The sequence below is a fragment of the Arvicola amphibius genome, chromosome 5 (assembly GCF_903992535.2).
Source record: "Arvicola amphibius chromosome 5, mArvAmp1.2, whole genome shotgun sequence".
Taxonomy (NCBI): Eukaryota; Metazoa; Chordata; class Mammalia; order Rodentia; family Cricetidae; genus Arvicola; species Arvicola amphibius.
Window position 1 is genome coordinate 57,194,374 of NC_052051.1, and position 131,069 is coordinate 57,325,442.

At 45.1% G+C, this 131,069-nt stretch overlaps 2 protein-coding genes across 4 annotated transcripts; one reads left to right on the top strand and one right to left on the bottom strand.

Moving 5' to 3' along the window:
* The first annotated feature begins 18,618 nt into the window (after positions 1-18,618).
* On the top strand, positions 18,619-22,253 carry Srp14 (signal recognition particle 14). The gene is made up of 5 exons (XM_038329361.1): positions 18,619-18,720; positions 18,856-18,928; positions 19,318-19,430; positions 21,318-21,350; positions 21,792-22,253. Exons 1-5 carry the CDS (start codon positions 18,697-18,699, stop codon positions 21,879-21,881), a joined length of 333 nt encoding a protein of 110 aa, XP_038185289.1. The 5' UTR covers positions 18,619-18,696; the 3' UTR covers positions 21,882-22,253.
* A 577-nt stretch (positions 22,254-22,830) lies between these two features.
* Positions 22,831-116,115, bottom strand: Eif2ak4 (eukaryotic translation initiation factor 2 alpha kinase 4). 3 transcript variants are annotated; one of them, XM_038329358.2, is made up of 39 exons: positions 115,903-116,115; positions 103,610-103,722; positions 98,607-98,709; positions 95,149-95,301; positions 92,946-93,026; positions 90,281-90,429; positions 85,344-85,459; positions 81,782-81,939; positions 78,960-79,495; positions 74,160-74,266; positions 73,218-73,375; positions 69,601-70,028; positions 68,638-68,707; positions 65,495-65,578; positions 63,477-63,599; positions 60,638-60,742; positions 58,293-58,350; positions 57,235-57,314; positions 56,047-56,148; positions 54,076-54,129; positions 52,311-52,547; positions 50,831-50,906; positions 49,853-49,974; positions 45,695-45,744; positions 44,618-44,786; positions 43,522-43,638; positions 42,887-42,952; positions 39,725-39,895; positions 39,244-39,378; positions 37,266-37,373; positions 35,930-36,058; positions 33,781-33,867; positions 30,255-30,367; positions 28,701-28,759; positions 28,043-28,140; positions 26,723-26,791; positions 25,966-26,010; positions 23,983-24,101; positions 22,831-23,070 (listed from the first exon to the last, which is right to left on the bottom strand). In XM_038329358.2, the coding sequence occupies exons 1-39, from the start codon at positions 116,044-116,046 to the stop codon at positions 23,013-23,015; spliced, it is 4,950 nt and encodes a 1,649-aa protein (XP_038185286.1). In that variant the 5' UTR covers positions 116,047-116,115; the 3' UTR covers positions 22,831-23,012. The 3 variants fall into 3 exon arrangements, 2 of the variants coding, with proteins under 2 accessions (XP_038185286.1, XP_038185288.1); XM_038329360.1 differs by lacking the exons at positions 22,831-23,070; positions 28,043-28,140; positions 28,701-28,759 and having other exon boundaries at positions 24,006-24,101; XR_005285351.1 differs by lacking the exons at positions 22,831-23,070; positions 23,983-24,101; positions 25,966-26,010; positions 28,701-28,759 and having other exon boundaries at positions 26,742-26,791.
* Positions 116,116-131,069: the final 14,954 nt, after the last annotated feature.

Sequence of the window (131,069 nt, forward strand, 5' to 3'; positions counted from 1 at the left end):
CTTGAACTCTTGATTGTAAGCTGGTCTTTCTTTGGACTGCCAGCCCCCTAATAATGACATGAAGACTTATCATTAAGTATGAAAGCTTTGCCTTAGCTTAGGCTTGTTCCCAAGTAACCCTTATAATCTAAATTAACACGTTTATATTAATCCATGTTCTTCCACATGGCTCTTTACCTCTCCTCCATTCTGACGCCTCACTTTATCCAAATCGCGCTGACGAATTCCCCGCCTCTCAGATTGTTCCCTTAATTACTATCTTTGCCTGGAAGTCCCACCTATCTTCTCCTCGCTCTAGCTATTGGCCGTTCAGCTCTGTATTAAACCAATCAGAGGGCGCCATGGGCAGCTGATGTTAGAGAATTGCTGTCATTTGTGTATAAGATGGGCTGGGGGGTGTACCTCAGTTGAAAGAGCCCTTGCCTAACGTTCGCAAAGCCCTGAGTTCTATTTCAGCACTGCATAGACACAGAATAATGAGGCATGTCTATAATCGCGGCACTTGGGAGGTAGAGGCAGGAAGACCAGAAGTTCAAGGTTCAGGAGTTCCGCTCTTTTTCAGTCTTTCCTCTCTCCCGAGTACCTCTTTCACCATCTGTGAAGGGAAGCGGCGAGAAGGGCGTGCCCTGTGGAGGCCCTGCCTTATACACATCACTGTGGACTCTCCTTATAAACAGAAAGGTTTTTTTTTTTTTTTTTTTTTTTTTGAGGAGAATGTCTCGGGACTTGAATGCCTGGGACAAAGAAGTAGCGCGCAAAGCCCTCTGCCCTGTTTGGCAGACAGAAGGCCAAGATTGTATGGGGTGAGGAGGGCTGCTGGCCTGAGGAACTGGGTACTCCTAGAAGGTGAAGCCTCCTTCAGCCTCTCCTCTCTGTTTGCTGAGAGTGGCGGTGCCTGGGATGGGGAAGGGAGGGAGTGGGGCCTCTGGCTCCGAAGCTTCCAGTCCCATTGGCCTTAACACCTCTGCTGAGGTCGCCGGTGCTCACCCAGGCCGACTAACACACACCCTCTTGTGTTCACACTTGTACACACACATGTGCACACATTGTGTGTGGCAGGAGCATGTCAAGTCCCATGCCTACCTGACTTTGGGCTGCCGCGCCTTGCTCGTCCTCTCTGCTTTTGCTTTCTGCCAATGCTAGATTTGGCGGGGTGCAGGCCTTCAGACCAAACGCTGCTGTGGAGAACAGCTTGTTCCCTTCTCCCACACCGTCACCCACCCTTCCACCTCCAACACCGCACCCTGCCCTGGGATCATGACTGACTTTGAAATGGCCCTGGGGTCCATTTGGCCGAAGACACCTGAGTGAGCTGCTGGGAGACTAGAGAGCAGTGTGACCCTGTCCCCTTGCACACTGGAAAGCAAGCCGACAGTAGATATGAAGTTGATTCTTCTTTCCAGGGAGTGCTGGCACCTAGAAGGGAAATGTAGAGGCCTTCAGAAGGACACAGAAGGTGTTTGGGAGCTTGGGGCCTTCTCCTGCATTGCTACCCGCAGTATGTATGGCTCTGAGGAACTAACATGGAATCTACTTTCAGAAAAATTATGGTCCCTCTATCTCTCCCTGCAGTTCCTGTCCCCTCCTAAGCATATCCTAGGGCTTAGAAGGACAGAATGTTAGATTTTAAATCATCATGGGACTTGAAGAGTCGTGCCAAGTCTTTTAAAAAAATTATTGTTTCTATTATTATTATTATTATTATTATTATTTTGCTATAACTGCTGAAGGAGTTCAGAGGATGCCACCCCTAAAGACTTCACTTTGGTGACTGGAGAGATGGCTCAGTGGTTAAGAGCACTTGCTGCTCTTCCAGAGGTCTTGAGTTCAATTCCCAGTATCCACACAGAAATTCACAACCATCTGTAACTATAGTTCCATGGAATCCAATGCCTTCTTCTGACGTGTAGACTGACATGCAGACAAAACACTCATATGTAGCAAACACATAAATAAATACATATTTTTAAAAAAGATCTCATTTGGTATTCTGATGGGTTCAAACTGAAGGACTTGGGAGATGGTTAAGGTGTGGGGTGTGGGGGGACTTTCGGAGGGCCATGCTTACCTGCCTTAAGACAGGCACTCTAGAAAACGCTTTAGTGATGGAAATCTTCTCTTTGAGTCTCTTTGCCAGGAAAGACTTTCACGCTTGAGAGGAGACTGGAGGTCCATACAGTGCTACAGGCTCTGTCACAGGCTGTCACCTATTCTGGGAGCCCCTTCATCTTTTCTCCAGATCATTTAGTCTTCCCTAAGTTGCTCTGGCTGCCCTCTGTCCCCACCTTCCTGTAAAAAAGCCACATATACATCTAGAACATCTAGATCTTACTTGGCTATTGGTCCCCTTCTCGTCAAACACTGCCCTCCTGTGTGTGACAAATTTGCATACCTTCCTCTTCTCGCCCCCACCCCCAATCTTTTCATGCCAGTTTAAACTTACTTATCAAATCCTGGGAAGGTAGAGCAGAAATTCTTCCTCGTCCATACAAAATGAAAGTTTTAAAGAGACACTCAAGGGAGACATGGCATTGGGAAGATTGGGGTCTGTCCTTCCCAGTCATGACTGTACCCCACTCTTCTCTGACCGATGTGCCCCTCCCCCAGTCCTGTGTGTGACTAAGTACATCAGGCACCTGGAAGCTTCCCAGCTCCTCTACACCAAGAGTTTGGGAATTTTCAGTAAAACTGTCCGTTGTTCTTTTTATCTTTTTGTTCTGTTTTCTCTCTTTCTTTCTTTCTTTCTTTCTTTCTTTCTTTCTTTCTTTCTTTCTTTCTTTCTTTCTTTCTTCCCTCCTTCCTTCCTTTTTTTTCTTTTTTTTTTTTTTATGTATTGCTGTGTAGTCTAGGCTAGGCTAAACTCACAGTATAGCCTAGAATAGCCTCAAACCCACAGTGATTCTCTGGCTTCAGCTTCCCAAGTACCAAAATTATAGGCATGTGCCAGCATGACCAGCTATTTCTTCTTTATTATTTGAAATTTATTTTATTATTGCATGTACGTGTGCACTACGAGTATGTGTGGGTATGCATGGACAGCACCTGTGTGGCGGTCAGAGGGCAGCTTTGTGGAGCCAGTTCTCCCTTCTATCCCCCCCCCCCCAACCTTGGGTTCTGAGGCTGGAACTCAGGCTTCCAGGCTCATGGGAAGCACCTTTACTTGTTGAGCTTGGATAGCTCTTGAGAGAAATTCTCAGGCCAAGAGGCCCATTCTTAGTCTCTCTCTCTCTCTCTCTCTCTCTCTCTCTCTCTCTCTCTCTCTCTCTCTCTCTTTCTCTCTCTGTCTCCTGTTTTATTCTATTTTTGAAAACATGGTCTCATGTAACCCAGTCTGAATTTGGATTCATGACATAGTCAAGGCTGGCCTTGAATTCTTGATCCTCCTGCCTCTGACCTCCAGGGTGCTGGGATTATAGATGTACACCATCATGCTTGGTTTCCTTATACTCTTATTTATTTTTGAGACATTATCTCACAATATAACCTAGGCTGCCCTGGTTTTCACTATGTAGCCCAGATTAGCCTTACACTCCTGGCAATCTTCCTGTGTTTTCTGAGAGCTGAGATTATAGATATTGCCAACTCCCCCTACATTCTTGGTCTTTTTGAAACAAATATATGAAGGATTCAATTCAAGTTCTGAATCGAGTTTCTTACTTAAAAATAAGATTTGTCCATGTGTCTCTGTGTGTGGGGGTAAGGACATGTGAGTATAGGGACCCGCAGAGTTCAGGGAGGGCACCAGATTCCCCAAAGTTGGGGTTATAAATGGTTATGAGTCACATGATGTGGGTGCTGGAAAGTGACCTCCGATCATCTGCAAGAGTAGTAAGCACTCCTAACCCCTAGAGAGTAGTAAGGGGTCCTCACCCCTAAGCCATCTCTCCAGCCCTCGAGCCTTTTTCTACTCCATCTGGATCTTAGCTGAACTCAGATGCTAGTTTTCCTCTGGCTATCCCAGCTTCAATTCCTGGGAGCACCCTAACGTGGCCTTAGGACATTAATTAAAATCGCACATTTTAATACTGCAAAGGACCCTAGAATTCATCGATTCCAATTTCTTACATTGCAGAGGAAGAAACAGGAGCTCGACAGGAGATGATTGGTCCCATATCTCATGGCTGACTAACGACATAGTGGATCTTAGAACTCAGTGCTTTTGATTCCTCCCCACTGAGCAGCCCCACTGGCTTCAGAGGCCAGGGTCTGGAGCTCAAGGCCTTCTTTAGAGACCACATGAAAGGATGATGAGGTGCTGCTGCAGAAGCAAAGTTCTTGTTTTGGGTTTCACTGTCCCCAGTGGAGCTGGGTGTGGGGTGGGAGGAGGTCGGGGGAGAGGAAGGCTGCTGAACCTAGCAACGGGCTCTCCTGGGCTCTCAGCCTGGGCTCATGGGGGCTTGTCCAAACAGACCCAGGAGCAGGTGTGAACCCTCTGTCCCCAGAGTTTCTTGAAGAACAGTTTGTTCTCCCGGGGTGGGGGTGGGAGTGGGGGACAACAGCATAGGCGAGTGAGAGACATTAGTAGGGCCCTGGAGTCTGCTGCAGCTGCTTCCTGTTGTCAGAGCACTTCCGGATGGAGAGGCTGGTCTCCCTGGCCCTACACACACACAGACATACACACAGACACACACACACACACAGACACACACAGACACACACACACACACACACACACACACACACACACGCATACACCTCTCTAAACTGTAATCTGCCTCAGGCACTTCCTATGGATACAGAGGAACCAGCCTTAGGAAGCAAGGACTCACTGAGAAGTTTTGTTCTGGCTTCATGGCTCACCAGCCCCCTTGGGGAACCGGTCTCTGTCTTGAAAAGTGCCCACTCAGTCCTGTCCTTCCCTGTGTGAAAGGTCTCTCTTGTCTTCTCTGCAGCACCCAATTCTCTCCACTCTGTGCCTTTCTCCCCCAAGTTCATTCTTCCCCAAGGTTTGCACATGGACTCTCAGCTTACTGGCTCTCCTTGACTATGTAGCAAGCTAATGTGGACCCAGTCTCCCCTGCCTTGTCTTGTGGTTTGACATTTCACCTAGGTTTGTTCTGTCCCTTCCTCAAGACCGATAGACAGGAGACTCTGGGTCCCTAACCACTGCTATATAGAGCCAGCTCAGACCTGACCCTGTAACTCAATAAATCCTCAATACAAGTTCTCTCTCTCTCTCTCTCTCTCTCTCTCTCTCTCTCTCTCTCTCTCTCTCTCTCTCTCTCTCTCTCTCTTCCTACCTGAATTTTAGTCATCTGAGATAGTTTGCCTCAGACCTGGCATGTTGAAGAAAGAATGGCACCCACTGGCTTCCGTGGAACACCTGTGGCAGGCACTTTGTCTCCTTAGAGGAAGCTGACCAAGACTTCGCTTCTTTCCAGGTTTGTGGCCCCCATGGCCTTCCAGGCGCCCCTCTGACTCAGCATGAGAGGGCTACGGGGATGGCTTGAGCTAACCACTCCACCCTTCAAAGGACCCCTGCAGTGTGAGTGCTTGCAAGTGGTCAGTGAGGGAAGAGGAGGGGGCGGCCCCTGCACGGCTGCCTCTACAATGTCGCCCATAGAAACCTCGAGCCCCCCCCCCCTCTCTCTCACACTTCTTGAAAGTCTCTTCACTCTAGACTTGCAGCAGGGCCTGGATTGTTCTCCCCAGGGGGCCTGAGAAGGGCTGGAGTGGGGGCAGGGAGAGTCGTAACCTGGTACTCTCAGCCCTGCACTCTTCCCCCAATTGTGAAATGGCCTTGGATGACAGCCAAGCCGGAAGCTGCCTCTAATCTGTGGTCTGGCGCCTGGGGTGTGAGGCCTGAGACAGACACCCCCCCTCCCACCTCCCACCCCCCAGTGGTGGCTGAGGCTGACACATAGGCCCACCTGCCAGAAGACAGCCCCACCTGCCAGAAGAGTTGTTCTGGGATAATCCAAAGGAGCCTCTGCCTCCATCCTGCCCTGTCCTAGGCAGGTGGGGATGTACAGAGTGTGTGAAGGGCAGTGGCAAGTGAAGGCCTGGATTCAGGACTCCCACTGTCTACTTTCCCTTTCTGGCCCTGCTCTGCTTTCTTACTAGAGAGTGAGGAGAAGGAAGCTGGGCATAGCGGCTCAAGTCTTTCAGTCCCAGAGCTCAGGAGGCAGAGGCAGGCGGATCTCTGTGAGTTCTAGGCCAGCCTGGGCTACAGTGTGAGTTCTAGGCCAGCCTGGGCTACAGTGTGAGTTCCAGGACAGACAGAGCTACTTAGTGAGACCATGTCTTGAAACAAAAAACAAAAACAAAAACAAAAACACTCACCGGACCAACCAACTAAACACACACACACACACACACACACACACACACACACACGGAAATAAGTAACTAGAAGGCTAAAGGTTGAACTAGAACTAGAAAGATCTGGAGAGGCCTTTGCTTCCCCAGTCAGCGATTCAGTGACATAATTATGAGGCTCGATCAGGTGAGCATTCTGCTGCGTGTCTGTTTCCTCTGCATAAGTCTGCACCTGTTCGCCTGCCAGAGCAGGAGTGGTTCCCTGGCCAATCAAGGATGACCGATGCACACGAGAGCATCCCTTGCTTTGGGAGTCAGGACACCTGCTAGGTAATCTGTGCAAAAATTCTCACTGTATCTTTTCCTGATTATTAACTTCCAAGATGGAAAGTTTAAACTTGGGTATGGTGTTATACACCTTTAATCTTAGCACTTGGGAAGCAGAGGCAGGTAGATCTCTGAGTTCCAAGCCATCTTGGTCTACAGTAGTGAGTTCCAGGCCAGCCTGGTCTACACTAGTCAGTTCTACGCCAGCCTGGTCTACACTTGCCAGTTCTAGGCCAGCCTGGTCTAAGTTGTGAGTTCCAGGACAGCCAGAGTTACGTAGTAAGACTCTCTCTTAAGAACAAAACAGGGAGCCGGGCTGTGGTGGCGCACGCCTTTAATCCCAGCACTCGGGAGGCAGAGGCAGGCGGATCTCTGTGAGTTCGAGGCCAGCCTGGTCTACAAGAGCTAGGTCCAGGACAGGCTCTAAAAAAGCTGCAGAGAAACTCTGTCTTGAAAAACCAAAAAAAAAAAAAAAAAAAAAAAAGAAGAAGAAGAAGAACAAAACAGGGCTGGAGAGATGGCTCAGTGGTTAAGAGCATTGACTGCTCTTCCAGAGGTCCTGAGTTCAATTCCCAGCAACCACATGGTAGCTCACAGCCATCTGTAATGAGACCTGGCGCCCCCTTCTGGCTTGTAGGCACACATAGAACAAAACAAAAACAAGCAAACAAGTTTGGGACCCCTAATCATCATGAAGAATAGAAAGCCGTGTCTCCCATCCACTAAAAATGGAGGGAGGAGGAGGACAGGAGGAGAACATGGCAGGCCTTCATATTCCAGGTCATTCTGCTGGGCCTGCTTGCGTAACAGCCAGGCATCCCTGTCTTGACCTCAGCTTCCTTTTGCACAATGTGCAGCATGAGTGCTGCCCCCTGCCTCTGCACAAGGCACAGGGGTCCAGGGACTGCTTATGGGGTGCAGCCTATAGGGCATAGGGAATCCCAAGAATCTCCCCCAAACTCCAGCAGCTGAAGTGCCACCTTAGAGTCTTTCCTTCATTCAGCGTTGCCTCAGTTTCCTCCCTAGATGGAAAGCAGAGTGTGGTGGAGCACTCCGGTAATCCCAGGACCCAGAAGGCAGAGGCAGGAGAATGATGCCTTCGGGGCAAGCTTGTGTGGAGTCCTTGCTTAGCCTCTGGGACTAGACCCCATGGGGACAACAAAGGAATGAAGAGAAGACAGACACACAGACAGACACCCGGGAAGCTGGGACAAGGTGGATAGGGCTCTTGGGTGGAGAAACCACAGTGCCCTGGAAGCTCAATATTTATCTAAGAGAGCTGAGCAGGAAGGCAGGGTTTTGTATCCAGGTGAACAAGGAGGCGGTGTTAATATATACAGATAAACAGGGAGGCAAGGTTAATGTATACATCTGGGTCAAGGTTTAGGTGCAGTCTCTTCAGGGGAGCTGTCTTCAGGCTCTAGACATGGTGGTGTTGGCTGGCTAGAGCTCTGATGGGCATTACTGCATACACTGTCAGCGTCTTCACACAGACCAGCGGGGAAGGCTCTGCCCGTTTCCCTATGAGCCTCACCCCAGCAGGAGATGGGGAGGCGTTGCCATTTTCCCGTGGGTCTGAGGCTATGGTCCTTGACACGCCCATGCCCACGTCAGCAATATACTTTCTCTCAGGGTTTCTCTCACTTAGATTTTCCTCTGTTTCCCTACCAGCATGAGCTACAAAGCTACAAAAATAAAACAAAACAAAAACAAAAAACACCACAAAAACAAAACAAGAGAGAGGGAGAGAGAAAGAAAAGAAAAAGGGGGCATTTGAGACTTGTGATGAGCACATCAGGGTAAGGTCACTAACAGGGGCATCAGTGAGGAGGGAGAGGCGCAGGGTTTCCCTAGGGCGAGGAGATGGACTTGGATTGTTTGTGCTCTGGATAGTGTTTGAGTTAGGAAGGGGAGAAGACACTGGTTCCTGGCCTCTCTGGGTCTCGGTTGTGGGATGTTTCTGTACAGGGTCTCATTTAACTCTCCCCAGTGAGGAAAACCTTCCCATCTTCCAGTTGAGATGGAAGTTCTTTTCTTAGAAACCAAAGTAACTCTCCTGGGATGGAGAGATGGCATATCACTTGAGAGCCCTGGCTGTTCCTCCAAAGGACCCAGGTTCTATTCCCAGCATCTGCATGGCAGCTCACAACCACCCGTGACTCCAGTTCCGGGCGCAGATGCACAGGCAAAACACTCATACACAAGTAGATAAACTTTCTTTCTTTTTTTTTTTTCAAATTTATTTATTATGTATACAATATTCTATATATGTGTGTATGCCTGCAGGCCAGAAGAGGGCACAATACCCCATTACAGATGGTTGTGAGCCACCATGTGGTTGCTGGGAATTGAACTCAGGACCTTTGGAAGAACAGGCAATGCTCTTAACCTCTGAGCCATCTCTCCAGCCCACTTTCTTTCTTTTTTAAAGTGACTTTCCTTCAGATACATCACTAGAGAGTGCTGACTGGGGCCTAGAATGCAAGGGTTTGAGGATTCAGGAGACAGGATTTTTGCCTGGAGTATAAGGGAGGATAGAGGCTTGGAATAGGAGTTCAGACCCAGAAACAGAAAAGCTGGAGGGAGGAGAGTGGGGTACCTGAGCTGGCCAATATTCTGCCCTCTCTCCCTTACATCTGTGTGGCCATATCTGTGGGTATCTGAGCGGTCCAGTCCCCAGTGGGGGTTCCCTTCAGACTGGGCTCAGCCATATTGACATTGTACACTGGGCCCTAAAGGTCATTTAACCTATCATTTAACCTATCAGTGCTTTAGTGACAATGGGCATGAAGCATTCAATCTCAGGGTTGGTAGGTGGACTCAAGAAAGCAAAGATAAGATGCCTAGAAATGAGCCTGGCACTTTGTAACTCCTCAGTAAATTTGCACAAAGCTGCTCAGCGAAGTTAGTCCGTCCGGTACAGACAGGTCTGCTTTGGATACCCACACAGTGAGTGTTTGGCACCAGAGGGTGCCTGGTTAGTCCCTGTTCAGCGACCGGATGACTGGTAATCTCCTTGTTCTGCAGAATGTTCCAGGCCCCTCCTGAAGCATGCTTTAAAGATAAGGCCCACAATCTAGGATAATGTCTATCTAAGGCTGTGGTTCTCAAACTGTGGGTCGTGACCCTTTGAGGAGATTGCATATCAGATATCCTGCATATTACATATTTATATTACAATGCATAACAGTAGCAAAATTACAATTATGAAGTAGCAACGAAAACAATTTTATGGTCAGGGGTCACCGTAATATGAGGAACTGTATTAAAGGGTTGCAGCATTAGGAAGGCTGAGAAGTGCTAGGTTCAGGTAAATTATCCAAGATCTGGGAGCCCTGGGCGACTAAGGCTGCACCTGTCCAATGATGTTATGGCGTCCCCTGCTGGCCATGAGGAATACTGCAGGAGAACCCCTGGGAGGCTGAGCCGATGAGCTAATGGCTGCCTGCTGGGAAGACACGGGGGCCTCCTAAGTTTTATCCAACTAAAGGAGGAAGAAGGCCAGTGATAATCGCACACATCTGGAGGCACTAGAGACTTCCAAAGAGGGGTTTCAGGGTGAGAAACCATAGTTCTGACTATATAACTCTGGTTGCCCGGGAAGTCACTAGACAGATCAAACTGGCTTCCAATTTGCATCTGCCTCTGCCTCCTCACTGCTAGGATTCAGGGCACATAATACCAGGCCTTCTCAGTTCTGGGAAGTGAAAGAAACTTTAGTAACTAATGTAAGTCCTTACAGGACGGTGGAACTACCTCCTTGCAGCTGGAACACAATCCTTTGGGGTAGGTACTACAATCAGAGTAAGGTCCAGGTCTCACACAAAAATGAGGGAGCAGGATAACTCCAGACCCTCTGATTCAAAATGAAGCTGCCCACACTGTCTCTATAGGGTACTATGGCTGGGATTAAAATTTATCACTTCATGTAGCTGCTGAAGGAGAGAAGAAGCCAGAACAGAACCTTACCCGGTAAGCCACAACCTCGTGGTGATATACAGATGAATAGAAATGGGTTAATTTAAGATATAAGAGTTAGCCAGGGACATGCCTAAACTAATAGGTCAAACAGTGTTGTAATTAGTGTAGTTTCTGTGTGGTTATTTGGGTCTGGGTGGCGGGGAAAAGAAAGAGCACTCTCCTTCTACAAAAACATGGCCTGAGTGTGTGCTGACACGCCAGTGTGGTAATTCCTGTAGGAACACACAGGCTTCCAAAACACATTTTCTCCTCCCTCTGGCTTTCCCTGGGGTGCCTTCACCACAGATAATTTCATCCCACTGTCTCAGCAGGGATCTAGGTCTTAAGACCTCACTCTGTCACCCTGACCCATCCCTGAGTCATTTCCTACTTTCTGTCAATCTCTCTCTCTCTCTCTCTCTCTCTCTCTCTCTCTCTCTCTCTCTCTCTCTCTCTCTCTCTCTCTCTCTCTCTCTCTCTCTCTCTCTCTCTCTGGATTTTCGAGACAGGGTTTCTCCGTAGCTTTTGGCTCCTGTCCTGGAACTAGATCTTGTAGACCAGGCTGGCCTCAAACTCACGCCTGCCTCTGCCTCCCGAGTGCTGGGATTAAAGGTGTGCGCCACCACTGCCCGGCTCAGTCTCTCTTTTTTCATCTCTGCTCACTCCAAATTCAGCTCACTGACCCTGGGGTGAGGTGGCTCAGAACTCAAGGCCTGCTCGGACTGAGACTAAAAATGTTCGCGTAGCCCAGAAGACACTCTCTGTAAGGGACAGAGCGTCTGGTGAGGCACACATCACTGTGCTTCTAGGCAGCATCTGCTTCTGAGGATGCACCCATCTTGACAAGTAGAACGGGAGCAGACTCCTCTAGTCTCGGACTGGAGTCATAACTTCGCATGATCAGAGAGAGCATTCACTTCTCTCCAGCGAGGCAGGCACTTTCATGCTTCATGACACCCCCACTTTGTAGTTGAGGAAATTAAGGTGCAGGGAGATTTAGGTAATGGTAAAATAACAAAAGTGGAAGAGAAATTCAAAGAAGAAAACAACCCTCACCCCTCCCCACACACAAATGAGAGAGAGAGAGAGAGAATCTGAGGGGGCTGGGAATGTAACTCAGTTAGTAAGGTGCTGGTTTTGATTCCCAGCATTGCATAAAACTGGGCATGTATTCAAGAGGCAAAAGCTGAAGGGTTGGAAGTTCAAGACCATCCTCCACACTTAGGGAGTTCTAGGTCTGCTTGAGCTACACGAGAGCCTGTCTCCATTCCTGCTTCCCTCAGAAAACCATGCAAGCAAGCAGACAAACACGGTCTAGGCAAAAAAAAAAATGCAGAGTCCAAAGCAGATCCTGTGTTCAGACTGGCTGCAAGTCTTAGTCATCTCTTTGGTGGCTTCCTGCGTGGACATTATTGGCTAGCAGTTTATGACAGCTTCATGCCCTGCTGCACCGTGAGATGGTCACACCACATTTGGCTGAGTGGGGCAGACGTCCTGCTCTACTAGGGCAACATGATGTGGGAAAGACAATGGTTGCTGATGATGGCAGGCTGGGCACCTGCTGGCAAAGAGTCCTCTGGCAGCCTTTGAGCACCACGTGGTACCTTTAATGTTGTCCTACATTTTAGAGAGGAACTTGTACTATAGGGGGGAAAGAGTAGCTGGTTTCCCTAGTTCTTTTATATGCAGTTTTGAAAATGTAATAAAAACTCCAAAGCAAAACAAGGATAGTGTATTTTTTCAAAAGGAAAGACTGCCTCAATTGGATAGCTACCCTCGAGGGTAGCTGATTCTAGCCTGTTGTTTCATTAGGTCAAAGAGGACTAGGGCAGTCCAGATGGCTCTTGTGCCTGGACAGACAAACTGTTGAGTGGAGGGACAACCTGACAACCCTCCTGTGCAAATTTAACTTTGTTTTCTCTTACAAACTCAGGTCTGAATTCCTGGCTTATAAATGTGTCTGCTCTTTATATTTTCCTTTGAATTGTCATACCTACCCAGTTCCCTTAATAATAATAATAATTTTAACAAAAATATGATCACAATTTCATTTTCTTAAAAAATACATCTTAACAAGGTTCCTATAATTTGTCTCCGGCAACTTACACAGGAGAGGTAGGCATGAAATACAAATTTTGCCAAGTATGAAGTGGTTGCTTGCTGGGGAATAATCCTTCTGTACATTGTGAAGACGTGTTGCTCTCGTTGTTAATTAAAAGCTGATCTGCCGCCGGGCGGCGGTGGCGCACGCCTTTAATCCCAGCACTCAGGAGGCAGAGGCAGGCGGATCTCTGAGTTCGAGGCCAGCCTGGTCTACAAGAGCTAGTTCCAGGACAGGCTCTAGAAACTACAGGGAAACCCTGTCTCGAAAAACAAAACAAAACAAACAAAAAAAAAAAACAAAAAAAAAAAAGCTGATCTGCCAATAGCTAGGCAGGATTTGGGGGGCAGAGAGAATGCCGGGAAGAAGAAGGGCGGGGTCTGGGGAATTGTGAGCCAGAAGTGGAAGAAGGAACATGGGAAATTCATAGATGAGGTAAATGAGTTTGGAATAACACATAGATCAATAGAAATGGGTTAATTTAATTTGAAAGAGCTAGTTAGTGGCAAGTCTAAGCTATCAATTGAGCATTTAAGATGAATATTAAGTCTCTGTATGGTTATTTGGAGAGGAGCTGGCAGGACAAACAAGTCTACTTACAGTCACTACCTTTTCTGTTTTGTTTTTGAACCAGAGTTTTGCTATGTAGCCCAGTCTGGCTTTAAACCTGTGATCCACTGAGTCTCCCAGGTGCTGGGATTACAGGTATGTGCCACCATGTCTGGCTCATGAGTAGGCTTTAACATTTTCTTAAGAAAAGATTTATTTTTCTTTATGTGTACGAGTGTTCTGTTTGCGTGTGTGCCAGTATCATATGCGTACCTGTTGTCCTTGGAGACCAGAAGAGGGCGCTGGATCCCCTGGAACTGGAGTTACAGACAGTTGTGAACTGCCATGTAGATGCTGGGAACTGAACCCAGGTCCTCTACAAGAGCAGCGGATGTTCTTAGCCGTCTCCCCAGCCCATGCTTATGTTTTTGATCGTCATGCTTTCCATGTGCTCCCCTCTTAAGAAGGCGGGACCATTTACTATAGCCAGTAGTAGATGTGACCACAAAAACATGGAGCTCGGAGTGATTTCAGGAAGAGGTCACAAGCCAAAGAATGCAAGTAACAGTTAGAAGGTTAAGAAACAGATCCTTCCTGGAAGCTTCCATGTGGAAATTAGTCTTATAAATTCTGATTTCCAGAGATATAAAAGAATAATTTTTAAAAATCTAATTTTAAAAAGATTTATTCTACCTTATAGTTGTAGCATGGAGAGTGCTAGTTTGTTCCTGGCCACTGAGCCCCAAAATAATCACAGAAAAAAATGTATTAATTAAATCACTGCTTGGTCCATTAGCTCTAGTTTCTTATTGGCTAACTCTTACATATTAATTTTACCCATTTCTATTAATCTGTGTATCACCATGTGGCTGTGGCTTACCAGCTAAAGTTCCCAGCAGCTGTCTCTGGCAGGCTACATAGCTTCTCTCTAACTCTGCCTTCCTTTTACCTTGCTATAGGCCAAGCCAGTTTTTTTTTTTATTTATTAACCAATAAAAACAGCACATAGACAAAAGGACCTCCCACACCATTTTCCCTTTTCTGTTTAAGCAAAAAGGGAGGCTTTAACTTTAACACAGTAAAATTATATATAGATATATCAAAACAGTTATCAAGCAAGAATTACAGTCACAATATTTATATCTACTTTATCTTTTATTATAACTAAGGAAAACTATAACTATCACCATTTTTTCTTAAACTCCACCAAAGACTCCAGAAGGATATGATATTACCTATGTAAACTGGAAGTGCATTGTGACCAACTTCCAAAACTCTAGAACTGACAGAGACATCTTGCTTCCTGAACATGCCTAAAGGTGAGACAATCTTTCGGGGTTCCTGCTTCATTAAAGAGTCTGCAAGACATTTTGCAGGACACAGAAAAAAAATGACTGACAAACTGCCAATATAAGCGAAAGTGTCTTTAAGATTTCCTGCTTCATGGAAAAGTCTGCTGGATACTGTGGGCCTGTAGGCTGAAGATGGATGCCCCAACGGTACCCCCCCCAAAAAAAACCACAACAACAACCACAACCACAACCACAACCACAACAACAACAACAACAACAACAACAAAACCTTTGGGTGCCTTCCTTTGCCTTCTGCATGCTGGGATTAAAGGTACGGATACCCAGCTCTCTTTTTTCTCTTCTTTTAAGACAGATTTCTCCTACCAGATTTCCCCATGTAGGTTGGCTTAGAACTCATTCTAGAGCCCAGGCTGGCCTTGAATTTACTACCTTCCTGTTTCAGTTCTCCTGGCTTTGGGATCGTAGGCATTTGCCACCAAACTCAATTCTGCCTTCTTTCTCTGGAGGATGTTCTCCATACCACAGATGGGGGAATCTTTCAAATATAAATATGATTGTCATTGTCCTACTGTTGTGGGATATTTATACACAGTGTGAAGGTGTACTGCTGTGATTGGTATAATAAAAAGATGAATGGTCAATAGGAAGACAGGACGTATAGGCGGGTCTTCTGGGTAGAGAGAGAGAAAGCTAGGCACATGAGGGAGAGACCAGAAGACAGGGAGAGGAAACAGGAGGAGAAGATGGAAGAGAGGGAATGCTATGTAGTATAAAATAGATGAATATAAATGGGCTCATTTAAGTTATAAGAACTAGTTAGGGACAAGTCTAAGCTATAGGCCAAACTTTCATAATTAATAATAAGTCTCCATTTTGTTATTGGGGAGCTGGCTGGCGGGACAAAGAAAGACTCATTATGCTGTGGACTAGAATATTTGTTTAACTATGTAAAGATGTGTTGCTGTTTCTCCTTGCCTGCCTAAGGCATCTGATTGGTCTAATAAAAAGTTGAACAGCCAATAGTTAGGCAGAGGAGGGAGAGGTGGGGCTGGTGGGTAGAGAGAATGAGTAGGAGGAATCTAGACTCTAGAGAGAATGAGGGAGAAAGAGAGGGAGACCCCAGGGGCCAGCCAACCGGACATGGAGGAAGCAGGAAAGTAGGACATACAGAATGAACAAAAGGTAAAAAAGCCCTGAGGCAAAATGTAGATGAAGAGAAACAGGTTAAAATAAGTTATAAAACCTGGTGGGACAAGCCCAAACCAAGGCTGAGCATTCATAACTAATAAGCCTTTGTGTCATGATTTGGGGGCTGGAGCTTACTACATCATTACATCCTGCTTAAAACTTTCTTATCAAGAACCTTTTCTCTGGATTTAAATTAAAAAAAATGTTGAATCCAGATATTCTTGCATGCTGGGCTAATAAATACTCCACCACTGAGCCACCCCCTGCCCCAACCTCTTCTCTTTATATCAGGAACAAAATCCAAATTTACTGGAGTTATGGGCCCTACATGGTCTGGCCACTGGCCTCTTCTCTATTCCCCTTCATCCCTCTTTCCACACACTTTCTCTCCCTCAGAGTAGGATAGGAAGAAAAAACAAAACTATGAGGATCTGAGAAGAGTGAGAAGCTTCCTTCTAGATAAGAGTCAAGAAACTTCCACACCGTTGTTATGATCAATACTGCCTGCACAAGAGATGGTACTCTTTCTAAAGATACTGCGAACAGTGAACTCCGCCTTCTTAGGGTCAGGATGCTTTTGGCCTCTTTTATTCCTAAATGTAAACAATGCACCACCTTACTCGTTCATTTACAATAGAAGTTTCTAATTAAAGCAGCTTATTTTGTAAAATTTTTGTTTATTTATTTATTTAGTCATTTGTTTATTTTATTTTATTTTATTTATTTTTGGTTTTTCGAGACAGTGTTTCTCTGTAGTTTCTAGAGCCTGTCCTGGAACTAGCTCTTGTAGACCAGGCTGGAGTCATTTGTTTATTTGAGACAGGGTTTATCTGTGTAGTTTTTTTTGTTTGTTTTGTTTTGTTTTTCGAGACAGGGTTTCTCTGTAGCTTTAGAGCCTGTCCTGGAGGTAGCTCTTGTAGACCAAGGCTGGTCTCGAACTCACAGAGATCCGCCTGCCTCTGCCTCCCGAGTGCTGGGATTAAAGGCGTGCGCCACCACCGCCTGGCTTATCTGTGTAGTTTTGACTGTCCTGGAACTCTGTAGACCAGGCTGGCCTCAAACTAACAGAGATCTGCCTGCCTCTGCCTCTCGAGTGCTGGTATTAAAGTCATGTGTCACCACCACCCAGCGTAAATTTATTTTTAAATATTGTTAATCTTTAAATTTTGTAAATTATATATTTTGAATGATATAACTTCAAAAATCATAAAATCATGTATATATATTCATTGTAATATATATATGTATTGTATAAATCATGTATATATATTCATTGTAAAGATGCCCAACTCTCTCTCCCTATACACGAGGCACGCACCTTGGGGCTGTGCACCCTGCTTTCCCTAAGTATCTTTCTAAGCCCTGGTTCTTAAATCCAAAGCATGTATGCATTCTTATTTCTGCTTTAAAGTGGCTAATGCTTCTCTGTAACTCTGAGCTGAAGCTGTTTGCTGTGGTGCAGCTGAGGACTGGGCTTTGTTTGAATGGAGATTCTTAATCAGGGAACTCCTCAGAGTCCTGGTGTTAGTCTGAGCTATGTCTCTCTTCAGGGCAAGCTCCCCTGACCGCCATTTAAAGAGGTGCCTGTCACAGCCACTGTAACCTTTCTTTGTTGTCTTTACAGTATCTGTTATTAGAAGCTCAGTTACTCTTTTGGTTATTTCCTCCTTACCTGTTTTAGCAAATTCAAGGAAACCAGGACCTTAGTGTGTCTCTGAACCACTGTACCCCCAGACCCTATAAGTATCTGGTACAGGCTAACAAGCACTCACCAAAAGCCTGTTGCAAGATTGAAATCTTGCCCTTTCAAAGGCCAAGTTGGCTTTCAGTAGAGCAGGGCCTAGAACCCTGGCCTCCTAACTAAATCTGGAGGGAGAACTGGCCTGGACTTTAGTCACTTTTGTTGGAACAGGGGGGTTGGACTTTAGGGCCACCCAGCCTACTTAGAGAGATTGGGATGCGGATAGGCTCAATGGTAAAGTATTGATTTGCCTAGCACATAAGGCCTGGAGTTCTAGGACCACATAAATCAACATCTATTGTTGAGAATGGCAATGGAAATAGCAACGGTGTGGTGGAAATAAGAATGGCCTCCATAGGCTCATATATTTGAACGTTTAGTCACCAGGGAGTGGCATATTTGGAAGGATTAGAAGGATTAAGAGGTATGGCCTTGTTGTTGGAGGAAGTGTGTCACTGCGGGTGGGCTTTGAGGTTTCAAAAGCTCATGCCAGGCTAAGAGTCTCTGCCTAAGCATCAGGCTATAGAACTCTCAGCTACCTCCAGTACCATGTCTGCCGCATGCAGCCAGGGTTCCTACCCTGATGATCATGGACTAGCCTCTGAAACTGGAAGCAGGCTCCCAGTTAAATGCTCTCTTTTGTAAGAGTTGCCTTGGTCATGGTGTCTCTTCACAACAACAGAACACTGACCAAGACAAATGATTAAAGTTTAGTTAGCACTTCTGTGTCCCAGACAGCACTCCATATTTCAATTTTAACGCATCTGCTCTTCTAGTACCAGACAGTATTCTATATTTCAATATAAATTCATCTGCTCTTCACAGCCATATTGTGAAAGGGGTACTGTTATTCTCACTTTAAAAATAAGGAACCCGAGGCAAAGGACTCTTGGGTAACTTGACTGTTTCTATCAAATCTTTGTTTTGCTCTCATTCCTTACCGGCCTGGGGTGAAGCATGGCATGACAGTCCAAGGCCCCAAAATGTCAATGTCATTCCTCATCCTGGACAGGCTAAAGGTGTAGGGGTGTTGTGTGTCTCTGTGTGTGTGTGTCTGTGTGTGTCTGTGTGTGTGTGTGTGTGTGTGTGTGTGTACGCGCGGGAGCATGTGTAGGGGGTGGCGCGTGCACAGGAGCGAGGCAGGGATTGGCGGAAGAAGTGCAACTAAGAGCGGAAGCCCCGCCCATCACAGAGGAGACTTCCGGCTGTAAGCGCTTGCCGGGCTTCTGCTGACGGAGTCGGAACCTGCGGAGACCGGGATGGTGTTGCTCGAGAGCGAGCAGGTACCGGCTGCCCCGGAGGGCCAGGGACTCGAACAAGTGGGGTCAGCTCGGGTTTCTCCCTTTGCGGGCGGGCCAGGGCGGTGACGCGGCGGGGCGAGGACTGGAGGCTGCCTAACTGGGCGTGTTGTGTTGTAGTTCCTGACGGAGCTGACCAGGCTCTTCCAGAAGTGCCGGTCGTCGGGCAGCGTGTACATCACCCTGAAGAAGTGTAAGCTGCCCTGGGGCCGGGGCCGGGGCCGGGCGGGACAGCGGCTGGGAGGGGGCAGCCCGGAGGCCGTCTGCTATCGAGGAGCCCCGACTCCAGGGCTCAGGGTCGCGGCGGCGCTGGCAAGTGTGGCTGGTAGGGCTCCAGGCACCCCTCACCGTGACAGACGCCCACGTCTGCCAGGCAGCCCAGTCCCTGCTCCGTTAGTGAGATCGCGTGTGCCTTGGGGTCATAGTCTCAAGTTGTTGCCCCCACGTTTGGCCATATCCGAACCACTTAGTGATGGTGGATTGGGTCTCCCCTGTAACCCCTTCTGGGCGATTTCCACCTTGGACCCAGCAGCAATGCCTGTGGCAGTGCTCACCAAGATGTATTATTATTGTTTTCCGCAGATGATGGTCGCACCAAACCCACTCCGCGGAAGAGTTCTGTGGAGGGCCTCGAGCCGGCAGAAAACAAGTGTCTGTTAAGAGCCACGGATGGGAAAAGGAAGATCAGCACTGTGGTGAGCTGGAGTCTTTTCCTTTATGCCTTACTTTTTTATAAGTCTGTCAGTCTGTGACCTCAGTCTCCTAAATAGCTGAGGTACTGGTGCAACCCGTCAGCTAGTAAGCCGAATTCTGAAAAAAAAAATTAGGAGCTTGCTGTGTAGTTCAGGCTGTGGTCTTGGAGGATCACAGCAGGCCCTTCAGCCTGTACTGGGGTCTCACGGCTATGTTATCAGCTGTGACAGATACAGGACGATTTTGTGGGACTAGAGATCGAATCCAGGCCAGGTCTTCATCATGCTAAGTCATCACCCTGTTATGACCACCACCACCGGCCCCCTGACCTGTATCTTAAAGCTATTTTAACCGAGGAGGGCCGTGTCTGAATTAGTCTCTCTCGCTTTCATTCTTGGCCAGTCATTCCAGGCTGTTTTGGGATCGGGACCTACTTTTGTTTTATTTTGTTTGGTGGAGGGGGTTGTTTGTTTCAAGTGAGGTCTCATGTAATTCAGGTTCATTATGTAGCCTAGCATGGCCCTGAACCCTTGACTCTGTTGCCTGTCTCCAAAGTAGTGGGATCATAGGTGTGGACCACCTTCCCAGTTATTTCAAATTATCAACAGTAAACGTTTAAAACAGAAAGTAGAGGCCAAATGCTTGTTCTTCTGAAGTTTCTCTGGAAATAAAATGAGTACATGGGTCCATTCTTTCAGCAGCTGTTATGTTATGAAGACTGATTTCTGTGCTGGGCCTTCTGTAAATAATTTATGAGTATTAGATGATTTTGGTTTTTCAAGACAGGGTTTCTCAGTGTAACAGCCCTGACTGTCCTGGAACTCACTCTGTAGACCAGGCTGGCCTACAACTCATAGAGATCTGCCTGCCTCTGCCTCCTGAGTGCTGGGATTAAAGTCCTGCCCCCCAATCGCCCTGATTGATGATTATTTTCAAGCTGATTTCCCCTTGTTTTTGTGGTTCACTTAGCAAACCTGTAACTACAGGGTAGGCTTGGCACTTGAAATGTGGTCTTCTTCTGAAAGGTTGGATATGGCAAAACAAAAATTTCCTGATTCAAAATGACGGACTGACTTGTCACATTAGCCCATGAAACCAATGGAACTGCAGACAATAACTGATGTATGCCTTCCTCTACGAGTTATCTTGAGGAGACTTTTAAAGCAAAGCAAGTTCTTGTGGCTGTTATGGTCGGCTGTCACAGAGAGGAAACTGAGGACTCTTTCTAGGCATTATTTCTTTTGTGGCAGCTTGAATTGTGCTTATATTAGTTTGAAATAATGGAAGACAAAGTGGGTTTTGTTGTTGTTGTTATGTTTTGTTTTTTTTTTCTTCTTCTTCTTGAGACAGGTTTGTTTCTCTAGCCCAGACTGGCCTGGACCTTATTTTCCTCCAGCCCAAGCTGGGACTCAGGCCAGTGCCACCATGCTCAGTCAAGGGAGTTGGATTGATGTATCTATCCTTCGATGTCTCTGAGTCCAAAGAAGAAACTCAGGGGCATCTGTATAAGTGATTTTTTTTCCCCACCTTAAATTTAAAGGCTGTCTTGCCATCTCTGCATCATAATTGCAGGGACTGGGATTACCAGAGTGGGCTTGCCTGAGGGATTTTTAAGATGAAAAGGTTTGGTGGGAGCCCACCTCTGCCTCCCATCCTGTGCGATCTCATGTGTAAGAAGGCACAGGGCTCCTTTGCTTGTTGGCAGTCTCTGTGCAGTCCTGCAGCTTGCTCTGCAGACCAGGTTGGTCTGCCGCCAGAGTGCTGAGAGAAAAAGGCATGTGTGTCACTGCGTCTGGCCTAGGTGTTGTCTTGATGAAGCATTTTGAGATCTTTGGGTAAAATAGGTGGTGTCTATGTCTATAAAAAGAGGTGATCTTTTTCCTTTCCAGGTGAGTTCCAAAGAAGTGAATAAGTTCCAGATGGTAAGCACCATTTCCTTGTGTTCTCCATTCCTCCTCTAGATGAATGGGTACTGGTTGGGGGGCGGGGGTGGGGGGACTGTCACTGCTTGCCTGTGGGGTTTGATTTTATGAATATTGTCCAATGGTGGTTTTTTCCTTTGAGTTTTTAAGGCTAGTTTTGCTTAAACTTCACATATACTGTATAATATTTTGTAATGTAAGTTGTCTGGTGTTCTCCTTTTTTGCTTAAAAAGAGTGCAAAACCTACAGCTCCCTGTGGAAGAGTGTCTCAGGAGCTGCTGAAGGGGTAAAGGCTTTCTGTGGCACACCAGTTCCCAGTGTGGGTGTCCCATGGTGTCCCAGTAGCTTTCTGATGCCGGCTGCTCTTAAGTCCGTTATGGAAGAGTCAGCTGCTTCCCCAGTTTGTACCTTTTCTTGCTAAGCCCCTGTTCTGGCTTCCAGGCCTATTCAAACCTGCTGAGAGCTAACATGGATGGGCTGAAGAAGAGGGACAAGAAGAGCAAGAGTAAGAAGACCAAGCCAGCACAGTGACAGGCGTGGCCATTGCCAGCCAGCTGAAGTGCAGTTTCCTGTTGGCTGCTTTTGGCACCCTCTGTATGTAATTGTTTTCATACAAGCATCGTTTAAGAGAAGGGTTGGACGATCATAGCGTAGTTGTGCTAAGAAGCCAGTTGGTTTTTGATCTCCATTGTATGGCTGGGTCTTCTTAGATTCCAGCCTTCAAGTGTCACCTTTGAGACCTGTCATCCTCAAGTCCATCCATGCTAGCTGTTTCTTTGCCCACCCTGTTTGTGACAGTAACTACTAACTCTAGAATGATACAGTCACTCAATGGTTTTTGTCATGTCTTTGAGAATACTGTAACAGAAATCTGACAGTTTTATTAAAAGCCATGTTATCCTATGGGTGGGTTTATTTACTTGGTTGTATAATTTTAAAAGTTAATTACATTTATTTTTATGTTCATGCACACATTTGCTCTGTGCCACAGCATCAACTTGTATGATTGGTTCTCTCCTACCTCATGTATCCTGAGATTGAACTCGGCAGCAATATCTTTACTGCTGAGCCATCTCCCTGGGCCTTGTTGTCTAATCTTCTAATTCCTTCAGCAAGTCTGAGTTCTTAGAGCCAAACAGGAGTTTGCTTAATGACAACAGAATAAATATTATGTTATAGAATAAAGATTCTGCCTGCTGTGGTGGCACAAGCCTGTACTCTCAGTGGTCTGGAGGCAGCCGAGTTTGAGTTTGAGGCCAGCCTGGGCTGCGTACTGAGACCCTGCTCTGCACTCCCACCTCCAACTACAGAGGCAAACAGACCACAGGAGATGACTTGATCTCTATGCCTGTTTATCCACTTGGAAAATGTTAGGACATTGTCATGTGCTTAGAGTGCAGGATCAAGGGAAGAAAAAGGTGGTTCTCAGCTCCATGTACCTCCAGTGCTGGCAGAGCTGCGACTGGAAAACTGCAGATCGGTGTGAAAGCATTTATTATATCCAAAAAGATAAATTTATAATATACATGAAAACCCCACAAAGTTCAACTTTGTAGGACAGCTTATTAGAATTTCAAGTTGAAATGAAAGGAATGTACAACATTCCACTGTTCCAGTGTAAGCCCCTGTCCATTTGAACAATGCAGCAACAGTTCTTCAGCGTCAAAACAGAATTCTGTAGTAGTCATCTCTGTAGCTGTACAGGAACAACACTGACACCCTGCAAAGGAAAGGGACAGGCAGGCTGATGGCAGACTGGACCAGTGGGTAAAGCACCAGCTGATTGTGATGGGAGACTGATCACTAGAAGAGTGCATAGCTTTCCTGGAGCTGCAGCTAACAATTAAAGGTTTGATGTAGAAGACAGCCACTCACTATCAGCTTCCTCGACACGCTTGAAGTTACATGGTAACATAAATGACTGGCATTTTGACATACACAGCATGTATGTATGTATGTATGTATGTATGCCTTTATGTCTTTCTGCTTTTTTGTGTCAGAGTCTCATAGAACCCAGACTGGTTTCACACTTGCTTTTAAGGCTAAAGATGACCTTGGATTCCTGACCTGTGTTTACTTCCCAAGTGTTAGGATTATAAGTGTGCCACCGCCCTGGCTTATTTCTTTAATCAAACGTTTTCTGGGGCATGGGAGATCTCTCAGTTGGTAAGGTGCATGCCAAGCAAGCACCGAGTTGGATCCCTGGGACCAATATTGAAAAGCTGGGCAGAGTGGTACACGCCTGTAACTCTAGCCTTGGACAGGGTCGAGATAGGCGGGTCCCTGAAGCTCACTGATGCCAGTCAGCCTAGCTGATCTGATGAGCTCTCTCAAAAGGAAAGGGTGAAGTGTGATTGGGCAAAGTGACATAAACCTCAGGCCTCTACGTGCCACACACAGTCCCCACCCTTCCATGAGAAAGCCAACGTACTTTTAGAAATAGGGTTCCTGGGTGAACAACATAATTGGGACAGCTGCACTCAGGCCCATGGTGTTTGTTACAGACAAGATCCTCACTGTGATTCAGATCTGAGTAGGACTTTTTGGCTGTCAGTCACATTTCTGAATTGCCAGACCTCAGTAAGAAAAACCCTTCCCTGAACTTGAACCACAGGAAACCTGCGTAACTTACTTCTTTTCCACTTTGATGTTATAAATTTCGTCACAGACGAGCTTGAGGTATCTTTGCTTTGGCAGGCGTGACAGGAGCTGCTTCACAGTTGTGTTAAATGCCTGTTCATCAGCATCCCACTAGGAGAGATCAGACCAGATATGACTGCAGAGCAGCAGGGTTATTGCCTGGCCTTTGCTGGGTCAGAAGAGTGGGTTCTCCCTTTGAAGACTGCAGGTGTGGGGGCATCTTAACCTTGCCACAGGTGTGCCAGTGTGCCTTTAGGTTGCTGTTCCTGGGTACTTTGTGTAAGCGGAGACTGTGGCCTTTAACATCTGCTCACTGACTGGATCACAAGTCCGCAAACTGACACAGTGCTGGCTGCTTCCTTGTGTGGTCGCCAGGGAACGATGAGACAGTCTTACTCTGGAGCACTGTCTGGCCCTGAACTGAAGACCCTCCTGCTTCCAATTCTTAGCACACAGTCTATTTTATTTTTAATCCGTGACTAAACAGTATAGATAGACAAAAGGTATTTGATGGGATTTTTTTAAATTGATTTTTATTGAGCTCTACATTTTTCTCTGCTCCCCTCCCTGCTTCTCCCCTCCCCTTCAACCCTCTCCCAAGGTTCGCATGTTCCCAATTTACTCAGGAGATCTTGTCTTTTCCTACTTCCCATGTAGATCTATGTATGTCTTTCTTAGGGTCCTCATTGTTGTCTAGGTTCTATGGGATTGTGATTTGTGGGCTGGTTTTTATTTGCTTTATGTTAAAAAAAACACTCATGAGTGAGTACATGTGATAATTGTCTTTCTGGGTCTGGTTACCTCACTCAAAATAATGTTTTCTAGCTCCATTCATTTTCTTGCTGTGTAGTACTCCGTTGTGTAAATGTACCACATTTTCCTTAATTCATTCATTCTTCACTGGAGGGGCATTTAGGCTGTTTCCAAGTTCTGATGTGAAATGTTTTAAAAATTACCTGTAGCCTGTAACCTTTGCTCCTGGGAGCCTGAGGCAGGAGGATTACTACATTTCAATGCCTGCTTGGGCTCTGTGCTGGTTTTCGTTAAGGACACAAACTAACCTGGAAAGAGGAACCATCAGTAGAAGAATTGACTCAAGCAAATTGGCCCCTGGCGCATTTGCTTGAGGTGTGATTTATGTGGGAGGGCCTAGCCCACTGTGGGTGGTGCCGCCCTGGGCAGATGGGCCTAGGCTACATAAGAAAGCAAGCCAGCCAACAGCTGCATTCCTCTGTGGGCCCTTCCTGGCCTGGAGTTCCAGTCTTGGATTCCCCCACTAATGGGACACCAGCTTGGGAGTGATGAACGTTCCATCCCCGCTGCTTTGGGCAGTGTTTTATCACAGCTATAGAGAACAGACTAGACAGGCTACCTGCTAGGATCTTGTTTTACAGAAAAGTAAAATAAAAATCACCTGTAGCTATGGTTATTTTACTAACATGGGAAACTTCAATTTTTCTTTTTTCTTTTGGTTTTTCCAGACAGGGTTTCTCTGTGTAGCTTTGGAGCCTGTCCTGGAACTAGCTCTGTAGACCAGGCTGGTGTCAAACTCAAAGAGATCTGCCTGCCTCTGCATCCCAAGGTATGTGCCACCAAAAACTTCAAATTTTTAAAAATTGGGAAAAATGTATAGAAGTATAGGCCTGTAAACAAACTGACCTAAATTTTTGTTTTTTACCACAGAATCTTTTATGTGGTTGTGCTTCCCTAGCTGGGATGAGTTTGCTTGGGAAACACATGGTACTGTGGGTAAGCAGGGCTGCTAGGCTCAGGTCCAGGCTCTGATACTTGGTGGCTATGTGATTCTGACTCAGGAATGCATATAGCACACACTAACAGAAAGGCCTAATGGTACCAGCTAAATTCCCAATGCTATCAGACAGACACAATTATTAAGAAAATGTAAGACCTTTTTCCCAGTTTTCCTCTGACAGGACTATAGGAATCTCAGTGCAGAACAGTTCCCGTGGCTTACCTCTAATGATAAGAACTGTAAGATTGTTTCTTTGGGTAGGTCTACCTGTTAACACACAGAAATGCATATCATTTACTAAGAACTCTTATGCAGCACTCCAGACTAGGGACCATGCTGTCATCGTGTGGATGATAAGGATAGGGTTGCTATGAATGCTGTGAGCCCCCATGATATGCGTGTGTGCAGGCACACGCGCATGTGTGCAGGCCCAGGGCTGACACGGGAATTACTGGCAGAGCCTCAGTGGAATCCAGAGCTGACTGATGTGCTAGTCTGTGAGCCAGGCCTGTGGGGTCCCGTCTCTGCCTTCTGAGGTTGTAATCTTAGGCATTTTTGTGGGTTCTAGGGATCTGAACTCTTGTCCTCATGCTTGCATGGCAAGTGCTTTAACCATAGAGCCATCTTCCTGGCCCTAAAGCAGACTTTAAATGGGCTGTGAACTAACAAGGACTTGAGACTGGATTTTCAGTTTTCACATCCACCACACCCCAGAGGTCAAGCTGCCACATGTGCTTAGTAAGGCCTGAATGTGAGTGTGGCCTTAAGAAAAAAGAAGAGAAAGGAAAACCACACTAACCACCTTCTTTTCCTCCCAATGCTGTCTAGCTTTAGGCTGCCTGTCATATCAGGAACAGCCAGGTCTGACTCCAGATACAGCTGATAGCAAAAAAAAAAAAAAAAAAAACCCTGAATTCTGTGACTACACTAGACAATGCAGACAGATGCTAGCTTCAAATTGTTAAAGAAAGTGACTTACAGCCAAAATTTCAATTTCACTGCTTTTTTGATGTAAATTGGCAAGGGTAGTCTGAAGTCGAGTTTGTACCTAATAAGAAAATGGAGTTCAGAGCACGTTAAACCAAGCCATCTATCCTATTTCCTATTCCAGAAAACAGCAGGGCAACAAAGCCAGGGTTAGAAAGGATTCCAACAGAACACAAAGATTTGATACACGCTGGAGGGACTTGTTATGCTGCCCACATGGGCCTTCCACTTTTGATCTTCCCAAGTAGTACACTGCCACAGCTGGTTTACAAATGCTTTTAATAGCTGGGTTGTGGTGGCAGAGGCAGGCGGATCTCAGTTGAGTTCCAGGACTTTAGTTTCCACTAAAGCTTTGCAGAGATATAAACAAAAATGTAACACCTCAGAGACTTCTGAACACAAAACACCACTGTTCATACTGAAATGATTATTATTTTTTTGAAAACAGAGTTGGCTGGGTGGTGCATGCCTTTAATCCCAGCACTTGGAAGGCAGAGGCAGGTGAATCTCTGGAAGTTTAAGGCCAGCCTGTCCAGGACAGCCAAGGCTACACAGAAAAACCCTATTTCGAAAAACCAAGGGAAAGAAAAAACAAAACCAAAAATCCAAAACAGCATCAACAAGACCCACAAATGCTCTTCCCATCTCCTCCCCTATGTTTATGTCTCACTCCTGTCACTCACAGGCAGCACATTGAACCTGCCATCTCTCCTGTTTGTCCTTTGTTCTCTGAACTCACAGTGAACATGTGTCTAAGGTTACACACATGGCCTTAGCGCAGGCATACAGCAGACACCGAAACCATGTTCAGAACGAGAAACTCACTCTTGTGACTGCACTAAAATGCTCTTATTTAGAAGAGAAACAAGCCACTTCCAGCTACCACGGGTCATCTGTTGACAGCTGCTGCCTAGGGTAACATCTTTGGTGTAGAGATAGGCTGGATTATGGCACCAGAGACGGTCTGCTGACATCTTCTGAGCAAAAGGTTAAATAAATCTTATATTTCCTTCCTGTTGCTTTCTTCTCTGTAGCTCTTGTTAGAAAGCCAAGGACACAGGGCTGGAGAAATGGCTCAGTGGTTTAAGAACACTGGCTACTCTTCCAGAGGACCCAGGTTCGGTTCCCAGCACCCAAATAGCCACTCAGAAATCATCTACAGCTCCATTTCCAGGGGATCTAATGCCCTCTTTTGGCCTACAAAGGCATGAGGCATACATGAGGTGCACAACATACATGCAGGCAACACACTCACACACAAAATAAAACCTAGCGGAAAAAAAAAAGCCAAGGAAAGGTGGATGTGATGTACCTGAATCTCATGCCGCCTCCTGGTGCTGGCTGACAGCTTTTCTGGGGATATAATACTCACGGTGGGGACTACTGTTGTTCCATGGATTTCAAACAAACCTGAGGCAGAAAGTTTCATGTTATATAGCCTTTATCTGGGCCCAGTTTCTAGAGCATAGCAACTATAAAGAACTCTATTAGTGTACATCCGGTTATGGTTTTAGTGGCCGGAGCATATCTGAGCCGCCTTTCGTCTCTTTGAGACAGGGTTTTGTTCTATACAAATATTTATAGACCAGGCTGGCCTCAAATGGCATCCTTTGCCTCAGTCTCCTGAGTGCTAAGATTACAGGTATGTGCCACCGTATCTGGCTTGAGATACATGTGTTCAATCACTTGTATGGAGGAAACATCCACATTTCATGCGTACGGCAAACAGGGAAATGAAGGTTAAATCACACGCATGACTGCAGTGGTGAGCCAGACTAGGGTCAGAGGGTGTCCTGAGCCCAGGCTGCGTCAGTGCATCCAGGATGTTGGGGCACAGCTCATGTAATACGACCTTGTTGTCATGTTCCTTTAAAGGTATTTTCAAGGGAAGGTCAGCCTTAGTTCCTATGTGCTCAGTGCAGACAACATAGCATTATTCTTAACACTTGGATTCCAATTAGTAATTATACCTGAAGCATTAGAAAACGACCCCTTCAGAGTTTGTACAGCAAGATTATCAGAAGCTTCTCTAAAAACAAGCAAACAAACAATTAGGAAATCATCAATAAGGCAGAAAGCAACTGAGATAAGGGTGCACTAAGAGCATGCTGCCTTTCCTGTTGAATATAAAAATATGGTCCTCTTGGTTATTAGTTGGAGGGAAAAAAACCCAAAACAACAGAAAATGCTCTTAGTGATCTTTTTGGTCATGAGCAAGTAAAAAAAAAAAAAAAAAAAAAAAGAATTAGGAAGGACATTAGGTTAAGAAACACCTAAGAAAACATTCTGATTCTTTCCGCTGGGTCTGAAATCCTGGTTCCATATAGGCAGCTATTTTAATGAAATGTAATGGGCTAAGTACACACTTTTTTCTTTGTTTATTTTAAAATTTTGTTTAGATGTACTTAGCTATGTTTATTTTATATGTATGAGTCTTTTGCCTGCATGTACATATATGTATCAGGTGGTCAGAAGGTGTTGGATGCCCTGGAACTGGCTGGAGCTACAGAAAATTGTGAGTCACCATGTAGGTACTGGGACTTGAACCGGGTTCCTCTGCAAGAACAAGCTTAACCACTGAGCCATCTCTCCACCCCCAAGTACTTATAGTTTTAATGATTGTACTTTGTTAAATTAATATATAGGAGATTGAGTCATGTGTACATGAGCTCTTTCCCCCCAAACCTATATTTAATGTATCTTTTGATTTGCATAGATGAAAACTGCCAAGAGTCTCTCACTAAACAGACTGAAGGCAGACAGATGCTGACTTTTTAAAATGATTTTTAAAAACTGCAAAAATACTGCTATGGTTTGATATAATTTAAATGTGTTTCCAAAAGTTCATGTGCTGGCAGCTTGGCCCCCAAAGTGGAGATATCGAGAGTGGGGGGCCTCTTAGATAATATTAGGTCACGGATACATGGCTTTGCCAGAGATTAACGATGGTTTTATGGAGTAAGTTCTCTCAAATTCAGGTTGTTATGAAATGTTTGTTTTCTTCTGCCTACAGCAGTTGACATTTCCTCATCTCTGTCATAATAGGGCACAAAGGGGGCTTTGTCAGAAAATAGATGGGGCTGCCCAAATCTGACTTTTGGTACAAATTGTCAGCTAAATTACTTTTCCTTTTCCTTTCTTTCCTTTTTTTTTTTCTTTTTGGTTTTTCAAAACAGGGTTTCTCTGTATAGTCCCGGCTGTCCTGGAACTAACTCACTCTGTAGACAGAGTGGCCTTGAGCTCACAGAGATCTGCCTGCCTCCCGAGTGCTGGGATTTAAAGGTGTGTGCCACCATGTTTAAATACTACCATTTTGTTATAAAAAGAAGAAACATAATACAGAAAAGCAAATATTGCAAGCAAGATAGGACAAGTCTTAGTCAAGTGACATAATTAAATGCCAGTTGAATTATTCAGAAGCACCAGATCCTGATCATCTGTCTCTCAAGAGAATCAACTTTAAATTTATGTAGGGTTTGTGCAGAGTCTGTGCCTGAGTCTTCTGGGATTTTGTTCTAAGTTACCTGATACTCCTTTCGTCACTGACTTTGGTCCTCAGTTTCTGCATGACATGATCCACAAGATCTGATTCCAGCACACGCTTCTCTGTTTGTCTCTCCTTCTCAAAGGACTTGACCTTGAAAAGAACAGAACGGTTATCATTTGGAATTTCTGATGCCTAAAGGGGAGCTCATGCCCTAGGGAGGTGACTGGGTTTGTAGTCAGCAGGTCCTTAACTGAGGGTGATTCTGCTTCCTGGAGGACATTTAGCAATGATTTTTTTTTAAAAGTATCACTTTAAAAATATTATTTTATATATTTTGTGTGTATACGTGTATGCATATGGGTGCACGCACGCCATGGTGTGTGTGTGGCAGTTAGAGAAGAACTTGCAGGAGTGGAGTCTCCCTTTACCATGTGAGTCCTGGAGATGGAACCTAGGCTTGACTGACAGGCTCTGGAGATGCTTTTCTATGTCACAACTGTGGCGTGTGTTCCAGCATCCTGACATAGACCATTACAAGGTCAAGGTCAGAGATGAAGTAGTGATGAACCACATGGCTCCAAACGTTGAAAGTGTTGTTGCTGAGATACACTTGTTTGTTCAGGAATAGATAAGAGACAACAGAATTAAAACAAGAAATGGCCATGATGGGGAGTTCCCATATTCCTACATTATTCTCTTAAACATCCTGTCAATCACCGAGGTGTCACAGATGTCAGCTCTGCCTCCCTTCATAAACCAGACCCTCCCGTCCATGTTCACTGTGCCCGCCCTTTCACACTAACTTCTGGCCAGCGCCCAGCTGTGGCCTGGGCTAGCCTGATGCAACCGTCCCATTGTTTTCAGTTCCCCCACTCTACCCAATAACATCCCGGCAAATAAGCATTTTTCAAATTTAATTCTGATGTACCCTTTATCCAGACTTCTACTGGCTTCCCACTGGTTACTACATCACATCTAAACTCCTTGATTTAGCTATGACCATTCTCGCCTGCTGAAATAAGTAGCCTTCATCCAAAATAGACTGTTGGGGTGCAGTGGCACTCGTCCTTGGGCGAGTCAGAGCGGCAGCTGTCTACTCAAGATGCTCGGAGGATGGGGCCCACAGAAGGGCGAGAGAGTTTCCCTCTAGACGTCCACCTCGCACCCCACCCACATGGACCCTGTCCCGGCTGCGCATGAGTGTGTAGATGGTGGACTGGGGCAGGGACTGCGGAGAAGCAGCTGTCGGGAGCTGTCATGTTAGGGTGGGCTTTTCATTGCTGCAGCTGCCTTTGAGTCACCCATGCTTCTGTAAGTAATCTCAAACTCATTGCTTCACCAAGCTGGACTTGGATAAAATAGTTTATTTGTCCTCTCTGGGGTATATGGGTACTTCTGTACAGCTCTGTGGGAAAAGCCACACATTGGATAGGATTAGAATGTTTTCTTCTTTTTTTTTTGCTTTCCCCCCACCGAGACAGGTTCTCTGTGTAACAGTCCTGGCTGTCCTGGAGCTCTCTCTGTAGACCGGGCTGGCTTTGAACTCAGAGATCTGCCTGACTCTGCCTCTTGAGTGCTGGGATTAAAGGCATGCGCCACCATTGCCCAGCCAAAATCAGAATATTTCTAAAGATGTGTCCCTATCTTTGAGACAGCCTACTACTAACACTCTGTGACCTTTGCTATGCTCTCTGATTAAGAGGCCCTCCAGCACAGACCTATAGCCTGCCTATCTGTGTGACCACCTACCTGCTACCACCTTCTAGGCTGAGAATGTTCTCTGTAGGATGCTGATAAGCATTTCCTAGCTCATAATCATGCAAAAAAGTCTTATGTTACCCATCAAGTTATATCTGCACATCCATGTTTATTACTATCCTAAGAACAGCTAAGAAATGGAACCAGCAGAGATTCCATTTCATCACCAGTAGATGAATGGATAAAGATAACGTGGTACATAAACACATAAACACAATTTTTCAGCTGTAATGAAAATAAAATCATGGCATCTGCAAGAAGATGGATGCGACTGGCACTTATGATGTTAAGCAAAATGAACCAGATACAAACACTGTGTGTGTTCTTTTATGTGGATCTAGGGGAGTGCGTGTATATGTGTGTGTGTGTGTGTGTGTATGTGTGTACACTCAGGCTCACAATGGACGGAATCACAAAGTAAGACAGATCTTAGGGGTGTGGAGAAGGTAATGGAATCCAAATGACATGAAACAAAAAGGAGGGAAGGGGCCAGAAAGAAGAGGGTAGGCTGGTGGGAGGGGCCGGGTGGAAGGGACAAGAATAAAACCAAGTGCAATGGCAGGTATGTATGAAAATGCCACTTGGAAACCCAGCATTTGTATGTTACTTTAATAATAAAATGATGTGTGAAATTAAATACGCTATGTTAAAATGAAAGAGGAACGTCGCAAATTACTAGTATCAGGAACCAAAGAGGGCTCCCCCCAGAGCTAAGAGAGGAGAAACAACAAAAAACCAGGAATACCCGAGCGAGATGGTCACAGTGGAACTGTGATGGGAAAGATAAAGTTCCCAGCTCATCCGGAAAGAGGCAGCTCAGTTGCTACATATGTAGGCCGGTGTGGGCTTTGTTTACTTGTTTTATTTTTTTAAGTATGAATATATTGTTTATGTGTGTGCAGGTGTGTGCACACGAGTGCAGATTGCCTGTAGAGCTGGAGGTGTTGGATCCTGTTGGAGCTGAAGTTACAGGTGGGTGAGTCCTGATGTAGGTGCTGGGAATCAAACCCAGGACCTCTGGAAGGGTGTTCTTACCACTGAGCCGCCTCTCTAGCCTGGCCTGTGTGGTTTTGTAATGACCATACCACATATCTGTGGTGCAATTCTAATTATAGTTGCATACAAACTCCTATAGGAAACACAAGTCCAACTCATTTATAAGACTTTGCTATCAAAACTTGACAACATTGCAAGAGAACGAGGGAGAAAGGTCAATTTTTTTACCTTTAAAAATAGTATTTAAAAGGAGTCATGAGGTGGTAGGTTTCTGGACACTTTTAGTTAGGTATATCAAAGTAAGATTGTTTAGGACGAATCCAGAAGACATGCTGGTGACAGGCTCGGCTCTCCTAAGAAAAGAGCTGGCTCAGTAGCTCAGTACACTGGCTGTTTTTTGCAGAGGGCCTGGGTTTGATTTCCATGTGACAGCTCATTACCACCTGTAATTCCAGTTTTAGGGGATCTGACGCCCTCTTCTGACCTCTGTGGGCACCGCACACACAGATGGAGGCAAAACACCCAGACATGCAAAATAATAAGTTAAAAAAGTCTGGTATTATTTACTTTTTTCAGGAAGACAACCAGTCATGCTAGCGAGAGTTCAGAGCCAGAAAGAAGGGAGAGCATGCTGAAGCACACACAGGCGCGCCAAGGCAACGTTCTCTGCGGGAACTGCTAGCTGATTTCCCAGTGGCCTCACCGATGCATGGAGGATAGTTTTCCTGGGACTGAAATCAAGGGTCTCACCCAGGCAAGGCGAATATTTGGCCCCTGAGACACATCTCCAGCCCTCCTACTATCTTTACCTTAACATGGCTTCCTTCTTTATCAGAGACCAGGGCCACATAGGTGATTTCATGATGTCTGCAGTACTCCTGTAACTCTTCTTGGGACTGAAACAAACAGCGAGACAAATGAACACAGTGTGCCTGGAGCCCCTTCAGGTCATTACAGACAAAGAAAATGCTGCTTCCAGTTGTATTCCCAAAGTGAATTACTAAATATGCTGACTTCAGGGGACAGGAATGCTAAGGAAGAGGAGCACAGAATTCCAGGAAGGAACTCTCTTGTGCTTTCCCTACTCTCATGATTGTTTTGAAGGACAGCAAACAAGTAAGGCAGTTGCGACAGGAAGAGATTTTCAGTGGCTTCAAGTCTTAGCAAAAGGTGCCAAGAACTGTAACACAGACAGCCTTTTAGGAAAGTAGAGGAGTCAGGAAACCATAGAAGGCAGAAAGCAGAATTAAGCTGGGTATTATGGTTCTTGCCTGTAACCTCAGCACTAGGGAGGCTAAAGCAAGAGGATGGGCTATCCCCTCAGAACCTGTCTCACAAAAGCAACAGAATACTTTTCTAACATGAAACAAACAACTGATGCTTTTTCCATCACATGGCTAAAAACTGATGCTTAGCATTCCGACAGCAGCTTTTATATGAACACACACAGCAGCTGTGGAAGGCTCACGGCCAGAGAGTTGGCCCGTCTGTGTTCCTGGTCATTGCAGAGTCCTGGGGTGCCATTAGTGTGGATAATCTCGAAGTACCCCTCCCTCCATCATCTGTCTGTGATAGTGCAGACACTGGGTATCTGAAGCTCCCACCCCAATTCTGAAAGGCAGGCCGGTGTCCAGGGTGCCACTTTCCTCACCTCCACACCCATAGCAGGAGGAGGTCTGCAGATTTAGACACACCAAGCCCAGAGTAGAGCGCCTGCCCTCTGTAGAGAGCTAGCCATGGCCCCATGTGGATGTCCACATCCTAGTCCTTGGAGCCTGCCAATGATTGCCCTGAGCCATCTTGGACTGAGACTGGCAGAGGTAAGGACAGGAGCCTCAGGGAAGAAGCCACCACACTGCTGAGTTTAAAAGGGAGGGTGGGGCAAGGAACAAATACATCCCTAGGGTCCTGCCAATATTAACCCAGGCTTCCAACTTCCAGGAATTAAGTAAACAAAACCACTAGGCCCCTGGGTTTGTGGTCATCTGTTATAGGAGCAATCAGAAGTTAATGGAGACAGTTAACTGTTTGATAGACTCTGGCTGTACACTCTGGCAGGCATGTCCAGTTTTTTTTCTTTTTGAATGTAATGTATTTAATTTATGTGTATGTCTCTGTGTATGTATGTATTATGTGTATGTCTCTGTGTATAGGTACCTGCGGAGGCTAGAAGGGGTTGGATCCCTGGAGCTGGAGTTAGTTGCTGATGTAAACCACTTGACATGGGTGCTGGGAACAGAACTTGGGTCTTCTGGAAGAGCAGCAAGGGCTGCTAACCACTGAGGCCTCTCTCTACCCGCTGTGTCCAACCTTCTGACATTGCTATGTGACAGTGGAGTTAGGCTCCCGAGAGGCAACACAAAAAGATAATAAAGACAGCAAACGTCCAGGTTTTTTCTTACTCTCATGACCTGAGACAAAGACCTAACAGCATGGTCCTGCTGTCAGCAGACTGCGCTAACAAGTCCAAGGCTAGATCAGGACACAGTTATTCAAAGTTTTGGGCCTATCAACTTCCCTGTCTTTGTTTAAACTGACCAACCCTAAATAAGGGGACAAAGACTGCTCAAAGACCCTTCAAACTCCCAGCTCTCAAGAAGACTGGGCTTGAGGCTCCGGAGTCCCACCTCTGCACAGTTGAGGGTTTCTTTATATGCCTTGCTGTGTCTGAGATTCTCTCTCCTGCTTCCTGTTGTGCTCGAGAATTTTTTCTTGCCTTTAATTCTTTGCCAATTGAGACCCTGAGACAGTACCAGTATCATCTACAAAGCTCACTCTTGAGAACCTCACCACTGAGCTACAAGTAAGAAGCAACAACAAAAATCTCAGTTTTGTAAATAGACTTTGGATTTGGCTGGCCCTATGGTTCCATGTGGCCTTGGGGTGATGTGCCTGTGAAGGGTTGATTTATCTTCATCTCATAACATTTACACTTCATTCATAGCTTCCGTCCCTTACCTGTGACCAGTCATACATGATCTCCGCAGTGATTCCTGCTGTCCAGAGTTTCTGGGTCAGGTTGATGGCCCTGGACATAGACATCTGGCCGACGCTGACAACCAGGAGGTCACAGGAGCTCACTGTAACCTGGTAAGAAGCAGCAGTTACACCAGGGGAACACTGCATCTGTGGGAGAGCAGCACCCTGAAATTGTGAAGAGCCACACAGTGCACAGATGGCTTTGGTTTAAGATGACATCATGAAAACAAGACACAGTTTAAAGAACTTTACGTTTGTCTTTTAACCCAGACATCATTTCGGCTGTCCTTCACCACTGGGAAGGTACATTGCTTCCCCTCTCTGGGAAAATGGATCTTGCCTGAAATAGGGGGAAAGGCATTTTTTAGCTTTATAGACTATAGCTGGGTTTTTGATCAAGTGCATTGACAAAAGTGTGTTAGGAGCCAGACTATTTTATCTATGCGGTGTATTACAGATGTGGAGAGAGACAGGAGAGGTGCCTGGATCAGCAGCAGCCAGAGAGCAGGGGACAAGTGCTGAGATGCAAGGACCACACGACTCTTAGGCTGATCATAAGGTCATTTCCAAAACAGGCAGGCCACAGCTGCCACATCTTCAAGGCAGCTCTGTGCTCTTTGTCCCCATTTCCTCAAACCCCAGAGCCATCAGAGAGATTTACTGTACTAATGAAATAACTGACAGGAGTGGGGGGTGGGGGTGGGGTTGGCCCTTGTGCAGACTAAGGCAGGCAGGATACAGGGTGGGGCTATCAGACACAGCCCCAGTGCCTGGGAGAAGAAGGGGCTAAGTGGATCACTGTTGACATAATCAACTCTGCTATGCAATGAAGCCTCCACAAACCCACAGAGGTTCAGAATGCTCCAGAGTAGAGGAAGGAGGATCTGGGAGGGCAGCCTGTGGATCCCCAGAGGATGGTGCTCAGAAGGCAAAGAAGCTTGGTGTGCCTTCCTGAAGAGCCACACTGTGTCCTCTTCTCCTCACTTTAATATCCTTTATATTAACCGGGTCAACAGTGTTCCCCACTGAGCCACAGTGAGTCAGGTGCACAGACAAAACAAATGGAACTTTCATCTGGCATTTGGAAGTGGAGGGGCAGACTTGGGGACCGAGCTCTCGGCATGTGGGTTTGCCATTGCCACCATGTGGGTGGCTAGAGTCACAAGTGAAGGGAACCACGTCCAGCGTGTCTGCGGCTGTGATAGTCCTCACTGGCGAGTGAGAGTGTAACTGGGGGGGGGGGCTGAGCTCCCAAGCCCAGCAGTGATGCTGAGCAGTGGCGATGTCTCAAAGCATGCTGGGAAGCAGGACTTACAGGCTCTTCCATGTTGAGGACAGCAGCGAAAATCTTGTCTATGGCTATGCTGACACCCACAGCAGTAGGGACCGGCCCCAGAGCCTGTGGGCCTCTGAACTTGGGGATCTGTGGATAGACCAGAGGGCTGGTTATGGAATAGGGAAATATATTGTGGGGAAAGCAATAGTAAAGGAAAAGCAAGCTCTCAAAAGCCTGGCATGATGGTGCATACCTATCTCAGCACTTGGGGGCAGAGGCAGGAGGAGAATCAGGGTTCAAGGCCAACCTTGGGTATGAGAGAGTCTGAGGCCAGCCTGGGCTGCAGGAGACATTGTATAAAAACAAACAAACAAACAAACAAAAACAAACAAAAAAGCTCCCATAAACAAAACAAAAAACCCAACAACTACCCCCCTCCCCGTAAATAAAACCAAGCTTTGTGTCAGTAATTAAAGAGTCCAACAACAACAACAACAACAACAACAAACCAGGGTGTGTGTGTACAGATAATTAAGCATGCATTCAAATTTAGGAAAATATTAACGAGTGTTTTGTCTAGATCTAAATGGTTCACTGTGCTAGCCGCTAGCTACATGTGGCTACCAAGTATCAGAAATCCCCAAGTTGACAGGTGCTGTGTGTGTACAGTACATGCTTGCTGCAGAGACTCAGAATGATTAAAACCAAGTTTTAGAAGTTTCAGTACTTGTTGAAATAGTACTTGGGATATAACAGGCTAAATAAAACTTGGTAGAATTAACCATGCCCCTGCCCCCCCTGCTCTTTCTTTTCTTTGGTTTTTCAAGATAGGCTTTCTCTTGTGTAGCTCTGGCTGTTCTGGAACTTGCTCTGTAGACCAGGCTGGCCTCAAACACAGAGATCCACCTGCTTCTGCCTCCCGAGCACTGGGATTAAAGGCATGGGCTAGGATCACCCAGTTCCCAATCCTTTTATTAGTTCACACCACTGGGTAATTTAACATCACACATGGTAGGTTCTGGGAGTGGCAGAGTAAATGTGTATCTCTCTGCTGTTTTTGGGACACTGAGAGCCCTGACCATCGTGCAGCATCGAATGAGTGTGTAAGGAACTGTGGCGGGGGCCCTGGAGGTCTACGTGATGAAGCAGTGCAGAGCAGCCCGGCGTGGCCACGACAGTCTGCAGTCTGCTCAGCGAGATGCGTCAGGGAAGGAAATGTGTAAAGGGTCCCGGAGACCTATTTATAAAATCTTTGCAGTTTCCAATAAGCCTCAAATTATTTATGATTACTATTGTTTTGTAGTGTGTGTATGTGTGGCGGTCAGAGGACAGCTCTGTGGAGTCAGACCTCTCCTTCCAACTCTAAGGGGTTCCAAGGGTAGCACTCAGGTCACCAGGCTACCACAGCAAGACCTCTACCCGTCTTACTGCCCTGTTAGTTTTTCATTGGCATATATTCATCGTACCTAGTACTGAATTTCCTAAGAACATTCCATACTACTATATATTACACTTTGACCATTCTCCCCTTTGCCTCCCTTCTTCATATAGTTTTTGTTTTTTAAAGACAGAGTTTCATGTCGTCAGTCCATGGTAGCTTGAGCTTGATGTGTAGCTGAGTCTGGCTTTGAGCTCCCGCCCCTCCCGCCCCTCCCGCCCCTCCCGCCCCTCCCACCCCTCCTGTGTCACGTCCTAAGTGCTGTCACTACACCTGGACATTCTGCTTTGTTTTTATGAGACATCTCTGTCTGGCCTGGAACTTGCTATGTAGCTCAGGTTGGTCTTGAATTTGCAGCAATCCTCCTGCCTCTGGCACCCAAGTGCTGGGATTCTATGAGTGCATTGCCATACTTAGCTCCATGGTGCATTCAGTATTCCTAGACGAATGCTAAGAGGGATTTGATAGGATTTACTGGTTTACCTTTTTGCATCATAGTGAAAAGAATTCAAAATAGGGAGTTGAAGAAGAGCTGGAAGTAAGCCAGGGCTAATCAACACACAAAGGGCACATGCTCACCAGCAGGTCATATCTGCCGCCAGCTGCGAGGATCTCAGGCACGACCCTCTGCCTGCGTCTGCTGAAAGCCAGGAACTGGAAGATGATGCCAGTGTGTTGCTGCACCTTGTAAACCAAGCCTAGGTTGATGGAGACCTGTGGAGGGAAGGGCAACACACACAGGTCGAAGTGTCAGTTGTGGAATGTGGACAAGAACTGTTTCAATTATTCTGCATGAACGAAAACCTTTGGAAAGATTTGGCTAGAGCTGTTTACTAGCACCTGCTAAGCTCTCCGACAACAGCCCCCTCCTTGAGGCACACACCACAGCGTGGGTGTGTGACAGAAACAGTGACTCTTGCAAAGAAATCCCAGGCCGAGTTTTTACGGAAAAATACAACACTGGCATTAGGGAAATAAACCCCCCCCCCACAACCCCCCCCTCCCCCCGGAGCCACTATGAACACTGCAGGCCCGCATTGCTGGCAAACAGCTGTCAAACCTGTAACTTCACGCCCAGTTTCTTCAGCAGCCCGACAACTTCCTCCAGATCTTTCAAGCCATACTTCACCAGCTGGGCAACACCTGTTTTCTGTTTTATTAGTGAGTTTATTGTTGGCGTTAGGTCTTGCAAATCCCCCTTCTGCTCGATGAACTTGTAGAGTCGACACAGCTGGAAAGCAAAGAGGCCCAGTCAGCTGCCGCTCTGCAGAAGGGGACAGTGTGCATGGTGTTTCCACAAGCTGGGGACACATGGAGCCTGCGCAGACCCAAGAGCGGGGACTTTGGGGTCAGGTAATCCCAGACTTCGCTACAATCCTGAAGATTATCCTTTCCCCCCAGAGTCTAGTTTGAAGCAGCTCACAGAAAAGTGAGGCACACAGCCCACTCATCCAGTGGTGAGCACGGGCCAGGGAGCCTCTCGTGCATCTTCCCCTATGGTAGCCTTGTTCCCCTTTCCTTCCTCCTCCTCATTTCCATCACCACAGGGGCACAGACAGGTGGGCAGGCCAGACTTGTACAGATATTCACAGAGTTAGCTAGAAATTCTCTCTGCTCCCTTTGCTTGAACCATCCTTACTGGAAGCCTGGGGCTGCCTCCTCCTGCAAGCACCTCTGAAGCCTTTGTCCCTTAAGCTCATAGTAGATGCTGGATGCACACTATTTCTGTCATGGTCTGATCCTGAGAAGTTCAGTGCTGGGGATGGTGGGCTGTGGCCGACCATAGTGCCCAGCACACAGCAGAAGGAAGAGGGAGTAACTATGACGTAGTGCTAGAGAGAAAGCAACCAGCAGCCAAGCTGGAAATTAGACCAAAATTATAACGATGCCAAACCCAGGAGTTTAACGATTACTCGCTTAGTGCAGTCAGTTAAGCGTAAGTCATGTACACTTTAAATCCCAAAGAGTTTGTTCTTTCCCTTTTTGAGGCAGGGTCTCACTTTATAGCCCTGGAACTCCTTATGCAGACCTGGCTTCACACCCACAGAGATCTGCTCTGACTCGCAACTCTCCCTTCTGAATGCTAGGATTAAAAGTATGTGCCACTTTGCCCGGTGGAGTGTTTCTCTTGTAATTTGCTAAGTTAAAGATAAAAAAAAATTAAATACAAAATCATGTCTTTGACTTAATTTTTCCTCCCTGGGGCCGGCAATGAAGTCTCCCCCTTAAGAACCTGCCAGGAGCAGTGGAGAAGACTTTGCACACATGTGAATCAGGATGGATCTCAGTGTCTCTTGGGTTTCAGGATGTCACTGTGAATTAAGATTGGTCAGGAAGCTGGCACCTGCCCTGCAGTGCTGCTCCCCTCTTCGATGCACCTGGGGCACTATTTGAAAATAACAAAGTCTTCAATGTCATTATTAGATCCCATTTTTTTCCTTTTAAAACTAGTCAAATACATTTCTTGTTCAGCATCATCAAAGAAAACTTGACATTTTAGCAACAGTGTTTGACATCTATGAGACATTTTCAAATGTGGCATTAGCTCAAAGAACCTTCTGGGAATAGAGTCAGTGATCTGGATGGTTTCACCCAGATTCCTGGGTACTGTCTACTCTTGGGACCATGTCTGCACATAGAAACTGGCTGTGAGCATGTTTAGGGGATGTGTAAACATGTTCTTCATGCTGAACCTTAGGCCATTAGGTCACCAATGTCTCCTCCAATAGTAAATAGTGAAGGTTTAACATGGCTCATTTCTAAGCTCTGAGTCCTATGCATCTCATTTACTTTCTATTCTGGTTAGTTTTGTCATACTGATATAAACTAGAGTCACCTGGGAAGAGGGACCCTCAGTAAAGGAATTGCCTCTATCAGGCTGAGCAAGTCACAGGGTGCTAGCCAGCAAGCAGGGTTCTTTGCTTCACCCATCCTGACTTCATGGAAGTGTAAGCCAAATAAGCCCTTTCCTCCTCAAGATTTTTTTTTTTTTTTTGGTCTTTGGTGTTCACCTTGGTAAGAGAAAGCAAACGAGTACACCTCCCCTAAATGAAAGGGGGCTGTTTCTGTCAACCATCGTCTGTGGGTGCCCTGTGAAAGTTGTTTCAAAGAGACGAGGGTAGATACATATTGTGAAGATCCCCCCTCATTCCTCTAGGTTCAGGCATGTGCCAGCCATACAGTAGGTGTCTGGAGGAGTGAGTGGCTCTACCTGGCTTATCTGCAATCATATTTTAGCCTACAGAGTCTGTGAATTTTGCTGTCACCATAAGATCATGTCATGAAGTTTCAGATGAAGGGCTGTAAAGCTTCTGGGAAAGTTTTTTATTTCTTATTTTTAACTTATTTTTATTTCTTAAGACACGTTTTTTTCTATGTCCCCTGGCTGTCCCGGAACTTGCTCTGCAGACCAGGCTGGCCTCTACTAGTGCCTCTCTCCGGCGTGCTGGGGTCAGAGGTGGGCACTGCCGCCTGCAGTGCTTCTGGGAAAGTTTGAAAGATAAAACAGTCTTTCCTTGGGGCCGGGCTGCAGTTTAGTGCAAGAGTTTGATTGCCTAGCACGTGTGGGGCCCTAGGCTGAGTGTTTAACACTGCAAAAGAAAATTAAAACCACCCTTTCCTTATATAAACACGGAGGAAAATACACAGTGGGGACTGTTTCCGCCCAGGGTCCAACCACTCAGGCAAACGTGGGCTACTGAGCCAGAATGGATTAATGGACTCTGGTAGTGATACAGCCGACCTGCTTACCGTTCAAGAGTCGCCCACTGCTCGCTGGATCAGTCAGAGGGCTTTAGAGGTAGGAGTTAATTTTCCAGAAAAGTAAGAGCTCCAGGTCAGCTCTGGAGAGCAGAGGCCTGGGGTGAGCACAGGGGTGTCTAGAAGGATGTACAGAATCTGTGCCCTAGTTCCACACGACCTGTTTCAGAAGCGGGCAGCTTGGCGCTGGGCCTGCTCAGCAGGAGGCTGTGCCAAGCACAGGCTTAACAAGGGCGATGAAAGAAGGGGCCTGGTGGTAAGAAAGGGGAGGACAGTCAGCACGTGGAGGGCACACACAGAGGGCACTCTTTGATCACAGCGTTCACTTCTCTCTTCTAATCTCAGCGGTTGCCATGGCACCAACACTGGGTGGGGGGGCTGCATCTGTGGTAGCAGATGCGTGGTGTTTGCCACTTTTCTGCCACAGAGATCTGGTGACATCACACCCTCAGAAGGTACTTACGCTGTTCGAGGACAACGACAGGTTACAGAATTTAGCTTCCACCTCTCTCCTTGTCAGCTTCTCGGTCTGATGGAGAACAAAAGGGGACAGTGAAAGAGACCTAGTTCCTGGCGGACAGAGGCAGGTTCTGTGAACCCAAGCTCAGTCTGGGCTACATAGTGAGACCCTGTCTCAAAAAGCAACAAAACAAAACAGAAAAACCTAAAAACAAAAAGAATGAACTACGACCCTCCCTCCCCAGCCCCGGGGCCTCTGTCAGTGCCCAGCTGCATTCTCCTGCACCCAGCATCCCCAAACAGCAGCAGCACTTGGGAGGAAGAAACAGTGTCCAGAAAACAGACAGCAAAGCTGGGCTCTTGAAGTCAATCTGCCAGATAAGTGAAACGCTGGCCAAGGCTTTCATGTATTAAAAAGTAACAAGAATGAATGTCACAATTTATTCTGCATTAACCGCAGACTGTCCACACTGTCACCTTCCCCACAGACACACGATTAGAAATAAAATAGACCGTGACCACAACTGGCTCTGCTGCATCAGAGCAATGCGAAGAGGAAGTGAAGTTCTCGGCGTAGTTTTACAGTTGCAGGATCAGAGGATAATCATGGCTAGTATTGTCATCAGAGCGAGTGCTTACCACAGCATCGTACAGGATGACGTAGACCTGATTCAATTTATCCTCTGGAATTCCACAGTGTAGCAGTATTGCCTTCAGTAACATTGTATGGTTCAAGTAAATGCTGTAATTTCTTTCCTAGGATATAGAGAAAAATGCGATTATTTCATTATAAAAGCAAACAGGTATGTGGGCCAAATCTGAAATCCAGTAATTAATTTATTATCCTAATCCCACAGAAGGGCTAAAGTGTAGCATCTTTTCTCCAGGTCTAATTTTCATAACTATTATCTTAAAGTGGAAGGCTGTAACACTTTTATAATATGCACAAAAATACACTGGCTGATCTTCAACTACATTAAAGAGCCTAAAAGAGCTCATGTAGACTGCCAGCAAGGAGTCAGTTCAGTGGTAACTGACTTGCAAGCAGAGGGTGGTTAAGGTTATTGTTACTCTCAGCCACAGCGGTCAGTTGATGAGTTCTTACAGGTGTGTTGAGACAACCAAAGAGGTGGCCCAGGGGCTCTACCTTGAACGAGCAGGCTGTGCTTGGAGAAAAAAAAAATCAAGCGAGCACATGGATGCCTCAAGTCAAGAGCTGTGAGGGTTGAGACAAAAAGGTGACCAGCCAGCCAACCCTGAGGGGCTTCCTGGGAAGGAGGGTTCAAACCATGGCTGGATAAAGACCTTCTGACACATGGACTTTGGTGGCCAACAGTGGGGGATGTCAGGGACTGTGAGGAGAGCAGGCAAGCAGTCCCCATCACTGAGGGAAGAGACCTGAAGAGACACAGGTGCTGGGAGTTAACAGACGAGGTGGAGGAGGAACACTGAGGGTTCTGAACAGAGGGAGCGTCACGGGAAGCTTAGCCTCATTCTTCAGATTTTCAAGAATAGGTAGAGAAACAACATGCACCCCACCCCCAACCAATCAGGGTAGAGGTGAGAGTCTAAGATGAAGCTCGAACCATCACCCTCAAACCCTTCGCCATTGGCTTCGGAAAAGCTGTGATCTGCTCCAGCACCGAGCAAGAGGTGGCAGCGCTGTGGACTCCCCACCGCACTTGTGGACAAAGGCGAGTGGCACCATTCAACACATGAAAACGCAGAAGAGAACCTGCAGCGCGGGAAACTCCTGGATGACTTCGTAGATGGTGTAGATGACCTCGGCAGTGGGCAGGGAGCTGTTGGTGGTGGACGTGACGATGTCAAAGGCGCATTCCAGGAGCTCTTTGGGATGGAACCGGTCTAACTTGCGAGGTCTGAACACCCGCTCTATGCAATACCTGGAGGAAGAAACAGGCTTTCTCAGGTTGCTAGTTACTGGAAACACATATGTACAAGGAATTGCTGAGTGTAAGAAATCAAATTGAAGATGGAAAAAAAAAAATCCATGTTGTACTCAGTGGATCAAGGCCAGATTTGAACCAGACCAGCTTTGCCCAGGCTCCCTGTACTGTTACACGTTTTTGTTGTTAATTGATTTTTGTCTGAAAGAGAAAAGTTACACCAATTTTACCTTAAGTGATGGCCTTCAACACAGAACCAGCCACACTTTCTGGCTGACTTAGGTAGCTGAGAACTTATAGCACTCAGGGAGCTGTGGTTTCACTTGACGAAAGAAGCTGGGAAGAGGTGTCAGCCTCATCGACAGCAATGCCGCTCAGACTAATGAAGATCCCAGAGTTTGACCCCCGCAGTATCAGAGTGGGCACAGAACCTGCCCCTGCTGCCAAGCGCCCATGTCTCAGCGCTGGGTGCTCTTGCTGAGTTACCTCACTCTCTACAAGCAGTGTCTATTCCGTTACCTGCACAAGGAGTTTCCCGAGGCCACTGGCCATCTGTCCTTCCAATTAAACCTTAAAGGGGCCATCTGAGATCAAGAATAGCCAGATTCTTTCCCCTCAAGCAACCATTTGAAAACATCATTAGTTATGTTGTCTGGGGATACATAGAAAGTGCAGAATAGGCGGCAGGCCTGTTAGGTGACCCGACCGCTTCATTTCTTCTCAAGATAAGACGTCTGGTGACATTCTAGTCATCTGAGGACAAAGGGGCCCCGGGGCTGGGCTCCCCGACACAATCTGCTCAATACTTCAATCCCAGAATTCTTTCCGTTTCAGAATGAAAAAACCCCACTCTTCCCTGATTTCTTTCCCATGTCTCCTCCGTGCTGGGCAGTCATGTGACTTACCGTTTTAAATTCAGTATGTTATTTCTTGCCACATATCTTGCAAAAGGGACCTGAAAGAAGAAAGTTTTAAAGACCTGTGTCAAGAGGGGACAACTACTCTATTCTTTTGGTTCTTAAAACAGCTTTACCCACACATTGTTTTAAGGTATACAACTCAGTGGTGTTGGGGTAATCACTAATAGTAAACCTGCTTAACAGAGAGGTCAGAATGATTGCACCTGCAGCAGCAGCTCCAGACTGCTGCCAGCCATCTTCCAGCCCGCACACTCAGTGACATCAGCACAATGACGAAATAGCCTGTTGATGCTCTTCTTTAAAACTATACCCTAACCTTAAGTGACACCCAGTGGTACCCTGAGAGTACTCACCTCCAACACGGTCTTGAGTCCTTCAATGGCAGTAGACTCTAGTCACTGTGGCTTTTCTGAAGTCTCAGAAAAATTCTTTTTTTTTTTTTTTTTTTTTTTTTCCAGACAGGGTTTCCTTGTAGTTTCTAGGGACTGTCCTGGAACTAGCTCTTGTAGACCAGGCTAGCCTCGAACTCAGAGATCCGCCTGCCTCTGCCTCCCGAGTGCTGGGATTAAAGGCGTGTGCCACCACCGCCCGGCAGAAAAATTCTTTTTTGTTGTCGTTGAAAACATAGCTATTTTATTATGCCTGTTTGTAATCTGCTTAGGTTATTGGCTATCTATCCTTTTTAAGATGTAGTTTAGGGGCTAGAGATTTAGTTTAGTGGGTAAAAAGGCTTGCCATCTGTATTGGCTAGCTTTTATGTCAACAGACACAAGTTATGGCCACCTGGGAAGAAGAAATATCATTTGAGGAAATGCTTCCATAAGACTGTCCTACAGACAAGTATATGGGTCATTTTCTTGATTGATGATTGATGTGGGAGGGCCCAGCCCACTGTGGGTAATGCTCCCATGGGCTGGTAGTCTTGGTGCAATGAAAAAGCAGGCTGAACAAGTCACTAGGGGTAGGCCAGTAAGCAGCATTCCTCCATGGCCTCCGCATCAGTTCCTGCCTCCAGGTCCCTGCCTGACTTCCCTTCATAATAGACTGTGATGTGGAAGTATAAGAAGAAATGAACCCTCTCCTCCCTAAGCTGCTTTTGGTCATGGTGTTTTATCAGAGCAATAGAAACCCTAAGACACCATGTAAACATAATGACCTGGGATTGAATCCCAGAATTCATGCTAGAAGGACAGAACCGACTCCCAGAAGTTGTCTCCTGGTCTCTATAGACATATTCCTACGTATTTCCCTTTCTCTCTCTCTCACATTCTAATACAGTTAAAAAAATTCTCATTATTATAGTAAAAATGAGTACTATCTCTTAAGGTGAATTTCCTGAGTTTCTTATCAGTCTCTAAAAGGAAACTACCCACACATAATCAAACCAGTGTTAGACTTCCCAAAGAGACGTGACAGTATTCTTAATGTGCCAAAATGCAGACAATGACTTCTCTTAGTTTTTGCATTTGCCTATAGGTGTATGGAAAAGGAGGTTAACTACCTGCCCTTACCAATCCCTTAGTAACCAGAGAGTAAGAAATCAGCTTTAAGCACTACTATGTAACTTCTGTACTTTTACTCTTTAATAGAACCCAAATGATGATAGGTTTATTCACTTCTATCAAAAAATAATTCCAAACTAATATTAATTATTAATTAATTCCAAACTAATAATTACAAAAAATAATTTCCTTAAAAGGAAAGCAAAGGTCCAAAGTACAGAAGGAAGGGCCGAGAGTGTAGCTCACTGGGTTCACATAACTAGGGCCCTGAGTGCTACTCCCAGCATGACCACCACAAGCATGTGCACAGGGCCCTTGGCCTCTCCTCGCTACTCCCAGCATGACCACCACAAGCATGTGCACAGGGCCCTTGGCCTCTCCTCACTACTCCCAGCATGACCACCACAAGCATGTGCACAGGGCCCTTGGCCTCTCCTCCCCCCCATACACATAATAATTTGGGAGGAATTTCCTTTTACATCATAAAAACAAAAGTTGTTTTTGCAATAAGCCTTAAAAATTAGACATAAAAAAGAAAAGCAAAGAAGCCTTTGTTGTATTCCTCCTTCTAGGAAAGTAGGTAGAAATTCTGAGGTCCTTCTTGACACGTTACATTTTTGGAGAGGCCAAGACAGGCTGGTGTGTATGGTGATTCACACATGTGTTAGTGTGCTCTTCTCACATATATACCAAGTGCATGTGACACACACAGCACCTCATGAACACACAAGTTCCTTTCAGTTTTAGAAACCTTTACAACAAAAGTGGAATTTTAGAGTTCCTTTGTACTTAGTTCTTTTTTTTAAATTTTTATTTATTTATTTATTACGTATACAGTGCTCTGCCTGCATGTATCCCTGCAGGCCAGAAGAGGGCACCAAATCTCATTACAGATGTCTGTGAGCCACCATGTGGTTGCTGGGACTCGATCTCAGGACCTTTGGAAGAGCAGGCAGAGCTCTTAACCACTGAGCCATCTCTGCAGCCCCCTGTGCTTAGTTCTTAAGCTATCAATATAGTTTGGACATGTTTAAAGACAAGATATAGTATTTATGTATATATATGTACGTATGTATTTAACCTTACATATACGAATACTTGTAACTCTAATTTTTAAATACTTTATTTTATGTGTATGTGTGTGTCCCTGAATGTACATGCAGGTATCACATGCATGTATGTGCCTGCAGAGGTTAGAACAGGGTGATAGATGCCCTGAAACTGGAGCTACAGGCAGCTGTGAACATTCATGTGGATGCTGGGAACTGAATCTGGGTCCTTGGCAAGAGCAGTAAGTGCTCTTAACCTCTGAGCCATCTCTCCAGTCCCTCTAATTTGTCTCGGGTGAGTCTCAACACATAATCTGGATGAGCCTCAAATTGGTAATTCTCCTGCTTTAACCTCCAAGTGCTGAGATTACAGGTGTAGGCCACCATGCCCAGCTAAATTTTTTAAATAGCTTAGTATTCCTAATATTGATGACATACATTTAACCATTCTCTTATAGACAAACATGATCGCTTTCAATTCCTTTCAACGCTCATTTACTATGTTATTAAAACAACAAAAACTCTTAAAGTATATTGCCATTTCATAGAATATGGAATGTGTATCAGAAATTTAAAATTTTTGGGGTCAGTGGTTAAGAGTACTTTCTGCTCTTCAGAGCATCTGAGTTCTGTTTTCAGTGCCCAAGATGGATTGCTCACAATTGCTTGTAACTCCAGGTCCAGGGGATCTAACGCCCTCTCCTGGCCTCTGCACACACACATGGCATACACTTACATAGATATACACACAAACATTTAAAAAAGTTTTAAAATGTTTCACTACTTTCATTACTTTTCTAAAGACTTGGCAATTAATATTCTCATTGGCAATCTTCCTGAATCCTGGTCATCTCTGGATAACATAATTTAAACATTTCTGCAGTCTGCTGAGTAAAGGTAAGCACGTGTGCACAGCCACATGTCTAGGCATGTCCTCGACACCCTTTGGAAGTTTTTCAGTGTTATTCATTTCCCATCTGAGCATTGCCTGGTTATATGCTTTCTTTATGTCTCTGTTTGTAGTTTTTAAAATGTTTTGGTACTGAGGATGGAACCCAGAGCATTGCACGTGCTAAGTGCACACTCCCCTTCTGTACATTAGGGATGGAGCCCTGCCTATCGTACTCACTGCACGTTTTCCTTGTGTCACAGTGCAGTTACCAATGGGTTTGTTAGCAGTCAAGGCAAGAGGAGTGAAAGACCAAGGCTGTTGCTGGCTAAGGGAGCCCTGGGGATCACATGAAAAAGAACACGGGCAGAAGTCAGCACACCCAATTAGCTGTTGCAAGCATTAACTGCTCTGAATAGTAACATTTTGGGATTCTACTGAAGATCTAGCTGGGAAATAAATAATCCCTACATTTATTTGTCTGAGTTGAGGTTGCCTTGTTGTAAGGTTACCCTGTGGACCTTAGCATCCACAATACAGGCTCAAACATTTACTGAACTCTAATGTGTTTTTACTCTGATTATTCTTTTCCTTAAGGTGACACCCCATATAGGGAGGTGTATCTATAGTGAGGGGTATCTGGAAGGGTAATTCTTTAACACAGCAGATATGGCACCCAGGCTTTTGGAGCATCCCGGCTCACCCGCAAGTCGAAAGGAAGCATCACCAGCATGCCACTGTGGTCCATGAACACAGCGGCTTCATTGTGCTCGTATATTTGCCTGTTTCGGGGAAGCAGCAGCGGGGTACACAGCTGGACAGCTCCTACACCAAAATACGGAAAAAGCAACTGAACCTCGGGTTCTCACGCTGCTTCGGAAACAACCCAGAATGCACACAAACCCACAGGTGAGTGGCCTGCCCCAGGGTCACTGAATGCCCATTGCCAATATTTCCTCAGTTTCCAAATGGAGAACCCAGTTAGGGCTAAGTCTGCCAATTTAGCCAGATTTTAGACCCCACAAGCCAACTGTATTTTAGTAGCAAGGCTGGAGCAGTCAAACCAGTTTTTCCTTAGCCAGCAGAGCTATGAAAACAAACAAACTTCACATGTTAACTGCTTATAACTGAATATTAATATGCAGTTATACTGAAATCCGTCAGTAGTAGGTTTGTCCCCCCTTTCCTTAAAACAGGGCCTCACTATATTGCCTCACACTCATCCTCTTGCCTTAGCCCTGTGTGCTGAGATTTCAGGTGAGTACAAGCATACAGCCATACCTGGCCTTCCTTTCTCTTCTTTCCTGTGTGTGTGTATATCTGTGTGGTTTGTCTGTGTTGCTATGCACACACACACAGTTTGTATATTAGGTGTGCACATATGCTGGAGGTTGATGGCAGGGTGTTCCTCACTCTCTTTTGTGAGCTCCTCTCACTGAGCCTGGCGCTTATTGACTGAGGTGGCTGTCTGGCCACTGAGCTCCAGGGATCCTCCTGCCTCTGTGGCCCAGATGCATGCTGCCATATCCAGATTTTCCCCGTGGGGCTAAGGACTGAACTCAGGTCCTCACGCTCGTGTGCAGGTGCTCTGCAGACCGAGCCACCTCCTCAGCCCCTGGAAGAACTTCCTACGGAGTCTAGAGAACTGTTTGAGAAGGCGTGGTTTTAGAACAGGACGTACCATGCCTTCTAAAGACGCGGATGATGGTCTCACATACAAACTGCTGAATCTTGGCTGTACGAATCAAGAAGTTGCCCTAAAACGAGATCAGTTAAAATGTCATCACCGAGCCTCATCCAAGAGTTCCACTAAAATGTCAGTCTGCGGTTGACATTTGGCGCTGTGCAGCTCAGTACCAGGATCATGGCAGAAGTCTCAACAAGTGTTTCTTTGAATGTATTTAGAGGACAGACATGTATATATTTGCTTAAGGGATTTCCTTTTCATCCCATCTAATTATAGTAATTTTAGAAATGAAAAATAAGCAAAAAGACAAAATAAGGTTACCTGTAGTCATGTAAGAAACTATCCAAGGATTTTTTTTTTTTTTTTTTCTGAGACTGGGTTTCTCTGTAACTTTGGAGCCTGTACTAGAACTTGCACTGTAGACCAGGCTGGCCTTGAACTCACAGAGATTTGCCTGCTTCTGTCTCCTGAGTGCTGGGATTAAAGATGTGCGCCACCACTACCCGGCTTCCATATACACTTAAAATCTATACTATTTCCTCTACTATTCTATCTTGTAATTATACTACAGGCTAACGATATAGAATTACGTGGCAAAGATAACCAATATTGATTATCTATTCACCCAACTTCTTAAATATTTCTCTAGATTGTTTCAGATTCTTCTGTTTTATATTTTTAGAAATGAAATAATAAAGGCTCCTAAAATTGACATTTTGACTACTATTCAGTAACTATCTGGAAGTTTTTAAAGACTCTTGAGATGCTCATAGCTGAAGAGTTCAGGCCAGGCACCAGAGCTGCTAGGGAGCCAGGGAACTTTGTATCAGCTTCCTAGGCCATGTGCCAGTGCTGGGAGCCACTGTTATCTCCCATGGATCTGAGTGCTTCAATGTCCCTGCTTGGACATCTGGGTTGGGCTCTGTCTCATAGTCTCTTGGGTGGGCACAGAGTGAGAAGGGTCAAGAATCAAGTAAGTGATTACCAGCATGGCTCTTCCCTGAGCTATGCACAGTCACACTTTTTGCATGTGCTTTTGGGGTTTTTTGGAACTTAAGTCAAGAACTTACAGTGGAGAAACAGCTGGTTAAACCCAGTGCATCACTGGGTTCGTAAAACCAAACCCAAACCAGAAGTGGGAAGGCTCAGCAGGTGAAGGTACTTGTTGCCTAGCCTGAGAGTTTGTGTTCTATCCCTGAGTTACATGTAATGGGAAGAATGAGAAACTCCTCCACGTGTGCACCATGACATGTATGGTACCATGACATGTATGGTGTGCCCATCCCCATAAATAAATGCAACTTAAAAAACATACAGCATGAAGGTTAGATAAACATTAGCGGGGGAGGGGGGTTGGAGTGGGAGGAGGGTAAGAACGGGCAGATGGAGGAATGCGATCAGAACGTATCCTAGATATACATAAAGACTATCAAAGAGTAAAGGAGAAAGCCACTGTCTGCGAGGCTCAGCCCACCTTCAGGATGTCACTGTCGTACGTGTAGTCTATGGCGGGGGAGATGCGCTGGGAGAAGATCTGTCCCATCATGGTGCGGTAGGCCTTCCCGTCTATGTTGGCCAGCGTGTGGTGCAGCACTTCGTGCAGCTCCGACTCCTCCATCTGTGGCGGGGGCAGCAGCTCACTCTTGAGCAGCTCTGTGGCTGTGGGCCGTTTAGCTGGATCATGGTTCAAGAGCCAGGAGATGACGGATTTCTGCAGTGCAACCGGCACACAGCTGGTGAGGGCACAGCAGGCAGGGCTCAGGAATCTCCCCAACAGGCCGTGGCTCAGGACACTTCTTACACTTAGCTGACATTTCTGAGAGTTCTGACTGTGCCAGTCGTACCTTGTCATGACCACAGACTTGTGGGTAAATGTCTGGACAATTTCTCGAAAGGGAGAGGCCCTTTCTATATCTCTGTCACCAACAATCGAAACATCCTTAACTTATCAGACCACACAGCAGCTGAGCTAATTCTTAGAAACACATATTATTGTATAAAAAAGGGGATACGGAGAAAACACCAAAGAGCCCGATGCCTACTGTTCGCACTTAGCATAAAGCACAGGGCAGCTAGCACCATCAGTGCTGATTACGGTTGTCTTTGCTATTCCTCCATTTACGCTATTTACCAATCCCATTCCCTGGAATTCCCTTGTTTTATGTTGTTTGTTATGTGTCTGTAGTACAGATCCCTCTGAAGCAACAGAAACTTTTGAAAGGTTTCATAAGGACTCTTTTTCTTCTTTTTTAGACAGGGTCTCACTATATAGCTGCCTGGTCTGGAACTTACTACATAGACCATGCTTTGAAGAGATCTAGCTGCCTCTGTCTCCTGAGGGCTGGGATTAAAGACACGCACCCGCCTGAGCTATCGGGCAAGCATTTATAACTAAGAATAAGTCTTGGAATGGTTATTTGGGAGTGGCTGCCGAGACAGAGAAACTCCGCCTACACCGGTAGTTTAAATAAGTGACTTCTGTCCAGCCATCATAGACAAGAAAAGTCAGTGTCAGGAACAAGTTTCCCTGCGATGAGCATTAGTGAGTGAAGCCCCCACCACAGCAAACCACTGTCAGCAAGAGAAAGGAGCAGCAGCTCAGCACATGGCTCATGAGGAGCCCTCATGTTAGCTGGGTGCCAGTGTTAGCCTGAGACGAACCACACACTCACACTCGGACAGTTATGGTATATGTGAAAAATGACCTTGCTTTGAAATACTGCAACATTAGCTGCAGAGATAGCTCAGTGGTAGAGCACTTGCCTAGCATGGGGCGGGGGCTGGGTTTGATTCCCCCAGCATTACAAAACCAAACAACCCCAAACCTGTAACAGCAGATCACTTGGAGAGTGTAAGCCTTCCTGCAAAACCACAAAACAGACTAAGAATATAATTTAATTTTTCCCTTCAAGTTCTAAGTTTTATCTAAAGCAACTTGTCAAAAGCTTTTCTTCCCTGCCTCCCACAGCTAAGCTGATGGTCCAAGTAATACTTCAAAGGCACAATTAAACTCACAAAAGAACTCTGGAGTTTGTTAATTTGCTCTGTCAGACCTTGGCCTTTTTATAGTGTATCTCAAGTCTAGTAACATTTTAAGAGCTATGTCTTTTGATATTCCCCCCATGTTTTTCTTAGAAGACAAGAGAATGAGTGGCAGAAGATTACTAATTGAATATGAAGAAAAACAGTAATTAACACCCAAGACTGAAGCCACAGCAATGAAAGCAGCAGCGAATTACCTGCTTGGCGTGCTCTCCATCATCGAAGTCCTCTGGGAACCTGGGCGATGAGGGCTAAGAGAGTATTATATTCAAATCAGCAAGTGCTTGGCAGACTGCCACGGGCAAAGCTTTTATTCATCACAGAAAGATAACCAAAGAGCCAATTAAAATCTGCTACCATGACACCTTCCCCACGACCGTGCTCACTCTTCCAGCACACACTACTAGGGTAGACTTCACCCAATGACTGCCTAGGTTGTGGAAATCACCTCCCTTAAGTTTAAATGAGAGATAATTTAAGTAAGAGACTTGCCCTGACTGTCCTCGTTGATAAAAGTCAGCACACAGGACATATTAAACTTAAGGGTTTCATAGAGACACAAAGTAGGTTTAATGAGACACACAATGAAAAAAGGCAAAATGTCATCAAATCATCAACCTAAGAGAAAAACTTGGTGTGTGGAGGTAGGAGGATCAACAGCCTCAGATCCACAGCCGAGTCTGAGGCCGGCTCAGGCTATATTTAGTTAGCACTAATCCCGATCATTCCTCCAAATCCTCACTTTTCCGATGAACAGGACCGCAGTTACAAGATTAACTTGATAGTCTAGACAGTCTTGAAATGAAAGAACTAAGTCATTTCCTGTCACAGTCAGGCAATTTCTCAAGGACATCCTCATCTGGGGACATTCCAGCCCTTGGTTCACTGACACCCCGTGAGCTGCTACCCACATGCTGCTGCCAAAAGTAATTCAACTATTGTCCAAAGTATCCGTAGGTTTTTAAAAATTCATTAACACGACACCTCCCCCATACCCTGGGCTCACCCCTTCCAGTACACACAGAGTATAGTGAAGACTTCACCCAAATGACTGCCTATGCTGTGGAAATCACCTCCCTTAAGTTTAAAAAAAGAGAGAATCTAAACCCATCTCAGTGTGTGAGCTATTGACTAGTTTGTTATCTACTATGGTGTTGACAGGATCTTGCTGTACAGTCCAGGCTGGCCTTGAACTCATGACCCTTCCTCTTATATGCTGGGACTGCAGGTGTGCACCACCAAGCCAGGCTTGCTGTATGCAATTTAGTTTGCTTGCTTTTGCTCCCCAAGGATGAGAAAGGCTCTCCAGATCTGTGGCTCACAAATGACGAAGTCTAAATTGCCCAGGCTTTTCTCTCCACTTTCTTAATGCCCTGGTGTCATGGGCATCCTTGACCTGGCGCCCTGTAGCACTCATCTCTATGAGCTCAAGCAGCAACAGAGGCAAGGGGCAGTCTCAAGAACATGAGTGGAAATTTCACTGGGGAAAACAGCTCAAATGACTGATATTTTTGAGAGAAATGTGTGTGTCAGGCTCGGCAAATACTCTGCCACAGGGGCCTGTCTCCAGACTTCAGATCCATTTTAACTTCTGGTCATTTAGATTTGCTTTACGCACTACAAGACCAGGTCTGTTCAATATGAATCTTTGTTTCTGGGGGGCGGGAGAGGAGATAAGGTTTCAAGTCTTATGTAGCCTAGGCTCGCTCATCTCAAACAGTTTTTCATCGCTGAGAGATGTAGGTTTTTCTCTTACTAGAACACAGAACAACAGTCTATACTGACAGTCTCTAGTTATCAAAACTGCTATGTTAACACCTTAAATAAGGAGACTCTCCTTGCTCTGAAGACGGTCACTGAGAATGACAGCTGATTATCTTACCATATATCAGCCAATGAGAGTCATTAAAATGACAGGAGGCAGTCAGGATTGGTGTCACACACCTGTAATCCCAGCATTTGGTACATTAAGACAGGGAATCTCATGCTTCAGGCCAGCCTGGCTATAGGCTAAAATCAGTTTGTTTGTTTGTTTTTGTTTGTTTTAATCAACAATTGATAGCCTCTTCTCTATTACAAATGCCAGGGAAAAATTCTGCTTTGGGTTCTGCTCTCCACACGAGACTGGGGACACAGGAGTGTATGCAGCAAACTTATCTGACACCCACATCTCGAAGCTGGTTGAGAACGAAGATTCTTTCCGAGGCTGTCACCATGGGGTGATAGGACATCTCGAAGAAGATAATTCCCAGGCTGAAGAGATCCACTTTCTGTGGGGAAGGCAGAATCGACTTTAGAGGGTTCTGCTGTCTGAGTGAATTCCAGGAACTGTGGTCTGCATTGGGATGGGGTTGAGAAAGCTGATGACCTATTCTAACAAGTCTTCAGACTATAATTTAAACAGAAATCATCCAAGTCTCCACTCAGATATGATTGTCACAGTCACGCTAACATGCCCATCTATTTAAATAGCTACCCCTCTCTCTCTCTCTCTCTCTCTCTCTCTCTCTCTCTCTCTCTCTCTCTCTCTCTCTCTCTCTCTCTCTCTCTAAGAACATTTGAGAGCTGGTTTCTGCACTGTCTGAAGTGTCTAGACATTGTTATAAGCTATAGTTACCATGCTGCACAGAAAGTTTTCCCCTTACAAGAACCTGTCCTGACTCGCTACTTCCCCTGCTTCACCCCTTCCCTCTCTGGCATGCTCCAGCCATGGCTTGTCATTGCCACCGACAGGACCAAGCCTTTCACATGCAGGCCAAGTGCTCTACTGAGCCACTTCCCTAGCCCTGGCCTGTCTTTGTTCGTCCTTCATTCTAAATGCCATCCTTTTAAGGGTCTTGGTGGTAGAACACCTGCCTAGAATGTTTAAGGTCTTTGGGATTGGGTGCCCAGAACTTAAGAAAACAATTCTCCATGACTGCCAGGCTCCCACTACTGCCTTGCTACTCAATTCATTTCTTCATAGGCCTCATGATATTTGGGGTATTTCTCTCATTTCTTCCTGGTTCCTTGTTGATTCCATCATCTGGGTCAGCTCCCTGAGGGCTGGGAACACAGCTCTCTTATTCCTGTGACTGCCTTGCTCCCTGTGTTCCTGACCTCAGTAGAGGAATAGCAGAGAGTGACTCACATAATGGATAGAGGGCCTGCAAGCTTCTGCAACAACGAGGCCAGCTTCAATTGCTGCCCTTGGGTACTGCTGCATGTCCTGCCTAGATGGGAATCAGCGACTGTTCCTATTTCAGCTGGCCTCTAAACTCTACCTGTTACAATCCTGATATCAGGTCTTTCTTGTAACTTACTCTTGAGACCTTCCCTCCCTCGCCCGCTTCCCCATACTCAAACACACTCTATACCTGGTTATATGCAGACTTGGTGCTTCCTTGGACCTCAGGGCTTACATAGAGAGCAGTGCCAACCATGCCAGTCAAATGGCCTGTGGAGGAAACCAGAAGGAGAGCATTCCAGCCATGGGCTAAGTACTGAACCCAAGGCCTTGTGCATGCCAGTGAGTGGCAGTGAGCTACACCCCCCAGGTCTAGATAAAGAAAACTGAGAACCAAAGGGCTTCCTCCTCACCCTTGCTCACAACTCTGTGTGTGTGTGTGTGTGTGTGTGTGTGTGTGTGCTGTGACATGTCTGTGGCATGTGGGGGTCAGAGGAGAACTTGTGGGAATTTGTTGTATCTTCCACCAATGGCTCCAGGGATTGGACTCAGGTCATCAGGCTTGGCGGCGAGCACCTCTACCTGCTGAGCCATCTTGTTGGCCTAAACCAAAAAGAGCTTCTTAAAGGTGAGGCCTGGTCTGTATCCTGTGTGCAGTACTCACCAGGAGCAAGCGTGAGCCCTACACTGCCCAGCACTGCCTCACACAAGGGAGTCTGCTTACACAGGAAGCGAGGGCTAGATAGGATCCCAGACAGGCCAGGGCTTGAGGTAACCTGACAGGACCAACTGGGGTTGCTCAAAACACAGCATTAGGCCTCCAGGAGACCATTAGTCTACTAACTGAAGCTCTTATGTTTCTGAAGAACTATTAACATAGTGAAAAAGACCCCCCCTCCAAAAAATCCAAAAAATGGGGCTGGAGAGATGGCTCAGAGGTTAAGAGTACTGGCTGCTCTTCCAGAAGTCCTGAGTTCAATTCCCAGCAACCACATGGTGGCTCACAACCATCTATGATGAAATCTGGTGCCCTCTTCTGGTGTGTAGGCATACATGCAGGAAAAATGCTGTATACATAATAAATAAATCTTTAAAAAAGTCCAAAAAGCAACTTAAAACTTCCATAAAAACTATTCAAACAATAATTTCAGTTCACTTCAGAATAAAGTCTTTACAAGTAAAAGTCAAGTATCAGGCTGAGAAGTTTTAAAGTCTGCTTTAAACACATGGATGAAAGAGAGGCTCTACCTGAAGGGTCGGACTTAATCACGTGATCGCCTGCCTGGTCTTCCTGTTTGCCATCAGTCTAAAACACAATCGAGTACAGGTTAAAACCTTAGTGCATCCCATGGGAATGGCTCATCCATTTCTAAACAAAGCCTGAAAAGCTAACATGGACGTCAGAATAATTATCACCATGCTTTTTTTGTTAGTTTGTTTTTTCAAGGCAGAGTTTCTCTGTGTAGCCCTAGACCAGGCTGGCCTCAAGCTCTTGAGATCCGCCTGCTTCAGCCTCCTGAGTACTGGGATTAAAGGTGTGCTCCACCGCTGTGTGCTCCACCGCTGTGTGGCTAACACCATGCTTTTCTGAGTTATCTCATTTACTTATTTTTTTTATATCTAGTTAACCTATTGATGCAAAGGCTCAAAGGAAACCCTGGGAAAACCAGAGGAAGAAGAGGAATTCACTGGGCAGCTCTCTTCAGGACAAAAAGGCCCACACTCTTTATAGAAACCAATTATGTTCAGACCACAAACTCCGAGAACAGAACTGTTTACCGGGAAGCACATGATGCTAAAAAACTGCAGCGAAGCCTTGGCTCTGCTTTTGTGGTGCTACAACTTTTCCAGGCCAGCTTTGCTGTTGCTCTCTCCCTAAAGGCTGGGCACTAATTTGTCCCTTTCTGAAATGCTCACTGGGCAGTCTCGCCCTCTTCCCCACACCTCTCGGTCACACCCTAAATGAGCATGTGGTTTAAGAGAGATATTTATTGCCCACAATCTTAGACATTTGAATACTTGGTCCCTAGCTGGTGGCTGTCTGGGAGAAGAGTACCAGATGTGGCCTTGCTGGAGGAAGTATGCCACTGGGGCAGGCTTAGGGGTTTAAAAGATCCACGTCATTCCCAGTGTGCTCTCTGTCTCCTGCTTGCCTCACATGCTAGCTACCCCAGCTTTGCCACCATGGACTCTAACCCTCTGAAACTGTAATCCCTAAATAAACTCTCTGCGCTGCAGCCACGGAGGAGCAGCTGACACAGCCAGACCTCCCCTCCAGGCGCTCTGCTCGTCTTCTGTTCTACTCTGCTGCAAGTCTTTGACACAGGTCCTAGAATGCGCAGACTTTACAGACAAGGCCTGAGTGCTGTTTGCTGCCTGAGTCAGTGAGGCTGCAGAGCTGTGCTGGTTCTTCAGCTGGGGATAACATTCCTTCGTGCAGCCTGGGCGTGGTTTCTGCACTTTTCAGTGTGCTTCACCCCCTGGGCGCAGGACCCGGTCTCTGTTGCTCCTCTTTCACCTCCTGTGTTCGGGAGTGGGTGCTAGGATCTCACTCCATAACTCTGGCTGGCCTAGAACTTGCTATGCAACCTAGGCTGGTCTTGAATTCGTAGTAGTCCTCCTGCCTCTGCCTGCTGCATGCTGGGAGAATAGGCGCTCACCGCCACTCCCAGCTCTTTTCTGTCTCCTTACTCTCCACCCCGAATTTCACCTGCTAAGTTAGGCCTGATGACTATGCTTGTCATCGTCTAATTCTCTTTTCTTTCTCTGACCAGCCTTGGATGAGCTGCACTTACCATGATCATGTTACCTAAAAGCTAGCTTAGGATATTAAGCAGGGCCCTGGCACTCGAGTGTGCCCAACTTTCCAAAGACTTCCTCTCTTCACACCAGCCCTACACCTCACAGTTCCAGCCAATCAGAACATGGGGTACTCACCTAGGCCCTTGGCTTATACTGGAGGTCCCTGCCCCAGTAGAACCATGCTCTGCCCTGACTCTGGCCTGCTAGATTCCTACCTACCCTTAAGGCCCATTCATAATGCCACTGTTGTTATAGAGTCTTTCTTTATCCTTGGTGTCAGGGGTCTCATTGTGTGGCTCAGGTTGGTCTTGAACACCTGGGTTTAACCGGTTCTTTTGCCTCAACCATCTAAGAGCTGAGACTACGGTATGCGGCACAGCACTGGGTCTACAGCCTTTTTTGTTCCTCACAACCACGTCTCTGCCCCTCCTTATCTTACTGCTTCCCTACCTCACATTAACCAGCTCTGTATGCTAAACCAATGCCAGTGTCGGACCAATGCTTGTCCAGGACTGAGTCTCACCTCTGCAAACCAGCTAACAGGTCCTTACATGTAAAGCATCTTTTCAAATTATTTCAGAAAATATTGTATACCTTCTATGTAAACATTGTTCATAAACCAATAACTTCACGTCCTTTAGATTCAAAGCCTAAGAGACGCTTGCATCCCTTCGGCCCCGCCTCCCAGCAGAGGGCAACATGGCAGGGCACACTATCCCATCTTTTTATTTCCAGGACTATTCATGCACCCAGGTAATGTCCAGGCATTACCCGCTTTTAAAAATACTCACAGGGAAGGCTAGATGGTCTGTCGCCAAACCAAAATCACCAATCTTCACATGGTCATCAGAATCCAAAAAAATGTTGACAGGCTTCAAATCCCTGTGAATCATTCCCTGTTGGAAGACAAGGAAGAGTCCAACAATCGCTTCCCACAGAGTCTAACCCTTTACATCTCTCCACCTGGTCCTCCATGTCTGACCTCTGGAATGTCCTGAGGATGCTGTGGCCTCCCCACTGGTGGTCCCAAGCGGGTCCTCCCAGGCTCCCTCCACCAGCTCCCCTCAGAGACCTCATCACCTTTCCCTCTACCGCAGCACGAAATCCCGCTCTGGTCGGGCCCCACACTACTCTCATGCCCGCTCCTGCTACTCTGCATGGCTTCTCCTGCCCAGGTCCCTCTAAGCTTCTCCACCCATCCTAGTTGTACATTTACCTGTTCCACTCTTTCATGAGCCTTGCACATTATTCTAACAATTTGAGTTTATTCTGCCAGCTCCTGGGAGGAGCTCAAGGATGGCATCACAGGGATCCTGTTTTCTCCTTCTCCTGAGGGCTCACCACGCTCATTCTCCCACCTAGAAGTGCTAACTGGAATAAGAACTCTTCCTTTTACTATGCTATTAAGGCGACTTCTGGCTCTGAGAACAAGAGTCCCTCTCAAGCATGGACCTGTCACATGTTTGTGCCTGTGTGTGTGGTTGATGAACAGTGCTGGGGACCCAGTGCTAGTCTGCAGATACTGGGTGCACAGAGCACAGTCCCAGGACCCCAAGACGGGACCCTAGAGAAGATTTAATGGCATCCATTAGAATCCCCTCTTATTTTTCACCTTAAAGATTATGCTATGTAGATGACAGTCCTGGTTTTTCGAAATGAACAGGGCACAGTATAAACATTTTGAAGTTTCAAAAAGTTAAGGCAAAGGGGGAAAAACCCAAATCTAACATGTCTTCACTGTCTGGTGCACTGGCAAGTCTGCGCTTAAGATGTGAGCCATGTCTTGCCCCAAAGCCGGGCCTGAGATCGTTCTCCCCGTACTGCCGACTTCTAGCTTTAAAATGACATTTCTATACACAGGTAAGCTCCATTACTGCACCGCTCTCCTCTCCTTGCTGGGCAGCTTTCTAGTTTCTTCAGATTCCTAGGAATGCAGCATTAGACCACTTAGAGCCAGATCCGTGTGTACGGACCACATTCTCACTCAGCACTAGAAGCAGCAAGGAGCCATCTTCACTTTGTATGTGTCCAAATGTCTTCTTTATCTAGGTGTGGCAGACTTCCGATAAAGGATAAAGGATAAAGGGAGAAAATATTATTTTGGGGCTCTAAGGCTATCTGGTGGTTTGAATAACAACATAGGCTCATGTATTTGAACACTTGGTCACCAGTTAGTGGCGTGTTTTGGGGCAGGTCTAGGAGGGGCATCCTCGCTGGCGGATGTACATTCAAAGCCTCCCACCATACCACCATTAGCAGTGCCCTGGCTCTCTCTCCACACTGTGGAAAGGATGTGAGCTGTCAGGATCTTGCCGCCATGCCTCTACTGCGCTATCATGGACCCTTCTCCCTTTGGAGCTCTAAGACCAAATCATTTCTTTCTTCTGTAAGTTGTCTTGGTCATCAGCAACAGAAAAGTAACTAATGCAGACTATACAGTCTCTATGGCAACTACTCAGCTACTCAAATCTGTTGTTATGGTAAAATACAGACAAAATGAGCACGGGTTTGTTCCCATAAAACTTTATTGACAGACAATAAAATTTCAATTTCATGTCACGCTACTATTTTTTTAATTGCTATAGCCACTTAAAAATATAAAAGTTAACCTTAGTTCATAGGCCATACAAAAACAGGTGTGAGTAAGATTTGACCCAGGGTCCCTCCTCATTGCTTTCTACAGGAGTTGACACTGGGTACTGTCCCTGTCTTTTGGTACTTTGTTCTATTACCTACAAAAATATAATACTTAGGCCAGCAAGGTGGCTCAGCAGGCAAAGGTCCTTTCCACCAAGCCTGAGTTCGGTCCCTGGAATTCACATGGTCGAGGGAAAGAAAAAATTGTCCTCTGGCCTCCGTGTGTGCACAGTGACATTCGCTGGCGCACACACGCACACACAAATACACAAATACATGAAAATAAATGCAAAAAGACTATTTCATCGAACCTGCACTTTCTCTTCCTGCATTTCTTTTGTGTGCTTGTCTTTCTCCATTTTCCTATATGATTTCTAATATGCTTCTGAAGTAGGGGCTGGGGAGACAGTTCAGTAGGTGCGATGTTTGCTGTGCAAGCACGAGGACCTGAGTCTGGGCACAGAGAGTGGTAGACAAGCAGATCCTCAAAGCTGGCTGGCTAGCCAGCTGAAAAGGCAAGCTCCATGTTTAGAAAGAGATAGAGAGAGAGAGCAATAGAGGACATTTGTCCCATTTGTCTGGTTTACTTTTCTATTGTGACAAGACACCATGACCTGGGCGACTTACAGAAGGAAGAGTTATTTGAGCTCACAGTTTGAGAGGGTGAGTCTGTGACAATCACGGTGGGGAGGATGGTGGCAGACAGGCAGGCATGGTGCTGGAACAATAGCTGGGAGCTTATATCCTGATCTACAAACTCTGAGGCAGAGAGAGCTAACTGGGAATGGCATTCCCACCATTCTGGAGTTCACCAACTGGAGACCAAGTATTCAAATATACGAGCCTACGGGTCTATTTTCATTCAGCCTACCCTGTGTTGACCTCGGGCATCCACAAGCACATTCAGAGGGGAGCTTATCCCTAATCCCCACAATGCGTGCACAAACCTTCATGCAACACACATACATGGACATGGGACGTTATGAAGCTTACTTTCTCGTGGATATAAGCTAATCCATCCAGAATCTCCCGGAAAAGCCTCCAGAGCCTGCTGGTGTCTCGGAACAGGCCCTGGTCAATGGTGTCCCGCAGGGTGCTCTTTTCGCAGTACTCCATCTATGAGAAAGGAGGGAGCAGACGGGACCTGATCACACCAAAGGCTCAAAATGAGGAGACTAGCTTGCAATCAACGCAATCACTCATTAAACTTGTGACAGGGATTTTAAACAGTTTTGGAAAGAATTGTCTTTTTTTTAATGCTAAAAGATAAAACAAGGGGCTGGAGAGATGGCTCAGAGGTTAAGAGCACTGGCTGCTCTTTCAGAGGTCCTGAGTTCAATTCCTAGCAACCACACGGTGGCTCACAACCATTTGTAATGAGATCTGGTGCCCTCTTCTGGCCTGCAGGCATACATGGAGGCAGAATGTTGTACACATAATAAATAAATAAATCTTTAAAAAAAGAGATAAAACAAACTTAAGAGTATTATAAAAAACCACCTTGAGTAGGGATGTAGCTCAGTGGTAGAGCGCAGTACATTCTAAGCAGACATGAAGCTCTAGATTCAATTCCGAGCACCCCAAACACCCCCTAAAACCCTAGGAGCAAACATGTGTTTAATAGTAATATTAATTACCAATAGTACTGAAGAACACATTGGGGCAAATATACATAATATTAGCAGCTAATATAACCTTTTCTCCCAGTGGGACTGAACCCAGGACCTCTTGCATGAGAGGCAATTGTTCTACTTCTGAGCTATATCCCTAAGCTCCTACTAAAAATCTCTCTCAATCTCTCTCTCTCTCTCTCTCTCTCTCTCTCTCTCTCTCTCTCTCTCTCTCTCTCTCTCTCTCTCTCTCTTTCCTCCCTCCCTCTCTCTCTCTCTCTCTTTCCTCCCTCCCTCCCTCTCTCCGGAGAGAGAGAGTACAGTGGTTAAGAGCATTGGTTCTCTTCCAGAGGACCTGGGTTCAATTCTCAGCACTCATATGGCAGCTCACAACTGTCTGGAACTCTAGTTTCAGAGGATCTGACTCCCTCACACAGACATACATGTAGGTAAAACATCAATGTATATAAAGATATAAACAAATACAATATATACAGCTGCTTATTTTAAAGATGTTTTACTTGTTTAAAATCCTTGTTACAAATGTGAAAATTGAGATTGCAATAAAATATTATTACGTTACAAAATTGCTTCCAATCTCAAATTTTCAATTGTTTATTTGCCTAATGATGTCCTTGACTTTATTTGTATAAGAATAACAAATACTCTTTGAATCTAGAGGAAAATATTATACTTATGGAAGCATTCAAGCAGGGCTCTGACTCACCCCCTCTTGGCTGTATTAAGAGAGAAAACAATGTAGCATTATTTAAGGCCAAGGTCAATGTGTGAAAGTAGCTTCCAGTTCTGGCCAGGACCAGAGTGGGCAATTCCTCAGGCACAAGTGTGAGGCTGTTTTACAGGTCAGCCTTTGTCTTCTCCTCTGCAGCCACTGCCGGCACACTCTGAGTCACCCTCCAGGCTCTGCCCCGGACCTCTCCAAGCTCCCATGAGTCCCACCCACTTTGCAGGATTGTTCAGAGAATGAACACACGCAGATGGTTAAGGCACGCCCACTCTTGCCTTTATGGGATTCAGACATGGTTAGAAGCACTTCTTCATCTTATTTAGTTGTGAGAATAATTAAGTTATGGGACATTGAGGCACAAAACACTAAAGACTCTCATCTGAGCTAATGCAGCAGTAACAGGAAGATCCAGGATGTGAACTTGCACAGCCTGAATCCAGAGCTGCCCCCAGGTGCCTCTGATAACACTGAGAAAAACGATGAGTTCAAGGCTGGGCGGGACGGGGAGGTGTCCATGCTCTAACTTTCCTGGCCAATTAATCTCTGGCAATGTTAATCAGCCCCTTTGTCCATCACCTTGTGGCAAATCGTAAAACACACGTCCAACAAGCAACGAGAGGCCCCTGTCACTGGGCTGTCCCCCAGGGTCTCACCTGGATATAAAGGTAGTGCACAGCCTCAGTTGTCACCGATGGCTCGATATCCTGGCAACTGTCCTTGTCATTGCATTCTTCAGCCTGAACCAAGAGGAGCACAGAACTCAGATTGAGGGCTGAAATTAACAAGAACATCACCATCTTCAAGAGTTTGTGTCTAAGACCCCAACTTCACCCCAGTGCATGGCTTCCTATCGCTCCGGGGGACATCGGCAGAGCAGAACACAACCACTGTCCTTGAGAAGCTTGAGACATTCTAACCAGAAATTCTGCACAGCTACAGATCTGTTATTACATGAACAATAGGAGAATGGGGAATAGGAAGATGTGCAGTAGCACAAAGTCTGCTCCTGTCTTAGCACTGAAGGCCCTCGGATTGAAGGGCAGAATGAACACAGGGTTCAGTATCAACAGGCTGTCTTCCTTTGGTGGGATTCAAAGAAAGCAGTTGTAATGTGTTCACACTGTCAAAGGGTGCACTGCCCTTTGGGTTACACTCCTGAACAACCGCTTTGTTGCCACAACTTGCTTGTCTCCCCTACGTCATTTTCTTTCTAATGCATGACATCTTTAAAAAAAAAAAAGTCTTTTCCAGGATTGGAGAGCCTGGAAAAAGGTTACTGGCTCAATGGTTATGATTGCTTACTACTGTAGCAGAGGACCTGGGTTCTCAATGGTTACGATTGCTTACTACTATAGCAGAGGACCTGGGTTCTGGTCCCAGCACCAACACCAGGCAGCTCACAACCACCTACAACTCCAGTTCCAGGGGATGCAGTGCTCTGCAGCCTCCATGGGGAGCTGCACTTATATGGTGTGCATAATCTCAAGCAGAAACACATATGCACGCATTAAAAATATTTTTAAAAGCCTGGTGTGGTGGCACACACCTTTAATCCCAGCACTTGGGAGGCAGAGGCAGGTGGGTTTCTATGAGTTTGAGGCCAGCCTGGTCTACAAGAGCTAGTTCCAGGACAAGCTAGAAAGCTACAGAGAAACCCTGTCTTGAAAACACACACACACACTCACACACACACACACACTTAAAGTCTTTTCTTTTAGATAGACATATTTAAATACTTTTAACCCAAAGTAGGAAAAAGTATGTTAGTTTCTGATCATTTTTGATTTACAGGGTTTTGATTAGATTCTTTAAGCTATATCTATGTGTACATGACTTGTGTGGGTGTGCGCATGTAAGTGCCGAGTGCTCCTGGGGGCTAGATGGGGTCATGGGATTTTCTGGACCTGGAGAATCAGACAGCTGTGAGCCACCAGACACGAGTGCTGGGAATCAGCACTCTGGAGCATTGTGGGCTCTTAACTGCTCTCCTGCCCCCTGACTCCAGTTTTTACGAGGAAGGATGTTTCCCAATATTTTTGCTTTTTATAGAAAAATAAAAAGTTCTGCCCTTGAAATAACTGGATTCAACTATTGAATTTCTTCCATTCTCTGGAGATCATCTATGAAGATTATTAATCCCTTGGGGTTTCTACCCATCAATTAGAAAGCTCATGGGATGTTGCCTTTGACTGAGTCAAACAGGAAGCATAAATTCAATGCCCTTAATAAGCAAATGCACAGATAACACTAAAAGCAAATATAATTTTTGCTTTAGCAGTTTATTTATGTCATTATTGTAGCTAAATTTCTAATTAAGAAATGAAAGCACAGAATCTTAACTGACAAGTACTTATTAAAAACATACTGGCTAATTCATTCAAATCTTCAAATCTACTGAACTGTGTATCTAACAGGATTTACATACTTGAATCCTGTAAGCACACTCATAAATGCTGGTGGTTATCTTTTTATCCCAAGTAATAAAGTTACCACAGACCATATCTAGCTACAGAACATTTATTTTTCTGAATCTACAATGGATGGCCCACGATCTTTTCTCTGAGATTAGGCATCAGCCTGGAGCTCTGCAGTCTGACCGAGAAGGCAGCAGGGATGCGTGGAATCTGAGGCACAGAAGAGTGTTTGTTGTCAAACGTTTAAAACCACAAGCTGTGTGGAGAAACATGTTTTATATCACACCCACTACACATGCCCACAAGAGACTGCTCTTTAAAAAGGATCATTCGCGTGTGTATGTGTGTAAACATCTGGAACCAGAGTTACAGGTGACTGTGGATTTCCTTTTCAAGGGCGTTACTTGCTCTCAAGCACTGAGCCAGCTCTCCAGCCCTCAAAAAGGACATGCTCTATCAACAATTTGCTTTTACTAAAAGTAAGGTGTATTCACTCCTCTCTCTCTTTTTTTTTTCTTCGAGATAGGGTTTCTTTGTGTAACAGTCCTGGCACTGACTTTGTAGACTAGGCTGGCCTTGAACTCACAGAGATCCATCTGCCTCTGCCTCCCAAGTGCTGGGATTAAATGCGTGAGCCACCACTGCCCAGCCCATATTCTCTCCTCTTGTCCACAACATCAGAAATAAAATAAGGCTGGCTGTGGTCCTACAAATTAACTGATCAAACATTCCAGAATTGTTCTACATAGTTAAAACGCTGTTCTAGAAGATGGTTTATTAAAGTGAGCATCAAGGTTAACTGATGTGGGAGAGATTAAGTTCACTCTATTCCATGATGAGACTTTAATTTGCTTTCAATCCTTATCTCCAACCATAGAAGGCATTTCTCAATCTCCTATGAAACTTTAAACCAAAGCATTTTTAAATTGTATTTATTTGTATGTATGTGTGCCTGGAGGTAGAGGACACTGGATCCCCTGGAACTGGAGTTACAGGTGATTGTGAGTCACCATGTGGGTGCTGGCAACCTAGCTCAGGTCAGCAAGAGTCCTCTTAACTGCTAAACCATCTCTCTGGACCCTCTGCAAAACTTTTCACCACATGTGAAAAAGTACTGTGTGTCATTTTTTTTCTCTTTCATGTCAATATAAAACTTATGATAAATTTATACATTTATATATTGGCATAAATTTATGATGTGAATAAAAGTTTATTGTGATGTATAATAAACACTAGTTGCACGTGTTTTAAATGAATGGGCATTTTTAAAAGTGACACTCGTGCCAGATCAACGCTGTGGCATTCTGCCTGTTTCTTCCATCGGGTGTCATCTCCTTACACACCATGCTGAGTAAAACAGGTAACTTCTACTCCATAGTTACCTGATTCTGACTTTTACTGTTTTCGTCTTCATTGTCAAAGATGATGTCACTGTCGGAATCTGAAGCAGGTCTGAAGAAAAAGAAGTAAACAAATATTAGGAGGCCTTGTTGGACGTGTGTCACGGAGAGTTGAGTTTCTCTCCATCTTGATCTCTGTCTGTGAACCATGCCTGCCTGCCTGCCGCCAAGGTTCCCACCAAGATGGAACCGGAGTAATTCTCTGAAACCATAAGCAAGCCCCTAATTAAATGTTTTCTTCTATGAGTTGCTTGGGTCATGGTGTCTCTTCACAGTAGACTGGTGACTACAGTACACCATGACTCTGCAGCATCAATACAGATTGGGCTGTTGCTATCTCTTTTCGGTTACCCAAACTCAGATCTTTTATTTATTAAAAAAAAAAATTTTTTTTATGTGTACGGGTCCATACACCATATGTATGCAGTGCCTACAGGGGCCAGAAGGGGGCGGATTCCCCTGAGACTGGCATCACAGATGATTGTAAACCTCACTGGGTATTGAACTCAAGTCCTCTGGAAGAGCAAAAAGAACTCCTAACCACGGAGCAGTCCTCTTCAGGACCCAACAAAGAACTCTTTAAAAAGTAGCTATATTGTTTCTCAAAGTAATTAATTGCTAAGATAAACTGTGTCCAACTGAGTACAGTGAAGTACACCCCTAAGGCAAATGCCCTTGGGTCATAATCACAGGTCACAAGAGCAATGAAGACTCTAAAGTGGTTCACAGGTTTGGAAGCAGTGATTTTAAGCACTGCCCTGTCAGAAATTCTCTTAAATCTTTCAAGATAAAGTACTGGAAATCACTTCTGCTTTTTCTTTCTCCTGGCCTCAGGTGTGAGCAATCTTTAAACTTCCTGTAGTTTCCATTTGGCTACTCTCTGAAAGAGGTTTCCACCGACGTGTTTCTCGTTCCTCTGGTGTGGGCCCCACTGCTAGCACTTACAGGAAGGACTGTGAGAAGACGCCCTCGTGCTCATCCTCTTCCTCCTCGTCGCTGCTGGAGCCCGGGCCCGTGACTGGGAAGCGCGCGCTGGTGGAGCGCTCAGCCGACGTGCTCCACTCCACCGAGCTGCTGAGGATGGGAGGAGGCGCTGCAGCCTCTACGCTGTCCAGCTCCACCGTGTCGTCTGCTGCTTTTCCGCAGGCAGCTGGGCTGTCCTGGACCTGGTGTTTGCAGTCCGGGGGTGGTGTCCCAGGCACTGCTGGGCGCTCGTGCCGTTCGATCCAGGCGTTGTAGTAGCGCACGATGTTCTCATGATGCAGGCGCGACAGCAGCGTCACCTCGCCCTTGATTCTCCGGAAGTGCCTGCTGGCCGGGTTGATTGGGATGCGCTTCACGGCATAGCAACAGCCGTCCAGTTTGTTTTGCACCTGCCAGGCAGTAGAGGAAAGGGCCTGGTCAGATCCGGGGGCCCAGGACCTTGCACATTGGCCTTTACACCTCCCGGCTCCTTAGTTCTTCCCCAGCAGAATCTGGAATTCTGAGAACCCACAATAATAGCTAAGAAGAGCCATAAGGCTTGAATTTAAACCAAGGAAAGCATTGGTTACTCCCAAACTAGGGTAAATGCTCAAGGAAACCAGATTTGGTGGCGGCGTGGCGGGGGCGGGGGGGGGGGGAGAGGAATTCCTCTGGGAAGCATTGGGGAGGGTGCAACCTTCATCTCTCTGCCTCCTTGTTTCTCTCCCTTTCTCCTATCTCTTTTTGGGACAGGATCTCACTATATAGCCAGGCCTGGAACCTGACATTCTCCCGCTTCAGAGCTGGGATTACCGGAATACGCATAACCTCTGTTTTAATCACGTTTCTTTCCTTTTTAGGCAGGGTCTCATTTAGCACAGGCTGGCCTTACACTCCCTAAGCAGATAGGCTTACCTTATACTCTGCAACCTCCTGCATCCACCTTTTGAATGGTGGGATAGGCATGGGCCAATGTGCCTTAATAATTTATTCCTTTACTGATAAGCATAACATTTTCTTTTCTTTGAAAAATTTAGATTAACATTTGAAGTAATAAATTCCATTAATTAATTTTCATGACATTACTTCCCTTTTCTTTTCATATTATATCTGCTAAATAAATATCAAAATACATTTTAGATTTAAAGTAAAATTAATTTTCTAAAGCCAGTGTAAGTTTTTATCTGATGATTTTATTTTCTTAAAACTTAAAGTCACTAAAGATGAATGAAATTCCAGAAATGTTAACAAGTCTGAAATAAAATGCCAATTAGCTTATAAAAAATGTATAAGGCTATGTAAATTTGGGAGAGGTACGCAATTTCCTTGAGACTCAGTTTTCTTAATTATATGGCATTTATGCGTTTTCATTACTGGCCTGAATACGGACACTGAGGAGATGATTGACACATGGAGAAAGAACACTATCCAAGCCTAAAGACTATGCTTGACCAACTGCAGCAATTACCATTAACACACATGCCGCCCATTGATTTTATCCAACTAAGATTCAAAAACATGATTTTAAAATAAGACAAGAAAAATAGGAGCAGAATGAATCAACAGAAAAAGTTGTCTCCAAGGCCAGTAAGTTCATGGACCATCCCTAGCCTGAGGATTGCACCGGCCTGACTGGATTAACTACATCAGATTTCCCTTCTCATTTACATAAGCCCTAATGTACTAAAAATAGCAGCTCAGTTGTCCAAACGAACAAGCACACAAATGGTGAAGGGCCAGCTGCTGAACAAGCCTGTCTGGGAAGCAGACTGCACTATTCAGACGGCAGCGAGGGGGAGGGTGTGAGAGCAGAGGGGGGGAAACGGGGGCTGCACAGACCAAGATGCCCTCGCTATAGCGGCTCATTAATTGTCTCTAGAACATGTAAATAAGGAAGGCTATAAGGGACCCTTGACCGAAAGAAAAGAAAAAAGAAAGACATGAAGTTTAACAAACTGCATCCACAGTGTTTGAAATTCAAGAATCAAAAAAAAAAAATTTGTATGGAGTTAATAAAAAGGACTCTGAATTAAACTCCTAGAACTGGTGCTGTCTTGTGGAAAAGCTGCCTTGCTAAAGGCTGCCCTTCTTTTATTGTGAGGAAATTAATTGTTTTGGTTGAGAGGCAATCTGCAGCAAGAGTGATGCTTCCAGGCTGGGTGTGGCAGTACTTCTGTAATCCCAACACTTGGGAGGCAGAGGCAAGAGGACCAAGGGTTCAAGGTCATCCTTGGCCACACAGAGTTTGAGCACAGCCTATACTATATAATACTCAATCTCAAAACCCCACATGGGATACAGCTCATTTAGTAGAGTGCCTGCCAAACACACACAAACTCTGGGTTTGATCCCAGCACACATGAAACAGGCAAGGAAGTAATGGCCTGAAATACCAGCACTCAGGTGTTAAGTATGAAGATGAGAAGTTCAAGGTCATTTTTTGCTACACTGAGTTGAGGCCAGCCTAGGCTCTAGGAAACCTTGTCTCAAAACAAGCAAGCAAACAAATGAGAAACAATCACAACCCTACAAAACAAAACAACACCCCCCAAAAGCCACATTAAAAAAAAATCAACCAATAAACAAGAGTGACATCTTCCTCCTCATATTCTCAGAATCAAACACACATATGTCCCACTGCTAGGTCATCTTCATACGTGAAAGATGGCATGTACCTCAGCTGTTCTTCATACATTTCAATCTGCCTCTCCTATGGTTTACAACACAGTTGAACTATAAGCACAGCAGAAGCCTCTTCCTACACTCACATAATAAGAGTTGCCCCAGACCAGAACAGCAGCTCACCTTAAAACACGCCATTCATTTCCCAGCGTTGAAAGCCAGAGGATGAGAGCCATCAGGACTGTCTCCCGGTGTGCACGCCACCTCTGTTCTAACTGAGAGCCATCAGGACTGTCTCCCGGTACGCACCCCACCTCTGTTCTAACTGGGAGCCATCAGGACTGTCTCCCGGTACGCACCCCACCTCTGTTCTAACTGGGAGCCATCAGGACTGTCTCCCGGTACGCACCCCACCTCTGTTCTAACTGAGAGCCATCAGGACTGTCTCCCGGTGCGTACCCCACCTCTGTTCTAACTGTGGAGCCACCAGGACTGTCTCCCGGTGTGTACACCACCTCTGTTCTAACTGAGAGCCATCAGGACTGTCTCCAGTGTGCTCACAACCTCTGTTCTAACTGAGAGCCATCAGGACTGTCTCCGGTGTGCACGCCACCTCTGTTCTAACTGTGGAACCCTGTTCCCTATGGCAACTCTATCAAAACTGGGGGGAAGGTGGAAAGGACAATTCCCTTCCTGAACTAAAGCACACAAAAATGTTCTTCACGCCGAGATCTTGACCACTCAGGATGTTATTATCATGTATTTTTCATGTCATTGTCCTGAGCCAACCCAGGACACAGGAATAGCACATTCTTAATGTGTCCAGGTGACATTAAAGCCAGCCTTTCCCTCCAGGAGGTGAAGGTGCTCACAGCTTCCATTCACTTTGCTCTCTGCTCTTAAAACGGAAAACACGCCTGTGAGCCATGAAAATGACAAGGAAGAGCTCTAAGGAGGACTGGGGACAACGGCCACACCTTGATGACGGCTCCAAAAGCTCCTTTCCCTAGAAGCTGTAATTCTTCAAACTCGATGAAGTAGCGGGAAAACTGTCTCTGGGTCTCACTGAAGAAAGCAGCGCTGGGCAGCTGGTTCCTGGGAATGACGGTCTCAATGTAATCTTGTCCCCCGGAATCTAAGTGGAACAAAAGCGTCAGAAGTACAGGAAGACTGGGCCAGAGAGACGGCTCCGTGGTTAAGGCCATACTGCTCTTACAGCAGACTGGAGTTTGGGTCCCAGCACCCATGTGGGCAGCTCACAACTGTATGGAACTCCAGCTCCAGGGACTCTGATGCCCTCTTCTGGATTCTCTGGGCACTGCATGCACACGTGCATACACCATCCCCACCATCACACAATTAAAAATAAAATAAAAAAAAAATAAGGCAGTTCATAGAACCCAGCAACATAAGCATGAGAGGAAGGGGCCTCAATTAGTGGTCTGAAAATGCACTTCTTACATTTTGACATCTTTTCTCACCTTGTAATCTTTAAAGTAGGCAGGAAGATATAGTCAGCCCATTGTACAGGTGAGGGTAACAGGCACGGAGAGGAAGTGACTGAACTAGACAGTCAGAACCTACACTCAGGTCTCCTGATCTATCCCAAGCTCTACTAAGGTTATGTGGCAACAGGAGTGACCCGGCAAGATGAGGATGTCCACTCCATCAACAGACACTGAAGAGCTAGGCTTGTAAAGCAGTCCTGTGTGTCAAGGCCTGCACGTAAGTGGGCCATGGGTAGGCTAGCATCGGCAAAATAAATAATCCATGTAAATGTTCTCAGATGGGCATACCTGTAGTCTTAGCACTCAGGAGGCGGAGGCAGGAAGACCAAGAGGTCAAGTCTGAACTACATAGTGGAACCCTAACCAAAAGAAAAGAATAAAGAAAAAGAAACATAGGCAGGCAGAACTCACCTTCAGGACTCTGCTCCACTAAGGGCACTTTCGGCTGAGGGTTTATAAAGCTGTGTTTCAGCAGCTGCTGAGGGCTCCATCTTTCCTTGTCATCCAGGCAAACACACCTCAGAGTGGGAGGGAGAATCTCAGCAGCGTATAATATAAATGCCTTCCTACTTCATCTACCCCATTAACTATGCTTTTCTTTACAGTACACATTAGCAGATTCATGTTACTGATGGAGCAAAATGTACTTAAAAGTGAATTTAAATGAGTAAGCACCATTTCAGGGTTTGCATGTCCCACAGCAGACTGGACATAAGTAGAAAATGAAAAAAAGAAAAGAAACGGGAAAAATGAACTGCACTGTTGACTACAGGAGCATGGAATGACTTGAACGCTTTCAGCCCATAGACGTCAGCTTTGGACGTCCACTTCCATTAGCTTGGGCACCTGCCCTGTTGAACTTAGCCTGCTGGGGACCAGGCATAAGGTAAGTTTTCCTAAGAGAGCGGCCAGACGCTGGTGACCCTGGAACACACTGAGCAACACTGTTGAGAAGCCCCACACTTCACCGCACGCCTTCAGTAGTCGTTCCTTGAGCCTCCCGACTTAGCACTTGATGATCTAATGTTCTAACAAGCCATTTCTGTTTTGCTTTGGATGAATCAAAACAAACCAGACCAGGAATTCTCAAAGTGGGGTCCCTGAACCACGTTTGATTCTGTTTAAAGTGACATATTTAAGATAATCAGCTGTCATCGTGAGTTCCAGCCCTGGAACCTACATATATATATATATATATATATATATATATATATATATATATATATATATATATATATATGTATACGAAGCAGGAACAGTAGCCATCATAAAGGATAAATTAGGTTTTATGTCACAGCATGAAGAGGTAGAACACTAGTTTATACCTGGAAAGGGCAAGAGAATATCATTTGTATAAATTCCAGCAAATATTAAAAATATTATTCAAAAGTTATATAGCATTTTATTTTATTTTATTTTAGAGATAGGCTCTCACTGTATAACTTACCATGACCTGGAACTCGGTAGACCAGGCTGGCCTAGAACTCAGAGATCTGCCTGCCTCTGCCCCATGGAGTAATGAGATTAAAGGTGCACACCACCATGCCAGGCCTGATTTTATTTTCAGATTTATTTTTTATTTTATGTTTAAGGTTTTTTTTTTTTTTTGCCTACATGTAAACACGTGCACCATGTCAGAAGTTAAGAGGGTGCTGGATCCCCTGGAATTGGAGTATGGATAGTTGTGAGCCACCACGTGAGCCCTAAGGACCAAACTCAAGTCCTCTGTAAGAGCAACAAGTGCTCTTATCTGCTGAGCCATCTCTCTAGCACCTTTACTGCACATCTGAGACAGGGTTACTATATATTCCAGATTGGCCTTGAATTTGCAATCCTCCTTTCTTATTCTCCCAAGTAAGGTTGTAGGCATGTACCACCTACACCTGACAAACCAACCAAACCAAAAGCTAGTCTTATAGGGCATGGTTGTGCATACCTCTAATCCCAGCACTGGGAGGCAGAGTAGGAGGATAGTTCAAGGCCAGCCTGCTCTACAGAGCAAGTTATAGGCCAGCTAGAGCTATAAAGTGAGGCCCTGTCCCAAACAAACCCAAAAAACTAAAATCAAAACCAAAGTTCTTAGCCGGGTGGTGGTGGCGCACGCCTTTAATCCCAGCACTCGGGAGGCAGAGGCAGGCGGATCTCTGTGAGTTCGAGGCCAGCCTGGTCTACAAGAGCTAGTTCCAGGACAGGCTCTAAAAAAGCTGCAGAGAGACCCTGTCTCGAAAAACCAAAAAAAGAAAAAAGAAAAAAAAAAAAACAAATACCAAAGTTCTTGCCTCTGATTTTTCCTTCCTCTTAATCTCTTAATGTGCATCACACAGACCCTTTCCTATCTATTTCTATATACAATGCACAACAACCCACCATGACGTTATCAAGAATATTGAGATTCTTAGACAACATTATCTTGTACGTATCAGTTTTTAACTTGCCTTTTGCGAGTGGCCTTTTCAGCCACGTGTCTTAAAATTTATGTCAGTAAAGATCCTTTCAAACTCCAATGTCAGCTTTGACCCGCTGGAATGAATTTATATATTCTCCTAGTTCTGTTGGGGTTATTTCCGTTCTCACTGTACTTCTACACACACTGCGCTCAGTTCTAAAGTGCACTGTCTACTCCAAGTCTACCATGACATTAACGGGACTCACACAATTGATCAGAAAAGGTACCAAGCTTGCTGAGAGAGAACCACACTTTTCAGGGGCTCTTACTTGAAAAGATTACACTCTTGGAATCGATCATTTGGCAGTATGGCGGCTATGAGCAGCAGAGGCAATGCTAGCTCCAGCTTTGAAACTGGAAGGGATGGCAGGCCTGGAGCCTTCCTTGGCTCACACTGCTGAGGGTGATGGGAGCCACAGTACCGACTCAACAGGGGCCAGTGGCAGCATCTGACAGGTGCCAACCCACTTAACCCAGAAACAGCCAGGAACTACCAGAATTTATCTACTACACATTCTCCTACTGCTGGGATTGTCCCCAGCCACTCACACGTGCGTGCCTGCGCACATACATAAACAAACACCCCTCCCAGTGCTGTGTTAGATTTCTGAAGAGCACTATCAACTCTCAACTGTGATGTTAATGTGACTGATGTGACAACAGATATGGATCAGAACAAGTTTAAAGCCCACCAAGAAGACTTATAGTTTCAGATATGGAACTGGTTTCAGAACCAGGAACTTGCTGGTGGGACCCGGTCCACCATCTGGCTCCAGGACCTAAGCTCTCATCCACCACTTCACAGTTGACTTCCCAAGGTGTCAACTGAGTATGGCAGGGACCACAGATGGAATTCACTGTGTTTTTGTGGATTATTTGCTTCTTTTGCTAACTGGGGTGGAGAGCAAAGCTAATGACCCAATACCCCACTGCTATCCACGCCAAGCAAGAAGACCATCAGAGCCCTCCCAGAGATAGGAGCACACACAGTAGCCCAGGTGACAGTTATGGTAACAGAACAAATCTCAGATCTCTACATCCGAAGTGACAAAGGGGAGCTGATTCTGTAAGGGGCGACCAGAAGAGTCTCAATCCTCCGGCCCCACTGCTTGCTACTGAGGTGAAAACACCATCTGTGTAAACCTCCTGTGTCGTTTCTGAGTCCATTAGTGTCACCCTTGACTGAGACACTCCCGACCAGCAGACAAGAGCAGAGGGCTCATGGGGACATGGGAAAGATGGGAAGACGACTTTCACTGGAACTCGTCATCCCTGTCATTGCAGCCACCCTCACTGTGGACTGCATGGAAATCAATGTTTTTAAAGTTCTAGTTCATTTAAAAGAAATGAGATTGTTTTAAAAATCTAAAAAATTTATACACTTTAAGGAGAGAATGTTGCATACAGAATCAAAGCTGGCCCCTTTCCTCAAATGAATAATTTATCGTGGCTATTTTTGCGACACATCAACAGCCTTGTTTAAATACTACATGTTGCTTAACAACAGGACAGAGCTTGAGACCGTGCCATCAGGTGGTTACAGAGTGCTGTATAAGTGACATCCAGTCTGACGTGGCCGCCATCACCTGTGCAGCCCCTGCACTGACAGACACTCTGACGTGTGATACAAGATGCTCAAGGTCAGGGGCCGTGAGCAGCGAGCTGAGGGGACAAGAGATCACCAGGGTCAGGCTAGCTGGAGCTGGGCAGGGAGAAAGGAGAGAGCACGAGAAAAGAACGCAGAGGTGAAGAGGACAGAAGTGAACGACTAGGAAAACAAAGGTGGGGGTGGGAGGCGCAGCCTGGACAGCTTCTGCAGGGGCTGGAGCGGGCACCGCAGAAGTCCAACTGAAGAGCTGATTTCCCTTTATTAGAAACTGCGAAAGCAGCACTGGCTTAGGCTGAGACTACTCAGGGTTAAGGTAGAAAACTCTGAGGGGAATGACCTGGACGAATACTTTAGGTCCAAGGAAAGCCTCTTTACTAAGGCTTCTCTCCAGCTAGACAATCCTGGCTTTGGGCCAGGGAGATGGCAGTGGGAGGAAGTGCCTGGGCCACAAGCCTGACGACTTGAGTCTGACCCTGATTTCCAGAGCCCACTGTGGAAGGAGAGAACAGACTCCAGAAAGTTGTTCCCTGACCTCAATACACATAATGTCAGTGGGTTCTTACACTCATGGACATGACAAGAGAAGGACACACATACAGACATAGGCACACAGACACCCCACACATACACACCACACACACACACACACACACACACACACACACACACACACACACATTTTTAAAGCTGGCTTTGCAATGATTATGTACCTGTGATGCACAGGTACGGAAAATCCTTTGCTGAAACAGGCGGTCATCTGATCCTCTGACCTGGCTGAGTGATAGAGTCACTGGAGAGGAAGAGTCAGGAAGAAAGGGGCAGAAGCACACTTCTCAGTGGTTTGGTCTCTTAGGATTGAGCAGCAAAGTGGACGAAGAAGGCCTACCACATGGAACACCTAGGGCATTCTCTCATTACTGTGGGATAGACAGGAACGGGGGAGAAAGTCTAGAGTGTTCCAGGCAGTCTTCCAAAAGTAGTTTGAGAATCAATTATTGAACTCAAGTGGGTTTAGGAGAATGTGGGAGATAGTGACGAGGGAACAGAACACAAGAGCCTGGGAAAGACTTCACCCTGGCTCCCCTCCTCAGGCTTCAGCTTCCCCATTCCTCAAATGCACAGGAGGAAAAGCAGCTCAACAACCAACGATACTCACTTCTTCAGGAAATCTTGGAAGTCAGCTGGTAAGTCATTGGGAATGGTCACAGGGTACTCCCCACACTCTTGTCCTTGGCTAAGAGATAGCAGCAGAAGGCCAAGACGCCACACGTCCCCTTTCTTTCCTGGTTTATAGGGCAGGGCACTGTCACTAAATCGAACTCGAGTTTGCTCAAATACATCCTCCTTGCAAATGTCTGCAAGACGTTTAGAGATGCTGTAGTCCGTTATCTTGACAGTGCCCTCGGCGTCTACCAAGACACTGGATGCACTCAGAACCTTGTGCACCACGGAGTTGCTGTGCAGGTAATCCAGGCCTGCCAGGAGCTGAGCTGTGTACTTGCGCAGCTGGTGCACAGGAATTGGGCCCGAGTGGCTCAGGTGTGCAGCAAGAGAGATCCCACTGATGTGCTCCACCAAAATGTGTACCACGATGGAGTCCTCCTGCTCTCTGGAGTTCATTGCAAAGTAGCGGCCGACATTTGGATGGCTCAGTTTCACCAGGGAGCTGAATTCTGTCTCTGCTCCTTGAATCTGAGAAGGGTATCAGGCAAAGACGTGAACCAGCGTTTCACCTCAAAAGTAAGGCGTGAGACAGAAAATACACTTCCAAAGACCACAGAAGGAAAATGCCATGACCCGACTCTTCCCCTCAACTGGTGAATCAACCTGACAGTACATAAAAATGCAAGAAATTTTACCTAGTTATCACCCTCAGGGTCAAAACTGAGTTTCCAAATACCATAAAAACTGGGTGACATGGAAGAAAAAAAAGAAAGAAAAGAAACAACATTATATTTAAAATAGCATTTTCTGATTATACACTAAGGGTTATTGTAAAAAAATTAATCTGAGGGGTGGAGGTGTAGCTCAGTGGTAGAGCATCTATCCAGCAGGCAGATGGCCTTAAATTTAATTTTCAGAACTGTAAAAAGGAAATTTAAATAAACATATATAAAACACTATAGTGGTTTGAAAGAAAATGGCCCCCAAAGGGAATGGCCCTTTTATGAGGCATGACTTTGCTGGAGGAAGTGTGTCACTGTGTGTGTAGTGGGCAGGCTTTGAGGTCTCTCTTCTCAAGCTTCACCCAATGTGACAGTCAGTTGACTTCCCGTTGTCCATAAGTCAAGATGTAGGACTCTTGGCTATTTTTCCAGCACCGTGCCTGCCTGTATGTTGCCACGTTCCCCGCCATGATGGACTGAACCTCTCAACTGTAAGCGAGCCCCCACAATTAAATGTTTCCTTTAGAAGAGCTGCTGTGGTCACGGTGTCTCTTCACAGCACTAAGAATCTAACTAAGACAGAAATTGGTACCAGGGACTGGGGATTGCTGTGATAGGCCTGGCCATATTTTTCCTTGGAGGAATTTGAACTTTGGTAGTTTGGGTTACGAAAGCATTGCTTAATGGGCCATACTAGTAGAAGCATAGAAGACAGTTATGCTAAGAGTTATTTGAACTGTCTGGAACTCACTCAAGAGATTTCAAAGAAAAATTTTAGTATGTTGTCCAGAGATTGTTCTTGTGATATTTTGGTGAAGGAGTGGCTGCATTTTGCCCTAGTCTGAAGAGACTGTCTGAGGCTAAAGTAAAGAGTTTGGGATTAATTTTTTTTTTTTCGTTTTCGAGATAGGGTTTCTCTGTAGCTTTGGAGCCTGTTCTGGAACTAGCTCTTGTAGACCAGGCTGGCCTTGAATTCACAGAGATCTGCCTGCCTCTGCCTCCCAAGTGCTGGGATTAAAGGCATGTGCCACCACCACCCGGTGAGTTTTGGATTAATTCTGTTGGCAGAAGAAATCTCAAACAGCCTAATATAGTCTCTGTCATGTGGATATTAGTGGTGACTGTAATGAAGATATATAATGAAAGGAGCAAGCTGAGCAAGGGAAAATATTTGAGGAGAAAAGGAGCAACAGAAAGTGGAATGGAGCTGGGCGGTGGTGGCGCATGCCTTTAATCCCAGCACTAGGGAGGCAGAGGCAGGCGGATCTCTTTGAGTTCGAGGCCAGCCTGGTCTACAAGAGCTAGTTCCAGGAAAGGCTCCAAAGCTACAGAGAAACTCTGTCCCCCCAAAAAAATACAAACGAAGAAGGAGGAGGAGGAGGAAGAGGAGGAGGAGGAAGAGGAAGAGGAGGAAGAGGAAGAAGAGGAAGAAGAAGAAGAAGAAGAAGAAGAAGAAGAAGAAGAAGAAGAAGAAGAAGAAGAAGAAGAAGAAAAGTGGAATGGACCTAAATTCTTTGTTCAAGGTGATAAATAGATTAAGAAATGGAATAAAGGGAGTGGAAAAAATACTCAAACTTATTTATATGCTCACCATCCAAAAATAACTATTGATTTTGGTGTGCTTCAGAATTCTCTTGCTTTGGATGTTTTCTAACCTCTTCATTATGCAAAGACAACATACAATATTAAATGCTTTCCTGAGTTCATCATATATACTCATGCAAAATTCTTTTCTCATTCCCTGTATTGCACAAAAACAAAAGGAAACCCTGGATCCTGGAAATTCAGTTTTAAAACAACATTTTAAAAGAGCAGAGGAAATATAAGTGATTGCAAATGGCACAGTAATAAAGCAGTAATTAACCCCAGCCAGACCAAAGTGACAGGGGCTGAGACAGGAGGATGCATTGCTGTGACGGGCTACAGAAGCCAGAGCAGGGCTGAGGTCTGGTGAAGATGAGGGTTTCCCATGGTCCTCACACTCCGTGGACCATCGGTGGGAGCCAATGGAACACAGGCTTTTTGCTTCATCATTCACAGTTTGGCCAGCCATGAGAATTACAGGTGGGTGCCATCATGCGGGGTCACCTACTTGCTTTTTGCACTTCTCGACCTTCTCTCTTTCTTGACTGGTAAGGAATGGGCCCATCTTCTTCTGCCACTGAAGGACCCACTCGTACAACAAGACAAAGCTGCCCGTGGCTGTCTCCAAAGCATTGTACACCACCTTCCCCAGCTGTTCATCACTGCCTGCAGAAACACAGGAAAGGTCATCCCATCCACTTCCGTTTTCTGTAAATGTGTGTGTGCATACGCGTGCATGTGCATGTAGTGTACTTTAACTCTAATAATGGGTACCGCATGCTAATTATGAAAAGTATCATTTACTACAACACATGTCTGTTTGTAACCAATAATTACCAATATAACCCAAGCCTTCAAATACTCATTATAGAAAGTTCAGAATCAATGATGGGCTCTTAGGATCAGGATAGATAAAGAGACTAGCATCTTACTGGACCTACAGTCCTGCTTTCCTCAGCAGCTCCCCTTTGCTGGCCATGCCTGCTCTGTCCATTAACATTCACTAATCATTCCACTAACAGATTAGTGTGCACAGTGGAAACAGCTTTAGTCTAATCTGGAAATAAATCATAATCAGTGGCACAAACCCTGATGATGATCAGCTAAGCGAAACTGCCCAGTGCTTTGGAGGGTAAGAGCCAGAATGACGGCTAAGGCTAGAAAGTGGTGCACGTAGTTAGCTACAGGCACACAGCTTCTTCTTGGGGACCGGAACTGCCGTAACATCAAACACTGTTGCACAGAATCTCTGGTGCCATTAAAGAGTATAACAGAAAGAGAAGAAAACTTAACTTTTGTTTTACTCTTATTTTCCTTTCCTCTGTTCTTCTTTATTCTTTTTCTTCTGATGTTACCTCATCATAGCACATGTAGCACCCAGGCTAGACAGTCCTTGGTTGTAGGGAATGCTTTGTGTCCACTTGTCAACAAATAAAGATACAGTAGCCCACCGCAGCATCAAAGATCAAACCGACTGGGGTAGCTCAGTGGTAGAGCGCCTGCTGAGCATGTGCTAGGCATGGGAGTCAATCCCCAGAATAAAAAAACAAGTAGTCCTTTGAGCATCACAAAGTGACCCCAGGCTCCCAACTCCTCTAGCTGAGAACCACCAATAATAGAGTGATCTATCTCTGTGTGTGCGTGTATATGGTGTGTGTGTGTGTGTGTGTGTGTGTGTGTGTGTGTGTGTGAGAGAGAGAGAGAGAGAGAGAGAGAGGATATGAGAATGTGTGTGCCTGGCTGATCCGCATGCTGTTATTGAGGCAGGGTCTCTCACTGGCCTGGAACTCACCCAGTGACTGGTGGCCAGTGAGCCCCAAGAATCTGCTTGCAAGTGCACACCATCATGCTTAGCTTTCTTTTATTATCTGAGATGTGGGTTCTGGGTTTGAAGTCAGGTGTTCTTGCAAGCTCTTTACGGACTGGCTATCTCCTCAGCCTAACCCTTTCCTTTTAGTACAAAAAGACTACTTTTCATAATGTTACTTCACTTTCTGAAAGAAGAAAAATCATTTAAAAGCCGCTGGTAATTATGTTTTCCATTTGAAAAATCAGAAGCAGAAAGAACCAGCATCTAGAAGACAGTTTTAGCAAAAGTACTTTGGAGAATTATGGCTGAATTAGCTCACCTAGACCCTGCATCTAACATGGCAGTTTTTACTTCAGGGAAATGCTGGCAATTCAGAGATTTTAATTACAACAATCTAATTATTTTTTAGTCATAATGACTCCTAAAAGTCTTAGCCTATGAGGGAAAAACCCAGATGTTTGGAAACCTGTCAACTAAAGGAAGCAGCTTTAGGAATGAACTGAGCAGCTCACTGGAGTCGGCGACACTAAGAGTTTATGGGATGGAGGATGACACGATTCACATGAAGTCTCGGCAATGCACTGTCATATACATGGATTCATAAACAAATCATTTATTTATTGTATATGTATGCACACACACTTATGTGTGTGTATGGGGACAACTTCTGGGAGACACTTCTTTCCTTCTACCGTGTGGTTTCCGGCTACCAACCTCAGTTGCCAGGTGAGTGCCATCCACTAAACCACCTCACTGGCACTGCAGGAACAGCTAGACATTTTATAACTGCTGGGATTTTACATTATAATTTCACGTAGCCACCCTCCTATCACCTCTCTCCTGGTGGAGACAAGCCAAGGACTCTTGTTACAAAAACACAACAAAGCTGAAGGAGAGGTGTTGGCAGGACGCTGACTGAAGCTGTCACATGCCAGCGATGATCGCTGGAACAGACAGTTGTCAGCACCTTTCCCACAGCCGTAGGCCATTCTCTAGCTCCGACAACTTGAACTGAAAAACAAACACTAATCGGTTGCTTTTCAAAATAAAAATATTAATTAGTTGATGGTTTAAAAAACTTCAAACAAAATTAGGGACTATTGACAAAGCCAGACCGACTGTGAGAAAACAGTTTACTCTTGATAGTTAAAATGTGTCTCCTCCTGAAGTCACCGAAGGGGACACCAATAGGCGCCAGTGAGGCTAAGAGCCAAGGACGTGGCCTTCTTCATTTCCCAGGTTATTAAGGCAGGGAAGTTCATGCTGGTGGTTCACAAACGTGACGTTTCTGAGTCAAGGACAGTCTCAAGTCCCAGGCCAACTGCTTCCTCGGTGGTCTTGACCCTGCCGAGTGGCTGTTTTGAGTACATCAGCCCTGTGCCTGCAGAGTCCTATCTGTCTAGGTAGCTATCACAGTAGCCAGGTTGAGTGGCCACGGACTCTTCAGGGATTGGTTTCACCCCCTCCATCGTTAGCTGTTCTCTGGCTTACCCAGACCACCTTAAAATGGAGAAAAAGATGCCGCAAGCTGATTCTTGGCATACTGTCCATTAATTCCGGCAAGAGTATTTATAGGACTGAATATAAAAGTTAATTGTTAAATTCAGCACATGAAGGCAAGCCCTAGCAGCTTGTCTATATGGCTAAGAAAGTCAATATAGAAAACTGGATTAAAAAAAAATTAAAATCCTGACTTGTAGAGAAAGGTTCATTCCAAGTAGCCACCAGAGGCAACTGCTAAATAAGATGTAGAGAAAATAAGATGTTTTTTTCTGCCCAGACACAATGTGCCATGTAGGAAAATGCCACGCAGACAGACAATAACTTGAGATGAGGGGACCTGGAGGCCAGGAATGTGACTCAGTGGTCGAGCACTGGCTCAGCATGCACGAGGATCTTGGTTCAACCCCCAGCACCATAAAGGGAAGAAACAGTGACCTGGTTATTAAAGATCACAAGAATCGGGGCTCATTTTGTGTACATACATTTTATCAGTACCAGATGAACATGATACAACATTTAGGACTATCTGTCCACTACATATTTTCAAGAGCATGGTTTTATTTCCATGTCACATTAGAGGAGCTGAGTAGCTTCTCATCCCAGGAATGAGGAACGGGAGACGGATTGTAGCTTCCTGCTAGGGAGGGGTTCCTTCTTGGGCTATGCTGGATTAGATGCCAGTCTCCAGTCTGTTTCATCACATCAGGATTAACTTTTGCCACTAAACAAACTTAATGAACTTGGCTTGTTTACTCACCAACACACTTCCCTTTATGCACCATGAGCTGATCAGGGCTACCCACACTGAAATACAGGATTTCACACGAGCCCGGGGAGGCTTCACCACTACAGACAGAATACTGACGTTCTCGCCTTAAAAATAAATTTGGACAATGTTTTTTTTTTTTTTTTTCCTTGAACTTACAATTCACATAGGAAACTCTTGCCCCTCCATTCCTCCTAATTATTAGGCCATTCAGTGCAGTCTCTGTCTACCGGGGATAGAGTTGAAGGCTCCGGTGGGAAACTATCTACTGCCCACCTCCCACTGTTCCCTTTCACACAGGAATGGCATGAACTCCATGCAAGGTGAAGTTAAAATTCAGATCTTGACCCGGCAAGATGGCTCATGGGTAAAGATGCTTATCTCAAAAGCCTAACGGCCTGAGTTTGATCCCAAGAATGGGAGGGAGAAAACCAACTCTACGAAGCTGACCACCATACAAACACACAGCACACACACACCCAAACATACCATACATGAAAAAATAATAAAATCAGCTAAGTTCTTGTGCCCCTAGTCACCTGGGGCTGGTGGCTACCGTGCTGACAGCAGAGACACAGAACATTTCATCATCATAAGATGTTCAGTTGGCTGTACAGTTTACATTCGTCCCTCAAACATCCCCAGTGTTTTATTCCCAGGTAGAGCTGCATTTGGAGAACACTCAGAGGAGGCCTCGGAGTCCTCACAGTTCCAGTCTGGGCTTCCTTTCTTCTCTTTCTATCTTTGACAGACAGTCTCTGTCATTCCCCTCCATGACTGTCCCCAAATGCTACCTCTCTGTTTTTGTTTCTTTTTCTGCTATCCCTTCCCTCCCTTCCTCTCCTTCCTCTACCAGGGATGGGGAGCACAAGCTGGGAACCTAGAATGCAATAGTAATTAACAAGTTGGGGGACAGGGCTCCAGAGAAGCAGTGAGGGAGACACACTCAGATCTACGAAGATGTCTCTTAGGCTAAACACAACCCATGGCATTTACTTTTGCTGAAAACAAGGAGCACAGAGGGAAATCCATGACCCCTAGGGTTCCATCCATAAAGAAAGCTGGCACTGACAGCAGTCAACACTGAGGACAGACTGTAGACAGCGCCTCAGTTCTATTCCCTACAGTCCTGTCTGAGGTCTTGGTCTAGTGCATCCTTCCCCAGAATGTTCAGTCTATTCCTCTCAATCCCACACTGCCCTATCAAGCTGCACTCTTCACACATATCTCGGCTTTCATATTCAAACGGCTGTCCCTGCTGTGGTCACTCCAGCCTCCATACCACTCACTCCTCACTGCAGCCACAGTAAACCTCCTTAATGGTAGAATACTTGCCTAGTATGGTTTCATGCCCAGCACTGCAACAAATAAGTGAACACATGAATAAACACATACATAAAATAGTGTTAAGAGGATAATAAGGGCTAAAGGAAAAATGGAGATGATTTTAAAAGTCAAAGTGTTAATAATATAGTAAGTGTGGCATGTGCCAGCCAGGAGAAGCTGACATTGAGAACAACGACAGAGGCTGGACAGTACATCACCAATGAACAGAATTTAAAATAAGGAAGAAAGAGGCAAAAGCCAGGGAGCATTGCCTACTGTTTACTTGGGATGCACGAAAAAATGGGCTAGAAGAGCCATTCAGGAGCCACTCTGCTCCCAAGATAGCGGCTTTTGAACTCCCGCAGACAGCACCTCCATGAGGCCAGAGGTCTCTGCAGACAGTGACCTGGTCTAGAGTCTGTTCTGATTACAGATGCCTCGAAGTTTGGGGAAACATACTTAGGTTAGTAGCTTTGCTATGGAGCTGAGGCAGTATTGAGCCTAAGAAGATGAAGGTAGTTTCAAACAAAATAACCAAATACTAACAATTGGGTCTCACAAAGCTTAATACAATTCAATTTTAGGGGCTAAATCAGGAATGTAAGTTCTTAATAACTGAAAAAAAATGAGGGCCAGTAAGATGTCTCAGTGGGTAAAGACATTTGCCACCACGCCTGACAACTTGAGTTCAATCTGAGAATCTACAAAGTAGAAAGAGTGAACTGACTCTCACAGGTTGTCCTTTAACCTCTATATGCAAGCACATGTGGGGTGCAGGCACACACACAAAGCCAGAGCCAGTGAGATGGCTCACAAGCCTGATGACCTGAGCTCAATCTCCAGAACACACAGACAGGTGGAAGGAAAGTTTACCCCACAAACTCTAAAATTTTTCTTTAATGTTTAAAATGAAAAACTAAAAGTGAAAAAAATTAAATAGAGTTCAAGTGGCAAGAAAATAAGTGGCTGCAGAAGAGCTGCTTTGGAGGGGGCTCAGGTCCCTAAGAGGATGTGTAGAGTTGGAGGGGGAAGAGAAGGAAGAGATGGGCATGATCTGAGGGTGAGAAAGGATAGCTGCCAGCAGTGCTTAATTGAAAATAAGAATACACCTTTTATATGCTATAGTTGCACATAGGATTAAACCAAAAAAGGGGGCCTGTGAACTGAAGTGTGGCTTGAGAACAGGGGTTGAGGACTGACCTTGACACCAGGCACCAGTTAAGTGCTAATGGAAGGGCCAGAAGTTCTTCTTGCTAGAGATAAGAATGATGACTTCAGCAAGCTGGAACTTTCCTAAAGCCCCAGAGGGAAGGGAGACCTTTATCCAAATGTCTGACCTTGGTCTTTCTCTTTTTCCATTACAACAGTACCATTCTGATTTCTCTATATTTATTAACTGAACTCTTGCCCTCAATGGCCTGAGGCTCTGGATCTGAATTGTAGGCATTTCATCCTTGGGGTCAGTTGTGTATGGTAAATCTCCAACTTTCCTGTTCTTGGTGTGATTAGAAGGACACACTAGGATTCCTGGTTCTGAGGTGGTAGGGATTTTTTTTTCCAAAGAATTATTTTGTTTAGAGAGGCTACCACTGTAATGGTCTGTCCTGTCTCTTTAAGAAACAAGCCCTGCCCACTCCCTCTCCCATCCACTGAGGCAAGCAGATCTTCCTTCAGCTTCTAGCCTGAGTTCCTTCCTCTCCAGAAGCAGTTTCTGCCCCTCTTCCTTCTTCCCACTTCTCCCCTTCCCCCCTCTGTTTCTCTTTCTCTGCCTCTCTGTTCTTCTCCCTTTCCTCCCTTTCTCTTTCCCCTCCATAACCCACTAAATAAATACCCACTTTCTCTGCATGGTGTGCCTAATAGGTCTCTGTCTCTCACCCACCGGGTGGCCCCCTGCCTGGGACTGGCTGCATTTGTGGCCTGCCGTGGTCTCGAGACCCACTGCCCACTGGTATCACTCGGAGACCTGCAGCATTTTATTTTCACCATAACATTGGTGCCGTGACTCCAACAGGACAGACCATTACAACCACTGTACACAGTTTCATTCTCCACCAAAGCCCACACAAAATTTCCCAAGGGAAAGGCACTGATATTGAGAATCATTAAAAAATGAAAGTAAAAAGGTGCTGGAGAAGTGTGGTTTGCAGTGTTGAAAGGCTGGAACTTTGCCAAGCAGCAATGGCCACCATGCAGTCCATGCCAAGTGGCAATGTGTCAAGTACCAGTGTCAGCACTGCACTGCTGTCCAAGACATGCCACCAACAAGGCCAAGAATGTGCCTGTTACTGTTTGGAACTGAAATGCACTAAAAGGCCCACGTGTTAAAAGTGTCCCCATGCTACAAGGCATTAGTAGTGTCTCTAAGGCAGGGCCGAGTGGGACCTCAGCCCTTCTGTTCTTACACTATGGTTGGGAGGTGAGCAGGTTTGCTGTACAGCTCACTCCACTCTGATGTGCTGACTCACTGAGACCTAAATGAAATGGGGCATGGGACTGGTAAAGGACAGAACTGACACCTGAAAAGTGGTCCTCCAACTTCCACATGTGCCCCACGGCACACACACACAACACAAATACAGCCCTACACACATTCACAATAATGATAAATAAAACTTTAATCAAAAGTGAGCTGAAGAACCTATAATAACCTCTCTGCTCATGGCTTCTGCATTCAAATTCCTTTCTGGCTTCCAGGGGGCTACAGCACATGGTCAGAGAAGATCTTTAAGTAGGAAAGGACATGGAGAAAGTAGTGTTCTTCCTGTGACTTCTAGTGACAGAGAATCCAGGATGCCACCTCATAGGGTGGGCTCCCTCCTTTTGGAATGAGTATTCTATACTGTGCCCACTTTGGAAAATCCTACACATTTTGTCTGTGTTTGTATCTAATTACAGCTGATCACATAGCTCAGTTGATGGAGTATTTGCCCAACTTGCACAAGGCCCTGGGCTCAACCCCCAAGATCCAGTAAACCAGGCATGCTCTAATCTCAGCATTTAGAAGACAGAGGTACTAGGACTGAAGTTCAAGGTCATCCTTGGCTACATAGCAAGTCTGAATGAGGTTAGCCCAGGTAATATGAGAACCTGTCTCCCCCCATCCACCACCACAAAAAAATTACACAGCATGAAATATGAAATTTGAGTGGATAGTGATGATTCAGACAGATATCTTTAAATCATTAAAAGTCAAATAAAATAGTTCTGAAGGTGAGATTGTGAAGTGTACAGGCTGTTCTAAGGGGTGTGGGTTGTGCAACCGGCTCTATTAGGTACTCAGAGTCAAGCAGGAGGTTGAAGCAAGAGGCTCACAAACTTTAGGTCAACCTGGGCTAACAGTAAGATTTGCTTCAAAATAAAATGAAAAAGGGTTGGGGGTGAGGCTTGGTGGTAGAGCACTTAGCCACAAAAACAAATACATGAAGTTACTTAGAAAGTGTTAAATAAGAACTTGGTTTCATGTAGCTAGCTAACAGATTGCGATAAAAGTGCTAACCACCGTATTAATATTTCTATCTGAACACTGTGGCCATGTTCACTACAGGTCATTTTTCTCCTTCCACATCTTTCAGCCCCTCACACGAGAAGTTGAAGGGACTTACCTAGATCTCCCTGAAGAGTTTGCCCGAGGTTTACCATTTCCTACAAAGTCGGGAGAGCCTCCGTGGAGAACGGCAGCTGCTCTGTGTCCTGCTGGGTCCCTCTTAGAGGCATGCTCCTGGTTTGGCAAACTAGTAATTTCCAAACGTTCCTAGAAAAGGGAGAGGAAGATCCGCATCAGCTGTCTGTGCAAGCTGATGACAAACACGGCATGGAGTCACCCGGTTGGTCCAGAAGAAACATTTTTTTAATATTTATTTATTATGTATACAATATTGTCTGTGTATGCTTGCAGGCCAGAAGAGGGCACCAGATCCCTTTACAGATGGTTGTGAGCCACCATGTGGTTGCTGGGATTTGAACTCAGGACCTTTAGAAGAGCAGCAATGCTTTTAACCTCTGAGCCATCTCTCCAGCCCCCGGAAGAAACATTTTATTTGATCGGGATGCTTTAGTTTCATTTCTGTCGCTGTGCTAAGAAGCACCTGAGAGGAAAAAGGGTTATTTGCCTCACAATACTGGGTCTGTTTACCACTGTGGGGGAGTCACTGTGGCAGACCCACCTAGCCAGTAGCAGAGAGAAATGGACGTAAGCATGCCTCATATTTAGCTAGCTTCCTTTACTCTTATACTGAGGAACCTGCCTGACTCTATTTTAAAGGCAGAAGCTATTATGCTATATTTAGAAAAATAAGTTTCTGTTTACTGTGAGAGTTGAGTTGCTCTGTTTCCTGGAACCTGACCTTCCCCAACCCATGACCTTGATTTGTTTTTGAGAGTACTCCGACCCTCCCTGACCCTCTCTGACCCGCCCTGACCCCTCCTAACCACACACATGGTGGGTGACCACATGATGTTCTTTTTTTAAAGTTTCTTTGTATTTAGTTTTTGCCCCATCGCCTCCCTTCTGTGAAACTATCAGTGATTTTACTCCTTAAAAAAGGCTCAAGGGGTGGATTTGGAGCTGCTCTCTTTATCCTGACTTAGGAGGCAGTCTCTGGCCAGCTCTTGAGTGCATCCCAATAAAAAAAAAATTAAGCTTGCTTCAAATTTGGCTCAAATTGTGGTAGTGGTCTTATTCTCACCATTGGGATTAACAACACAGACCAGAGCCCCAAACCAGGGAATTATCTTGGACAATCCAGACAACCTCCCACAGGCCCAACCTAATATAAACAATGGTGACTTTCTTTCCAGTGGTTCTGGATTGTCAGGCTGATAATTAGAGCTTACTGTCACAGTTTACAGTGTAACAGTTAGAGTCAACTTTAAAAAGGTAATATGCACCAGGGAGACGGCTGTAAAAGCAAGGGCAAGGACCTGGATGTGGTGGTTTATGGCACTAGGGAGGCAGAAACAGGAGATTCCTGGAGGCTTACTGGCCAGCCAGTCTAGACAAACTAAGTTCAGACTCTGTCTCAAAAAATAAGGTGAAGAGGACCAGAGAGATGGCTTAGAGGTTAAGAGCACTGGCTACTCTTCCAGAGAATCCAGGTTAGATTCTCAGCACCCACATGGCAATTCACAACTGTCTGTAACTCTAATCCCAGGGGATCTGATGCCCTTTTCTGGCTTCCTCAGGAACTGTACACTTGTGGGACATGGATCCCAGTCATCTTCATATGTGCTCTCTCTGTGTGTGTGTGTGTGTGTGTGTGTGTGTGTGTGTGTATCCAATAGAGTGCACCACCCCAAGCTGACTCTGGATCACAAAGTGAAGTCCAGGTCACAGTTTTAAGAGAATAAGATTTTTATATGTGAAACAGCTCAGACTCTGCATGGAAAGTTCGGGAGACAGAGCTAGAGGAGAGGATCAGAGATGGGAGGGTCAGGAAAAGAAGAATGGCTGCTGAGGGGTAGCCCAGAGGATTCAAGGTGGGAGAGGTGGAGGCAACAGAAAACCACATCTGGATGCGGCATTACCCAGGGGTGGCCACACTACAGCCCTTTGTTCTTTTAACATAGAAAAGACAGTCACAGAAGGGTGCTGTCTGTAAAGTCACAGCAGGCAGTGGAAAAATAAAAGCTTTAATAAGGTCCCTGCTGCATGGGACCCTTCCAGCAAAATATCTGAAGGACAGTGAGGAGGGCCCCTATCACGTCAGCTGCTTGTCCTTTTTAAATTTGCTGCTATAATCATTCTTTCTATCACTAAATTAAGCTTCAGGCAGGTGTGTAAAGTTCCCATTCACTCTTTATAAGAACAAACTGTTTTGTTTGTTTGTTTAAAAAAATTCTATTCCAGGCTAATTAACAAAATCCCAATTTCCTCTCTTTGGACTCATTTGATAAATTACTGTAATTATGTAAACCAAAGTTATTTACAGACAATACACAACACTGAATTTTGTCACCTATGTGGGAAATCTAAAAATACACAGTAAGCAGAGCTCAGTGCTTATGAACAAGCTCTCAGAGGTGGGGCGGCAGGGCAGAAGAACTGTACTCAGTGAGTGCAGGGCTAGCCTATGAAATATTATGAATTCCAAGTCAGCCTAGGATACATAGTAAGACGCTGCCCCAAGCCCCTCTATCACAAATAAGAAAACAAAACAAACAACCAAAACATAATCAATGAGAAAGTATTTTAAATTTTAGCACGAGAGGGAAAAGTGTCTTCATTGGAAATACAGACATTTTACAGGAGGGGCACAGCATGGACAGCACCTGCTTAGCCATCTCCTTCCTTTTCTTCTCCTCTTTGATCTCCTCTTTCCTTCTCTGAATTTCGTGGAGGATTTCCCGTTGCTGAAATAAATCAGACCAGGTCAGACACCAATCTCTGAAATGCACCCAACAAGTAAACTCAGGAATCACTTTTGAATTTCCATGACCCACAATCCTTGTTTCCTGAGCTCCACACAATGAGCTTGGTGGAGCCACATCTCGTCTGTGCTGCCAGCAGTCCTGGGAAGCAGGCTTCGCTGCGGAGATCGTAAGTCTGTATTCTTTTCTACTTCTCTAGCCTTGCCTTCTGCCTGTGTATAGGGACAGGGTATGGGGCTGCCCTTTGCCATGAGCCTGGACAGGCACGGTAGAAGTTGGACATCCTCAGAGCCTGGGTCTGGGGTGGTGAAGGCTCAGGCATCATGTCTATCCCCTGTGGCCTTAATCTGCCTTCTCCATCATCCCTTTAAGTATTAAAACTAGTATTTTGAACGTCATCAATTTTTCTTAGTTCTCACAACTCTAAATTACATCAAAACTATGAAGGAAATCATCAGAAATATTAATAGCAATAATAGAAAATGTGGGAACATAATCTATACTTACAGGTAGCTACGGCAGTACACCAAGAGACTGTTAGTTAAACATCCACTGACTTCTAACAATGAGCAAATATGCACTCTAAATGGTGACTAGACACACTTTAGTGGAAGCTAAGCAATCGTGGATGAAATCCATCTCAACAGACTATGAGGCATGGAGAAGCTCTGTCAAACATTAGAGCGTTCTGTAGATGCAACACAGAGAGTCTTACCATAGCATAGGCTAGAGAAAACGAGCAGAAACAAGAACCAGGCACAAGCACGTAGAGGCAGAACAGGGCACCTTGGGAAGAGGAAGGGTGCCAGAGAATAGAGAAAGCTTTGGAGGGACGAGAGAGAGTAGCAGGGGTGCTAAATATGACCAAAGTGTGTTATGTACATGCATAAAAATATCGCAGTGAAACATACGGCCAGTTCAAGAGGGAGGAAATTCAAGTCTCACAAGTACTGTAGTAAAGCATACTACAGCAACAGATAAAAATAAACCTGGGACTAGATAGAAAGTCTAGTATGCAGAAGATAGCAGTTCTTCCTAAATAAATATGCAAATTTCCTCTAATTTCAATCAAAATCTCATGGGGCATGTGTTTTGCTGAATCTGAAGAAACAATTCCATAGTTCAGGTATGCGGCACACAACTGTGATAGCCACACTGCTCCACAGTGAGACCCGGCATGTGACTGTGATAGCCACACCGCTCCACACTGAGACCCGGCATGTGACGGTGATAGCCACACTGCTCCACACTGAGACCCTGCCTCAGGAAAAAGAAAAGAGGTAAGAGAGGGAGAAGAGAGGAAACTGGAAAATAAGAAGTCAAGAAAATGGCTGAAAAACTATGGAAGATGAAGGGTCAGGGAAGGGTAGGTTGGCCTGTCAAATATTAAAAGCATTCAAAACAGAAAACTTCAGAGTGAAATACAAAACTTGAGAGTATGTGAAGACTTAAGAAAAAAAAAACAGATGAACTTAATTTACCAATAGACTCTAGCATAGGCCAGCAATTAAAACACTCCAAAGGAATCCTACAGATAACTGAATGAGGAACTGTTGTTTACTGTGTTAGGGAAATGCCTCTTTTTATAATCTGCATCCACCTAAACTCTCACTAAGCTGATCAATTGGCTAAACAGAAAACAATTTAAATTAAAATCAAGAAGGAAGTCAAGAGAACAAACCATTTTCAACTTCAAGGATTTTCAGAGGCAGGAAAGGGTTCTTCTCAGGACAGACTCAAGGAAGAATAGGGATGTCAGTTCAAGTTCTGGCTCTTCTACTCACTGGGCATTAGGCATATCTCTCAGTCAAGAGGAAAACAGCATCCAGATCCAGTGGACTCCTGTACAGCTTGGCAGACTTAGAGACATGGGACACACAACGACCCCCTACCTCTTCGTCCCCGCTCTTCCTTAAAAGCCCAGAGAGGGCTCTAAGGGCAGGATGGCTAGGGAGGGGAATGTTTCTCAGTGAACTTGTAGGGATTTCTCTCATACAAATGCACATCTCTTCAATCAGATGCTGAGCAAAGCTCACAGACACATTCATAGGCAGACACAGTGCAGGCCTCCAAGCTTGGGCCATCACCAACAGCCACTTCTTACCTCCTGCTCCTCCTTCCGCCTGGCCTCTAGCAACCTCTGCTGTTTCTCCTGAGCCTGCCTTTCCAGCATTTCTTCATGGAAAGACTTTGGAGGGGGCTTGTTATGCTCACTGAGAAAGGACTGCACATGGTGTGCCAGTTCAAATATCATCACCTACACATGTAAACAGAAAACAACCACAGTCGGTTAGATGATGGTCAGGGGCGGGGCCTGGAGAGAAGCTGCCACCCAGCAACACCATGAGCAGGCAATCAGACTCGCACTTGCCATGCCAGCATTCACTCTGGGACATGTTTGGAATAAGGTGTGTGGCACAATCACAGCAGGAAAAGCTTTGAAAGGGTTCACCGAGTCTGTGATCAAGGTGAATTGCTTGAGAAATAAAAAGCTTCTCTCCTTGTGTGTGTGTATGGGGGGGCTTAGACCTACCCAAATTTACCGTCATTTCCCTAACATCTAAACATGTATATAAATAAAGCTGAAAAGTGTCTAAGCCTGCAGGAAGGGAATGGCTGTTCTCCTAAGCAGAAAGCCTGGCGACATGACAGCTGGGCAGAGTGCCATGAGTGCCAGCGCTACCACTTGTTCATGTGGCACAGCGGGCACAGCGATCAGAGCCCAAAAGCAAGTTCACAAAGCCTGTACTTCCTCCCTCCGGCAATGAACCAGCAGGAGGCTGATCAACACCTTAAGAGTCAGCCAGACAGAGTCAGGAAGGAAAGGCCACCTCAAACATCCATGGGGCGGGGTGGGCTGTGGGTTCCAAGACCACACTGGCTGGCACCCAGCTCAGGGTACAGCGCTCAAGCTGTCCCTGTCAATGAGGAATGCTGCACTGAGGTTCTTCCCCACTGTTGTCAGAGAACATTTAAAATGTCTCACTTCTTCCTGCTTCTTCCCCACTGTTGTCAGAGAGCATTTAAAATGTCTCACTTCTTCCTGCTTCTTCCAAGGGGCCTGAGTCTCTTAGGAAGCCTGGCATTCCACCTCCCAGGGAGGGGGAGTTGATTTAGTTTTTGTTATACCAGAAGTTGTGGAGCTTACTGAATACATCTTTGTCTAGGGTTGAGAAATGCCAGTCTAGGGGCTGGAGAGATGGCTCAGCGGTTAAGATCACTGGCGGTTATTCAAGAGGACCTGGGTTCAGTTCCCAGCAACCACATGGCAGCTTACAACTGCCTGTAACTCTACCCAGGGGATCTGACACCCTCACAAATTACCAATGTACATAAAGTAAAAATAAATAAATAATTAAAAAAAGAAAGAGAAATGCCAGTCTAGAGACTAAGACGCAAGTGCTAAGGAAAAGGCTAAGAAAATCTGGGGAAAGCAGGCAATTCCTACCACTTGGAGAGACCAGTTCTAACCCAGAAAGGGGCAGGGCCACAGCTGTCAAAGGTTTTGCTTTCACTGACTTACCTTACTAGTGTTTTTCTGATGAGTGGCACCTGACAGTTTGTAGGCCTGAATGAAAACAACCACATTCCAACGTGGCTCTTACTCTAGACCTCTCTTCTGCGCGTGCGGCATGGTTCAGGACTTGCCTCAGGCTGCTCAGGGGCTTCTCCTGCCCTCCTCCATAACTTCCCAGAGCAGGAGTGTCTCTACTCTGCCATCGTCCTTACAGTGTACTTTGTGCTCTTCAACAGTGAGGCCAAATGGTTTGCTCACTGTGGCTTCCCCAGCACCAGCACCAGCCAGACCCAGCACAAGACAGACAGGCAGTAAACACCTGCTGACTCATGGAATGCATGAGTTTGACTTTTACTAATTAAATAAGCGGAGTCTCTGCTATATTTTGGATTATTTTCCAGGACTGACAAAGATCTACTAATACATAGCCAGGTGTGGCAGTGCACACCTTAACTAATCCCAGCACTTGGGAGGCAAAGGCAGGCAGATCTCTGTGAGTTTGAAGCCAGCCTGGTCTCTATAGTGAGTTCCAGCACAGCCAGGGATACATAGTGAGACCCTGTCTCAAAAAACCAACCAACCAACCAACCAACCAACCAACCACCACAACAACAAAACCTTGCTAATACAGATTTAAAATCCTTCAGAGGAGTGTTGAGCATGTTGGCACACACATCTAATCCAGGCCAATCAGAACTATACATACAGTGAGACCCTGCCACCTTATCCCCCACAAACCATCACTCCAAGGCAAATGGGAATGCTCCTGAGCATTGTTTTTGGTGCCACCAAGAACGAAATGATTCATCTGAACAGCAGGTTATAAGGTAATACCCTACCTCGATGAATTCCTAAGCTTGTGCTAACACTTAATTACATTACATTTTACTTGAAAATGAAAACAAACTTTCGAAATTGAATTTTCAGCTGCTAGGACTTCAGACCTAAGGAAGAAACTTTAGACAAGCAAGATGGATCTGCATGGCACGATCCCACACTTTATGCCCCTCAAAGCTCACCCCGTGAAGATGTCTCAGGTGCAGTTTTTCAGTTTATGGGGAAGACTCCAGCAGCATACTGTCCACCCCTTAAACATGCTGGGCAACCATGATCTTCATCCACTGCTGTCGTCTGTTTTCGGCACTTTCCAAACTGAAATTGTTTCCAAACTCTCCTAGCCCTGGCAACCACATTCTGCTTTCTCTGTGTGACTCTGATTTCAGAGTATCTGATACAGTCCTACAATGTCTGCCTGACAACAGTTTATCTCCATATCACAGTGTCCTTAAGGTTGTACCACGCTGTAGTGAATGCCAGAATTCCCTCCCGTGTAAGGCTGAACAGCACTGCCTTGCACTCTGACCTCCTAGATCAGCTACCTGTGGGATGACAGCCGTGATGCCGGATGTAGCGCCGAGCTGCAGCTCCCTGGCTGGGGCCTGACCACCAAAGGAAACAACTGGCACTCTCTGGAAACCATGCTACTAAGCCATGCCACTCAGTAGGGTAAGTATAGAAAGCACATCTTTCACTTATGACGGGTTTAGCATTGCAGCTTGAAGAACATACGTAGGAATGTTTACAGCAACTTCATTATAGCTAAAAACGGGAAAACTCAGGTGTATTTCATCTTATAAATAAAGCAACACCTGGATGGAATACCACCCAACAATAAAAATCTAACAACTGCTGCTACATCTAACCACTCGGGGAACTGTTTAGAGACCTGTGCTGCGGGAAAATGCCAGTCTCAAAAGCCTGCACACTGTATGACCCATCTCCAAAATGAGATTATAGAAACGGAGGGCAGACTAGTGGGTCTCAAGATCACAGGAGAGAGAGGGAGTGGAACTGAGAAGAGGCCAAGAAGGGCATTGTGTGGGATCTTTGTGGAGATGGAATCAGCCTGTACCCTGACTGCATTACTGCTGGATGGTGGTTACAATCCTGTACTTAGAGTTCTAAATGTTTTCCTGGGGCAGACCGGGTAGAGGTGAGTGGGTCTTTCTGTATTATTTCCATAGCTCCAGTTTAGCAAGCCTTACCTCCCCACATTGCTTTTTGGCCAGTTCTTCCAGGTGCGATTTTAACAAATTAACACTTTCATTTGACAGACCTTTAGCATTCTTTAACTCTATTTCAGGAACTCTGGAAAACAAACAACACAGAAAGGAGTTACTGGAGAAGGAAGCCTGAGGGTTCCCACCAAGCCTAAGCACCTAAGGACTCCATGCACAGTACCTCAGGACCCGCCATGTACCTGCAATCTCAAGGGCCTTCAACTACAGCCCAACAGCTCCAGCTGACATATGCTATACCATATGGAGAAGGGGACAGTCCCAGGCAGGCAAAGCCCCACCTTTCCACGACTAGGCTTGACTCCCAACTCAGATGGTATCAGCTTAATGAACTCATTACAATTACTGCCTCTGATGCTCTGTATAAAAATCTTTTCTGCTCCTTGTCTGGTTGGTGGTTGACAATGGGCTCCTCTGTATGGTAATTCTTGGCCTTGATTAGACCCACAGTCAGTCTAGAGCTCTGCACATCCTTGGGCTCCAGCAAGAAACACAAGAATGCCAGTGAGTGTAGCCTTCGTGGTCCATCTAGGATTCTCACGACGGGCTGTCCCTCACTCTACTTATAAACAAGGAAGGGATGCTGCTGAGTGTGTGTGTGTCCCGAACACCAGTCAGGTGCATCACACAAACCCAGGCTATTCCAACGAGGCTTGGTCTGCTCACTGTTTCATTGCTCAGAGCTCATCTAAGAAAATACTTTAAACTAAAGGAAATCACACAGTCAGCCTCAGGGTTTCCGTTTAGTCCTAACCAGAAAATATCCATTAATAGCTCTCTGGGGTTAAACAGAATTTACGTAGTTTTCTCAGTGAGAAAATGAATCATCACTTCCTGTCAGGCATTTCTAAGCGGCTCCTGGCATTTTACCTTGGTGAAGCCTTCTTAAGCATTTTTTACCTGCCTGTGCTTTCTCTCAGAGCTTCACTCCTACCCCTGGGACAGGACGCTGTGGCCATCATCTGCCTGGACAGATGGGATCTGGGAGAGCTAGTTCATATTCAAAAAGGCTTAGTGATGCCAAACTGTACTGAGTCCACACAGCCCATCACACCCAGGGTTCCCTCTCATGGAGGCACCAAGGACTACCATGCATAAACCGACGTTTTCCTATGTCACAGTATTTAAAAAGGGCCAGAATTGTCCCCAGAATTAAGCCTCACAGAACTGTTTCTCTGTGATCTTTGAGCAGGTGCACATGTACAGGTGAATGCGCACATGTGTGCTTGTGCATGCAGAGGACAGAGGTCAACATTAGGCATGGCCCCTAGGAGCAGAGTCTGTCACTGGGACGCGGGGCTAGCTAGACCAGCTGGATCACCAGCACTGGGAGGCCACGCACACCATCATGGTCCGCTTTCTACAAGCCTGCTGGGATCAAACTCAGGTCCCTGTGCTCACACGGCAACCACTTTACTGATTTAGCTCCCTGGCACTTACATAATTAAAAAATATTTATCTATATTTATTTTATGTGTATGGTGGGTTGTTTTTCCAGCATGTATATCTGTGTACCACAGTACCCATGAAAGCTAGGACAGGGTATCAGTTGGGGTTCTTATTACCGTGACGAAACACCAAGATCAAAAAGCAAGTTCGGAAGGAAAGGGTTTATTTGGCTTACACTTCAGCATCACCGAAAGAAATCAGGACAGGAACTCAAACAGGGCAGGAACCTAAAGGCAGGAACTGACGCAGAGGCCACGGAGGGGGGCTTGCTCCACATGGCTGCTCAGCCTGCTTTCTTATAGAACCCAGGACCACCAGCACAGGGGTTGCCCCACCCACCATGGGCTGGGTCCTTCCTTATTGATCACTAATTAAGAAAATGCCTTACAGCTGGGTCTCATGGAGGCCTTTCCTCAACTGAGGCTCCTTCCTCTCTGATGACTCTAACTTGTGTCAAGTTAACACAAACCCAGCTAGTACAGATCCCTTAGAATGAGATTTATAGACAGTAGTGAGTTATCTTGTGGGTGCTGGGACTTCAACTTCGGTCCTCTGGAAGAGCAGCCAGTGTGCTTATCACTGAGCCCTTTCTCCAGCCTCTCCTGCCTTACATAATTTTTTGGCCAGGTGTGGTAGTGCACACCTTTAGTCCTAGCACTTGGAAAACAGAGTTGGGAAGATCTCTGTGAATTTTAGGCCAGTGTGGTCAGCATATTATGTTCTAGGCCAGCCAGTAACACAATAAAACCTTGTCTCAAAAAAAATCTACATAGCAATATTAACAAAATAGTCATGTACTATTCTATGAGATGACGCTCTTGTACACTGTAAAGATTTGTCACTTGGATTGGTTTAATAAAACTGGATTGGCCAGTAGCCAGGCAGGAAGAATAGGTTGGGCAACCAGACTAGGAGAATTCTGGGAAGAGGAAAGGCAGCGACACAGTTGCTGGTCAGATGCAGAGGAAGCAAGATGAGAATGCCTTACTGAGAAAAGATACTAAGTCACGTGGCTAAACATAGATAAGAACTATGGGTTAAGTTGTAAGACCTAGTTAGTAATAAGCCTGAACAATAGGCCAAACAGCTTATAATTATGATAAGCCTCTGTGTGCTTACTTGGGACTGAGTGGGCTGAAGGACCAGGTGAGACAGAAACTTCTGTTTACATCCTATACTAATTAAACTTTAATCTCTATGTCCTTGACATGTTAGGAATAATTTTGGTGGTTTATATGATTTTTTTTAACATTCTAAGCTCTAAGCATTTCTATGTTGTTTTAAAAGTCATCCCATCCTTGTATCGAATGGATATATAACTATCTGAATAGTTCTTTGGAGCTAGGAGCTTTTCAAGCAGGGTAGTTTTAGTTTCCTGGGAAACATTTGTCAATAATTGAAGATATTTTGGTTTTCACAAGCCAGGAATGGGTTGTTCGACAGACAAGTCAGGATTACAACTCAACTTCCCACCATGCAAAGGATCGTTCAACTAATAAAGATTTACTTAAACACATCAGTAGCTCCCAGGCAAGAAACTGTGTTCTCGTGTTCTTTTGTGGCCTCGAACTTATGGTCTTCCAGACTCAGCCTTTCAAACACTGGGATCTTAGGCATGAGCCTCCTGCCTGGAGCTAGTCTATTTACTTTAAAAAATTACGCTATAATTAACATTTTAGTACTCACGTATCTGGGCTTTTCATGTTGACTTTTCAAGAACAAACATTTGCTTGAGTCTATGGTACAATAAAGAATATGTTACCAGCGATCTTTGGCCGCAGCTTCTGGCTCAGAGGCCCCATTACCCTTGGAATTCCCTGAGTGACACAGCTCAAGGGAGCATCTTACATTCTTTGTCACAGACCCTTTTCAACCAGACCAGAGTTTATGAGGTGAGGTCAGCTCTTGTTGGATGCCTGCAGTGTCAGGATGGAGGTGGTTACAGACAGCTCAAGCCATGACTATGGGACTGGAGGTATTCCAACCATACCCCAAACCTCTATGAGAAGAGTGCTGTTGGAGACTGAGCGCCAATGACTTAATCACTGCTTAGTCATGCCTGTAGAGCAAAAAAACCTCTCCCACTCCTAGGAACAGCAGCAGGGTACAAGGATACAGTGAGCTGCTGAGCACATGGATGTGCTGAGGACGGTGGCCTGGAGAGGACACGCAGGTCATGCCCTTCCCCATGCTCTGTCCTGTGTAGCTGCTTAAATGAGATCTTTTATAACAAACCAGAAAATCAGTTTTCTTGAATTCTGTGAGTCAATCTAGCAAATTATCAAATCTGAAGGGTTTGTGGGAATCCCTAATTTACAACCAGTCAGGAGCATGGGTGCTTGTACTTGACATTTAAGCAAGAACTGTCTTGAGAAAGTAAGCCCTTGACCTAAGCAGTCTGTACTAACATAGCGTCAGTACCAGGTACAACACACCATGAAACACAAAAAAACAAGCTGGGCAGTGGTGGCACACGCCTTTAATCCCAGCACTTGGGAGGCAGAGACAGGTGGATTTTTGTGAGTTAAAAAAGACCAGCCTGGTCTACAGAGCGAGTTCCAGGACAGGCTCCAAGGCTACAGAGAAACCCTGTCTCAAAAAACCAAAAAAAAAAAAAAAAAAAAAAAAAGAAAGAAAAGAAAAGAAAAAGAAACACAAAAACCCCAGAAAGCCACTGTCTTAGTTTTATTTCATAAACTTACTTTTCTTAGGAATTAGCCTATTACATGTCTACTATGCATGCTCTCTCAACACTGTTGGAAGCACACAAGTTATTGACCACATCTTAAAATCATAGCCTCCACTCATGTGCCACCCACTGTGGAAGGTAGCTTCTGCCTTTCAATTGCCACTCTCCTCAAGACCCCTCACATGTCACGCATGGTAAGTTAGAACTGCTTGTCACCATCCCAGACAACGCAGGGGATCTGGGGAACTTTATGGAAGAGCCCAGTGCGATATCACCTGCCTGGGTGTTTACAGCTATGTGAAGTTTTTGGCTGCCTCTAGCACTGGAGAATACTCCTGGCATGAGTGGGGAGGAGCTGGGATAGTCAAGGTCTATAGGACAGTCCTGGAACACAGGGCAGCCCTGGACCAGCTGGTCAGGCTCACGCTGCTCCACTGAGAGAAACAGAGGCTCCAACCATCCCTTCCTTTACTCTAGGCAGGAAAAGGCCAGGCAGGCCGCAAGCCCCATCACTTCCAATAGCTATGGAAGAGGCACTTGAAATGCTCGCCACACCTTTATCCTATGCATCTAGATCTTCCTTCTTTCTAGATGACAAAGAATTAAATAAGCATTAGAATGGCAAAAGCAATAAGGTAGCCAATGAGTAAATACTAGTATCTGTAAGGAGCAGACTTAAGACAGCTCTTGGAAGGATGTCTAGGGCTGATGTAGTATTGAGATACAGATGACGGGAAATGAAATTTTACATGGAAGATAGAAGAAGGAAAAAGAAAAATTCCCTTAACTTTAATGTTTCTATGTTATCAAAGCTACTTATAAAAGTACTCACACATCTGGGTATGTTGGGGGGCATTTCACCCTCAAGTCCACCTTCACGTACACTTCTTCGCCAGTTAGGCCCTGAGGGTACAGAACTAAATTGATTTCAGGAGGCTCTTTTACCTAAAAGAGAAAAAGAACGCATCTCTCTGTGACTTTTCCCCCTGGTGAGTCAGTACTTTTAAATTTTATTATTTCGTGTGTATGCGTGTTTTGCCTACATATGTCTGTGCTGGGTGCCCGAGGAGGCTGGAAGATCCCCGGCACTGGAGTTCTAGCTGGCTGGGAGCTGCTATGTGGACAAACTCAGGACCTCTGCAGGAACAGGTGGTGCTACCCTGGTACTTGCTTTGTAGACTAGGCTGGCCTTGAACTCAGAGACATCCCCCTGTCTTTACCTCCCGAGTTCTAAGATTAAAGGTGTGTGCCACCACTGCCAGGCTTGAACTAACCGATCTTAACAGGGAAGATAGCAATCGCCTTAGCTGAAAAGTTCTACTCCCAAGTTATGTAAGTAATGATTGTTACACAGGTGTTGGGTCAGATTTCCAAAAGCACAGTTTGAAAACAAAACTCATGTTAGAAGAAATGTATTTCCCCTTTCAGAGGTACCAAAGGATTGAATGAAAAAAGAAAAAAACCAACCGAGTGGCTTTCACTGTTGGATAGCACTGGATATGAACGACGTGCTAGGTACTGGCCTGAGGCCAGAGGCTGGAGGGGAACTAGTGTAGACCTGGCCCCATCAGTAGATACACACTAGGACAGATGAGCAGGGTCAGAGGGTGGGGAGAGCCGTAAAGACAACAGGGCTGAGTGGTGGGACAGGTGGTGAGGGAGAAGCCACCTGAACAGGCAAGGGAGGACGGCCTCTGAGCGGGGGATCCAGGCCACGCATCCCCTACCCCGAATGCCTGGGGTGTGCTTCACTTGGTTTGGAATTGAAATATTTCCAGACTTTTAAGACTTTCTTGGAGAGTAGTTTAGAGTTCAGGCTTCACATTACGAATGCTCACTCTGTATTTGCATTGCAATGTGAACCCTGAGACATTCACAGGGGGAACCCGTTGTTGGCAGAGGGATCCCGGATATTTCTGAAGCTTCATGTTTCTCAGCCAGCCGCTTTTCACCAAGTAACCAGACCCTGCCCTGTTCATTCATTTCAGCCTCCTTCCCCCATCCCAGCCACCAAGATGTGGCTACAGTCTTTCTTGGCCACCTCCTTTTTAGCTTTGTATACGGGGTGGTCTCCTACATAGACGTTTCGTGAGCAGCCATCCTAACTTACAATCAAATCGATTACAACTAACTGCATTAGAAGCGAGGGTGTACAAAAGGACACCAGCACCCACACATACTCCTCAAGGGTGTACAAAAGGACACCAGCACCCACACATACTCCTCAAGGGTACCGCAGGCACCAGCAGGCCCTGGCCCAGAGCCCTGCTCTTCCTGCTGTCTAGTTTGGATATCTCACACCCAGCTACAAGCCCTCCCATTCATCTTCCTCAGTGTTTTAGACGCTGCCATTTTTACCCTTAACCTTCCTTCTAGTCCCAGCCTGGCCTAGTCACAACATATAGGAGCAGCTCGTAGCTGTCATGATGGGCAAGTTTTTGTTACTACCTACAAGAAGCCAGCTCCTGCCTCTGAAGCGTCAGGATTCTCTGTTGTGATCCTCTTGGGTACTCTGAACAGCTAATGAACAGTGTTTGAGGTGCAAAGGAACACGCTCAGATGTCACTGGCAATGCTTAGGTAAGTAAGCTGAGACTGGCAGAGATGGGTGTCCCCAAAGGCCAAAAGAAGGCCACTATGCCTGGGTACAAGCTAGAAAGGAGGCCAAACAAGGCAGGCATGATAGGAAGTGGACGGGTAGCACAGGGCTTTGTCAGCCAGGTAACAAACCTGGCGGATTTAAAGATGGCAATCAATGGTAAAATAGAACATGTGCTTTAAAAGACCACTTTGGTTGCTGAGTAAGGAATGAATGGGCAAGAAATAAAAAGCAGAAATAAAAAACTAACAGTTTGACCAGCAGCAACGTATAAGGGCCAGGGTTATATCCCCACGACTGTGAATTTCAGACCAACAAGAACATGATTCTAACAGTTCAGCCAGGGTGGGATGCCCAGAGGGAGAGAATGTGGGAAAGGGACGAGGAAATGCATTTGAGATCAAGCTAATAGAGCTCTGGCTAAGGAAGAGACAAAGGAAAGGATCTTGTTCCAGTTGTTCCCTGAGGTGGTGGAGGATGAGAGCAGAATGTACGGCTGGACCCCAAGAGGACCCCACAGCCTTGACACAGTGCTACAGGTCCCTCACACAGAGCTGTGCTGAGGAACGACAGCGAGGTGAGCGAGAGGGCAGTGCAAATCCAGGCGGCTCCTTCAAGGTTTGAGTGTTACAGGGGACATGGAACAGGGCCAGAGGTGGGTGGGAGAGATGGAGAGGGCATGAAAACGAGGAGGGATTTTGTCCTGATTTTAAAGAGAGGAAAGAAATGCTAAAGTACGTGAAGATGTTGATGGAACAGTGTAGAAGAGCAGGCTGGCACAGTGAGGATCCTAGACACAAGCAGGATGATGAGCAGTCAGGATACAAAAAGTGGGGGAGGAGCCAAAAGGGTGGGGAGGAGCCACCATACGCAGGGCCTCCTGGTCCCTCTTCAGCCACAGCAGGCCAACATTGTGGCTGTACAAGTCAAGAGAATTCCACACAGGAGATATTTTGTTGCTAGAAACGACATGAAAATCTGATACCTTGATCATTCTCCTTAAATAGCCTATTTCAAAATTATCGTTATTTTTTTTAAATTAGTGTGTGCTATGTGCGTGTTTATGTGAAAATATGCCACAGGTACCCAAAGAAGCCAAAGAAGGGTCCTGGATCCCCCTGGAGTTGCAAGCAGTCACGAGCTGGGAAACTTGAGTCCTCTGGAAGAGCAGAAAGCACTCTTTACTGCTGAGCCCCAAAAAGCCTCATTTTTTTTAAAAAAAATAATTTTAAATGAAAACTTTAACAATCAATGAAAACCAAATTAAAGAAAAGATACTGATATAATAGAATCTTGTACTTACCATGAAGTTTCTACAGTTACCAATTTACAGCCCTTTTTTTTTTTTTTTTTTTGGTTTTTTTTTTTTGAGACAAGGTTTCTCTGTGGCTTTGGAGGCTGTCCTGGAACTAGCTCTTGTAGACCAGGCTGGTCTTGAACTCACAGAGATCCGCCTGCCTCTGCCTCCCGAGTGCTGGGATTAAAGGCGTGCGCCACCACCGCCCGGCTACAGCCCATTTTTTAGCCGAGGTTACTCTTTCTACAACCACCTGCTAAAGCTTATTCTAGGTCTTAACCAACCAGACTTTGTCAATATTTTATTTTCTGACTACAGTCTGGCAAAATTAGGTTATTTAGATACATTTTAGAGTTACACACACACAGAGAGAGAGAAAGCTAGTCAAAATTTTACCTGTGCTTTTGACACCAAGTCTCTACTGCCCCACTGGACACAAGTGTTGGAAAGACATTACCATCACCTATTAACTAACATTCTGTTAAGAAATTCTTTTCCCCCACTATACATTATTTTAGAACAATAGAGAATACAGATGTTTTTGCATGTGTGTGCAGGGGCACATGTATGTAAAAGAGCACACGCATTGTATGCACACGCACACAGAGGCCTGAAGTCGATGCCAGGGAATCTTCCTTGATTGCTCTCACTTTATTCATTGAGGCAGGGTCTCCTGAACCCAAAGACTGCCACTTCCATCTGGACAAGATTGTCAGCTTTCCCCAGGGATCCTATCTCTTAAGTATCACCAAGCCTGTGGATTCCAAATTTTGGCCCTCAACCTTGAGGCCCAATGTTTTATCTACTGAGCTATCTTTTCATCCCAGAAAATGGTATTTTAATGCCCAAGGCAGAGTCTTTAATCCCATCATCGGGGACACTGAGGCAGGAAGGCTGCACACGAGATAAGCTATTTCTGAAAACGGTTTAACCTTCCTTCCCATCAGTTCTCTTCCTGAGCATTGAATGGATATTTACTGACACAGACAGGATTCCCGTGGTCATCTCACTGAGGAGGTAAGAGAAGCTTACGCAGCCACGTACTGAATTATCCATGAAAATTCATCTATAGTTAATATTGTAGATGCCACACTATGACTAATTCTAAGAACACACTTTTCTGCAGCTTAGAAAAGGGACTTTCCAGCTGTTACAACATCTTCAAAGAGTTTTCACCTGAATTTGTCTAGGATTTTTTGGCCTCTGTGGCTTAAGGTGCTTCACCAATATCTGCCTGCATGCCCAGAGTCCTCCAACCAGGGTACTTCATCTGTGAAAGCCGAGCCAAGGGCTGACTTGTCTTATCTGCTTGTGAAAACTCACACTGAACTAGGTCTTCTCAGGAGTCCTCTGACCAGTACCCTGGTAGCAGGCCCAGGGCACAGGCAGAGCAGGATGCGGAAGGGCGCCGCACATTCAGAACTTTATCAGAAACACGGCGGCCATCATGGTCTCCTGGACTGAGCTGGCTCTAGATGCCCAGGCCGCCCCCCCCCCCATTACCTAGAAAATGAGTCCATCTGAATGCAAGCAACTAGCCTCCTTGGCGAAGGGTCTAGGGAGGCCAAGGCTAAATGCTCTCAGTCACTGAAGCTGGAAGCAAGCCTCAGGAGACAGCAGCTCACTGGAGAATCACACAGCACATAGACATTCTGCATAGGACTCACTTAAATGAAGTGCAAATGAACCCACGCAGGATTGCTAGCAAACTACAGGAAAAGAGGTGTCTGAAGCCAATTCCTGGGACCACTGGGAATCATAGAAGGGTAACAGTATGCAGAGCCCTGGGTGAATAAGACATATCTAGCAAATATTCCTTGGTTGGAGCAGTCACAGACCCCCAGGCAGGCTTTTTCAGTCTAGATACACCCACAGTGCAGCACACCCAAGAACCAGTAGGGATGAAATGGCCAGCCCAGCTAATACCAAAACCAGCGTGTGAGAATGAGGATAGAACATGATTTGAAGAGAGGAGACACCCGAGGCAGAAAGGTCTCCACTTCCAGAGGTCCAGGAGCCCAGAGATGGTGGCTCACATGTAGGAACAGACCACAGCCACTCAGGAATAACCAGGATTAATTTAAGTCTAATAACTTGTCAGGGTGTGAGTTCCAAGAGAGGACGACTCAAAGAACTAAGACAGGCCACTGAAGCATCAGGCTGACTGGCTACGTTTAAGGCCTTTATTTCGGCCGACAGAGGTGAATAGCCACTGCAGTACTCCTCCCGCAGATTACAGACTTCGGGGGCACTTCTCAGAAAAAGACTACTAGTTATCCTCCGTACCCAGTCTCCCTTTATTTTGTAACAACAGAACCCCTGACAGTTTGGCTGGACACATCTCCCAGGCTACTCTGCAGCCAAGTTTAGCCACTGAGTTTCTGGAAAATGAAGGGAATCAAGGTGTGCTGTGTGCAGGGCTATGGATGGTGCTGTTGCGTGGCCTCGGTCTAGGTGCGAGAGGCCCTGGTTTCAGTACCCAAAGCCACACAAAAAGGAGAATGATCACGTGCAATTTAGAGAAAAAGAGCCTAAATAAAAGGATACAACTTCTGATGTGGGGTTTTGCTAGATAGTCCAGGTTGGCCCGAACTCACAATCCTGTCTCGGCCCTCTGGGGGCTGGGATCATAAATTTGTGCCCCCAGGCCCAACTTCATATGCAGTTTCTCCACCTATTTCTCTTCTAACAGATTGGGATAAGGCTACAAAAGCTGAAGTTTAGAGACCTGTGTTAGGCCACAAGGGCACATGAAGGGCAGAGCATCCTTGGCAAAACAGAAGAGCTCCTGGACTTCGGATTTTAACATGCAAAAACTTGGTTCTTAGGTTCTCTGGCATATGTAGCCAAACTTAATACTAACTATCACAAGCTTACTGAAAGAAAACTATCAAAAGCAAAAATTTGCTCAAAAAGGAGTTCTTTTAGAGATAAGGCCACAGTATTTGCTAGGTTTTACTCAAGCAATTTTTTTTTTTTTTGCTGCAATATATGCTCAGAACACAAAGAATTAGCTTATATTAGGACCTGTAGCTGGACAGGATTTGGTTAAAAAGTATTTAACCATCTCTTGTAACCAGGAAAGACTTCCAAGAGAGGGACTGGGACACACACCACCTCAGTTACATAACCTTCAACATACAATTTGTCCTGCCTATAATATATGCTGGGGCATAGGTGGCACAGAAATTATAGGAGTGGCCCAGGCCCACCCATGACTGGTCCAGGTTGAGACCCATGCCATGAGAAGGAGCTCACCCCCCCGCACTGCCTGGAGGGCCAGAACCCAGAGGCCGGGCAGCCCAGAGACCTAGGATAGAGCAAACATGACTGGCAAAAAAACCAAAAACCAACCAAACAACAACAAACAATGAAATGAGTCCTAATGATATTCTGCTACACTCATAGATTCGTGCCTAGCACAGTTGTCATCAGAGATGCTTTACCCAGCAACTGATGGAAACAGAGGCAGACCCACAGCCAAACATTAGGTGGAGCTTGGGGAATCCTGCAGAAGCAGGGAGGAAGGATTGTAGAAGTCATAGGGGTCAAGAGGGGTCAAGAGGGGTCAAGGACACCACAAGAAAACCCACAGAATCAATTAACCTGGGCTCACAGGGGCTCAGAGACTGAACCCACACCAGGAGCCTGCAGGGGGCTGACCTAGGCCCTCTGCATATATGTGACAGTTGTGTAGCTTGATCCTCTTGTGGGGCTCCTAACAGAATCTGACTCTTTTGCTGGCTTTTGGACCCTTTTTCTCATACTGGGTTGTCTCGTCTAGCCTTTAACTTGATGTACCATGTTCTGTTGATGTCCATGGGAGGGGCCCTCCTTTGAACAGAAATGGAGGAGTGAATGTGGGGTGGTGCAGAGGGAAGGTGGTGGTGGATGAACTGGAAGAAGAGGAAGGAGGACAAAGAGTGGTCAGGTTGTAAAATAAATTTAGGAAAAGTATTTAACAACTATATGGACTGTTAAGTTTGCAAAGGGACTGGGTTAGATTTCCAGCACCCACATGGCTGGTCTGTAACTTCAGTTCGATGGGATATGACACCCCCTTCTGACCTTCTTGGGTATTAAGCACACGTGTGGTACACAGATACACATTTGGGAAATGTGTATGTATACACATAAAATAATAAAATAAGTAAATTTTAAAAAAATGCACAAAAATATTTTGAAGACTGAAAAATATTAGTGATATAAAGGTGGTACAACAAGGAGACCTGAGGTTGAACGTGGTGGTGCACACTTCTGATTCCAGTACTCAGGGGGCAGCAGCAGGAAGATCACAAGTTTGAGACCATTCTGGTCTACAGAACCAAGAAGAAAGTAGTTGAGAGAGACCATGAGTATGGTCTAAATATGGGCTAAATATATTTCTTAAAGTGACCATATAGTTGGATACTGTTCTTCTAGCAAAACATCTAAGCAGACTGAGCAAGAGATAGAAATTCAGCCCTTTCTCAGGAGAGGCCATGCTTGTGTGGAACTCACAGAAAAACAGCCTAGCTCTTCAAGAAACAAAGCAGCCAAGATCTGAAACCTTAGGAACACATAACACTGTTGTAGAACATTATTTTAAGGTATGTTACTCTGTTTATGCTCTGGAATATTTGTTTAATGATGCAAAAATGTGTTTGACTAAGTAAAATTCACCTGCGGTCAGGAGGCTGAGTCAGCATCTAGCTGACAGGAAGTGGTAGGGAGGAGCCTGGTGCAGAAGGGTTTTTAAGAAGGGGCTAGGAGAGGCAGTGAGCTATTTGCTATTCAGCCTCCCCAAGGAGCAGAATTCCTCCAACATTTGAATCTTGAGTTCCTTAGAGGGACGAGATTTAGATAAGTTCCCTTTGTAGCTGTGGCTATAGCGGCAGGAGTGGCAGTTGCTGATGACAGCAGTGGATTATAAGGCAGCAACAATTTACAAAGAGGACAGTGGAACATTACAGGGACCTTCAGTTAATCCCATGCACATCTCCTAGAGATGGCCTAGGCCAGAGCCTCAGAAATCCCTACTGTTTAGTTCAAAGGGTTTTGCCATAGTCTGCATCTTCAGTGTCCCTTAAGGACCCACAAGCCAATCTTCACTTCCAGTTCAGTACTTCAGGGGAATAAACTTGTTGTTTGTTTGTTTGTTTTGAGACAGGGTTTCTTTGTGTAGCTCTGGCTGTCCTGAAATTTGCTCGAATTCACAGAGATCCACCTGCCTCGACTTCCCAAGTACTGGGATTAAAAGTGTGCCCCATCACTGCCAGGCTGGAAATGAACTTTTAAGAGGTAGGACCTAGTGGGAAGTGTTAAGTCCCTGGCATGCTGGTATCTGGACGCAACTCCCAGGCCAGGGGGGCTGGGATGGATGCCAGGGGCTGGAGGCTACGCTCCAGACTTAACACTGGGTAATCTGCTTGTTAAGTCTGTGCAGAACCCAAAATGGAGACAGTGGACTGGGAAGACGGCTCGATGGGTAAAAACACTTTCTGTATTAGCAAGAGGACCTGAGTTTAAATTCCCAGGACCCACATAAAACCTAAACAAATCTACATGTCTGTATGTGCCTACAACCCTAGCATTGGAGGACAGAGGTAGGTGGATCCTGGGAGCCAGCCTAGGATGGTGAGCTTAGGCACAATGAGAGATCCTGTCTCAAATTAAAAAAAAAGTAAAAGAAAAAAACAAGCAGAAAGCAATAGAGAAAGACATCTGGTATCCTCCTCTGGCCTCGATACATATTGGGGTACAGTATAAGTACTGCAAATACATGTGTGCATGCGCACACATTCATACGTCACATCAGGGAAAAAATGAAGACAGTAACAGCCAGAAAGATACCAACTGCAAGTGCTCAGGAAATGGAATTAGATGACATTCCTCTAGATAGATATAAAATGCCTTAAATATTTATTTCCCTCATTCCTCCATCTCTAACAATGAATATTTGGTATAGTCACCAAATTCATCCTCTTTTCTCAAATATTTGCCTGTAGTCAAGCTAGTGAAAATTACAAAAGCAAACATTAGATTCTTTAATATTTCAATCTTCAGTTCCATTTTGAACTAACATTACAACATTCAGATTCTCCATGAACATTATGTACTGTTCCAGTAGAAATTCGAACAGGATTGGACATGGTGCTATGGTCCCATGTGCCCTTCAAAAGTTCACATATGTGAAAAATTAATCTATTCTTATATTCCAATGATAGTTGAGGTGGCACCCCCATGGTGGGATCAGTAGCTTTATAAGATGACAATGACAGGCACAGCATACATGTTTGCTCTCCTTTGCCTTGCCACGCCTTCTGCCATTTATGATGCTGCAAGGCCCTGAATTTTGACTTCCCAGATCCCAGACTGTTTGGGTTTTGTTTTGTTTTTTAAATAGAGTTTACAATCTGTAGTAGTACATTATAGCAGTGAAGGCAACCCCATTTGAATGTTTAGATTGAAAAACTAGTCAGGAAAATTCCGTACAGGGAATGGCAACAGCATTAAACACTAAATCTACAATAGTTTAAAGCAATGTTGTAACGGTGTTGACAAAAAATTAAAGAGACAGTGGCAAGGAACAGATGTAGCTACATTTGAGAACTGCCAGTGGCAACTGTGGAAAGCTTTGTATGGAGCTCGGGAATGGGCGGGTAGCAACTTGCAAGCGGTGTTCTGTGAAACCAGCAGTCTGGGGGCTGGAAGGCAACACTTCTGTTGACAGCAGAAAAATCTGGAAAATTCAACCATTTCTCAGACTGTGAGAATGGATGGCACATGAACAATGTGATCTAGACCCCCATGAAGATGGAGCTTCTTTAAAAAAGCTGTTTTTATATTTATCTGATGAAAGGTTTTTTTTAATGAAGTCATGAAATAATTAATCAAAAACATTGGATAATTCATCTAACCCTGAAGCAGGGAAATGTTTTCCTTCTTTTTTTCTCTGTTTGTTTCTTGGAAATGAGGAACAAACTTAGTGCATGGTGGGCAATCACCCTACCTCAGAGGGGGAAGCACTTTCTAGAGGGGGGGAAGGATAAAATATCCAGGTGGCTCATAAGGTAAGGAGTTCATTTTGATTCTGTTAAAGTTGTAATTACATAAATTATATAAACAAGTCTATGCTTAATTAAGAGGAAATTTTTGTAGCATGTTACCACAAACATTAATTTCCCTAAAATATGTCTAACCTTTAATCACTGATTAAGAAAATAGACATTACCTAGGAAAATAAATTAACAAATATGAACAGTTCAGAGAAAAGGAAAAATAGTGGCTTACAAACCAAGGTAGCAGACATGATTTCTAACCAAAGAAATAAAAATTACAACAGGACAAATTTCAGTCACTTATGGATAGTTGAAAAGTGTGACCCCCTTCAATGTTGATGAAGACCAAAGAGACAGCACACTCATTCAAACCAGAGGACCCAGACAGAAGCAAGGAGGGTTCGCCGTGCCTACCAAGCCAAGTGATGAATGAGAAGACCCTTTGCTGATACAGAAAGCTAAACAAGATAAGCAAGTAATGCTTTTTAGATATCCTTGAATTATAAAATATATCTCAAATGACTGGTATCTAAACTTTTCAATATGTAAATTACTTTTTGATAAACACTCTAAAGTGGTTGCTATCTATATGAACAATAAACTTCAAACTTGAAATTTAATCCATGACATATCCCACAAAAGTTAAAAAACAAAAAACACCTGATCTGAATTTATTGGCAGTAAATTTTTCCCGGAATGAGAAGAGGCAATTAGCTGTCTTTCTTCTGTACAGGCTGAAGTTTGCATACTCATATATTTCACGGGATTTAAATTTTGGACACGCCCCCGCCCCTCCCCGGCCCCCAAGGCCTGTTGGGAGGTGGAGCAGCAGGAATGTTCCTTTAGGCCTCAAGGGTTCTGGATTCAGAATCGTGAACCATCAAGTAGCAGGTGGTAAAGAGAGCCTGTTCAAGAGTGGCCTCTGATTCATCAGCCTGAGGAGCATCCATTACTTGCCTGAGAGGCTTATGAAAGAAAGTGTTGGCTATATTCCTTGTGATCCAGGTCAGAGAGCATTACTGAACACCTCCAACTGCCTTTACAGTTGGCTTCTGTGTGTAGTCTTCTTGGCTATAAAGGCCACCAGCTGTAAATTCTTAGGATTATCAGTATCATTACCAAATAGCAGCCACTGGTTTCCATTCCATTTCTGAACCTTGGGAGCAGAAAGCTAAAGCAAAATCAGACAGCCCAACCTGAGTGGCCTGCACATTCTGTAACACTATTCTGGCGGCTTAGGTCCTACTTCCTGGTTCTCTGGCAACGGAAAAGTAGCCAGATGACCTATAGGTTATCTTTACTGTTTACCAGGATCGTGTATAAACTGTATGTGAAGTTACAAATAACTCTTAAAAGACCTACAAAAGTAAGCTCCCTGCAGGCAGCAGGGGTTTCTGTTTCCAGCGTCTAAATCGTTGGTTATTTAACAAAAATGCGTATTGATTAATGGAAGAATCTTGGCCATGCCAGCTCCAGGAGAGACTATTTCATAAAGGAATGCTAAGTAGTAAGGGAGATACTGTGAGTTACAGAATTCAGGCAGATGGAGGGTAATTCCAAAATGGCAATATTCAGGAACATTTTCGGCAGATAAACTATTCAAGGATAGGGAGAAACTGTCACTGTCCCCAGCTTAACTTCCACACGAAAAGGAAAGTAATATTCTAAAAAAAAAGGGACTCGGTAAACACTGCATTACAGCGACAATAAATGCCGTCTTCCTCAAATGCTTCAGAGGAAAGGTACAGAAAGTTCTTCCACACCGGAAACAGGATTTACATAGTGTGATCCGGGAGTCTGTTTGCACAAGGCCTGGACCCACGCCCCCTAAGCATCCTCAGCACAAAGTAGCAAAGAGTGACTATGAAGGTGTGGTTGTAACCTACATTGAGGACCTGGGGCGAGACAGGGGTGGGGAAGAAATCAGGATAGTTAGGGGGTATCAGCGGGAATAAGAGGCAGGGCAGAGAGAGGAGCTAACTTGGGAGGAAAGAGAATTTAACCCAGGTGCTGCCTCTGGAGACAAGCGGCGATACAGGGGCAGAAATTGAGGGTGGTGGAACCGGACAGATGAATAGCCTGAAGGATCTAAGTGGTCGCCCCAATCTAGAGGAGTCTGGCTGGGTCCCTAGACTGGAGAACGCCGGGCCCGGGCAAGTCAGGAGCAGGCCAGACTAGCCACGTTCTTACCGGTTGGTGCGCATCCGGACGCAGATCCTGGAAGTCCGAGCCGTAAATGGCCTCCAGGGCCTGCAGCTCATGGTCCTGTCGCTGCGAATAGCTTTCCTGCGGCTCAGCCCGGCCGCGTCCAGAGGCCCCGCGGCCCCCAGCCATGGCGGCCGGGGCAGGCGCAGCGGCCTAGCGGAGGTAGCGGTGGTGCACGGCAGGGCTACGGAGCTCAGCCGGCGCGGTGGCCGAGCTAGGGGCGTGGCTCTGCGCCGGGGCGGCGCTTTGAAGGCAGGACCCCCTCCCTGCGGGAGACCAGTCTGGGGCGGAGCCTCGGGCCGAAGGCCGGCCCAGGGGCGTGGCTATGCGCGGGTGTGGGGGAGGGCTGGGGCGGAGCCTAGAGCAGGAGGCGCGGAGAAGGCAACGGGAGGGACTTGGCCCCAAATTCCCAAGGCCAGAAGACTTCTAGTAGAACAGGGGTCGGGAACGCTTTACCCTAATCCTCAGGGATGGAATTGAATCGGGAATTGCAGGAGCACGTGGGAGAACCAGTCACTCAGGTTGGCGTGACGAAGACAAACAAAACAAACCTGTAGCAGAAATAGGCGCTTGTGAGGGGACGATTTTAAATGACAGATTAGTTCTTAAGTCACGTACCTTACCCGACCTTCCCAGAATGAGACTACTGGGAGTAAAAATCATAAATCCTTTTTCCACATTAGTATCCTTCAGTCATCTCTAGAGCCATTTATTTAATATCTCATGCATGCTCTCTGGCCCCTCTGAAATTCTCTTTGCCTTATCAACTGACAAATTGTGCATTTTAATGAGCTACACTCCCACGAAAAGAATCATCCAACCAGTTCACTTAGTGTAAATTTAATGTAACCTGGACAGTTCATTTAATTTAATTCTGAACGTTCTTTGTGTTGCATCTTACCTTCCATGTAGGTGTGTATATGCGGCCTTATGTGGAAACGTGTATTTTGAGTCGGGTATTACTCTCGCAGTCTTCCTGCTTCATCCTCTCCAATGCTAGCATCACGAGACCATGCCACCATTACTATCTGACCATATTTTTTTTCAAGCATATATGTAACTTATCTATTCAAACATTGCAATTGCTTTGTTGTCTACATGCTGCAGCTTGATTCAGAAAAAAAATGCATCATAGCACCTCAAGTTAGGTTTAGGTGACATGTCTCTGTCCATCTTGATTGCAACTATGTTGTCCATTTAGTAATGATTACTTAGGCATCTCACTGTTATTTATCTCCTCTGTTCAGACCACATAATGCAAAGGCCTCGTAAGAACCATCTGGCAGTGGCTTTAATCCCAGCACATGGGAGGCAGAGTCAGGGGGATCTCTGTGAGTTCGAGGCCAGCCTGGTCTACAAGAGCTAGCTCCAGGACAGGCTCCAAAGCTACAGAGAAACCCTGTCTCAAAAAAACAAAACACAAGCAGGAAGGAGGCGGAAATTTTTAATAAAATAAAAAAAAAAACCAAAACACAAAACAAAACAAAACAAAAACCCAACAAAAACAATTTTCTCCCTGCTTTGGAGACTTGTTTCATGTCCAGTGACCACTGGTTGGGTCCACGGCAGCACTTACGAACAGTGACGATCTGGATTACAGCTCTCACATTCAAGTCGTCATCATTTCCTCAGTTTCCCCTAGGCTGCATCCCATCTCTCCCATCTCTCCAGGGCTCTCTGCTCAGCCAGTCTTCATCCTTGCCCCAGGATGAGCAGCTCTTCCTATTGCAAAGTAAAGTGCCTACATCACAAGTATGGTCACATCACGTTAGTCTATAAAATTCTTCCATTTTCCAACAGGTTTTTCCCATTAAAAAAGAAAAAATCATGGGCTGGAGAGGTGGCTCAGTGGTTAAGAACATTGCCTGCTCTTCCAAAGGTCCTGAGTTCAATTCCCAGCAACCACATGGTGGCTCACAACCATCTGTAATGAGGTCTGGTGCCTTCTTCTGGCCTTCAGGCATATATGCAGAAAGAATATTGTATACATAATAAATAAATAAATAAATTTTTAAAAAGTATGAATTTAAAAAAAGAAAAACTCATTATGAAAAATTTCAAACACAAAAGCAGAGAATACATTATAATAACCCTGTGAATTTGTCACCCAAGTCCAACAACTTCAAATGTCTCACCAATATTGTTTACTTTTTGCTTCTTCTAGAAATGTTTTAAATACCAAATATCATTTTTTTCTCTAACAACACATATATGTATAACAGTAAAGACCTTTTGAAGCCAATATAAGGTGATCCTTTTACCTTTAAATGTAACACTTTCTGGTTGGCTTAATAGAGAAAAGCACTTCCTGGTAGAAGGAGAGAATTGACTCCCACATGTCCTCAGACCTCCACATGTGCCCCGTCCTAATAAATAAATAAGTGTAACTTTAAAATTTAAAAATTGAATTCTAAAAATGTAATAATTTCTTTTGAGTTTAAGGAATTTGCTAGAAATTGAATCCAGGACCCTAAGGATGCTAAGCATACAATCTACCACTGAGCAACAGGCTTAGAATGATATAACATTTTTTTAAAGATTTAAATTTTTTTCAAGTTTTTGACTTGTGGGTCTTAGTGCTCCTGAGGGTCAGATCCCCTGGAACTGGAGACACAGGAGCTGCTGTGTGGGTGCTGGGAACTGAACCTGGGTCCTCTGAAAGAACAGCAAGCGCTAAGAACCACTGAGCTGTCTCTCCAGATCCAAACAACAGTTAAAAAAAATTAACACCCAGTTTATATTTAAAACTTGCCATTTGTCTAAGATTGGAATCTATACTGGATGCCAGATCTGTGAAGGACGTAATCAAAACAATCAACAAAAATTGTAAGGGTGTGGATAAGACAGAAGTATTATATCAGTGTTCGTTTCTTGACTTTAGTAATTGTACTTTGGTGTTGTGTGACAGTCTTTTCCTGGGGTGACACAATACACAACACACATACACACACACACACACACACACACATACCACACCACACACTTCATCCCAAAGTAACGAGTGCACCAATGTCTAACTTGGTGAACCAAGGAGTTTTTATTGGTGCTACTAATGGGAATATGGGTGAGGTGTTACTTACAAGGACCAGGGATGACTTAAAAGTCCACCCCAGCAAGAGCAAAGACTCTGGAAGTTACTACGTGAGCTGCCTGCACACCTTGTAGGCAGTTCCACACTCCACGGTCCTAAAATCTCCCCTCTCTGGAGTCCCACAGGTCATACTCCTCCCAGAAGTTGTTTACTCTTTTTTATCTATTACTGGGGAGGGGCATGAGAATCAGTGACCTTTAGTTTATTTCTCCGGGCTCCTGAGCCTGAGGGTGATGTTTCCATTCAGAGGTGACTCAAAGAACAATGTGATGTCTGTGATGATGTAAACATGTAGCTATGTCCTGCTTATCAAGAAAAGTTCACTGTAACATTAATGGATAATAGAAGTTGAACCGGCAATTTGTTCCAAAGTAATTAAAAAATATAAATAGGGAGAGAATGATAAGTGTATTGTCCAGTGTTGACCACTGGAGAATTTAAGGGAAGGATCATGTGAGTTCTATGAATGATTCTTGCAACCTTTATGCAAGTTTGAAATTAGTTTAATGTCAAATTTCAAAGTAAGAAACTAGAAATTTTCAAGCTGTATTCCAAAGTGGAAACACTGTATCGCTGTTAGTTTCTAGAGCTTCTTGATCTTGACAGGAACCTGTATTGTTGCTCTTCAAACTTTAAACAGGGTGACAGATTTGCACCAGTGCCTTATTTTACTGTTTTGAAAAGAAGCATCCTTATTTGTTCTGCTACTTTGAAGGTTTATGGAGACTGAGGCGGGTACTGCAGAGGGTTCCCGTTTACCCTCTCTCCTCCAGAGCGGTCCTCAATTACATTTGTTATTCTTGTCAATGAGTGCTGCTGTTGTGAACAGAATTCCTGGAAAGAAGTTGTGTCTGCAGAGGCTGATTGACTGCTTCAAACTGCAGACGTGTGGAGGTTGGGATGTTACAAATCCAGAGACTAAGTATCTAATCTGGGGCTAGCTTTAGCTCCCTGAAGAGTCGTTCCTTATTCACCTTTGAGTTAGAACTAGCACTTGTGACTAATAGATAAAAACCTTTTGTATCTCTTAACTTAGCAGACAAACCAACCCAAAAGCTAAGAATGTCATCAGATAGCATCTGATGCCCATAGAAAAATTTCCCCTATCTTGCTCTAATAACCTCTCTGTTGAGGAATATTTGTTTAACTATGCAAAGATGAGTTGCATTTGTTTATGTTGCGGAATATTTATTTAACTATGTAAAGATGTGTTGCTGTTTTACCTTGCCAGCTTAAGGCACCTGATTAGTCTAATCAAAACTGAATGGTCAATGGTGAGGGAGGAGGTATAGGCAGGACTACTAGGCAGGGAGAGGAAGTAGGAGGAAGAATTTAGGCTCAGAGGAAGGAAGAATGAAAAAAAAAGAGACTAGGGAGATACCTGGGACCAATCAGCCAGACACAGAGGAAGCAGGAAAATAGGACATATAGAATGAAAACAAAGTAAATGAAGGGGTTAAACCCACTTTTACAACTGAATTTAGGTTTCAGTTTTTTGGGGGAGGGGTTGAAAGGTTTTGGGTTTTTTTTGTTTTTGTTTTTTGCTTTTTTTTTCGTTTTTTTAGAGACAGGGTTTCTCTGTAGCTTTGGAACCTGTCCCGGAACTAGCTCTTGTAGACCAGACTGGCCTCAAACTCACAGAGATCCATCTGCCTCTGCTTCCTAAGTGCTGGGATTAAAGGTGTGCGCCAACACTGCCAGGCTCTAGGTTTCAGTTCTTTAAGAGGGACAGATAGGTGTCTCTCCCAACAAAGGGCCATTTATTAACCAATTACATTAAGGGCCAAGGGAGAGAATACAAACAAGGCCAGCAGTCAGAACCACGATATCTCAAGGACAAGTCCAAGAGCCTCCACTTCTAGGTCACATCCAGATTTGGCCAGGCTTGAGCAAATATGCCCAAAGATTAAAACCTCAGCCAATTAAAAGCATACTAATATAACTGATGCTTGCTTAATCAATTATGTTTAAAATGACCTCACTGTCCCTGAAACTCCCCTTATCTGTGCTTAGAAAGAGCCCGTGAGCTCCTTTCAAGGCCACCGCCATTTTACATGGGTGATTGACCCCGCATGTGCTGGCATAGTAAATAAATGCTCTTGCTGATCGCATACGTGAGTGGTGGTCTTTGGTGGGATGACTCACAGACCCTATCAGTAAAAAGTCCTACAGCAAAATACAGATGAATGGAAACAGGTTAAATTAGGTTAAGAGGTAGTGGAACAAGCCTAAGTGAAAGCCAAAGATTCATAATTAATAATAAGTCTCCATGTCTTTATTTGGGAGCTGGTTAGGGAGCCCAGAGAAAATTCCAGCTACACCTCACTGATGGACTCACCAATGTATTTTAAAGTTGTCTTGATTTATGACTTCCTTTGTTCAATACAGCTATAAAACATGGGGCTGGAGAGATGGCTCAGAGGTTAAGAGCATTGCCTGCTCTTCCAAAGGTCCTGAGTTCAATTCCCAGCAACCACATGGTGGCTCACAACCATCTGTAATGAGGTCTGGTGCCCTCTTCTGGCCTGCAGGCATATACAGAAACAGAATATTGTATACATAATAAATAAATAAATAAATAAATATATAAATAAATAAATATAAAAAAAAAACAAAAAAAACTTAAGGAAACTGCTTCCAGTTGGAACATAAAACTTATATCTGTTTTCCTGGGACTCAGAATGGCTTCAGAATAAACTATCTCTTATTCCCTTTAAGATGAGAGCTGTGTTTTATTTTCATAGATACCACATTGATACTAACATTCATTGTTTATGTTAGGGTGTTAGGGTTCAGTGTTGTACAGTTCATGGATTAGAACAAATACAAAATGTCATCTGTCCAATAACATATATATATATATATATATATATATATATATATATATATATATGGTAGTTTGCAAAGTGGATGGTAGTTTCATAAAAGACTCTGTGCTGGCCGGGCGGTGGTGACGCACGCCTTTAATCCCAGAACGTGGGAGGCAGAGGCAGGCGGATCTCTGTGAGTTTGAGACCAGCCTGATCTACAAGAGCTAGTCCCAGGACAGGCTCCAAAGCTACAGAGAAACTCTGTCTCAAACTCCCCCCCCCAAAAAAAGACTCTGTGCTCCACCCACCCATCGCTTAGATAATTTTCTTTAGACTTTAATAGTTGATGTCTTAGTTACAGTTCTATTGCTGTGACAAAACACCATGACCAAGGCAAACTTATAAAAAAAAAACATTGAATTTAGGCTCAGGGTTCCAAAGGGCTAGAGTCCATGATCATCACTGAGGGGAGCATGCATGCAGGTATGACCCTGGAGTGGAAGCTGAGAATTTACATCTGGTCTATAAGTTTAAGGCAGAGAGAGCTCACTGGGCCTGGTGTGGGTTTTTGAAACCTCAAAGCCCATACCCAGTCTTTGGGACTGGCCAACTTGCCTGAAAAGGGGAGTGAAGAGTGAGAAAGAAAGAGACAAAAGACAGAAGACAGAATTTGGAGGGCTCTCAGTGAATACTGCAGCAGCCTCGAGTTTCTTCCTTCTTTCTTTCCTTTCTTTCCTATGTCTCTGTATTTCTTTCATATCTCTGTTCCTTTAACCTAATTTTTCGAATTCACACGCTCCTACCCTGGAACTTGCGAACCTTGTTGAGGCTAGATCCTGACAGATGCCACCCCAACATGGGCCTACAACAGAAATAGAATCACTATGGGCTCCCACACCCAGTGACACACCACTTCAACAAGGCCACACCTCCTAATTCTTCCCAAACAGTTCTACTAACTGGGACCCAGTCATTCTAATATATAAGTCTATGGGGACCATTCTCACTCAAATCACCACAGTTGGATGCCAACTATTTTATAGGAAACATCAAATGGCACAAAACACTAAGATGGGAACCATCAGTATGTATAAGAAATTCTCATGTGACTGTTTTATAAAGAGAAAGGAGTTTAAGGAGCTTTAGGGTTTATTGTTACTGCTGCTGTTGTGGCATTTTGATGGAGTCCAGCCCAGTGCTATTATGAATTTTGCAATTATATTATGGCAAGATTAGCCTCTCTCTCCAAAACAGTTGAGTCTGCATATCTATGAATTATTTTGGTAAGAAGACCATGTGAAATAAGTTTTAAAAAATTGGGAGAGGGTGAGGGTCATAGTTCAGTATTAAAGTGCTTGATCCATATGTCTGGGAACCCTGGGCTAGACATCTGCCATTGTCTTAGTTAGGGTTTCTGTTGCGGTGAACAGAAACCATGACCACAGAAACTCTCCCCACTGCCCAGAAAGGGTTTCTCTATGAAACAGTCCTGGCTGTGCTGTGTAGAATAATCCTCTTGTACACTGTTAAGATTTGTCACTTGGATTGGTTTAATACAATACTGATTAGCTAGTGGTCAAGCAGGACATATAGGAAAACCAAACTAAGGACGATGGGAAGGAGAAGGGCCCAGTTAGGAGATGCTGGCCAGACATGGAGAGATCAAGATGAGCATGCTGTACTGAGAAAGGTACCACCATGTGGCAGAGCATAAATAAGGAACATGCGCTAACTTAAAATGTAAGAACTAGTTTATAATAAGCCTTGGGCTCTCGGTCAAGCTTTTATGCATAATAGTAAGTCTCTGTGTAGTAATTTGAAAGCACTACCAGGATGGGGAACAGGTGGTTGGGACAAGAATCTTCCATTTACAATCCTGGTACTCAGTCTGTAGACCAGGCTGGCCTTGAACTCACAGACATCCACCTGCCTCTGCCTTCCAAGTGCTGGGATTAAAGGCATGCGCTACCACCTCCCAGCTAATTTTATAAAGGAAAATATTTAATTGAGGTGGTGACTTACAGTTCAGAGGTTTAGTCCATTATCATCATGGCAGGGAGCATGGCGGTGAGCAGGTAGACATGATGCTGGTTACATCTTGATCAGAAGGCAACAGGAAGTGAACTGTGATGCTGGGAGTAGCTTGAGCATAGAAGAACTCAAAATGTGTTCCCACAGGGACACACTTCCTCCAACAAAGCTATACCTATTCCAACAAAGCCACACCTGATAGTGCCACTCCCTATGAACCTATGGGGACCAATTACATACAAAATACCACAACCATTTTAAGTGATGAAGCAAAAACTGGCATCTCAGGAAAAAAGCAAGGGGGTCTAGAAAGGTGCAAAATGTAACAAAGGAAGGCAGCAGTAGAAAATGAAAATTACATTAGAGGTATAGGATGGAAATTATTTTTTATTTTCAAAAGGCCTGCATCATCAATGCCATTGTTGTTTCTTGGAAGATCTGAATGCTAGTCAGTAGTCTTGTCTGATGGGAAGAAGCACACATTCCAAAGTCTGCCATTCAGCTGTCTTCCTGCAGTACTGGGGCCGTGTGCATTCTAGGAAGGTACTCTACCTAGTACCAGTCCCCACCCCATGAGACAAGGTATCCTTAAGTTGCACAGTCTGTTCTGGAACTCATTCTGTAGCCAAGGCAGTCCTAAACGAGTCATCCTCCTGTCTCAGTTTTCTGTGGAGCTGGTATTAGACCTGACCCAATTCTTTTATTTGTGATGTTTATCAAGTTGCATTACCTTCCTGAGCCTGAAGTAAGAAAAATATTTCTCTCCCACAGTGTATAGGAAGGTCGAATGCATTGTTTGTTTAACTGTAGTGCAGGGGATACATAAGTGGGTGTTCTTTTTTTTTTTTTTAAAGATTTATTTATTCTGTGTACAGCATTCTGCCTGCAGGCCAGAAGAGGGTAGCAGATCTTATTACAGATGGTTGTGAGCCATCATGTGGTTGCCAGGAATTGAACTCAGGACTTTTAGAGGAGCAAACAGTACTCTTCACCACTGAGCCATCTCTCCAGCCCCATAAGTGGGTGTTCTAACACTGAACCATGCCCCTAGCCCAACAAGTCTTAGCACAGTGGTCTATCCTACAGCAGTCATCAGCTGCTCCTTCTTTACTCCCAGTTCAGAGACCAGTGCTTCATATGGAACTTTGACTTTCTGCGTTCCTACAACAAGCGCGTCACCCAGAAGCTGACCAACACAATTTCTTTCTGCTGAGGAACATCTGCAGTGCAGTTCTGGGCAGCCAGTCAGGCCACTTCCGCCCACAGTTTAGGATGGCTCAGTGCATGTCCCATGGTCAAAATGTTAGCCTTCAATCTCAGCACTACAGGCTTTCAAGACCAGAAAATCTGAGTTGCAGGGAGGTGCCCTATGTGCTGTGGGATGCTGAATGATGTCCTCAGCTCTGTCTGTCATGAGCTCACTACACAGAGCAAACTGGTCTTGAACTCACTCATTGGGTCTTAATTCGCATTTCTCATGATTAAAGATTTTGATCATGCTTTCTGGTGCTTGCTCATCCATCTATCTTCTTTTCAGCTGGACCCGTGATGCACTTAAAATATTGAATTGTCCTATAATTGGCTTAGAGAGCTGTTTATATATTCTAGAAGCACATCCTTTGTCATCATATATGTGATTGCTAGCTCACCTTTTGATACTCTTGACAGTGCTTTCCAGAGAATATACTTGTTACTTTTGGAACAATTGAATTATCTTTTTTCTTTTATGAATCATATTTTGTTGTTAAATCTTTAAAATCCATTTTTTCTCCTGTAAATTTTATAGACTTTACTTTTCCTTTTGGGTATACCATCCTGTTTTAGTTAAAAAGTTTGAACTGAAGTTCTATTGCTTAGCATGTACAGTACCCTGAGGTAGCATAAATTCTAGTTGGTCTTAATAATAAAAACTCAGAGTCTGATATAGGGGTAAATGCTGAAGATCAGAGAAGCAAAGTGGCCAGTCACTAGAGAATTCTTCTATGTCTACCAGTGCTCAGACTGAAGGGGTGATCCTGTCCTCAGACAGCATCTCCAGACTCCATCTGTCTCCACCAAACCTCAGACTGCCAGTTGATGTTGGATTCCCCTCTGTATACTATGAATATGTTTTGTTCCCCATTGGTTAATAAAGAAACTGCTTTGGCCTATGGCAGGGAGAAAAAAGGCAGAGTCAGGCAGATGCTATGTAGCCACCCAGGAAGAAAGATATGAGGTTAAAAACCACAAGTCTTGTGGTAAAATATAAAATAATAGAAATGGGTTGATTTAAGATGTAAGAGCTAGTGAGGAATACACCTGAGCCATTGGCTAAACAATGTTGTAGTTAATATAGTTTCTGTGTGATTAGTCGGGTCTGGGAGACTGGGAAACGGAAGTGCAGTCTCTTTTACAGCCACTGTCTCTAAGAAACTTCAGACTGCACTGAGCTCTTGTCTCCTTCTGCTTTATATTCCTCTCCCCAGCCAGAGATATCACTCCTGTCTCCACCTCCCTAGTGCTGGGATTAAAGACACGTGATCCTAAATTCTGGAATCACCTTTCTATGAGCTCTGTTTCTGTTTCAGACAGATTCAATCTTGTGTTGCTAAGGGTGGCCTTGAACTAACAGAGATCTGTCTGCCTCTGTCTCCGGAGTTCTGGGATTAAAGGTGTTTACCACCACTCCCTAGTCTCTAGTGGCTTAGCTCTGCACTCTGATCTTTAGGCAAGCTTTATTTGTTAAAACATAAACAAAATATCACTCCACCCTGCCCCCCAAACATGCTGTTAAAAGAAATTCTATTTGCAGTGGTTTATTTATCTAAAATCTAAACAAATTTCACATGTCCCGATATTATGGTTTCTGTACGTCCAGTAAGTTCAGGGTCAACTCAACAGGGTTAGAATACATAAACACACATTTCTAAGACTATTTTGCTTGATAAAAATTGCTGGTGAAAGTGCAAGCTGGTACAGCCCCTTTGGATGTCAGTGTGGTGATTTCTCAGGGAATTAGGAAACAATCTACCTCAAGACCCAGCAATATCACTTTTGGGTATATACCCAAAGGATGCTCAATTATATCACAAGGACAGGTGCTCAACTATGTTCATAGCAGCATTGTTTGTCATAGCCAGAACCTGGAAACAACCTAAATGCCCCTCGACTGAAGAATGGATAAGAAAAATGTGGTACATTTACACAATGGAGTACCACACAGCAGAAAAAAAAAATGACATCTTGAATTTTGCAGGTAAATGGATGGAGCTAGAAAACATTATTTTGAGTGAGGTAATCCAGACATAGAAAAACAATTATCATATGTACTCACTCATAGGAGGTTTTTAAACAAAAACCAAAGAAAACTAGCCTATAAATCACAATCCCAGAGAACCTAGACAACAATGGGGACCCTAAGAGAGACATACATAGATCTAATCTACATGGGAAGTAGAAAAAGACAAGAGCTCCTGAGTAAATTGGGAGCATGGGTACCTTGGGAGAGGGTTGAAGGGGAGGGGAGAGGCAGGGAGGGAAGCAGAGAAAAATGTGGAGCTCAATAAAATTCAATAAAATTAAAAAAAGAAACACATATGCCCAGCTAAGGTACCAATGAGATACTGAAATGAAGACTCTGCCCATGACCAAAAAAAAAAAAAATTGTTTGTCTGAAGTCCACAAGCCAGCTTGTGAGCATACTTCAAGATTTCCTTATTGTCTAGATCCTCTGCTGCTTTCCACTCCTGTCTGCTTTTCCCCTCTCCTTCCTTCTCTCCTTCCTTCTTTCCTTTGTGGTACAAGGGACTGAGCGTACTTGGCAAGTGCTCTACCACCGAGGTATTTTCCCAGCTCCTCCATGCTCTTTTGAATCACTCAAAAGAACTCTTGGTCTTGCTACTTGGTGTTAACTTACTGAGGACAGAAACAACCACATTTTTGCTATTGTCCTCCAAAATTCCCCATTTCTGAAGGATATTGTCACTGGATGGAAAATTCTGAACCAATCATTCTTTTCTTCCTGCGATAATGAAAAAGGCCTGCCATTTATTTTCTATAGAGTTTTTATTTGGCATTAAACAGTTGATTTATTTATTTATGGAGTGCAGTGGGGTGATTCTGCTACACGTGTAGGCAATGTGTGAGGACCAGATCAAGGTAACTGGTGTATCTACTGTCTTAGAGTTTCTGTTGCTGTGAAGGGACACCGTGACCACAGCAACTCTTAAAAAGGAAAAGCATTTAATTGGGTGTCTTTCATTTCAGACATTTAGCTCTTTATCATCCCAGTGCGACATGGTTGTGTGCAGGCAGATGGGGTGCTGGAGCTGAGAGTCCTATGTCTTGACCTTCAGGCAATAGGAAGCTGTCTGTCTCACTGAGTGTGGTGTGAGCATATATGAGACCTCAAAGCAGCCTCCACAGTGACACACTTCCTCCAAGACCACATCTACTGCAACAAGGTCACACCCCTAATAGTGTCATTCCCTTTGGGGCTCATTTTCTTTCAAAACACCACACCTTCCAACTCAAGTACAGTTCTTTGTCTTACGGACATTCAAAAGCCTCTCTACTAGATATTTTGGAAACATTGTTGCCTATCTGAGCTAACCTATTATGCTGTGGAACATTAAAACTTATTCCTCCTACCCAGATGTACTCTGTTTTTGCATATTATGTTGTGAATTATTTGTGTGCATGTGTATGTTCACCTGTGTGCAGAGACCTGAGATTCGGTATCTTCCTTGATCAGTCTCCATCATATATATTGAGGAAGGGTCCATTGCTAAACCCACAGCTTACCATTTTATCTTGTCTGGCTAGTCAGCTTGCTCTGGGAATGATGTCTTTGTATCCTGTTGGGATTACAGGTGGATCACCATACTCACCCAGCTAGACCTCTCCCAACTATAAGTCCTGGTCTCAGGCCGCCATCTTTGGAGGCCCCGTCCCTATGCCCACCAAACCTTGGCCCCTCCCTGGAGGAGCCTCAAGGCAGCACCAAAACCTTGAGGCACTCCCCCAGTCTATTTAAACTCCCCCCCCCCCCCCAAAGTGCCGTGTTGTTAAAACCTGGATATCCTTTAATTTGGCTTGTTGTGATTTGGCTTGATTAGGATTTTTGTGTTGGCAGAGAGCTCACGTTAGGAATATTCCTAACACCAACTTTCCTATGTTACTTAACTTAGTTACTTTTCTATTGCCATATAAGCCACCATGACCAAGGCAACTTATAAAAGGAAACATTTAATTTGAGAATTCATGTTTCAAATGGGTAGTCTATGATCATCATGGTTGGGAGCATGGCAGCAGGCAGAAAGACATGGGGCTGGAGCAGTAGGTGAGAGCTTACATCTTGAGATAACAACAGAGAAGGGGGGGGCGACAAGCAGAGTTAACTGGGAATGGAATTGGGCTTTTGAAATCTCAAAGCCCATCCCCAGTGACACCTCCTCCAACAAGGCCACATCTCCTAATCTTCCCCAAACCATTCTATCAACTGGAGACCAAGCATTCAAACATATGAGCCTGTGGAGGCCGTTCTCGTACACGCCACCACAGCCACCCTGCCTCTGCCTCTCACCTCCAGAAAGCACAATTCTACACTCTACTTTGCTGAAACAAACATCTTTAGCTTTCTCATATAAAAGAGATAATAGAGGTGGCATGTTTTTCCATTTCTTATCTCAATGTCCTCCAGGCTACAAATGATAAGATTTCATTATTTTTATGTTGAGGTAAGATTCCATAGATAGCTATTCCATGTTTTATCTATTCATCCATTAATGGCTGCTTAAGTGAACCCCATATCTTGGCTATTATGAACCAGAGTGGCATTAAGCATGGCAGTGCAGGTACCTTGAAAGAATGGTTTATTTAAAGTCCTTTGGAATCATGCCTCGTGGTGGGGTTGGTGGATTTTATAATACTTCTATTTCTGGTTGTGCTTTTTTTTTGAATTATCATACTGTTTTCCATAATGGCTATACTAATTTATATTCTCATTGATGGTGTGTAAGAGTCATTTCCTGGTATATCCTCCATCATTTTGCCTTTTGGCAACTGCCATTTTAAATGGGCAGGCAATGATTGTGGATTTCCCTGATTCTGCTGAGCAGATCTTACACACGTGTTTGTGCCACTTCTTCCTGGCCTCTAATCGCTCCAGGGAGAACTCGATGGCATTCAAATGATTTTTCCCTATAGGAAGTTCCATGTCCCTTTGTCTGCTTTCAAGATTCTTTTTTTTTTTTTTTTTGGTGTATTAGTTAGATTCAGAAGTTTAGCTCAATAAAACCAACGTTAAAAAGGAATTAAAAAAAATTGGTCTGGGTTGGGGATGTGGCTAGCGATAGAGGGCTTGACTTTCTGTAGTAATGAGCTGCGGGCAGGCCTGTTTTTCAGCCCGCCTGGTTCCGGGCCGCCTGGCTAGTTTATGCCCCAAAATAACAACACACAAACTGTATTCATTTAAACACTGCCTGGCCTATTAGTCCCAGCCTCTTATTGTCTAATTCTCACATCTAGATTAACCCATTTCTAATAATCTGTGTAGCACCACGAAGTGGTGTCTTACCGGGAAAGACTCAGCATGTCTGACCTGGTAGCTGGCTTCATGGCGACTGTCCCAGAGTGCAGAGGTGGGGCAATTGTCTGAGTCATCTACCTCACTTCCTTCTTCCTGTTCTATCTACTCCACCCACCTAAGGGCTGGCCTATTAAATGGGCCAAAACAGTTTCTTTATTAACAAATAAAATCAACACAAACAGAAGACTCTCCCACATCATTGACTAAGATTTTCAAGGTGTTTAACTCCTAGTACAGTGGTGTGTGTGTGTAGCTTTTTTTTTTTTTAATCTGTATGTGAATATGTGTGTGTGTGGACACTGTGTATGTGACTATTGAGGCTTCCTTGGGAGAGAAGGGTATTCACATGTCTAATTCTGTAATATCCTTGAGAACTTTAAAAGCAAGTATTTACGTGCAAAGACTACTAAAATATCTGGGAAACCATTTCCTAGTTGACATATGGGGATAATTTGGAATACATGAAGAAATGTTAATATTACTATCTATTTTAGACAGGGTTTTACTATATAGCCCTATCTGGCCTAGGACTTACTATATAGATCAGGGTTGCCTTGAACTTAAGAGTTTCATCTGCTTCTACCTCCTGAATGCTGAGGTTAAAGATGTATTGCCATCACATCTGTCCATGAGACAGTTATAGAACACTGGG

Excerpts from the sequence above, each read along its gene's own strand:
- Srp14 (XM_038329361.1), top strand. The coding sequence starts at position 18,697 with ATGGTGTTGCTCGAGAGCGAGCAG. Across the intron at positions 18,721-18,855 it reads TGTTGCTCGAGAGCGAGCAG|TTCCTGACGGAGCTGACCAG; the intron begins GTACCGGCTGCC and ends GTTGTGTTGTAG. Across the intron at positions 21,351-21,791 it reads AAGTGAATAAGTTCCAGATG|GCCTATTCAAACCTGCTGAG; the intron begins GTAAGCACCATT and ends TCTGGCTTCCAG.
- Eif2ak4 (XM_038329358.2), bottom strand. The coding sequence starts at position 116,046 with ATGGCTGGGGGCCGCGGGGCCTCTGGACGCGGCCGGGCTGAGCCGCAG. Across the intron at positions 39,379-39,724 it reads AACTGGGCGTGAAGTTACAG|GTCTCCATCAACCTAGGCTT; the intron begins GTTTGACAGCTG and ends TTCCCTCCACAG. Across the intron at positions 24,102-25,965 it reads TACAGTTCTTATCATTAGAG|TGGGATGCTGATGAACAGGC; the intron begins GTAAGCCACGGG and ends GATCTCTCCTAG.